The sequence below is a fragment of the Bos grunniens genome, chromosome 23 (assembly GCF_055505025.1).
Source record: "Bos grunniens cultivar Pamir isolate PY7600 chromosome 23, Bosgru_T2T1.0, whole genome shotgun sequence".
NCBI lineage: Eukaryota > Metazoa > Chordata > Mammalia > Artiodactyla > Bovidae > Bos > Bos grunniens.
The window spans coordinates 29,402,617-29,540,263 of NC_141187.1; the positions used below are offsets into that span (position 1 = coordinate 29,402,617).

At 47.9% G+C, this 137,647-nt stretch overlaps 8 protein-coding genes, 4 long non-coding RNA genes, 1 other non-coding gene and 2 pseudogenes across 25 annotated transcripts; 8 read left to right on the forward strand and 7 right to left on the reverse strand.

The window, feature by feature from the left end:
- The first annotated feature begins 17,099 nt into the window (after positions 1 to 17,099).
- Positions 17,100 to 21,947, forward strand: POU5F1 (POU class 5 homeobox 1). Of its 4 annotated transcripts, none has more exons than XM_086369452.1 (5): positions 17,100 to 17,601; positions 20,313 to 20,433; positions 20,711 to 20,841; positions 21,170 to 21,328; positions 21,434 to 21,947. In XM_086369452.1, the coding sequence occupies exons 1-5, from the start codon at positions 17,197 to 17,199 to the stop codon at positions 21,698 to 21,700; spliced, it is 1,083 nt and encodes a 360-aa protein (XP_086225578.1). In that variant the 5' UTR covers positions 17,100 to 17,196; the 3' UTR covers positions 21,701 to 21,947. The 4 variants fall into 4 exon arrangements, with proteins under 4 accessions (XP_086225578.1, XP_086225580.1, XP_086225581.1 ...); XM_086369455.1 differs by lacking the exon at positions 17,100 to 17,601 and adding an exon at positions 18,129 to 18,266; XM_086369453.1 differs by lacking the exon at positions 17,100 to 17,601 and adding an exon at positions 19,245 to 19,295.
- Positions 21,948 to 22,983: 1,036 nt separating this feature from the next.
- Positions 22,984 to 26,002, reverse strand: TCF19 (transcription factor 19). Of its 2 annotated transcripts, none has more exons than XM_086369461.1 (3): positions 25,626 to 26,002; positions 24,033 to 24,588; positions 22,984 to 23,428 (listed from the first exon to the last, which is right to left on the reverse strand). In XM_086369461.1, exons 1-3 carry the CDS (start codon positions 25,861 to 25,863, stop codon positions 23,419 to 23,421), a joined length of 804 nt encoding a protein of 267 aa, XP_086225587.1. In that variant the 5' UTR covers positions 25,864 to 26,002; the 3' UTR covers positions 22,984 to 23,418. The 2 variants fall into 2 exon arrangements, with proteins under 2 accessions (XP_086225587.1, XP_086225586.1); XM_086369460.1 differs by having other exon boundaries at positions 22,984 to 23,780.
- Positions 26,003 to 27,101: 1,099 nt separating this feature from the next.
- Positions 27,102 to 38,492, forward strand: CCHCR1 (coiled-coil alpha-helical rod protein 1). Of its 6 annotated transcripts, none has more exons than XM_086369428.1 (18): positions 27,102 to 27,915; positions 28,213 to 28,279; positions 28,358 to 28,571; positions 29,902 to 30,205; positions 32,525 to 32,688; positions 32,803 to 32,938; positions 33,124 to 33,234; positions 33,424 to 33,573; positions 34,042 to 34,152; positions 34,237 to 34,343; positions 35,645 to 35,757; positions 35,929 to 35,974; positions 36,134 to 36,270; positions 36,404 to 36,592; positions 36,688 to 36,789; positions 37,614 to 37,765; positions 37,874 to 38,045; positions 38,247 to 38,492. In XM_086369428.1, the coding sequence occupies exons 1-18, from the start codon at positions 27,610 to 27,612 to the stop codon at positions 38,354 to 38,356; spliced, it is 2,691 nt and encodes an 896-aa protein (XP_086225554.1). In that variant the 5' UTR covers positions 27,102 to 27,609; the 3' UTR covers positions 38,357 to 38,492. The 6 variants fall into 6 exon arrangements, with proteins under 6 accessions (XP_086225554.1, XP_086225557.1, XP_086225558.1 ...); XM_086369431.1 differs by having other exon boundaries at positions 37,916 to 38,045; XM_086369432.1 differs by having other exon boundaries at positions 27,102 to 27,188; positions 28,147 to 28,279.
- Positions 38,493 to 40,447: 1,955 nt separating this feature from the next.
- Positions 40,448 to 41,963, forward strand: PSORS1C2 (psoriasis susceptibility 1 candidate 2). The gene is made up of 2 exons (XM_086369463.1): positions 40,448 to 40,602; positions 41,231 to 41,963. Exons 1-2 carry the CDS (start codon positions 40,551 to 40,553, stop codon positions 41,584 to 41,586), a joined length of 408 nt encoding a protein of 135 aa, XP_086225589.1. The 5' UTR covers positions 40,448 to 40,550; the 3' UTR covers positions 41,587 to 41,963.
- Positions 41,964 to 44,245: 2,282 nt separating this feature from the next.
- Positions 44,246 to 45,269, forward strand: LOC147347114 (uncharacterized). The gene is made up of 2 exons (XR_015152657.1): positions 44,246 to 44,367; positions 44,842 to 45,269. It is a non-coding gene; the product is annotated as an uncharacterized LOC147347114 (long non-coding RNA).
- A 10,444-nt stretch (positions 45,270 to 55,713) lies between these two features.
- CDSN (corneodesmosin) lies at positions 55,714 to 60,334 on the forward strand. Its single transcript, XM_086369436.1, has 2 exons — positions 55,714 to 55,825; positions 57,890 to 60,334. The coding sequence occupies exons 1-2, from the start codon at positions 55,741 to 55,743 to the stop codon at positions 59,554 to 59,556; spliced, it is 1,752 nt and encodes a 583-aa protein (XP_086225562.1). The 5' UTR covers positions 55,714 to 55,740; the 3' UTR covers positions 59,557 to 60,334.
- Positions 60,335 to 63,554: 3,220 nt separating this feature from the next.
- On the forward strand, positions 63,555 to 64,936 carry C23H6orf15 (chromosome 23 C6orf15 homolog). Its single transcript, XM_086369462.1, has 2 exons — positions 63,555 to 63,701; positions 63,941 to 64,936. The coding sequence occupies exons 1-2, from the start codon at positions 63,635 to 63,637 to the stop codon at positions 64,759 to 64,761; spliced, it is 888 nt and encodes a 295-aa protein (XP_086225588.1). The 5' UTR covers positions 63,555 to 63,634; the 3' UTR covers positions 64,762 to 64,936.
- Positions 64,937 to 82,960: 18,024 nt separating this feature from the next.
- Positions 82,961 to 84,934, reverse strand: LOC147347117 (ras-related GTP-binding protein C-like; annotated as a pseudogene).
- Positions 84,521 to 84,627, reverse strand: LOC147347118 (U6 spliceosomal RNA). Its single transcript, XR_015153314.1, has one exon. It is a non-coding gene; the product is annotated as a U6 spliceosomal RNA (small nuclear RNA).
- A 4,112-nt stretch (positions 84,935 to 89,046) lies between the features above and the next one.
- LOC147347119 (BOLA class I histocompatibility antigen, alpha chain BL3-7-like) lies at positions 89,047 to 95,870 on the forward strand. 3 transcript variants are annotated; one of them, XM_086369456.1, is made up of 8 exons: positions 89,047 to 89,679; positions 89,969 to 90,238; positions 90,455 to 90,712; positions 92,017 to 92,292; positions 92,402 to 92,515; positions 92,957 to 92,986; positions 93,127 to 93,190; positions 93,359 to 95,870. In XM_086369456.1, exons 1-7 carry the CDS (start codon positions 89,607 to 89,609, stop codon positions 93,186 to 93,188), a joined length of 1,083 nt encoding a protein of 360 aa, XP_086225582.1. In that variant the 5' UTR covers positions 89,047 to 89,606; the 3' UTR covers positions 93,189 to 93,190; positions 93,359 to 95,870. The 3 variants fall into 3 exon arrangements, with proteins under 3 accessions (XP_086225582.1, XP_086225583.1, XP_086225584.1); XM_086369457.1 differs by having other exon boundaries at positions 93,452 to 93,810; XM_086369458.1 differs by having other exon boundaries at positions 89,542 to 89,679; positions 89,898 to 90,238.
- Positions 95,871 to 104,292: 8,422 nt separating this feature from the next.
- On the forward strand, positions 104,293 to 113,362 carry LOC147347120 (uncharacterized). The gene is made up of 2 exons (XR_015152120.1): positions 104,293 to 104,574; positions 112,658 to 113,362. It is a non-coding gene; the product is annotated as an uncharacterized LOC147347120 (long non-coding RNA).
- Positions 113,363 to 119,191: 5,829 nt separating this feature from the next.
- LOC147347121 (uncharacterized) lies at positions 119,192 to 124,721 on the reverse strand. Its single transcript, XM_086370573.1, has 4 exons — positions 124,683 to 124,721; positions 124,225 to 124,310; positions 123,894 to 123,958; positions 119,192 to 122,024 (listed from the first exon to the last, which is right to left on the reverse strand). Exons 1-4 carry the CDS (start codon positions 124,719 to 124,721, stop codon positions 119,329 to 119,331), a joined length of 2,886 nt encoding a protein of 961 aa, XP_086226699.1. The 3' UTR covers positions 119,192 to 119,328.
- A 2,467-nt stretch (positions 124,722 to 127,188) lies between these two features.
- LOC147347122 (uncharacterized) lies at positions 127,189 to 130,338 on the reverse strand. 2 transcript variants are annotated; one of them, XR_015152122.1, is made up of 4 exons: positions 130,231 to 130,338; positions 129,904 to 130,033; positions 127,856 to 128,082; positions 127,189 to 127,564 (listed from the first exon to the last, which is right to left on the reverse strand). It is a non-coding gene; the product is annotated as an uncharacterized LOC147347122 (long non-coding RNA). The 2 variants fall into 2 exon arrangements; XR_015152121.1 differs by having other exon boundaries at positions 130,170 to 130,320.
- Positions 130,339 to 131,637: 1,299 nt separating this feature from the next.
- LOC147347123 (histone deacetylase complex subunit SAP30L pseudogene) lies at positions 131,638 to 132,657 on the reverse strand (annotated as a pseudogene).
- A 503-nt stretch (positions 132,658 to 133,160) lies between these two features.
- LOC147347124 (uncharacterized) lies at positions 133,161 to 133,891 on the reverse strand. Its single transcript, XR_015152123.1, has 2 exons — positions 133,464 to 133,891; positions 133,161 to 133,258 (listed from the first exon to the last, which is right to left on the reverse strand). It is a non-coding gene; the product is annotated as an uncharacterized LOC147347124 (long non-coding RNA).
- Between the last annotated feature and the right edge of the window lie 3,756 nt (positions 133,892 to 137,647).

A 137,647-nucleotide genomic window follows, 5' to 3' on the forward strand; every position in this document is an offset into this window, starting at 1 on the left:
AACAAGAATTATGTGGAATATAGTTGTGGTTGATGTGGGTTTTCAATATTGGTAGCATATATTAAGCAGGTCCCAATATTGATTGGACCTCCTGGAGAAGGCAATGGCACCCCACTCCAGTACTCTTGCCTGGAAAATCCCATGGATGGAGCAGCCTAGTAGGCTGCAGTCCATGGGGTCGCTAAGAGTCGGACACGACTGAGCGACTTCACTTCACTTTCAATATTGATTATCCCAAATTCTCGGGGTCCTACATCAAGGTGTTCATCAACACGTTACCAATCACAGAATTCTATTCTGCCGTTGGTCCTTAAACCTGCACAGTTGTTAAAATTATATATATATTAAAAAACAGGAACCTTGTCTATTTGTCACCCCTTGTATCTCTCGAATCTAGAACAGTCCCAGTGCATAGTAGGGGTTCAATAAGTAGGGGTTGACCATAGGCTGGCACAGTGCTTTCAAAAAGCAATTTGAAAACATGTAGGCTGCCAGTGTGCTCCGTCGCCGCAGCTGTGTCTGACTCTTTTTGACCCTATTGACTGTTGCCTGCCGGGCTTCTGTGTCCATGGGATTCTCCAGGCAAGAACACTGGGTGGGTTGCCACGCCCTCCTCCAGGGGATCTTCCTGATCCAGGGATTGAACCTGCATCTCCTGTGTCTCCTGCACTGCAAGTAGATTCTTTACTCACTGAATCACCTGGGAAGCCCCCCAGACATGTATGACAAGCCTTAAAAATATTCATGCGAAACTTTCCTGGTGATCCAGTGGTTAAGACCACCATGTAATCCAGGCGACCCTGGCCCAGGAAGTAGTATCCCACATGCGGGCACAGTTAAGCCAGTGCACTGCAGCTACTGAGCCCTGGAGCTCCTGGACCCACCCACAGCTAGAGAGTCAGGGTGCCACAACAAAAGATCCTGCCAGGACTGAGACCTGATGCAGCCCCCACAAAAAAATGTTCATGTTCTTTGACCCAGTAATTTTTACTCAAGAAATCCATCATTTTAAAATAAAATAGAGAATAATGTTTAGGTATGCAAATTTTATTTAAAAAAAATGTTGGCCATGCCAGGTGGCTTAGCAGTATCTCAGTTCCCCAACCAGGCATCGAAACTGGGCCTGTGCAGTGAAAGCTCTGAATCCCAACTAGACCACAGAGGAACACCCTCAGGGTAAGAATATTAATCAAGGAATTCCCTGGTGGTCCAGTGGTTAAGACTAGGCACTCTCACTGCTGTGTCCTGAGTTCAGTCCCCGGTTGGGGAACTGAGATCCTACAAGCCATGAGGGCAACCAAAAATAAAAAATAAATTAATCAAACTTTATTTGTAAAGGTAGAAAAAAGATACAGAAGAGTGGGATTACGCTTTTTTTTTTTGAAATAGTATACAGCTGGTAAAAAAGTTTTTAAGGAGAGTTTATAATATATACAGTTATTTATTGATTATAATGAAGTTTTAAAAAATAAGATTCAAAATAATTCATAATGCATAACTACAGCTATGCAGTCCTGTATAGACACGCAAATACATGGGAAGCAGTTTGTGCAACTGAGCGTAGCTAAGAAGTGACGATCTGCCAAAGAGCTCACCATGTCCCTCCCCGTGGAGACATTAGCTGGTTTCATATCTTTCTGCTTTTGTTTATTTTTGTATATTGTTTGTGACTGCACAAGGTTTACTTTTTAAATATGATTAGTTAGTTAGCCAGTTACTGTTGTCTGTGCTGGGTCTTCACTGCTCAACGGGTTTTCTCTAGTTGCGGGAGCTGGGGCTCCTCTCTGCTTGTGGTGCACGGGCCTCTCATTGTGGCGGCTTCTCTTCTTGGGGAGCAGGGCTCTAGGGTGAGCAGGCTTCGGTACTTGTGGCACAGGTGCTCAGGAGTTTCGGCTCCTGGTCTCTAGAGCACAGGCTCAGTAGTTGTGGTGCATGGCCTTAGTTGCTCCAAGGCATGTGGGATCTTCCTGGATTAGAGACCAAAGCCCTGTCTCCTGCATCAGCAGGCAGATTCTTTACCACTGAGCCACTAAGGAAGCCCCTGACTTTTCTAATGGGATAGAATACTTATTATAATGTATTAAAACGTGCAAAATAAGTTTTAATGAAAAAATTCAACTCTCCTTTCCCAACTCACCTTGGAACATCTCTCCTCTGACATCTAGGGCAGAAATCCCTACTGATGGTCCTCCAGGGGAAAGAATTGAACTCTTCCCCCGCAATCCGTGATCCATTCTTGGATTTGGAAGTCAGCTGAGCAATGAAGGCAACACTAAGAATGCCATCTATTCTTGGGCTTCCCTGGTGGTTCAGATGCTAAAGAATCTGCCTACAATGCAGGAGACCTGGGTTCGATCTCTGTGTCAGGATGATCCTCTGGAGAAGGAAATGGCACAAAGCACTCCAGTATTCTTGCCTGAAGAATTCTACGGTCAGAGGAGCCTGGCGGGCTATAGTCCATGGGGTCCCAAAGTGTTGGACATGACTGAGAGATTTTCACTCACTCGTAAGATCTTACCATCAACTATTGATTACTGATTGTTACCTAATTTTAATCTCACCACACCTGAGAGGGTAGAATGGATTCTTTCATTTTCATAGCTTGAGGATCTGAGTCCCTGAGATACTAAATGTGTGGCCTGGATTCCCAGAAAATGTTGACCTTGAAACTTAGATGACTCTGGACTTCCTGGGAAGCCCACCTAGGCACCACCTGGGTGACAGATGAGTGAGTCATTCAGCCATGGAGTGTGGGTCCTAGCGTTCTTGGAGGGGTCTACAGTTTTCCACCTGAAGACTCCTGCACATACTAAAACTATATTCTCTCTCTCTTCCTTCCATGTCAAGCAGGCTTTTCTTTAAAAATGCAAAGATAACTTCCCTAATATTAAGGCCAACCCGAGTCCCCCTACCCCCACTCCACCCCATGACTCATCTCAATTGCTAATCTAAATTTCAGTGAAACTACCCTCAGGGTTGTAGTTGAGCATGTGGATCCAGGACAGAAGGTATTTGGGCATTTGGACTTGGCTGATCTGGAAGGCAGTCCTGAAAGTTGAAATTTTATTCTAGATGGACTTTGGGAAGGGATGGAAATGCCTGATGAGAGAAGACAAGTGAGAAGATTTCAAAAGCAAAGCCCAGTGAGTTCTGGGTTCCAACAAAAGGACTTGGAAAACCTGCCAGCCATTCTTGGCTTATACTTTTGAGTTTCAATTCCTTCTCAATTATAGACCATTCTTTTGGCAAACATGTACTAAATATCTACTATGTGATGGCTGCTGCTTTTAGAAGGTACTGGGGCTGATGGAACCTCACTCTCCTGGCACTCAAGGTTGGCTCAGTTTTGCTCAGCCTAACACGGGTAAGGAAGTTTTAACACAAATGGTAAGGGCAACCTGCACAGGTGCCTTGTGGACATATATGTAGACTGGCAGCTTTGAGCAAGGAGTTACAAAAACCTTATAAAAGAGACAGCATATGAGCTGCATTTTGAGTATAAGTAGGAACCCAATGGACACCCAGAAGAAATGAACACGCTTCATAATCCAGGACATGCATTCCTTTGCCTAGGCCAGGACAGGACTCAGACTAAGCTGACTGGGGAGCCTTGCCAGTTTCTTTCCTGGCAAGAAAGTATGCCCCCAACATCTGACTGCTCAGGAATCACAGTTACTAAATATTGAGATGAGGAGTGGGCAGGGCGGGGCTGGATCTGAACAGGAAAATTCTGCTGCAGGGATTGTTAAAATGCAAAGCCCTGGGCCCTCACCCCTGGAGTTCTCATCAGTAGGTCTGGGATAGGTCCTGAAAACTGCATCCCAGCTGATGCCAGTGTAGCCTGTTTTGGGGCTGCACTTTGAGAACTATACTAGAACCACTTTCCTGCAGGAAGAGCAAGGGTTTATGAGTCTAGTTTGGTTTCTAATATCAGAAGGGAGCTATGAGGTATGGAATAAACCAGACCACACCTGACCCACCCTGGCACTGCACGCCTACCCCAGTGACCCAGTGTTTGATTGCCTTGGGGTCACAAGAGCTGCAAACAGCCAGGAAGGGACCAGATTTGGAGGTCGGAGAGGGTGCCCGGGAAGCAGAGCTCGACACTCAGCACCTGGGGCTGCTGCAGCTCCACAGACTGGCTCCTGCGCCCTCAGGTCCTTCCTCACCCCTCAGGACGCTGACTTCCAGGCCTTCCTCTTACTCTACCTCAAATGTTTGGGCCTCTGATGACAGAGGAGCTCTGTCTGGATCTTTCTGATCCAGACAGGGGAACATAAGGTGACAGACATGGACAAACTTACAGGTTAACAGAATGGGCTAATAACGAGGGCCCTGAAAGTGTGGGCAAATGGCTTCAGTCAGGTGTCCTAGGAGAAACACCAGAGAGTCACGTTGGTCTAGGAGTGTGACTCTCGCTTCGGGTGTGAGAGGTCCTGGCTTCAAATCCTGATCGAGCCCACATCCTTTTGGGCTTCCCTGATGGCTCGGACAGTAAAGAATCTGCCTGCAATGCAGGAGACCTAGGTTTGATCCCTGGGTTGGGAAGATCCCCTGAAGAAGGACATGGAAACCCACTCCAGTATTCTTGCCTGGAGAATCCCCCACGAACAGAGGAGCCTGGCAGGCTACAGTCTATGGGCTGCAAAGAGTTGGACATGACTGAGCGACTAAGCACACAAGAGAAACACCAAAGTTATTTATCTAACTTTTGAGACTTTGACATGGACGCTAGAGGGCGATCTGAGATTGCTGAAACTACAAATGTTGGTCCAACCACCCAAAGAATGCTTTGTAGGCTCGGCGAGCATGCTCAGTCATGTCCCACTCTTTATGAGGCTGCCAGGCTGCCAGACTCCTATGTCTGTGGGAACCCAGGCAAGAATACTGGATTGGGTTGTCATTTCCTCCTCCAGGGGATCTTCCTAACCCAGGGATTGAACCGGGGTCTCCTACATCGGCAGGAGGATTCTTTATCACTGAGCCACCTGGGAAACTCCTAGATTGGGCTTTTCTGCTTAAATCAAAAATTTGTCAAATACTATTAAAAAAAATAATAATTTTTTAAAGTGGGAATTGCCTGGCAGTCTAGTGGTTAAGGGGCTTCCCTGGTGGCTCAGATGGTAAATAATCTGCCTGCAGGAGACTCACGTCTGATACTTGGGTCGGGTATGGCTACCCACTTCGGTATTCTCACCTAGAGAATTCTAGGGACAGAGGAGCCTGGCAGGCTACAGTCCTTGGGGTCGCAAAGAGCCAGACACGAATGAGCGACCTTCACTTTCACTTTCACCAGTGGTTAAGACTTGGCCCCTTCACTGCTGTGGGCTGGTTAGGGTCTCTGGTCTGGGAACTAAGATGCCACAAGTCACACAGCTAGGCCAAAAGAATAAAAATAAAATAGCCAATTTCCTTGACCAAACAACTTTCATATGTTGATTAATCGTGCCCTTATTTTACCTTTTAATCAATGAAAGACAGATATGTAAAGAAAGAAAATGCAACTAAAAGAAAAACAACATACTCAATCAAAATGGTAGTAATAATTCAAGGAATAATATATCTATTTTCATACCTTAATCTATCTTTCTTCCAGTTTTATTGAGATATAATTGACGTACAGTAGTACTGTACACATTTAAGATGTAGAGCATACTGATTTGACTTACATATGTTATGAAATGATTATCAGAGAATGATATAATTTTGAGACATTAAAAAACCCTCAATTCAGTTCAGCTCAGTCACTCAGTCATGTCTGACTGTTTGCGACCCCATGAATTGCAGCATGCCAGGCCTCCCTGTCCATCACCAGCTCCCAGAGTCTACCCAAACCCATGTCCATCGAGTCGGTGATGCCATCCAACCACCTCATCCTCTTTCGTCCCCTTCTCCTCCTGCCCTCAATCCCTTCCAGCAACAGAGTCTTTTCCAATGAGTCAACTCTTCCCATGAGGTGGCCAAAGTACTGCAGTTTCAGCTTCAGCATCAGTCCTTCCAATGAACACCCAGGACTGATCTCCTTTAAGATGCACTGGTTGGATCTCCTTGCAGTCCAAGGGCCTCTCAAGAGTCTTCTCCAACACCACAATTCAAAAGCACCAATTCTTCAGCGCTCAGCTTTCTTCACAGTCCAACTCTCACATACATACATGACCACTGGAAAAACCATAGCCTTGACTAGACGGACCTTTGTTAGCAAAGTAATATCTTTGCTTTCGAATATGCTATCTAGGTTGGTCATAACTTTCCTTCCAAGGAGTAAGTGTCTTTTAATTTCATGGCTGCAATCACCATCTGCAGTGATTTTGGAGCCCCCCCAAAAAAAGTCTGACACTGTTTCCACTGTTTCCTCATCTATTTCCCATAAAACCTTAATAAAGGTACAAATTCTTCAAGTTATTTTTCAGTTTTCTCAGTTCCATTTTTCTCCTTTGGAATTATCTTTTACTTTATATTTTGATTTGGTTCAAAATTCAAATGCTTCAAAAAGGCTAGGAGTCTCTTTCACTCTTGTCCCATCCCTAACAGGCAACCACTGATCAGATTTCTTGTTTATTCCTCCAAAGACATTTCATGTATATGCAAGCAAACAGAAATCTATACATATGTATTCTTTCCCCCTTCATATAAGATTTAATATATGCTTTTTTGCAACTTGCCTTTTTTTATGTTTAACAAGATACCATGAATATACAAGTGCTTCCTATGGCTTCATTTTTTGTTCTTTTTTGTTTGTTTTGGTCTGTACCAGGAGGCATGTGGGATCTTAGTTCCCCCACTAAGGATCCAACTAATAACCCCTGCAATGGAAGCAGAGAGTCTTAACTCCTGAATCTCCAAGGAAGTTCTTTTATTTTTTAAAAAATTTCTTATGGTACTTTATTTATAGATATGCAGTGTTTCTTAACCAGTTCCCTACTTGTAGGCATCTGGATTTTTTTCTTTTAAAGTGAATACAACAACATATAATTTTGATTACAGTCATTTTGCAGATATGCCAGTGTGTTTTTGGATATAGTCCTAGAAGTGGTACTGCTGGGTGTATGGGGTTTAAAAACTTGGACAGAGATTGTCATATGCCCTTTGAGAAAACATTACGAGTTTACAATCCCATCTGTAATATATTTGAATACCTGTTTTGGTATGGTTATTTTTTAAACTATGAGAATATATGTGTGTGTATGTGTGTGTGTGCTTAGTTGAGTCCAATTCTTTGCGACCCCTTGAACTGTAGCCGGCTGGGCTCCTCTGTCCATGGAATTTTCCAGGCAAGAATACTGGACTGGGTTACCATTTCCTCCTCCAGGGGATCTTCCGAACCCAGGGATCGAACACTGGTCTCCTGCATCTCCTGCATTGGCAGGCGGATTCTTTACCACTGAACCACCTGGGAAGCCCATGGAAATATGCAGGGATACATATTTGGAAGCCATCTGTGTATAGATGATATTTAAAATTCTGGGACTGGATAGAACTAGAGCAATTAGGAAGTTAGTAAGAACAGAATAAGAAGCCCAGGTAAAGCTCTTAAACACGCCAAAATTTACAGCAAAAGGAGCCAGCAAAGGAGATTGAGAAGGAACAGCCAGCGTGGTAAGAAGAAAGCTGGAACAGTATGTCATAGCTTTAAGGGTGCATGGGGTGGGGGTGGGAAGTTGGATCATAAATTCATACAATCACTCTGGAGAACAATTTGGCATCTCATGGTAAAGATGTGCAATAATTCCACTCCTACAGACATATTCTAGAGTGACACATAGGGCCCAAGGAGATAAAAGCTCACTGCAGGCAGCAGATCTGCCATAAAAAAAAAAAAAAAAAAAAACAAAGGAAAAGTCAATGAAAAGTATAAAGAGAGATAAATTGTAGCATATTCATACCATTCCCCAGGTGGCTCTGTAGTAAAGAATCTGCCTGCCAATGCAGGAGACACAGGAAACAAGAGTTCTATCCCTGGATTGGGAAGATCCCCTGGAGGAGGAAACGGCAACCTACTTCAGTATTTTTGCCTGGAGAATCTCCTCGACAGAGGAGCCTGGCGGGCTACAGTCTATGGGGTCGAAAAGTCACGACTGAGGGACTGAGCATGCATTCATACCATGGCTATTATCCGGCAATGAAAACAAATGAACTACTCGTATAAGCATGGTTCATCTCATATACAATGTTAACTAAAAAAGTAAGCTACAGAATGATAGATTAACAGGAAACAATTTAAAGAGTCTTTCTACACAGGGTCTGGGCTGCCACATGCAGGATCTTTTTAGTTGCAACAGGCAAACTCTCAGCTGGCAAGCATTGGGAGAGCAGACTAAAGTCACTGGACCACCAGGAAATTCCCCAGAGTCTTAGAACATGCCAAACAAAAGGATCTAGTAAATCCTTTTTACTAAAAATCCTTAGTAAGATAAAAGCATACATCAAATTCAAGACACACACACACATCCCAGGCCATCCTGGCCAGGAAAATGTTAACTGAAACATGAATATCAAAACCACAAATAAGACTGTCTGCATAAGTTTCTACTGTTTACTATGTATATCACATATAGCAAGTAATATTAAAAATGTTACAAACTGACCAACCTGGTGACTCTATAAACTTTTTTACAATTCTTTCTCTATTCTATTCTTCCAACTAGAATTACTTTGTAAAAAAAATTGTGGAGTAAATCCAGAAGAACTGAACAAAATAAAGGGAAGAGTTGCCAAATGTGGGGAAGGCTGATGAGAGGTAAAGAAAGATGAGGACATGGACATCTCCACTAGAATTAACAACACTTTGCTAGTGACCTTGACCGGAAGGACTTCCTTGAGGAATGTGAGCAGAAACCAAACGAAGTGACTGAAACCAAGAAAGAAGGATGAAGTAAGGACCACAGGCACAAATAAGCCTTGGGTGTCAAACTCTGGGGGTGGGTGGGGCAGGCAGGACTGGGAGGCGGGGTTGGATTCTGAGCATTCTTTGGATCCAGAGCCTAGAGAAAGGGAATTAACATTTATTTAGCTCTTTCCACAATCTTCAGAGACATCTTCTGAAATAGGTTTTACAAACTGAAGAATGAATTCCTCCAATAGCTCCTGGGTCCCTCAGAGAAATGAAGTACTTCGGCCTGGTTTCTGAATACAAAGACAATAATGTGAAGTTCCTGGGGGCTAGCTAGAAACTTACGCTCTGGGCCATTTTTCTCAATAATGTGTGAAAAATCAGTAGATTTTGCATACCTGAAGCATTAAAAAAAAAAAGTGGGGGGGGTCCTTGCTGGAATGTTTGCTATACGAGTATCTGACAAAGGATTTGTATCCAGAGTATATAAACAACTTCTATGACTTGATAATAAAAAGACAAAAACAACACAAATGAGTAAAACACTTAAATAGGGACTTTACAAGTGTAAGTATGGTGAACACTTTAGTGAATCTATTGATGATTTTTAACAAATACATGCAGCTGTGTCATCCACAGCCCTTTTCACAATATAGAATGTTCCGCCTCAAAGAAAGAAAAGAAAAGAAAAAAAGACTGTTGCCTTCACCTTAGAACATCCCCTTTGCTCCCTTTCATTTTCACTCATCTGGTAACTATCACCATAGAGTCGTTTTGCCTGTTTTAAACTTCATACAAAGGCACTCACAGAGTATGGCCTTCTCTGTGTCTGGCTTATAATAAAGATACATGAATTGAAATTCATATGTGAAAAAGTTCAGGAAAAAAAAAGTCAGGGGAAAATACAAAGTCAAAACTTAGAAATCACTGGCTTCCCTGTAGCTCGGTGAGTAAAGAATCTGCTTGCAATGTGGGTCAGAAAGATCCCTTGGAGAAGGAAATGGCAACCCATTCCAGTTATTCTTGCCTGGAGAATCCCATGGACAGAGGAGCCTGGCAGCCTACAGTCCATGGGGTGACAAGAGTCAGACACAACTTGGTGACTAAACCACCACCACATACCCATCAGAAAAGCTAAAAGTAAAATGTTGGCAAAAATATGAAATAACCTGAACTCTTATCCATTGCCTATAGGAATATAAAACAATCACTTTAGAAATTAAGTTATGGATCTTCAAAGAAAATAAAACAACAAAGACTTTATGGCCAGTGTTTACATTCCTTGGTATTTACTCAAGAAAAATGAAGATATACGTCCCTGAGAACCATATATAAGAATGTTCTTAGTTGCTTTATTTGTAGTATCCAAAAACTGGGAATACCCTCAAATGTCCAAAAATCGTGGTCCAGTCTGCAAAGGAATGTGCTATACTGTGCTCAGTCGCTTCAGTTGTATCCATCTCTGAGTGACGCTATGGACTATAGTGTGCCAGGCTCCTCTGTCCATGGGATTCTCCATTCAAGAATACTGGAGTATGTTGCCATCCCTCCTCCAGAGGATCTTCCCAACCCAGGGATCAAACCCATGTCTCTTAGGTCTCCTGCATTGGCAGGCAGGCTCTTTACCACTAGTGCCACCTGGGAAGCCCAGCAAGGGAATACTACTCAGCAATTAAAGCGAAGACCTACTGATGCCTATAACAACATGGATCCAATATCTATGGATCACAGAGATGTTATGCCAGATGCAAAAAGCCAGACACAGAGAAGGATACTCTGTGAGTGCATTTGTATGAAGTTTTAAAACAGGCAAAACGACTCTATGGTGACAGTCACTAGATCAGGGAAAATGAAAGGGAGCAAAGGGGATGTTCAGCATTCTATAGAACGGTGAAGGCAACATTCTATATTTTGATAGGGCTCTGGATGACACAGCTGCATGTATTTGTTAAAAACTGTCAATAGATTCACTGAAGTGTTCTATTCATAAATACATAAATCCTACCTCAATTTACACGTGTTTGTAATTTAAAAAAAAATTGTTTCTGTTTTGTTTTGGTTGTGCTTTGAGGCATGCCTGCCACTTCCTAATTTCCCATATCAAACCCAACCCTGGCAGTGAAACAAGGAGTCCCAACCACTGGATCTCCAGGGAATTCCCTACCAGGAATTTAAGATCACTGTCTCCTTTAATCTTCACAGTGTTCCTGTGAAGAGGAACTTTCCATTTCAGAGATCTATACCTGAGATTCCAGGGTTTAAATAATCAGTCTACAACACTGCCCAGGAGCAAAGCTGGATGGGTACCCAGGACTCTTCCCTCCTGCTGCTGCTGCTGCTAAGTCGCTTCAGTCGTGTCCAACTCTGTGCAACCCCATAGACGGCAGCCCACCAGGCTCCCCCATCCCTGGGATTCTCCAGGCAAGAACACTGGAGTGGGTCGCCATTTCCTCCTCCAATGCATGAAAGTGAAAAGTCAAAGTGAAGTCCCTCCAAGCCTGTCCTATTTCCATGATCCCATCTCAGGACCCCAAAGAAGGAGGAAGACTTTGAATGGGTGGTGAGACTGGGGATAATGAATCAGCTGCATATGCACAGAAAGAGTGGAGAAGCCTCCTCTCTCCCCTCCCCCATCCCCTCCAAGGAACTAAACTCATCCCCTCTGACTCACCCGGCACCCCACTCTCTACAATGGCTAGAACTGGGAATGAAGGAAGAAGAAATTGCTTTTGCATTTTGTGGGCCCTTCTCCTCCTGGGGTCTCTGCCTTTCCACCTTTTATGCCCCACACTGGTCCATCCACTTCACAACTGAGTGCCTACTGAGTGCCAAGAGCTGTGCTTGTCTCTGGGGGTAAGCAAAGGAGTAAGACAGCTCCTGCTCTCAAAGAGTTTACTGTCTAGGGGAAATGAAGACACTAGAGAAGGTTGCAATAATCTTCTGTGTTCAAATTGGGTGCCATCCCTATCATTGGAGGGAGGGTGCTTAGTATCTTCAGTCGTGTCTGACTCTTTGCAACCCATGGACTGTTGCCTACCAGGCTCCTCTGTCCATGGGATTCTCCAGGCAAGAATACTAGAGTGAGTTGCCATGCCCTCCTCCAGGGGATCTTACTGACCCAGGGATCAAACTTGAGTCTCCTGCATTGGTAGGCGGGTTCTTTACCACTAGTGCCACCAGGGAGGACAGGGACAATCCAGGGAAGGTCACCTGGATAGAGCTGACACAGAGGGTATGATAGGTTCCAGAACTCTACTGGAGTTCAAGTCTGGACACAGGTAAATAATGTCTTTCTGACTGAATTATTTTCAGGCTTCCTGAGAGATGAGCAAGCTCATTCCAGAACAAGGAAGACAGGTGGGGTGAAGAGACCATTTCCCAAGGACATAGGCCCAGGTCACTTCTCCTAGTTACTACTGCCTACCCACACTTCACACCTGTAGGTCCAACCTTCTTCCAAACCTCTCAAAGCCCTTGACTACATTCTGTGGTGTTCAGCATGGGTACCATGACCTTAGCCAGCTGCAGCACCAGACTACTGAGGAACAAAGTAGCAGTGATCCTGGCTGAATTACTAGGGGAGGTGAAGTCCCTTTGAGGCAGAGATAAACTTGGCAGTTCAGCCTCATTACAAGCTTTAATTATAATTCCAAATGGTCTACAGACCCGTGAAAGATCACTCAACTGATTAGCCATAACATCTACAGCTGATAAAGACACAGGGACAGAGGTGTTCTTTAAAATGGAAACTTTGGAGACTGGAGACAGTTTCCTTAATTGTAAACATAATCTGACAATGTAAATGAAAATACCTACCACCCTCTGACCCAGCAATCTACAGTGGGGAATATCTCCTATAGAGATATCATGTTAAGAACATTTAAGGATGTTTATTGTAGATTTATTTGTAGTATTGAACTGGAAACAGACCAAATGTTCATCAGGTGAAAGACTTGATAAATTGTGATACACCCATATTATAGACTGATGTGCAGTTATTAAAAAGAGGAGTTTATATACACAGAGGGACATCTAGGAATTGCAGACTATTATGAACAGTAGGTTCACATTATTAATGAACTCAGGTTCGATTTTCGGGTCTAAAAGATCCCCTGGAGAAGGAAATGGCAACCTGCTCTAGTATTTTGCCTGGAAAAGTCCATGGACAGAGAAACCTGGTGGGCTACAGGCCACAGAGTCAGAGACAACTGAGCGACTGAACACATGAACAGTATTAGCCTATTTCTGTAAGAAGAAGAACAACAAAAAAAACCTCAGATATGTAGACATATGCTTGTATGTCATTAAAGAAACATTTGGAGGGATACAGTGCAGACTTAATGCAGTTACCTCCTGGTGGTGGTAACAGAATATATTTGTTACCTTTGCTTTTCAACTTCTTCTCCTGGCTTCCCCTTCCTCTTACTCTCACCTCTCTATCTCCCAGCAGACTACAAGCAGAGAGCTGACTCCTAGATTTGAGGTAACACTATCTGGATTTGGGAAAAGAAGATTTCAGTTTGCAGACCTCACAGGAGAGGTCATAGGGTCAGTTGTTGAGAAGAAGGGGGTTGGTTTACTGTGAGCAGTGGAAAATGAGTAAATTGAGATACAGGGGGATATTTTCCCAAACTGGACAAAGCCTGAAACCTTCTCTCTTCAGCCCTCCATTCTTTCCCTTTCTTCTTTCTGCCTTGACAGAAGCCAGAAGTTAAACTAGGTGGTTTGCTACCGTGGTTTAGAGCAAGACTTCATTGGTCCCCATCAGCTGTTTCAGCTAGTTCTCCCAACCAGTGAGGTGATGGCTGGGCTGACAGCAGCAAGACCACCACCACAGCTTTAGGGAACCTTGCCAGGCCAGCCACACTTGGCAGGGAGTAGTGGCCCTCACCTGCCCTCCCTGGGTCACGCTCTATAACCAGATGCCTGCATTTGTCTTTGTGCAGGTTCTAGACATTGCCCTCATAATAAAGGATTATGTGGAGAGTTTGTTAGCCCAGCTCTAAATTCATTTGGAGGCCTTGCTTTTTAATGACTCCCTAAGACCCAAGAGGACTTCCCTGTAGCTCAAATGGTAAAGAATCTGCCTGCAATGCAGGAGACCAGGGTTCGATCCATGGGTGGAGAAGAACCCCTGGAGAAGGGAACAGCAATCCACTCCAGTATTCTTGCCTGGAGAATTCCATGGACAGAGAAGCCTAGCAGGCTATAATTGGAGTCACAAAGAGTCAGAAACGATTGAGCGATTCACACACACACAAAGACCCAAGAAGGGCTTCCCAGGTGGCGCTAGTGGTAAAGAACCTGCCTACCAATGCAGGAGACTCGAGTTTGATCCCTGGGTTGGGAAGATCCCCTGGGGGAGGGCATAGCAACCCACTCCAGTATTCTTGCCTGGAGAATCCCATGGACAGAGGAGCCTGGGATCGCATGGGATCGCAGAGTCGGACACAACTGAAGCAACTGAGCATGCACCATGCACGCACAAGACCCAAGAGAGTGGAGGAGCCAGGTCTGATGACTCAATTGGCTTGCAGTCTCCTCTGGGCCTGCAGAGAGCTGGTCTGGGCAGAAGTGAAGCTACCTACCCTTCAGGTTTAACAGGAGGGTGGGGATGGGAGGGGAGGGTGCCTCAGCCTTGCCAGCCTCAGCACCCCAAGACATAGCTGGAAGGAACTGCAGACAAACTTAACTTTCCACTAAGGTTCTGGGTCGGACTCCAGGCAAGCACAGGACTGATCTGGCTCAGATGTCTGGCTGCCAGCCAACCAGGCACCCAGGCACCCTCCCCTCCCATCTCTCCCTCTGGTATGGGACTCTTGCCAAGAAACATACCGCTTAGAGCAATCAGATTACTGATTGTAATCTCAAAAGGGTATTGTTGAGTTGGGGGAAAGGCAGAAGGTGTTTTAGGGGCTGCTGGGAAGACAGCAGTGCAGGGGCCACATGAGAAGGGATTCTGAGAGCCTAGAGGGTGGCGAGCGAGGCAAGGAGCATTGCTGTAGATTTCCTAGGTCTGCCCCTCCCCCTCCTCTGGGAGGCTGTCTTCTTGGCAGACAGCAGATAGATGCATGACAAAGGGACCCTGATGGCTCTGTCTTGGGGGTTGGGGAGATGGCTGGGGAGGGGCCCCTCCTGGTCCAAAGCACATCTCCCCACCCCCACCAGGTCCCTTAATCTATCAGGTTTTTTTGGCAGTTAGTGGCTTAGAGGCAAATATAGCTCCAGTTTTGCTGTCCTGTAGATCTTTCATCAGACCTATGGGAAGTCTTGAAATGCACACATATATTAGTTGCCCAAAAAGTACTCACAGATGAGCTGGAACTGGGGCTATGTGATACGAATTTAGGAGAGAGTTAAGAAAAAAAAAACAGGCTCAAAAGATTCCTAGATACGACCAAGGTGAAGACAGCAGGCCACAGTCAAGAGGACCCCCAGCACCTCAGAAGGCAGATGCTGAGCAAATAGCCTCAGACAGGGCGGGGATGTAGAGATGTCTAAGTCGACAGAGGTCCATGCTCCAGGCTCAGGATTCTGGCCTTCCAAGGTGTATGGAGCTCTGGTTCACAGCCTTTCCGGAGTCCCCCCAATTCACCTCGGGGCCTTCATTTGGGGCAAGTTTGGGGAGCAGACAGACAAACATCATTCCTAGCAGACAGGCAATCTGAAAGCTATTCTCTTGCAAACAGAGAATAAGCACTAAGCCTTCAGTGTGAGCCCTCAGGACCAGCCCAGACCCTGTGGGAGAGCTTAGGTCAGGCTTCTTGCACCTCCACCCCAAGTCGCTCTCCTCTTCCTCCTCATCTTTTTGCCAGCCCCCCTAAACAAGGCCTGGGGGGCGGGGGGAGGGGTAGAAGATGAGGCTGAATGCCTGCGTCCTCTAGAGGGGGACGGGATACCTAGGCCCCAGTGGGCGGCCCTGTCTGAGGCTCACAGTCTTTGAGGGGTTGGTGGGGGGGTGGTTGCTGCAGGAGCTCTTTTAGCTGCTCTGAGGGGGATTCTTAGGAGGGGATTGGGGCTGGGGGTTGGGGGGCAGGAAGCTGTCCCCAGGGGAGCCATCCAGGCCCATTCAAGGGTTGAGCACTTGTTTAGGGTTAGAGCTGCCCCCTCTGGGGACCAGGATTGTCCAGCCAAGGCCATTGTCCGGGCCCCTTCCCCCAGTCCCTCCCAAGCCCCTTTGAACCTGAAGTCAGATATTTTTTTTCTCCCCTTCTACCTCCTAGGCTTTTCCCACCCAGGGCCTAGGGCTGGAGGTCTGGGGTGGTAGGAGGGGGAGGGAGAACCTTCAACTGTGGTTCTAGATATTTGGGTCTCTGAAGAGGGGGGCAAGGAACTTGATGCACGGGACCCACAGTGAGGGACCCGTGGTGTGGTGTGTCCAATCCCTCTGGCTGGACAAAGGTAGGGAGACTCAGGCCTAGTCAGTCCAGAGCCTGGCCCCGAAAGTAGGGTTTCCATCCCTGGGTCTGGTAGGTGAGGGGCCTCTGGAGTCAGGAAAGCTGGGGATGGAATGGAAGCTGGTCTGGCAGCCTGCCCCTGGTGATGGGGTGGATTTTAGCAGGCTGGGCAGAGGGGTACCAGGCATCACAGTTTTGAAAAGTGAAAGTGTTAGTCATGTCCGACTCTTTTTGACCCACAGATTGTAGCCCGCCGAGTTCCTCTGTCCATGGGATTTCCCAGGCAAGTATACTGGAGTGGGTCGCCATTTCTTTCTTCAGGAGATCTTCCCAACCCAGGGATACAACCAGGGTCTCTGGCATTGCAGGCAGATTCTTTATCATCTGAGCCACCAGGGAAACGAATCTGCCCAGTTGTCTAAATGGGAACTGCCTAGGTTCCTGGACTGGGATGCTGGAGGACAACGGGGAAGGAGCCTGTTAAGAATTGAGGGGTAGCCCCAGTGGGACTTGACACATACAGCATAAATGTGTTTGAGGAGTTGAGAGGGTGGCTGGTCTCAGGTGCCAGGGTGTCTGGAGAGGGGTCCTGAAGAACGTGCAGGGGGTATGGAAGGGACCCCTCACCCCTGGTGTATGTGGGCCTGGGGAGGGCTGGGCAGCCTGTTGGGAGCTGGAAGTGAAGGCCCGCATGGGGGACCTGCACCGAGAGTCTAGGAGTCTGGGGCCTGGAGAGGGGCCTGGGTGGAGATCCCTGGCTTTCCCCTTCCAGACACCACCGCCACCAGCAGGCAAACACCCTCCGCCTCAGTTTCTCCCACCCCCACCGTCCCTTCCCCCCACCCATCCAGGGGGCGGGGCCAGAGGTCAAGGCTAGTGGGTGGGATTGGGGAGGGAGAGAGGTGTTGAGCAGTCTCTAGGAGATCCCTCGTTTTCCTAGGCCCCCGGCTCGGGGTGCCTTCCTTCCCCATGGCGGGACACCTCGCTTCTGACTTCGCCTTCTCGCCCCCGCCGGGCGGTGGAGGCGATGGGCCGGGAGGGCCAGAGCCGGGCTGGGTTGATCCTCGGACCTGGATGAGCTTCCAAGGGCCTCCCGGTGGGTCGGGGATCGGGCCGGGGGTTGTGCCTGGCGCCGAGGTGTGGGGGCTTCCCCCGTGCCCCCCGCCCTATGACTTGTGTGGAGGGATGGCCTACTGTGCGCCGCAGGTTGGAGTGGGGCCGGTGCCCCCAGGCGGCCTGGAGACCCCTCAGCCCGAGGGCGAGGCGGGAGCCGGGGTGGAGAGCAACTCCGAGGGGGCCTCCCCGGACCCCTGCGCCGCACCCGCAGGCGCCCCGAAGCTGGACAAGGAGAAGCTGGAGCCGAACCCTGAGGAGGCGAGTGAGCTGCTGGGGGCGGGGGGCCGGTGACCGCGTAGGCCGGGGGCGGCCACGCGAGGGGAGGTGGTCGGGGACCCAGGACGGGAGCAGGCGGAGGCGGCTCCCCGGGGTAGGGACCAGTGTGTGGCGGCTGCAGGCCGCTCTGAGCTGGAGCCAGGTGGGAACCAGGGGCCGGAATTTAAGAGAGAACCGCAGGTGAGGGCAGGGCGGCCTGGGGCGGTCGGAAGCCGGCCTTGCTTCCCCCCTCGGCCCTTGTCAAGTAGGTCCTTCCACTTCCTAGGTCTGACCTGGGTCGGGTCACTCATTACCAGCCAGCACCAGACCTAGCTTGGGGTCTGAGCCCCTTCTACCCGGATCCCTTCTGGGAAATTTGCTCCTTATCAGACCCGGGATCTCGGGCCTTAGGGTTAAGTGTGGCCTGAGGGTGAAAACAGTGCTTATCCCAGGGTTATTGTTCCTGAGAGTCTAGGGTGTGACTGGTTTCTGATAGAAGCTCCTGTTTGGGCTGTGTGGATGTGTGGAGTCTGGGTTTTCCTTCCATCAAGTTTAGGGCTTGTCTTCCCTTGACCTCTGCCTTGCGCCCAACGAGTCACGGTCAGGCAGAGCGCACACCCTGACACCCCCTTATAAGAAAGCTGGAACACCAATTTCGCCGTAATTAAGTAAGCAGTGAACAGGGGGAGAAAAGGGGAACAAGTCATCTGCAGGCCATTCCTCAAATGGAGGGTTTGCTGAGGGACTGAAGTCTTCTGCATCTAACCCGCTGGGGACTATTAAGGATGTATCTTCTAGTCTGAGGAAGAGACAAGTGCAAGCAATTAGAGATCAAGTACTAAGCCTTTAGACCTCTCCGGAGGAGGTGTGATTGGTTTCAGCTGACCAAGTAGCTCTAGACGCTCTTTGCTGGAGGCGACTGCTGAGCCTTGAATAATAATGGCTGCCAATCGTGGTCCATTTCCTAAGTGCCTGGCTGTGGGCTCAGTTTCTACATCATTATCTCATTAACCGGCACAAAATCTCCTAGGGAGGTATTATTAGCCTGTTTCACGGGTCTTAACTGCTAAAAGCTAGAATTTGAACTGAGGTTTATCTTATTTCAAATCGCCAAAATATGATTCAGAAAAGCCGAGATGGGAAGAGCTGACATTTACAAGTTTGCAACATTGGTTGAGCAGAAGTTGGCCTATTTTGAGTTTGAAGGGACTGACATCCCATCAAACAGTGGGTTGGCCACAAAGTTCATTCATGCTTTTCCATAACCTCTTATGGAAAAGTGCAAATGAACTTTTTGGCCAACCTAATACTTCTTTAGGTTTCTAGGACTGCACGGAGGCCTGGCTACTCTTCTCCATCTTCTGGCCACAGGCCTGCATTGGAGAGGCTCCATTTATCCACCTTTGCTCTGTCTACCTTTCCTTTCATCCACTGTCAAGGCTCAAATGTCTTGTAGACATAACCACCACATGTTCAGTCTCCTTCTGGGATGGCTCCCTGCACTGCCCCCTCTCTGTCCATTACCCAGAAACTCAAGGCTCAAATTAGTCATCCTCATTCTTTTCACATCCTTACATCCAGTCCTTTGGAAATACCACGATCTTTACCTTGGATAGACATCCTGGTCCCTGGAGCCTTCCTGGTCCCAGTTGCCATCATCTATGCTGGGATTGCTGCAGTTGCCTCCTTACTCTGTGGTCAGTACATCAACTGGAGTGATCAAGAGTCAGGTCATTTCCCTGCACAAAACCCTTCAGCGACTTTCCATTTCTCTGAGTAAAACTTAGTCATGGTGGCAGCTGCAGGATCTGCGCTGCTCACTTCTCTGATCGCATCAGCTCCTCTTCCCTTTCCTCAGTCCTTTCACCCCCCTCCGGCCATGCTAGCTTTGTTGCTGGTCTTGCTGCTGACTTTGCTACTGCCCACCTCTGGGCCTTGCCACTTGACTCCTTCCTTTTGCTCAAACATGACCTCTGTCTTATTCAAAGTTGTCCCCTTCCCCATAATTCCCTACTCTGCTTTACTTCTGTCCATAGCACTTCTAACCTACTGAATAAGAATTATTTCATCACAATGAAAGCTCCATGGGGCCAGGGTTTTTTGTCTACTTTGTGTAGCCACTGGCTTACAGAAGGTGCTTAATAGATCTGTGAAATTTGTCAATGAGGATGCTTTTATATTGCAAGGAAATAAATAAAAATATTTTATTTAAAAATAAGGGATAATCAGGTTTTTAAAAAATTGAGCACTGACTATATAAAAAACTTTATTCATACCTCGTATGACATCTGTTTTGTAGTGTGCGTGTGTTTGTGAATGTGCGTATCTTGTGGTTTGTGGGACCTTCAAAGTAATCTGGAGAGAATCAGAGACATGGTGCTCTGTATTTCTCTAGATGCAAAACTTCCTCAAATTGGGTTAATACTAGAGTCAAAAGCTTTTGTGAGTACTAAAGAACTAAAAGGCAGGAGCCCCCTTCCTAACCTGACATGTGTCCTCATTGAGGTTAGAGCTTCTCTTTGCATTATTGAATGGTGCTCTGCATCTGGTGGATGTTGCTTTCTGGGCTAGATGACATTTGTGTTATTTCTGGTTGTTAGGTGGGCAGCTTTGAGGCAGAGATACTCTCACATACCTTGGGGCCCCAGTGGAAGAGGGGGTGAGGTGGATAGCTGTCATATGTTCTTACATATCCTCTGCCTTTTAAAATGCAGTCCCAGGACATCAAAGCTCTTCAGAAAGACCTTGAACAATTTGCCAAGCTCCTAAAGCAGAAGAGGATCACACTAGGATATACCCAGGCCGATGTGGGGCTCACCCTGGGGGTTCTCTTTGGTGAGTCTCCTACAGCATGTTTTGACCCACAAAACACAGGGACTACATCTGCCCTGGAATGAACATCCCTGAATTGGGGCCTTTCCTCCCCACCAAGGGAGTGGTGGAGGGTGGGGTGGAGGGGAAGATACTCGACATGGACTTTTGAGTTCTCTGGGAAGAGTAGCTGGTGTGGGGTCTTGGAAGGGTGGGAACAGGTGGCAAGGCCTGTGTCGGTCTTGTGGCAAAGGGGCCCTACCTGCTACCTCACTTTGCTTCTTCCAACCCACCTCCCCAGGAAAGGTGTTCAGCCAAACGACTATCTGCCGTTTTGAGGCTTTGCAGCTCAGTTTCAAGAACATGTGTAAGCTGCGGCCCCTGCTGCAGAAGTGGGTGGAGGAAGCTGACAACAACGAGAATCTGCAGGAGGTGAGGGTGGGAGGGAGGCACAGTGACTGCCCTATCTCAAGTCTGATTTCCACTGCTTTCATCTCTGGCTGGCAGCGCGCCCTCTAGGAGCCAGTGGCCCTCAATGGCATGAAGTGTGATTCCTCTGTTCTGCTGAGAGAAGGTCCAGGATCACTTGTCTAAACCTATCTTTCCAGGATCTTTTTCATACCTCCTGGCCCTAGTGACAACTGGCTGGTGCTCCTGAATAGTTGGCTCTTGAGTCATTGTCCCCCTGATACTGGTCCTGAGCAGGTTTGGGGCTTGCCTGCCCATTTCTTTCCTTGTCATCTCCTCCCCACCTGCTCAGATATGCAAGGCAGAGACCCTTGTGCAGGCCCGAAAGAGAAAGCGGACGAGTATCGAGAACCGAGTGAGAGGCAACCTGGAGAGCATGTTCCTGCAGTGCCCGAAGCCCACCCTGCAGCAAATTAGCCACATCGCCCAGCAGCTCGGGCTGGAGAAAGACGTGAGTGCACCTGTCCCTGTCCCTGTGTGCGCCGTCTCCTCCTCCCTGGTGTCACACCTCCCAGATCTCAGGACCAAATGCCCCTCCCGTGTCCTCCACTCCTAGGTGGTCCGAGTGTGGTTTTGCAACCGTCGCCAGAAGGGCAAACGATCAAGCAGTGACTACTCCCAACGTGAGGATTTTGAGGCTGCTGGGTCTCCTTTCACAGGGGGACCCGTATCCTTTCCTCTGGCGCCAGGGCCCCATTTTGGTACCCCAGGCTACGGGGGCCCTCACTTCACTACTCTGTACTCTTCGGTCCCATTCCCTGAGGGTGAGGCCTTTCCCTCGGTGTCTGTCACCGCTCTGGGCTCTCCTATGCATTCAAACTGAGGTGCCTGCTCACCCCAGGAATGGGGGGCAGAGGAAGGGGAGAGCTAGGGAGAGAACCCTGGGGTTTGTACCAGGGCTTTGGGATTAAGTTTTTCATTCACTAAGAAAGGAATTGGGAACACAATGGGTGTGGGGGCAGGGAGTTTGGGGAAACTGGTTGGAGGGAAGGTGAAGTTCAATGATGCTCTTGACTTTAATCCCCACATCACTCATCACTTTGTTCTTAAATAAAGAAGCCTGGGACCTAGTAGGTGGATATTTTTGTCTTTGGTTTATCCTCTAGTTATTGAAGAGTGGATAGGATATTAATAGTGGGTATTAATAGCTCTCTGACCCAAATGACCCCGAAACGAAGGTTGCTGTTTACATTGCGCAGAGTCACAATGTCAGAGGGAGGTGTGGGGTTGGATCCCAAGTTTATATGGATAGGGCTCTTTATAAGTGTGAGCTAGTTCTTAGGAGCCTCTGACTTGCGGTCCTGCAGAAATTGGAGATGAACACCTTTGCCCAAAGATGCAGTTATTACATAGTCTGTTCCCTATTAGGATCTGGTTTTTTGCTTTCCCCCATTCTACTCTGTAGTCCTCAGTGGCTATGTGCTAAGAAATCAAACCTTTACTCATTTCTTCTATCACCCCAACCAGAAACTCCACTTTGTGCTTTCTTGATACTGGGGTCCATTTGGTTTTCACTTAAGGTTTTTGCCTTGTCTGTGACTCACCTACCACTACACACACTTAGTCCTGACTCTGCCACTTCCTAACTGGGGCTCTTCCTCTGGAGCTTTTCTTTGATCCGTAAAAAAACTTGGGTTGGTAAGTCTAAGTAGAGAAGGAAGGGGATGGACATGCAGGGTGCAATAAGATAGGTCAAGACAGGACTTTCCTAGTAAGAACTATAGAAACACTGCTTTGACAGTGTGCTGACTTGGTGTGCAACTCAGAAGAGACTCAATGTAGCATATGTGGGTTTTATTGATACTGCACCAGGTTGACATCTGCTCTAGCTGCTGTCTCAGGTTTTCTCTTCTTGGTAGTACCGATGAAACTTGTAGAAGTTCCACCACCCTCATGAATTTGATCAAATCCAAATGACATTTTAACGGCAGTGAATGTTTTCTTTTAAATTAGCAACTGTAATTACCTAGATCCCCTATTCCTGTTTTCCTCTGCCTCATCTGCTTGTCTCTTCCTATAAGTATCTGAATTAATTTTCCAGACTAACCAACTCCATTCTCTCAAGAACTAGAAAGCAAGGAGTATCAGACCCACACAAAGAGTAAATACTTTAGAGCGTATAAAGCTGCTCATTCTTTATTTGGAAATGGAAGCAAAGCTCTGAGAAGTCAGGTCACAGTGATTGTGGTCAGCAGCAGGACCACCCACAATGTAAGGAAGTTTGGGGTCTGTGCTCTAGGTTTTCCCAGAGATGCCTTAGGGATACCATCAAAAACATTAAGAACTTCCTTGTTCAAGGCTGGGGCTTATAACTTCCCAGGCATGACCTCTACAATTGATGGATGCTCTTGACCACAAACATTCTAGTGTCCATGACAACAAGGACCTACAGCTTGTGACAGTGGGTATTTCCAGCTCACTGGTAACTTCCTGGAGGCAGCAATATCTTTGGCAGGAAGCCATTTCTTCTGTCACCTTGGCCACAAGGCCCTGCTCCAGGCCTTGAATTGATAATCCACAGGAGTGGACCCTTCTCCTGAGTCATTCCCTCCTGGAGAGGCAAGGATAGAAGAGGGCAGCTCTTAGGACCCATTGGCACCCTCACTGTCCATCCCTGGCCTGGAGGTGCTGGCTCTGTCCTCTGGTGCTTTGGCGGTGGGCCTTAGGTCTGGATGCCTGCACGACAGCCTGGGCACCGGAAGTCGGCCTCCCTGGCAGCCTGAATGCTGCAACCAACACAGGCCACGTGGAACCAGATGTCACAGCCATCACACTGAACCCAGGCCACTGTCTCTTCTTGGGGTAGGCAGCAACAAGGGGCTGCACAGGGCTCCCCGCCCCCAACTGCAGGGGGAGCCCTGGGGTTGCTCATTGGGTGCTTCCGAGGACGCCCGCGTCGATTTCTGAAGAAAGGGACACAAAAACCAAGGTCACTGGAAACCTGCAGAAGCCTGGAACTTCCCCCTAGATAACTGCAGAGGGAACCCATAGAGATTCACTAGACTAATGGTGAATCTGGCTAGCACAGCTAACCCAGATTTTGTCATCACAACAGGTGTTCCACCTCCCACCCCCACCACCCAAGCAGATAGGTACATCTCAGCCTAGGGCTCTTAAAAAACCAAAGGCAGTGAAATAAAGCCAAGTTGACTTACCCACTGGGTGTCACTGGGGTTTTTTCTACACGGAGTTTCTTCCTAGGCTCCGGCAGGACTGGTGAGGGGCTCTTGGGAGCCTCTCTCTCATCATCCAGTTCTTCCAACACGCGGTGAGCTGACTTTCTCCGGTTTCTTGGGGGTGGGGCAGAAGGGGCAGTCCCCACTTCCCCGGTGGGAGTGGGACCAGGCGGACTCTGTGGCCCACCCCCACTCCGTGAGAAGGTGAGGGGCTGGGAGTGGAGCTTGCTGAGGCTGCCAATGGAGTTGAGGATCAGGGTTGCTTTGGGGGCTGGGGAGAGGGTGCTGAGGGGACGCTGTGGAGCCCCCTGGGAGGGCAGCATGGGCCGGAAACCAATCCCGGTTCCCTCTTCTCCCCTAGACCGCGGGGTGGTAATGGCAGCAAAATCTTGAGGTTTGACTCGGACTTGCTGAAACAAGTAGAACTCTGAAGGGCTGGTTCCTGGGGGCCCTTCAGGGCCAAAGGTCAGAAGATCACCATCACTCAACTCCAGCCTGTGACCCCTTGGGAGTCGGACACTATTGACCAAAGTCCCTGTTGATTGTGGGGCACCAGACAGATACAGAGAATGACAAAAACAAATGACTGGTCAGCAGTGGAGAAATCTGGTCCTGTCTGGTTTTCTGGGGAATACGAGGAAGAACACATGCATGTCATGAAATCCTTACATTCTAAGTCCCTCAGTAGTAGGTGTCATCAGATAAGAAACTCCCTGTGAGCTAAGAATATTATTATTTTTCCTTATGCTCTCCCTCAAGGCACATGGAATGAACTTCCCTCAATCCACTGAGGTCTGGGTCTCATAGACGCTCAACTCTCAGCTCCAACTCAGCACTTATCAGCATAGCTCAGACTATCTGGGTTCAAATTCCACCATTTACCTGTCATGTGACCCTGGACAAGTCAGCCTCTTTATGTTTCATTTTCTTTGTAAAATGGGGCATTTGTGCTCACCTATATTTAATGCACATAAAACAGTTCTTGGCTCATAATAATAAACAGGAAATTAATGTTGGCCAGTTGAAATTATCCAATACCCACAACACTCCTCACTCACAAAGACATATTCTAGGAAACTAAGACCTAGAGAGGTGGAGTGGCAGGTCTGAGTGACGTTACCAGGGGCCAACAGCAGAACTCATGTAAACCCAGGCCTTCTGAGGCTGCCTAACTGCCTCCAAGTCAGGGAGTAAGGCACATGTCCAGATAATTAAGATAATTCAACAGATTTCACAACTGCCCTAAGGCAAGAACAAATGTCTAAACAATCTAGAAACTGAAGTCTAAGCTTGCCCCCTCACCACCCACCATGGTCTCAGAACAACCCCACTGTGATGGCTCCAGTCTGTGGATCTACCTCCCACCCCCTCTATGAGCTAAACAGGATCAGCCCCACAAAGAGCTTCTGACACTGCACATTTCTGGTGGAAAGACATAAGTCTGCATGACAACCGTCCATCCAACCTGATGGGGAGTTTGGGAGGCCGGCAGAATCCCTGTTGGGTCTTTTAATTCATTATAGCCCAGAACTGCGACTGCCCCAGCATAAGGCTGCCCTGCTCACTCCTCACCTTGGCTGCTGTGGTTCTCCAGGCTGACCCTCCAGTCATCACCCTGGCGCTCCGCATGCAGCTCTGCGTGGACCCCAGAGATGAAGCCTGGCTCGTGCTGTGGCCGCAGGGTCACATCACAGAGATCGGCCCTGCAGCCCAAGCGGTAGGTGCAGCCAGCTCCACTGGGTGGGTGGAAGGTGTGGAGATCGACACCCTTGCCGACCCCAATGCGCAGCAGCTGGAAGCAGGGCAGCATGGGCGGGGCCCCCTCGGCACCACCACTTCACCTCAGGAATCCATCACCTTGTCCACTCCCTGGGCCGTGCACAGCTGGCCTAAATTCACTTTCCGTCTGACGCAAACTTGAGCTATGTTTTGTGCAAGTTCGACTTTGAGCACACTCCCTGAGTAGGGCAAATTCAGGGTGCAGGGAGCCTAGGATGCGATGTAAAATTGGCTGTCAACAGCTTTGCAACTGAAAAAATTTGGTGAAAGTTCCAGTGTAGTGCAAAATAGAACGCGTCCTGTGGCACGAAGTTGAATCGGATTCTCAGACCGCAAAATATTCCAGGAGCCTTCAATCTGGGCAAGTCAACAATACATTAGGCAGTTTCTAGGGAAATTAGAACTGTAGGTGTGTGTGTGGCGGGGGGAGGGGTGCTGCTTCTGTGTGATATACTAACTTGCCACTTCAGTGTAATTTGGAGAAGAGAAGCTTCTTCCTGTCAAACCTGCTTTTCCTAATAGAGTAACCCTCCTGCTAGCTCACGCTTCACTCTTCTAAACCAATCCCTCATTCATAACTAGCTAGTTTGAACCCCAGTGGGAAGCGTACTGTCACCCCTCAAAGGCAGTGCAAACGGGGCTCTACGTTGTCCAACAAGGTGGAGCTAAACCCCTGCTTTCTGGTTTCTCCAGGTGGGATAAAAACAGAGGAAAGGGCTTCCCGGGATGATTCAAGACAAATCCAGCCTTTTCCCTCCCCGCCCCAGCCCGGATTCGTATCTACCGCGCTGTGCAGTCTCGGAATGGTTCCCTCTCCAGGCAATGCCAGCTTATGCCGCAGCCCAGGACCTCTCGGGATCCGGCCGGGGTTGGTGCTCCTGCGGCTGTTTGACAGCGAAGAAGCCCGGGCCAGGAGGGGCGCGGCCTCCGCGCGCGGGCATCGCTGACCCCGCCTTCGGAATTCCCGGGTCCGGACTTCGAGCGGAGTGAGCGCGTCCCCCGAGCCGTTTTTGATTGGCCATTTCGTTTGCCCTCCTTCTCTCCATTGGGCGACGCTCTGGGATCTCCCGCCTTTCGCTTTTTCTGATTAGTTCACAAGTTTTCCCGGGTTCCCGGAGTTGGGAGGAGCCGCCAGGGCGCGGAGATGCCCCTAACGCCTTAATTGGGCCTGGCTTTAGACACTACTGCGCCTGCGTGCGCCTTTTCCCCGCCTCCTTCAGGAGTGGTAACCCTACAGGCTTAAGAGCGTCCCGCCAACCTGCCCGCTTTGCGCAGGCGCGGTTAGGGACCCAAGCGGCGACCGGGAGCTAGGTGTAGGGGGTGTGGCCAAAGGGCTGTGGGGGTCTCTCGCGCTGGGTAAGGGGCATTCGGGAAGAGTCAGTTGGGGGCGGGAAGGGGCTGAGAGGGGGTGGGCGGAGGGGTGTAAGGGCAGGGTAAAGGAACAAATGAGGTGGTCAGAACAGCCTTAGAGCTCAGCGTCCAGCAGGGCGAAGACTCAGGAGGATCTGGGGGAGAGGAGGGAGGGAGTGTAGGCTACTGAGACATGAGAGGGTGAGGGGCCAGCATAATTCCTTCAGGATAAAAGCAAATAGTGATGTAGGGAGGAGTAGGGATCCCAGATTGGGAGGAAAAATAGATGAATTCGAGTGGGAGGGTGGGGAGATCTTAACAAGCCCTCTCTCTGCTCTAGGACTCTGGAGAGGCAGATGGGAGGCAGGAATGGAAGCTGAAGGGATGATAGAGAGAAACTGAGTGGAAAGTTGCTGGCACGGTTTGGATGAGATGTCCGAAACTAGCTGGCTTTTCTGCTAAGGAGTCTAGGCTGCCTGGATTCCCCCAGGGGTTCTGGGGAGGTATCCTGTGCTACATGTGGCCACATTCATCAGGGGCCAGGCCTTGGGCCAGCGCTTTGATAGGGAAGGACCCTGGAGTCATGGCTTGGTGGTGTCTGGATGGGCTTCCCCAAGGCCTTGGTGAGCCATGGAGAGAACTCTGGAGACTGGGCTCACGGCCCCTGCATCGCATACCTCAATTGTCACCTTCATTCAGGAACTGCAGAGACCATAGAAACTTAAGGAGGAGGGTAAAGGCACTATCCAGAATTCTAAAAGTATGAGTAAAACTTAACAGCCCCTCAGCCTGTCTCAGTAAATTCTCTCCACCTCATGGCTGTTGCCATAGTCTGTCAGGAACTAGACTGAGACAAGCAAGGGATCTTGGGGGTACTTCTGCTTCTTTTGGGAAATAGGATAAGAAAAGCTATGAGTTGGATGGACCTGGCTGTTATTTAAGGATTATGACTTTGTTATTGTAGGGGCTCTCTCTTTGGAAGAAGGCCTGAAAATTGAATTGGAGTGTCCTTGTTTCTCCTATTGTTCAGGGGGTCATAGATGGCTGTACACCGACTCTAGAGACTTCAAATAATGTGGAGATGTTTCGACCTTCAGGTTAGTGGGATCTGGCATGGGGACTGGTGATTGTGTCTCCCTGGAGAACTGAGTACCTTTGTCCTTATGATTCTTTAGGTTCCACTGGGCTGATTCCCCCATCCCACTTCCAAGTTCGGCCCCTTCCAACACTGCCGAGAATGGCTCCCACATGGGCCTCAGACACTCCCCTGGTCCAGCGCCCAACCCATCAAGATGTCTTAGAGAGGCGGCCAGACAACCAGAGACCTCAAGTGACCATGTGGGAACAGGAAGTTTCTGGCAAGGGGCAGGAACCAGAGTGGAGAGGCAGGTACGATCTAATGTAACTGTTCTCTTGGACTTGCTTGCCAGTGAACCTTCTTCACTGTAATAGAGTCCTTACCCTATTTCAACCCTTAGTTCCACAATTTGTTCATTTTTTCCAGAAGCAATTGTTGGTGTCTACAATGCATAAATAATAGCAGTGTGCTAGATGCTAGGGACAAAGATAACAAAAATAAATAAGAGATCCTGATATCAAAGAATTTTAAATCCTAAGGGAAGAAATTGGTTGACCCATAGCTGATTGTACTAAGTGTAGTATAAGGCAGGCTGAAGAAGTGTGGGCTGGGACACAGACTGGGTGCTGTAGTTGTATGAGTTCATCTGGTGGAGCTGGCCATGCTCTCTGTCAGTGTGTTGTCTATGAAAATTCTTGATGTTTCGTGTGAGTCTTTTCCCACATGTACTGGACCATCCTTCTGCCATTTTGTTCTTGAGTAGGATTGCAGTTGGGTCTCCCTGGGACCCTGTCAAAGGGAAAGAAGCAGGATGATGAAAGAGGAGTGTGAGAGCGTCAGGGGATGGAGACTCTCTGTGGCTTGTTTGGCTACCCCCTAGGGGTCCTTTGTCCAGTCACTTAATTTCTATAGGTTACAGATCCTGTAAAAAAGTACTGGGGAGTCCAGTGGTTAGGATCCCAAGCTTTCACTGAGAAGGACATGGATTCAGTCCCTGCTTTGGGAACTAAGATCCCACAAGCTGCACAGCACAGCGGAAAAAATAATTTTTTTAAAGTGCTTTGGTTCTGGGCCTCAGTGAGGGAACTGTGTCAAGAATCATCTTATAAGCTGGTTTCAGCTCTCTAGAGGTTGGGACTTTGTGATTTATTGAGGTGCTGCCCTCTCAGACTTCTCATGCAGGATATCTAACAGTTAAATAATCTTAACTGGCGCCTGGCTTTGCCATACTGACACTGGAAGCCATCACCTCTCTTTGTACCTCCATCAAACTTTTCCCTGCCCTTAAGTCAGAATTCAGCAGTCTCAGTGTCCTTCAGACTTCTCTAATTCAGAATGCATAGCCTAATGATGTGCACGTGTGATGGTTAACACGTCTGTCTGTATATTGCCTTCGAGAGAGGTTATGGTCCATGAACTCAGCTAGCTTTTCAAGTCCTGTGGACCCAGATATGCTTAGTAGGGCTGCCTTGAATGATGATGGTGATGGCATGCAGAGATCCCCATGGCCCAGCTTCATTCCTTGCCATCTCTGCGCATAGGAGCAGAGAGAGCCTCTCTTCTTCTCCTGTCTCCATTTATGCCTTGGCCACTCTCACCACCAGACTAACCTGTCTCACCTATGCTAACCTGTCTCTGAAGGTGCACGGAACTGGCAGGGTCACAGGCCCTGAGCCAGCAGGCTGAGCTGATCTCTCGGCAGCTGCGAGAGCTGCGGCGGCTGGAGGAAGAGGTCCGGGTGCTACGGGAGACCTCACTGCAGCAGAAGCTGAGGCTGGAGGCTCAGGCCGTGGAGCTGGAGGCACTGGCACGGGCGGAGAAGGCTGGTCGCGCTGAGGCCGAGGGCCTGCGTGCCGCCCTGGCTGGGGCCGAGGTTGTCCGGAAGAACCTGGAAGAAGGGAGCCAGCGGGAGCTGGAGGAGGTTCAGAGGCTGCACCAAGAACAGGTGAATTTGGATGTGGGGAAGGCTCGGCTGCCCAGTGGAGCTGGGTGGGAGCTCCCCAGCAAAGAGCAGGCTTTGCCGAAAACAGTGATGAGGTGTTTGGTGAAGGTAAAAAAATACAGGTGACCTGGAAAGAGAGAGAACTTGGGTGTGTTGGTCTTATTCAGATTGCCCTTTTCTCCTCAGACTCAGGTGACCTCCCATCACCTGAAACCCTGCTTCCTCTTCCAGGGGGAAGTAGTTTGTCTCCCTACTTTACTCCAGGTACCCAGTTCCTCTGGGAGCATTGGGAAGGGGAGTGAGGGGTGTGAGAGGGGTCCTGAGGTGGACTGGGAAGGGGAGATTATTCAGTCAGCAGGCATACATCCGTGCTCCCTCTTTGCCATTCCTGAGACAAGAGCTGGGACACTGGGGTGAGCAAATCAGTCAACTCCCTGTCCTCGTGGGTGGAGCTGACAACCCAGTGGAAGACACACACATTCAGTGCCTTATTTAACTATAATTAATTAACTGTGATTGGGAGAAGTACTATGAAGGAGGACAAAGGAGCCCCACTGGTCTAGAGGCTGGGGAAGGCCACCCAACCAGTCGATGTGTTCGGAAATGGAACCGTAAAGATACTGAAAGAAAATGAGGGTGAATTCCTTTGTGATTTGGGAATGGGAAAGACTTTCTATCTATGAATCAATCCAGAGCCATTAAAGGAAAGATTGATATATATTGACTTTATAATACCAAACTTAGGAATGACAGAGTAGAATCAGAGGGTAAATCACGGGCTTCCCTGGTGGCTCAGCTGGTAAAGAATCCGCCTGGAATGTGAGAGACCTGGGCTTGATCCCTGGGTTGGGAAGATCCCCTGGAGAAGGAAATGGCAACCCACTCCAGTGTTCTTGCCTGGGAAATCCCATGGACAGAGGAGCCTGACACTACAGTCCGTGGGGTCACACAGCGTCAGACACGACTTAGCAACTAAACAACAACAAAAGGGTGAATGATAAGCTGGGGGAGAATATTTCCAGTTCATACCACAATAAAAAGTTAATATCCCTACTATGTAATGTGTGCCTAGAAACCGATAAAGGAAAGACAGCTATCCAGTCGAAAAATGGACAAAAGAGGTCATTCAAAGAAAACTCTTTTCAGTTCATGAAAGATGCTTAATGATAAGCAGTCGACATTTGTGTTAAATCAAAGTTGGCTGGTGGGTAGGCCTGGGGGGAGGCGATGGGGCTGGTGCATGTAGATGTGCATGGGAGGGGGCCAGAGAGGCTTGAGCACAAGCGACAAGACGGGCCCTGGGGCTGTGCTGGAGGGTGAGGCCTTGGGCCTGTTCAACTTTATAGTTTACCTTAAGAGCAGTGGGCAACCACTGAAAGGTTTCAACAAGGAAATGACATGATCAGATTTGTATTTTGTATGTAGAAGTTTTGTGATTCATGTCCAAAAAGCTCACAGTGACTGTGGTACGGAGATAGGGCTAGATGCAGGCAGGCCGGAAGTGAGGGCAGCCACTTCCACTCCTTCACCCGCCACAGCATGACTCCTTCAGCGTATCTGATACCTTTACCACTGCTGGAGGTGCTGTGAGAAAGAGACAAGCTCCCTGCCTTCCTGGGGCTTCCTTCCGGATGGCAGGAAGTAGATAGTAAGCAGGTGCAGAAGCAGGATCATTTTGTAATGAGAAGTGCAGGAAGGGCATGAACAGATGACAGGACTGGGTGGTGGTGGATGGGGAGTAGCGGCCCCGGGAGGCGATGTCATGGAGATCTGAGGATCTAGGGGAAGCAGGCCTCTGGGTAGACTCTGAGGTGGGAAGGAGCAGACTTTTGGGGCGGGGGGCGGATGATGAGAGAGCACTGTGGCTGCAGCAGAGTGGGCAGTGGAGAGACAGAATGTGAGCTCAGAGGCCAAGAGCTGGCAGAGGCCGAGGCCTGACACAGGCTTCACAGACCCAGGGAAGATGCTGGTCTGAACGCTGTGGGAAGCCACTGTAGGATTCTAAGACCAGTCAGGAGATCGTTGCCATTGTCCAGGCCAGAGATGAGGTGGTTTACCTAAGGCTGGTGGTCCTGGTTATGGAGAGAAGTGACAGTGTTCTGGGGGGAGGCCTGACAGGAACTGCTGACGGACTGGAGGGTGATGGGAAGTGAAGCGCCAAGGATGGTCTCTGTTTTGCCATGTGCAGTTAGATGATTTCTCGGGTGATTGTCCAGGGTCACAGAAACTGGGAGTAAAGGCCAATGATGAAGCAGGGGGTGGGTTTGGAAAGCCCAGGTGTGGGCCAGCTGGCCCCTGCTGAGTCTTCTCTTCTCTCTGCAGCTCTCCTCCTTGACCCAGGCTCACCAGGAGGCCCTTTCCAGTTTGACCAGCAAAGCTGGGGGCCTGGAGAAGTCTCTGAATAATCTGGAAACCCGGAGGTCAGGGGAAACCAAGGAGCTGGCTGCGGCCCAGAGGGAGGCTGAGCTGCTGCGGAAGCAACTGAGGTGAGTTCTGCGGGGTGGGCGACCCCAGGAGGACCTGGCAAGTGGTGGGTTGGTGGGGAAATGGGTCTCCAGGGTGGCCCCCTGATGGCTACTCTGCTCCCACCCCAACCCTAGCAAGACCCAAGAGGACTTGGAGGCTCAGGTGACCTTGGTTGAGAACCTGAGGAGGTATGTGGGGGAGCAGGTCCCTCCGGAGGTCCGCAGCCAGGCATGGGAATCAGAGCGACAGGAGCTTCTAGAAACCGTCCAGGTGAGAGAGTGCCCAGCCTGGGATGGAACACGGGGGCTCAAGTCCTGGGCAAGGGGCCCTGGAGAAGAACACAGTCCCCAGGAGAAAAGGCAGTGCCATCGAGGGGTGCGCAGGTTGGGCGCCACCCGAGGGCCACTGGCAGACCTGACGGAGGCGGCTGCCCTCTGTCCCCACCCCTCCCGCAGCACCTGCAGGAGGACCGGGACAGCTTGCACACCACTACCGAGCTGCTGCAGGTGCGCGTGCAGAGCCTCACACACATCCTCTGCATGCAGGAGGAGGAGCTGGCCCGGAAGGTAGGCCCCTGGCCCAGGCCCCTCGGCCCCTGTGCACAGGAGGGGTTGGTGTGCCACTCCCAGAACCTGCTGACATCTTTCTTCCCCTGAACACCTCTCCTTGCTGTGGCTCCTGATGCCAGGGCAAGATAGGAGAAACCTTCCTCTGCTCCCCCAGGATCCCCCATTCTCCCTGCTTCCTCCCTGCAGGTTCAGCCTTCAGACTGCCTGGAGCCTGAGTTCACCAAGAAGTGCCAGTCCCTGTTGAAGCGCTGGCGGGAGAAGGTGTTTGCCCTCATGGTGCAGCTGAAGGCCCAGGAGCTGGAGCACAGAGAATGCGTGGAGCGACTGAAGGGACAGGTTGCCTGGAGCCCACTTCCTCCAGTGCTCTCCCCCAGCTCCCTGCTCCTTGCGGAAGGGATGGCGTTTATTCACCAGATATTTGGGTGGCTCCCCTGTGCTGGCTGCACAGCCCTGAGCAAAGGTCCACAAAGACCTGCTCTCGTGAGGCTTACACTTTGTGAGGTGGGCTGACCTTAGGTAGGACGGCCACTTCCAGGAGGTAACAGTGTTCAAGGACCGGTGGGTGGCATGGGCCAAGGCTATGGGTCCTTACGGGCAGGTCACAGGGCAGTTCCTCAAGATGTGGGCACATGGAACATGCTTCTGGAAGGAAACCCGGACTCAGACTCCATTCTCAAGAACTGGGCTTCTTGTCTGTCAGCGTGGCCTTTCAGAGATCTCTGCACCTGCCCCTGCCTTCCCAATGCTTCCCCCACCCCCACCTTACAGCTTTCTGCTCTGGACCTGCCTCCTCTCCTTTCCCAGGTGGCAGAGCTCCAGGAAAGAGTGGAAACCCAGTGCCAGGAGCAGGTCATCCTGCAGCGCTCCCTGCAGGACAAAGCTGCCGAGGTGGAGGTGGAGCGGATGGGTGCCAAGGTCAGCTTCTGAGACAGGCAGAGGCTGAGGGATGGTAGGGAGACCCCAGGCAGGGGACCCCTTTCTTTACCTCACCCTTCCTAGGCCCTGCAGATGGAGCTGAGCCGCACTCAGGAGGCCCGGCGCCGGAGGAAGCAACAGGCAGCCCCAGCGGAGGAGCAGCTGAGGCTTGTGGCCAGTGCTGTCAGCAGGTATCTGGGGTGGAGAGTGGGTGGAATAGCATTCCTGCTTCCCCAGCTTCCTGGGCATCTTGAGGTTTAAGAGCCTCGGGCAAGCGGGGCTGCAAGGCTGGTCGTCTGGAGGAAGCAGGGCTGGAAGTATCTAGCCCTGTAAAGTCTGTTTGTTTTTTATGGGGCACCACCCCCCCTGCCCCGCCACCTTGCCACATTCTCACCAGGGTCACTTGTTAGGACTCCTACCCACTGCATGTTTGGCTGAGATGAGGTTAACTTCCTCCTGCAGTTAATAACAGCTTGAGCTAAACAGAGCACCTAGTAGGAGATGTAAGAGATGTGGGTTTGATCCCTGGATCGTGAAGATCCCCTGGAGGAGGGCATGGCAACCCACTCCAGTATTCTTGCCTGGAGAATTCCTTGGACAGAGGAGCCCGATGGGCTACAGTGCATGGGGTTGCAAAGAGTCAGACATGACTGAAGTGACTTAGCACAGCACAGGAGGATCTCCACTTTCAGAACTGTTCAAAGATGGGGAGTATAGACACTTGATCTTTCTTTCTTTCTTTAAAATTTTGCAGGCATGCCCTGTTGAGTTGGAAAAAAATTTAACCAATTTTTTTCTTTTAAAGTTGAAGACCCACAGGCGTACCTTGTTTTATTGTACTTTGCTTTATCATTGACAGATATTGCATTTTTTACAAGCTGAAGGTTTGTGGCACCTCTGCGTCAAGCAAGTCTATTGGCAGTATTTTTCCCCAGCAGCGTTCTTTTCAAATTAACGCTGTCTTTAAATGTTTAGTTGTTTTTTAAGACATAGTGCTATTGCACACTTAGTGGACTGCAGTATGGCATAAACATAACTTTTATAAGCACTGGGAAACCGGAAAATCTATTCGACTTTTGCTTTGCGGTATTGCTTTGCCGTATTTGCTTTGTTGCAGTGGTCTGGAACTAAACCCACAGTATATCCGAGGTCTGCCTCTACTTGCTTACTAGATATTCCATCTGTTAATAAAGCGTATGCCAGTTTCCTTTTTAATCAGTTGCAAGCCTGTCTCTCATACCAACTTCCTGGGTGTTTCCTTCACAGCTTTTGTTGTAGAACCTTTAGAAACTAGACTGCTGAGAAGCACAGGTTTCTTTGCACAGGTAACAACCCTTCCTCGGCTTTGGATGTCGGCTTCAGCTTCTCTTTCCCTTGGGCTGATCCCCCTTCCCTACTTTCTCCATGTACATAGCAGCACAAGATAAAGGGGGTCGAGTCCTTTTGGAAATGAGGTGGGGTTGAGGATTTGGTGACCTCGTGTCCTCTCCAGCTTTCAGACCTGGCTCCAGGGCACCGTGGCCGAGGTGGAGCGTGCCGCAGCCCGGCTGCCCAGCCTCAGCAGCCGAGTCAGCTATGCCGTCCGCAAGGTCCACACCATTCGGGGTGGGTAGGGCGACTGCCAGCCGCGCCCTGCCCCTGCCCCTGCCCCACCAGCTCTCTCATCCTACACCTACCCTCCTGCCTCCTCCTCCCCGGTCTGAGCATCTCCTTACACCCCTGTTTCCCCTCCTCTTTGCAAACGCACCTCTCACGCTCTCTGCCTTTTCTCCCCAGGCCTGATGGCTCGAAAAGTGGCCCTTGCTCAGCTGCGCCAGGAGAGGTGAAGTCCGGGCCACTTTAGATTTACTGGGGGGCAGGAGTGGGGCTTTAGGGTGTTGGTTGCTGGGACCTGAAAAACACGAGGATGGAGGAAGGATAAGGGCTTAGGGGTCAGGCAGCTGGGTGATTTCCCCCATCTCTGTTTCCCTTCCTGTCTCAGCTGCCCGCCACCCCCACCGACCACAGACATGAGCCTTGAGCTGGAGCAGCTGCGGGAGGAGCGGAACCGTCTGGACGCAGAACTGCAGCTGAGCGCCCACATCATCCAGCAGGAGGTGGGCCGGGCCCGGGAGCAAGGTACGCCTGGTGCTTCCAAGTCAGCGAGCACGAGCCGGGGGCCAGAGTCATGGGGCCTTGGGGAGAAAGAGGAGGAGGGAAGAGCTGGGGTCTAGGGCAGGGAGGAACTTGAGTGGGCACCTCCTCTTCCCAGGGGAGGCAGAGCGGCAGAAGCTGAGTGAGGTGGCCCAGCAGCTGGAGCAGGAGCTGCAGCGCACGCAGGAGTCCCTGGCCAGTCTGGGGCTACAGTTGGAGGCAGCTCGCCAGGGCCAGCAGGAGAGCACGGCAGAGGCTGCCAGCCTCCGGAAGGAGCTGACCCAGCAGCAGGAGATCTACGGGCAAGGTGTGCAGGAGCGGACAGGGGCAGTCCCGGGGTCGGGAGCGGTGGGAACCATGAGCCCAGACTCCCCTGACGCGCTGTGTGCACCTCCACCCCAGCGCTGCAGGAGAAGGTGGCCGAAGTGGAAGGTCGGCTGCGGGAACAGCTCTCAGAATCAGAGAGGAGACTGAACGAGGCTCGTAGGGAACACACCAAGGCTGGTGAGAGTGGCTGGGAGGCACGTGGGCTTCCAAGAAGGAGGAGGTATTAAGGCATGAGATTATTGTCAAAACTATTTTGAAAGCTTTTTCTCTTTGAAGTATGCAAGTCATGAAGTTATCAAGGAAGATGAATTCTCAAGTGGTAAACACACCTGTATAGCCAGTGCCCAGATCCAACAATAGCACTTGACCAGCCTCAGATCCCCCCAGCTCGTCCCAGTCACCCCCCAGTCACAGAGGCAACGTGACATACCAACGATTACCCCCAATTCTTATTGGGAAGAATTTCAAACACTTAGCCAAGTTAAAAGAATCATGTGATGGATACTCATCTACCTTCTCCCGTTAGAGCAGCAGTTTATAACCTTTGATCACATTTCCTGTCTATCTGCATATTTACACATATTGATACATATACATTTTGGGGGGCAGTTATTGAGAGTAAGCTGCAAACAACCTGACTATTCAGCTGCATATCCCACAAGGAGAATATTTTCCTATGTAACCTCAATACCATGGTCACACTTTAAGAAAATGAACACAAAATCTGATATCCAGTCCCTATTCAGATTTCCCCTCCTGTCCTCCAGGAAGCTTCAGGGATGGGGGAGGTACTTTGGGTTCATAGATTCACAAGATTCTAGAGCATCAGCCACCCCTCCGTCTGTACAGAAGAGACTGAATGCCACAAAGAGTCCGTGGCTCCCTGAGTCACAGAGCTGGGGACCCCGTGTGCCGCCCATCCTTCTAGGCTTGTGTTCTCAGTGCCTCGCAGCCTCTAGGCTGCCAACACCCATCCCCTCTGTGGCCTGGCTTTCCTGCAGTGGTCTCCCTACGCCAGATCCAGCGCAAAGCCACCCGGGAAAAGGAGCGGAACCAGGAGCTCCGGCGCCTGCAGGATGAGGCCCGGAAGGAGGAGGGGCAGCGGCTGACCCAGCGCCTGAAGGAGCTGGAGAGGGACAAGAACCTCATGCTGGTAGGAGGCGGAGAGACTGGGCCCTTGTGGGCTGGTTGGGGAGCAGAGCTGTGGAGAGGGGAGGGGGCCCTGCCTGGGCTCGGTGGCATTTAACCCTCTCCTTCCCAGGCCACCTTGCAGCAGGAGGGTCTCCTCTCCCGTTACAAGCAGCAGCGACTGTTGGCAGTTCTTCCTTCCCCGTCGGATAAGGGCGTACCTGCGGAGCCCAGCCCGAAGCCCTCAGAGTCGTCAGCACCCACACCCCCAGCAGCGGCCCTCTGCACCAAGGAGTCCATCAAAGGTAAGGGACGGAGGGCAGGGGGACCCTGGGAACCTTTCCCCCAGGCCCTCTGCAGGGCTTGAGCCTTGTTCTCTGTGACCCTGGAGACCCACAGCCTGCCTCAGGCCAAGAGCTCTCTCCCTTATAACCCTCACACATCCGGTAGCTGTGCTGTTCCTCGGCATTGTGACTGACACCCTTGTCCACCTCCCGTCCCTCCAGGATCCCTTTCTGTCTTGCTCGATGATCTGCAGGGCCTGAGTGAGGCCATTTCCAAAGAGGAAGCCATTTGTGAAGGGGACAGCCAGACCTCCTCTTCAGTCTGCCTCTGACCAGCTGTGAGGACCAGGAGGACGAGGATGGAAGGGGAATGGGTCGGGAAGGGGACTTCCTCCAGCCGCCCTCAGGGACACCAGCCGCCAAGATGTCATGAATTCTCCCGTGGCTCAATAAAGATGACAACAGTCAGAGTCATGGTTTGGTCACTTCTTTCTGGGAATATAAGGAAGTTTTCTCCCCGTAGCCTCTCTTGTCCGGGAAGTGTGAGAACCAGTCCCTCATACAGCTCTTCCTCTAGATGGTTCCTTTTTCAAAACCCCTTTCCTAGGCTGCCCAGGAGGTTTTTGGAGAAGCTCCAGGTTTTGTTTTATTCTTAACTTTTATTTTAAAACTACCTCTGGAAAATGGTCAGGGCAAGGGCACGAGGCAGATAGAACATTCACGTGCTCAGCAGGACTCACAGAGCCAGGCAGCATCCTGCCTTGGGGGGCCACTGGTGGGTTTGATTAACAGGTAGGTCCCTGCTCCAGAGACACTTACCTTCTAGTGGGAGAGACAGACAACGGGCGGGTACCTACATGAACAATCGAATGTTTCAAACAAGTGCTGTGAAGAGGAAAAAATGACAGTGGCATGATAGAAACTAGCTGTGTGGGGAGGGGTGGCTTTAGATGAGGGACAGGCAGGGCTTCTCTCCGGAGGGATGTGCTGCTGAGGCCGGAGTGCGGTAAGGAGCGGGCTGTGCAGCCACCTGGGAGAAGCAACAGGACGGACAGGTCCTGAGGCTGCGGGGAGCCAAGGGAGGGTGCCGCAGGGAGAGGCCAGGCCTGGTGGAGCTTGGGTTTTACTCTAAGTCAATAAAAAGCCCTTGGAGGGACGTTCCTGGTGGTCCAGTAGCTAAGACTCTGCGCTCCCAAAGCAGGGGGCCCGGGTTCGATCCCTGGTCAGGGAGCTAGATTTCTACATGCCACAACTAAAGATCCTGTATGCCACAACTCAGACCTGGTCCAGCCAAATTAAAGTAAATAAATAAATAGACAGCTCTTGGAGTACTTTTTAAACTGAGAACAGCCACACAATTTGACTTACATATTTAAGAGACCCATCAACTGGCTGTGGAGGATGGGTTTGGGGGCATGGGATGAGGAAAGAGAGGAATGGAGTCTTTGAAAACTTGAGCCGCAGGGGACTGGTAATCCCGGGCACTGGGGAGCAGACCAGGTTGTGGTGGAAGTGAGTTCAGTTTTGGGCATTTGCTTCTGAGCGGCTCGGGAGATCCTCACAGAGGAGTCCTTGCTGCAGAAAAGTTCAAGGGACATCTCTGAGCGGCTCAGACCAGACAGACTGACGTCTGAAAGATGAGGGGAGAGAAGAGGGGCGCAGAGAGTTCCCACCAAGGACCAGGGAAGGGCAGTGAAGATGCTAGAGGGAGGAGGAAGAGGCTGAGGTGCCAGGGGGAGCTGAGGCAGCTTCTTCCAGAGCCTCTGGGTGTGACTGACTGGAACCAGCCCTGGCGTGGGGAGGAGGAATCGGGATGTCGTACTTCCTCCTCCACCTGCAGTCAGCCCAGGTGGCTCCTGGATGAAATTCCTCGTGTGTCACTACTTGGGAGGCCCCATTCGTGCCTGGAGAAGGTGTACGCTGGGGAGTGCAGATTCCAGGAAGAACTAAGCCCCAAGAGGGTTCACCCTGGGGCGGGTGAAGGAGGCTCGGTGTACCAGCTGAGATGGCCCTGGCTGTGTCCCAGGTGTTCGAGAGAGCATCCCCGCCCATCTTCTCCCTCCTTGTCCCTCCAGTTGCCCGCCCTCTGCCCCGCATCCTGCCTTTCAGCCCCTGTAATTACATTGCTTCCCCACGCATGCTTGCTCCCATTCCTTGGCTTCCCGGGACCTGGAGGGATGAGAGGTAGAAGTCCCTGTTATTAGGGTTCGCTGCAGGGTGTGTACGAAGGGGGACATGAAAACAAGGGTGGGGTGACCAAGGTCTAGGTCATTGATAAAACCTGGGTGGCTGGGTCCCGAGCTGGGGGACTAAGATGAGGGACGCCACCGTCAGTGGTTACACATCAGCCGTGGCCTTCCAGACGGGTTGGACCAGTCCGGTTTGGACGCAGTTCCTTGTGTGACAGGGCCGGCCCCTCCCCAGAGATCAGCCTCCGCTCTCCCTCCTCCCCTATAAAGCCTCTTAGGGTTCCCAGGCTCCCAGACTCAGCTGACCCCTGACTTTGGGGTCCAGGAGATAGTTAAGATGCTCAACTGGAAACTCCTAGGGATCTTGGTCCTTTGCCTGTTTGCTGGAGGTGAGCTGGGAACAGAGGCCCGGAGTGTGATTTGGGGTAATGGGGGACAGTCAGGATGAGGCGAGGCTGAGATGGATGCATAAGGAAAGGGAGATTCTGGGAGATCCTGGGAGATGCATGTGAGGGGATGGAGGTGATGTGAGCAGGTTCATTTTAGCACAGGATAGACTTTGCTGGTTTGGCTTTAGCTCCATGTGGTGATTTGGATCAGCATTCAGGTGTGCAGGCAAGTGTTAATCAGAGCTGGGGTCTCTGTTAAGGGGGAGAAGGTCATTGTAGAGATGGGATCTGGGTGCCACATGGGGCCAGGGTGTAGACAGCTTTGGGACCTCAGACAGGTATAGGGGTCCTCACAGTGGGGTGTCCCAAACAGGGCTGGATGGAGCTTATGTGGGGAAAGGGAGGTCATGTCAGTTTAAAGTTGGTCCAGTCAGTAGTTCAGGACAGGGTTTCATGTCATTTTAAGATCGTGTTAGTATTCTGCGAATGTGTGGAGAGTTACTTTTGAGTTCTGTTTGTGAGATCAGCTCAGGCTGTGGTCCATCACAGAGAGGCGATGCTCCTTGGGTCCTACCTGCTGGGAGAGAGGGTCCCTCACAACCTCTTACCTTCCTCCTTCCTTCTGCAGGCATCTCAGGCAGTGGAGACCAGCCTTCCCCCTCATCCAGAGAGATCTCAGAGGAGGAGGGCCCTCCACCATTGCCTCAGGGCCCCCCAATCCCTGGTGACCCCTGGCCAGGGGCACCCCCGCTCTTTGAGGATCCTCCACCTCCAGGCCCCAATCGTCCCTGGAGAGACCTGCCTGATTCTGGAGTCTGGCCTCCTGAACCCCCTAGAACTGATCCCCCTCAACCTCCTCGGCCTGACGACCCCTGGCCCGCAGGACCCCAGCCTCCAGAAAACCCCTGGCCACCTGCCCCTGAGGTGGACCACGGATCTCACGAGGAGCCAGACCTTGACCCACCCAGGGAGGAGTACAGATAACGGGCCCCCAGAGGCATCCTGGACTTCTGCTCTCAAACCCATCTCTACCCTTCTGATTCCCCTTGAATTCTCCCCAATTTAGCTTAACTCCTTAATTCCTTTCCTCATTCCTTCAGTTTTATTCTGAAGATTTTGTGCATATTTTCTGTCCCCTCTTGAGATCGGAATTTAAGCCCCACTTTCCCTCTCCTTTTTTCTCTGACAGCAGAATATCCCTACCTCCACCTCCCAGCTCCTCTTCCCCACCCCTGGAACTCAGAGGCAGGGCTGGCGGCACTATGTTCTCTCTACTGCCACCTGGTGGCCAACCACTGGGAACTGTCAGGAGCCGATGGTGCTTCTATGAAATGGAAAAATAAAATACCACGATTTCTTAATTTTGACTCTAGGCTGCTTCTTTGCCAATGAGCAGGTCTTTGAATGTTCAGATGCACTTGTCACAGCCACGAACCTACAGAGATCTGGAAGTCATCTGAGTTCCTGTCTTGCCCATATGCATAAGGATGGGGATTCAGCAGGAGGAAGGTTGGAAATGCAACTATCAAGAGATACAAGGAAATTCAGACCCATTCTGATATCCCTATTCTGGAGAATGAGAAACCAAGTTAAATCTCTAGTTGACGGTTTGCCTACTCTGAGTGAACATGATAACTCTCCATGGGCTTTCATGGGCAACCAGATTTTAAGGGGGATCAATTTCCATGAACATATGTGTTCCTTCCTAAAATGAATCTTCTTGAGAACTGTGTTTTCCACCTGCCTCTATTAACTGTTCTCCCACTAGACAGAAGAAGGTTGAGCTCTCTCACCCACTGTGAAGTAGACCACAGTGCTCTTTCTGGAGCTGGTAAATGAAGTCAATGGAAAACAAGAATCAGCCCTTTCCATCTCATTAAGAGATGTGTTTTCAGTAAAATTTACTTTTTTGTTTAATCACTGTCAATATTTGTTCAGTTCAGTTCAGTTGCTGAGTCGTGTCTGACTCTGCAACCCCATGGACTGCAGCAAGCCAACTCCCAGAGCTTGCTCAAACTCATGTCCATTGAATCAATGATGCCATCCAGCCATCTCATCCTCTGCTGTCCCCTTTTCCTCCTGCCTTCAGTCTTTCCCAGCATCAGGGTCTTTTCCAATGAGTCAGTTCTTTGCATCATGTGGCCAAAGTACCAGAGTTTCAGCTTCAGCACCAGTTCTTCCAGTGAATATTCAGGACTGATTTCCTTTAGGATTGACTGGTTTGATCTCCTTGCTGTCCAAGGGACTCTCAAGAGTCTTCTCCAACACCACAGTTCAAAAGCATCAATTCTTTGGCGCTCAGTTTTCTTTACAGTCCAACTCTCACATCCATACAGACTACTGGAAAAACCATGGCTTTGACTAGACGGACCTTTGTCAGCAGAGTAATGTCTCTGCTTTTTAATATGCTGTCTAGGTTGGTCATAGCTTTTCTTCCAAGGAGGAAGAGTCTTTTAATTTCATGAAAATTGTTGAGTTTTGATCCATTGCATCTTTTAATAATTGTAATTTTAAATCCAGGACAGAGTAATTGTTTTTAATACTTACAGTCTTATGGTCACACAAAGTAAATTTAAATTTATGTACATATTTTTGTTAGAGATATACAATAAAAGACTTTCCAAAAACACACTAAAATACAAAAAAAAGTGATGCAATGGAGAAAAAAATATTTCATTAGGATAAAACTATAGGGGAAATGAAATGGAAAGAGGAACTAAAAAGAAAAATAAATGAGGTAAATTCGCTGACTGGCTAATGGATTTGTTCACTTATTAAAAGGATGTTAATGAACATGAAAGGGCTATGTGTTATATTCCATCCACTAGATTTAAAAGAGTAATATGGCTTTCTAAATATATAAATATTTACAATTCCCCAGAAAGTGTGCCCTTTCAAGTACTTAAACTTAAGATTAAAAATGTTAGTTGTTGACTTTAAAATGTGTAAAGGGTACATAGTTTCCCCAAATTCTTTCAGAGTGTATTTGAGCAGGAAAGCTGGAAGGGGTGGGGCCTAGAGATCCCAAAGACCTAGAGTCAGTCAAGTGGCTGGCTGGGTGGGACTGAAGAGGGGCTAAAAGAAATGAGGGTTCCCTGACTTTAAAATCCACCCCTTAGGGCTCAGTTTGTTTATGTGATAATTCCCATCAAAACCTACATGTGATTGGTTTGAAAAACAAAACAGAAACAACAAAAAACCATCTAAATTGAGAGTTTGGAGGTTGAGTGTATAATTTAATAAGCTTCAAAGTAGACTAGATTCAACCCATTCATTCAATCGTTACCTCATACTCCATATATCCTCCAATGTTAGGTGCCACAGGGTAAGACAATGAATAAAAATATACAGTTCCCACTCTCAGGAAGCCAAAATTAGGTCAGGGGAGACAGAATCTACATGCAAAGTTAAATAACAATGTCACAGACTGTAAGGGTGCATTAACTTCATCATTACATGAGTAAGCATCATAGTAAAAAGCCTTAGCAGTAAACGCCATGAGTTCAGAAGAGAGTCGCCCTGGAGCAGCTGGAGTAGTCAGGGGAGGCTTCCAGGAGGAGGCCCCGAGCGGGGCGCGGCAGGAAGGCCTGGTGCCAGAAGGCACGACCCGCCAGGAAGGGGCGGACGCGGGTTGCCGGCGCAGGAGCAGGCGCGGAAGGTCGGGCCTCGCAGCCCCACGCCTACTCGCTCCAGGATCCGCCCTGAGCCTCCGCCCGTGTGCGTGCTGTTTCCGCGGCCTGGAATAGTCCTCCTCTCCCCACCCAGGTGCATTTATCTTCCGCGACGCCTCTCCCGCGCTGCTCCCCACCCTCACCAGCTAAGTTATGCGGTGCAGGTGTGCCTGGAACGGATCTTGGCTGGGGGGCGGGGGGCGGGGCAGTGTGTATTGCCAGCTCCCCTCCCCTCCCAGGCTCTGAGACCCTCGGGCAGAGACTGTCCCGCGCATTTCTTCTCGGCCCATTTTGGTGCCTACTTCAGTGCGCTGTCACTATCAGCAGCCCACCTGTGCCTGGAAACCTTTCTCCCTGGCATCGTTCGCTTTCCCACCCCGCAGCCCTTAATGGATGACAAACAGGAGTATCAGTACTCTAGTCTTCTGAGCCCAGGTTACCCTCCGTGAGACTTCGCTTGGTTCCACGCAGTTGCTTGGCCTTCTTCCCTTCCTGGTCCCACTTTCCCACTCCCTTTCCCTCCTCCCCACCCTTATAACTTTGCCTTTTTTTTTTTTTGGCTGAGCAGCCAGTCCTGTGGGATCTTATTTCCCCCTCCTAGGATAGAACCAAGCAAGGGGATCCAACCAGTCCACCCTAAAGGAATCAGTCCTGAACATTCACTGGAAGGACTGATGCTGAAGCTGAAACTCCAATACTCTGGCCGACTGATGCGAAGAACCGACTGATTGGAAAAGACCCTGATGCTGGGAAAGATTGAGGGCAGGAAGCGAAGGGGACGACAGAGGATGAGATGGTTGGATGGCATCACCGACTCGATGGACATGAGTTTGAGCAAGCTGCGGGAATTGGTGATGGACAGGGAGGCCTGGCATGCTGCAGTCCATGGGGTTGCAAAGAGTTGAACCTGTGCCCCTTAGAGTGAAAGCAGGGAGTCTTAACTACTGGACCGCCAGGAAGTCCCCATAACTGTTCAATAAGTCCCTTTTACATGAATTTTTGTTTTAGGATTTGCTTCTGGGACATCCCACCTGAGACACTAAGTAATGTTTGCTACAAATCCTTGCAGCTACTTTTTACTGCGCATGTGCGGTAGGGGCACTGTTGCCCGAGGCTACAGATTAAGCTCTCACTTAATTTGCACAATAACCCTATTGTTATCACCGTTTCTCAGAAGAGACAAACAAAGGCCCAGAGAGGTACAGTGACTCATGCAAGGTCACACGTGGTAGTGGTGGGGGGGCGGGTTGGGGGAAAAGGCAAAACTGGGATGTGAACTGAGGTCTGTCCTGATTTTAACATTATCCCATCTCTTTAGTCATCTGTCTAACTCCCTGGGACTGCATGAACACTTAATATATTGTATTAATCAGGGTTCTCCACAGAAACAAAACCAATAGAATACACATGTTAAGTGAAAGTTGCTCAGCTGTGTCCGACTCTTTGTGACCCCATGGACTGTAGCCTGCCAGGTTCCTCTGTCTATGGAATTCTCCAGGCAAGAATACTGGAGTGGATTGCCATTTCCTTCTCCAGAGGATCTTCCCGACACAGGGATCTTCCCTGGGGGATTGAACTCAGGTCTCCTGCAACAGGAAGGTTTACTATAGGAATTGTCTCTTCAGATTATGAAGGCTGAGAATGCCCATGATCTGCCATCTGCAAGCTGGAGAACCAGGAAAGCCAGTAGAGCAATTTAATCCCAGTCCGAAGGCCTGAGAATCAGGGGAGCCAATGGTTCCAGTATGAGTGCAGAGGCCCAAGAATCAAGGGGTTGATGGGGGTAAATCCCAGTCTGAGTCCAAAGACAAAGAACCAGATGCCTGAGGGCAGGAGAAGATGGGCGTCCTGCTCAGAGAGCAGAGTTGCCCTTCCTCCTCCTTTTTGTTCTATTCTGCCCTTAGATGGATGCCCACCCACACTGATGAGGGCAATCTTCTTTACTCAGTCTACTGACTCAAATGCTAATGTCTTACAGAAACACCCTCACAGACACACCTGAACTGTAAGGTTTCATCAGGTCTCTGGGCATTCTTTAGCCCAGTCAAAAAAATTTTTTTTCAAATATATTGATTTAGCTGCCGGGTCTTAGTTGCACCCCATGTGGGACCTAGTTCCTGGAGCTCCTGCACTGGGAGTGCAGAGTCTTTAGCCACAGGACCACTGAGGAAGTCCCCTGGCCTAGTCAAACTGACACATAAAATTATATCATCACATACATGTTTTATGAATGGCTGAATTCACTAGTGAGTGGAGAGTAGATGAAAATGGTGAGTGTGTGTGTGTACATATATATATATATATATATATATAAATTTTTTTTTCCTGGCTGGCTGCACCATGCGGCTTATGGGATCTCAGTTCTTCAACCGGGAATTGAGCCCAGCTGAGGCAGTGAAAGCTCAGAATCCTAACCACTAGGCCACCAGGGAACTGCCAGAGTGAAGGGTTTATAGCCTGGAGAGGAGGGCGAAGTTGTGGGACAGGTAGGTTGAGGGGAATTAGAGATGGTAGCAGTGCCCGGCTCAGGAGCTCATATCTGAAAGCCTTTCTCCTCGGATAGAACTGTGTTCTTTGTAGGGAGGTGCACATACCTGGCTGGTGTATGGTGACAGGGAGGTATGGAATGGAAGCGAAGAAGGAAGTCTGGACCCCTCAAACTGACTCTCAGCAACTTCCCAAACCAGTGTACTGAAGTTCGTTGGGAATGGAAAGAGAAAAACATTCTTAAAACAGAGAAAGTGAGTGGAAAAACTGAGTCCCTGGAAAGGATCTCAGGCTCTTTGCATCATTTGCACATGTTGGTTTCCATGTCTTTCTCACCTCGTTAAGTGCGAGCTTGAGGGCAAGGGTTGCGTCTGGTCTGTCTTTGTATGCCTTACTTTTCTCCTAGTACTTGGCCCACGAGGTGTTCAATTCAGCAAATTATTAGCCCATTTCACAGATGAGGAAACTGCTGCTGACCGAGGTAGCTCACCTTCCAAGACAACACACGTGCTAAAGTCAACCCTGGATGTAGGCTCCAAACCAACTCTTCCTAATTTGACCCAACAGATGGATGAGTGGGAGAATGAAGGGAAAGCAAGAAGGAATTGGGGATTGTAATTCCTGTTACTAGGCAGCAGATGTTGTCACCTAAGAATGCTTGCTTATTAGCTGGGAGGAGGCCTGAGTGGGACTGGATGGTACGGAATATTAACACAGGGGAACCCACTGTGCCAGTTTATCCATTCAAATTAGACAATGCTGATTCTTCCCCACCTGCCTTGGCTGACCTCACCTAGGAGTGAATGCAGTGGGGACACTATTACATCTTATGTCAATATGGAGTCATAGAACTAAATAATAGAATAGGATCAGAAAATCAGAGAACAATGGCTCAGTACCTTGGACATGGCAGGTAGTCAGTAAATGCTTAGCCAATGAGAGAAAAGAAACTAGAACTAGTATCATGATATAATCTAATTATAGAAGTTGAGTTACCTTGAGAAAGCATTGGGCGCAGCCCTCAGCCTTTGGGCAGACAAATGATGTGTTTGGACTAGACAGGAGAAATGGCTGTGTGCGCTTCTTTGAAGATCTCTAGGCCTGGAAATGCCAAACCATTCATTTGTTTATCCATTTGCCCATATCAGATCAGTTCAGTCGCTGAGTTGTGTCTGAGTCTTTGCAACCCCATGAACCACAGCATGCCAGGCCTCCCTGTCCATCACCAACTCCTGGAGTCCACCCAAACCCATGTCCATCAAGTCGGTGATGCCATCCAGCCATCTCATCCTCTGTTGTCCCCTTCTCCTCCTGCCCTCAATCTTTCCCAGCATCAGGGTCTTTTCAAATGAGTCATATAATGGTTATTTATTGAGCATGTACTGTGTGAGGTGCTAGGAGATGGTGACAATCCCAAGAAGTTTCAGTCCTCCCTGCCTTCAAGGAGCTCTGTGTCTCAAAAGGAAACTAAGATGTAAATCATGACAATAAAATGTGATAAAAGTTAAATGAATAAGGTACGAGTCCAGGAGGGAAGTCCTAACTCCTCTGCCAATTTCATGTTTCACTCATTTGATTGAAGACTTGTTTTGGTTTAGTTCTCCAGGTAGCTCAATGTAAAGAATCCACCTGCCAATGCAGGAGACACAGAAGACGTGGGTTCGATCCCTGAGTTGGGAAGATCCCCTGGAGGAGGAAATGGCAACCAGCTCCAGTATTCTTGCCTGGGAATCCCCATGGACAGGGGAGCCTGGTGGGCTACAGTCCCCAGGGCCGCAAAGAGTTGGACACAACTAAGCACATTCCTCCTCCTCCTAAGCTTTCTTGCTGTACATTTTATCCCTTTAGTCTTTAATTAAATGCCCACCAGGCGTCTGGTTCAAATAACTTGTTAGAAAGAAAGAAAGTGAGGGCGCTTAGTCATGTCCGACTCTGTGACCCCATGAACTATAGCCTACCAGGCTCCTGTGTCCATGGGATTTTCCAGGCAAGAGTACAGGAGTGGGTTGTCATTTCCTTCTCCAACCCAGGGATCGGACCCAGGTCTCCCACATGGCAATAACTTGTTGAATTAAACCAAATCCACCTCCAAAGGTTTTTCCAGCTAATATCCTTCTCTTTTATGGCATAACCTCAACTCCTGTGATGGAGGTAAAACAGGATAGTGTAGTGGTGAGAGCATTGTGTTGTGATCAGATTCGTTGTTCCTATTCTGCCATTTGATCTCTGCGTGGCACTTGGATGCAACTTTAGGGGATTTCTTTAGTAATCTGTAAATTTCTGCGCAAGGCTGAGAGCCTCAATTCCTCCTTTGTGGTGTTCCACAATCTGCCGAGGGCAGCATAGAGACTCCTCCAAGGTGTTTCCCTCCAGAGTCTTCCTTGCTCTTCCTTGAACATCAACCACTGCCCCTGCCTCTGTCCGGCCCCACTAATGCCCTCTTAGTCGCCAAGGTGAGTCCTTTAAGGTGAGTCAGGCACATGAGGTTAAATGAGGTAGGCACGGGGGCCCTCAGGAAAATTCAGGCCAGGATGCTTGCCCTAGGGGTCCACACCTTCATTATCTATTTCTCTCATTATGAACTGAGTCTCCTCCATGAGCCAGGCAGTGCTCTGGAGCTGTGGAAACAGTGGTGAATCAGAAAGGAGGGTCCTGCCCTCACGAGGCTTACCTTCTAGTGGGGGAAGTGAACAATGAGCAGATCATACAGGATGTATGTGATAGGAAATCATGTCCAGAGAAGAGCTATGGAGAAAATGAAGGCAGAGGAAGCACATAGAGAATGATGGGCCTTGAGTGTGGGGATGGGGATGGGGGAGTACAATTTTAAATAAAAAAGAGAGGGCTTCTGAGGAGGTGGCAGGCCACAAAGGACTGAATGAAATGAGAAAACACTGCCAGGTCATGTAAATATCTGGGGAGAAGAGGAAAAACTAGCTTGGTGCTAAGTATAGGCTACAGCATCAGGATTCCAGGTAAAGTACCCAGCTTCTGGTAGTAGCCGTCATCCTAATACCCTGAGCTTGTGTCTGCAGCTGCAAAGGATAAACAATAACCTTTGTCTCCTAGGAGCATGCAGAGAATTAAGATAAATCCGGCACGTGCAGATGTTGGTGACGAGCTGATTGTTACGCACCATCAGGGAGGAGTCAGTGTCCTTTTCTGGTTCTAGTCCTGGCGCCCCAAGAACAGAGCTGGACACGGGATGCCAGCCTCTCCAATGGGATTCCGTGTTTCCTGCTGTGCTAACCTGCATGCGCGGGTGATACTTGAGGCTCCAGAGGCACACTGTGAGGGAAGAGATGCTCCCTGCCCTCGAGGAGCTCTAAGCGTGAGAGACTGAGACCAGCGGGAAGAAGGAGGGAAGAGCGGCCCCTGCAGATCCCACCCTGGAAACTCTGAGGGCCACACCCTGCCTAGACATCCCTCTGACACAATCCTTCAGCCTCACCCGAATACACGCTCAGGTTGCTCCGAGGTCCCCTCTCTCACCCTCTCCTGCTGGGTCCGGAGGGAGCTGGGTCTCTAATTCTGGGTGACCAATAACAATAAAATGCATGAATGGCAACAGTGGAAAGAATGACTATTTAATAGCTGAGCGTAATGAGTGGACGATGAGCCCTGGTTTCCCTAGCACTTGCTCCACAGAACAGAGAAGAGGAAAAATATTGTTGTTACTCCGAGAGCTAATCACAGCCTCCACATTCACCTCCTCACAAGACAGGAGGGCCAGTGGCCAAATCAGATGTGGCTTAAACAGAGCTGTGAAGTCTTGGACTCAAGGAGCATGACCACCACTCAGCTGACTCCCTGATTCATGCAGGAGGGCAGGAGGAGGAAGGGGAAAGAATGGGGCTGGGGGGACAGATATCCTGGTGGGCAGAGCACCCACCTGCCAAGTTCTTCCTCTGTGGGATTCACTGGCTGAAGTCCTGGCTCTGACCCCGGCCCTCACTCCCATGTCCCTGCTCTGGTACCCGGGTCTCTTGAAGAGCGGAGCTGCCAGAAGGGTGAGAACAGGGCCGAGAGGAGCAAAAGGGGATGCCGACGTGCTGACCAGGCCAAGTCAAGATCAGTCTTAATGGAGAGAGTGATGGACCAGGTTGCCAAGGGGAGAAGGGAGGGTGTGGCTGAGTAGGGACCACACCGTGGAATATATATATATATATGTATGTATATAATATTTATATATTTGGCTGCATCTGATCTTAGTTGTGGCATGCGAACTCTTAGTTACCGCATGTGGGATCTAGTTTCCTGACCAGGGATCGAATCTGGTCCCCTTGCATTGGGAGCAAGCAGTCTTAGCCACTGGACCACTGAGGAATCCCCCATGGAATGTATTTTGAAGACCACTCTCCAGGACAGTGATTCTCATGTAGGGGTGAGCTCTCCTGAGTCACCTAGGGGATTTTCTGACACAGCACTGTCTACCCCACCCCAGCATCAGATGAATCCTTGTTCAGGGGGAAATCCCAGGACTTCCTCCTCAGGGCCACGTGACCTCTGCTTTCTGTTAATGGAAGTGTGCTGCGTCCCGCAGAAGAAAAAGCTCATCCATGGGAGAGAAGAGAGGCTCAAGGGGACCAGTCACTCACAAGGAATGAGGGCGGGACAGACAGGCCCACGAGAGAGCACGGCTGAGTGGCTCTGTGTCAGAGCCAAGTTCAAGTCCTCCACAGGTGCTGACCAGGCCAGAGGAGGAAACAGCAGGGGAAGAACATGGTTTTGGAGCAAAGGAGAGGAGAGCCCATAGGTACTGGAGCCCAGAGTGGCCCCGCTGGCCTCTTCACCTCTCCCCACCATGGAATAACCTCCTCTTTCAGGCTTTTTCTCTTTCTATCTAAAACAATATATATATTTATTTATTTGATCTTTGTTGCGGCACTCAAGCTTCTTAGTTGTGGCATGCGGGATTTAGTTCCCTGACCAGGGATCGAACCCGGGCCTCCTGCATCAGGAGCACAGAGTCTTAGCCAAAAGGCCACCAGGAAAGTCCCCTATTTTTTTTTTTTTCCTCACTCTTTTTCCCTACTCAAGCGTAAGCCTTAGCTCTACTGGGGACCGCTGCATCAGATGAACACTCATTCTAGGACTGCTGGCCTGACTTTCAGGCCCATGGGTGAAATGCAGAGAAGAAAAGGTTGAGTGGGAGGGACTTCCTCACTCAGGATTTAACTTCTGAGACTTTGATGGCAGAGGAATTTGCACATATTCTTACAGGGATTAAGGATCAGCTGAAGCCTGTCCATGGACCACTGCCATTAATTTATGGCACAGGATCAGTTGCATGAAGAAATGAGACCTGTGTGGACTGCGTCTGAGTCCTTTCCAAACTCTTTTGCTTATTATCAGCTGGTTTGGGCAAATAATTTAAACTCAGTTTTGTCATCTGTGAAATGGGGGAGAAAAAACACTCATCCACGGGGCTGTTGTAAGGATTAAACAGAGCAGGTGTTGGCTCTGTGGGACCACGTCTGGCCCACAGTCTGCAATCGGGAAACCGTGGTTCTCTACTCCAAACCTCCTCTCCCCAGGCTGTTCCCACTCAGACCCCTCAGTTCCCACGCCCTCCTCTAACCTGGTTATGGTCACCGCCCTGCAGGTCTATGCAGTCCATTCCTCCAGCCTGCTATTCTGTGTCTATGCTTCCCACACCAACTCAAGCCAGTGCACCTTCTAAATATTCTTTCAGCGCCGCCAGGGCCCTGAGTCTGAGCCGCCTGCTCCCTCTCTTCTCCTCATTCCTCAAGGGCCAGGGAAAGTCCTGCCGCCTCCTCGAAGCCAAGTGCCTGCCCCCTTTCTCCAGGCCAGCCTTCCTCCTAGGCTGTGAGTTCGCAGCTGGATAGCAGCTCCTCAAGGGCAAGGACGGGTCATCATCCCCCACCTGTGTTGCAGTTTAGGACGGTGGACACTGAACCCAAGCCCCATGCAGAACACGACAGCACAGGGGAGCCCGGGGAGGCTTGGAGTGGATGCAGCCTGCTTTCTTCAGATACAGGGCAGGGACCCTACGGGCGGCACGTGCTTTAAGCTTGACCTTGTCTGGTGGGCAGTTGTCCCCTGCCTCACACACTCTCTCACTCACTCCTTCCATTGGGCAGGGCACTTGCTGGCAGGTGAGGGGTAGACTCAGCGGCTGGAGAACACAGCGGGCCCACCTATGCCACGTGGGCCTCGTCTCACCGGTCAGTGTCCTGAGGTGGCCCTGGCTTGGGCACTCCCTCAGTCAGTGCCCTTCCCTGCCCTCCTGGCTGCCATCAGCTTCAGATTTTTGCTGCCTGAGCTGAGAGAGGGGTTAATGGGGAGACCCGGGGAAGCAAAGTAAACCACGTCGGGGCTGATTTCAGTAAGAAAGGGCTCAGAGGGCCCACATGTGGCAGGTGGTGGAGGGATGGGGCAGACGTGGGTGCGCGATGGGGTGGGAGCGTGGATAGGAGGACAGCAGTCGGGAGGAGGAATGTGGCCACACCACTGTGTCGTGTGGGTGGCTGGAGATCTGGCGAGAGGCCCAGAGAGACAGTGCCTCCTCCAGCCCTAGCCCCGCCAAGGTCAGGAGGCACGGGAGGGAAAAACAGGACAAACACCACCACCTCTGTTTGCACTAGGACAGAATAACCCACAGAGCCCGCTGTTCCTCCTCTTCTCGCCACCCACGAGGCTCCTCTTCCCTCGGCCGCTCCCCTCTCTGCTCCCAGGGCCCCCTCCCTCCTTGCCCGCTGGAACTGGAGCCAGTGGGGCCTGAGAGTCTAGGAAGGAGCAGCATTTTCAACAGCATCCCTGTGTGCAATGTCTGCTGCCCTGTAGGAGGGGAAGGGGGCAGAGAGGAGACTTCTAGGGGTCAGCTGGACTGGAGAGAACCTGGGGCTGTGGGTGAGCCCAGCCTAGTTGCCTTCCCCCGGTGGAGGACACAGGCAGTGTTTAAAATACTCCCATTTTGCAGATGGGCACACTGAAGTTCAGAGAGTTTGGGTGAGTTGCCCAAAGCTGGGAGGTTAGCTGGGACTTGAATCCAGGTCATCCTGATTCTGAAACCAGTGGGTTTTTTTTTTTTTTTTTCCCTCCCCACTGCATCAACCCTCTTCAGGGACTGCTGTCTCGCTAGCTCCACAGCCCACCTCCCTTCCACTCTCATTTTGGGTACTGGCGGACACTCAAGGGCTAGATTCAACCGACTGTAGCTACTAGGCACATGTAGCTATTTACATTTAAATTAAGATTAAAAATTCAGGGCCACTCTGGCAGCTTAGTGGTAAGGAACCACCTGCCAATGCAGAAGACGCAGGTTCCATCCCTGGGCAGCAAAGATCCCACGTGCCGCAGAGCGACTAAGCCCTGTGCCACAACTACTGAGCCAGAGCTCTAGAGCCCGGGAGCCACAGCTACTGAGTCCACGTGCCGCAGCTACTGAAGCTTGCGTGCCTGGAGCCCGTGCTCCGCGACAAGAGAAACCACTGCAATGAGAAGCCCACGCACTGCAACTAGAGAAAGCCCGCACACAGCAGCAAAGACCCAGCGTAGCCAACAGTAAATCAATCTTTAAAAGATTCGATCCCTCCAATCATAGTAGCCCCATTTCACATGCTCAGTGGCCGCAACTTGGTGAGTAGCTACCATTTCGGACAGCACAGAGTCAGAACAATTCCATGGTCGCAGAAGATTCTGTAGACAGTGCCGGGCTGGGTCGGGACCAGGGCAGGAGACAGAGAAAAGGACAGAGGAGCCCGGGGCTCCAGGGGAACAGCTGCCTCGTGAGGAGACCGGGTAGTGTGGGACTGAGGGTCCAGGGGAGGGGCAGGGAGAGGGCTGGGTGGGCTTGGGACGGAGGCAGAGAACCTGACCGGACTCCCAGGTCCCTCCCTCCGATACTGATACTGTGGGCAACACCAGTGAGCAATTAATTGGCTGGGGTGGGGCCAGGGTTAAAAGCAGAGGGTGGGGAGTACAGGGGAGAGGGACCGCCCCCCTCTTAGCAGACCTTGGAGTTCTGCTCCTCCAGGCCTGCCCTTCATCCTCAGGGACTCGGGAGTCCGGTGACCCTTCTTTGTCCTACCCAGGATCCTACCCAGGCCGAGCCAGCTGCTTCCTGTTCGCTCATTCAGGCCGGGCAGCCAGTTAATGGGCGGCAGGGCCACCACCTTCCCAATTAGTCTTATTAGCCTCTTGCTCACCCACTGGAGTCAGGGTCACCCCTAGAGGAGGGGCTGTGAGTGGCCTGTGAGTAACCGAGGCCCAGCTATGACAGGGGTCCCCAGCCCAGGCCGGTCCCCAGACTGAGGCCCTGGCGTCCAGCGCCCATATGCTGTCCCTGGAGCCCGCCAGAAGGGAGAGATCAGGGGGCTGGTTTTGGAGTGCAGACTTCGAAGGCCCACTCACTGCTGGAACACAGCATAGGAGTGTGGCAGGCATGGGACCTGGGCTGTGACAGCAGGAGGTGGGGAGGGAGGAGGAGACTGGAAGCTGAGTGATGGGTCCCCAGGAAAGGGCCGGATCCAGGAGCTGTGGGTGGGATCCCAGGTGGGGCAGGGGCTGCAGCCGGTACCTGAGGGCAAGTTGAAATGCCCACATCTGTGCGTGGAGAGAGGACGGGGTGTCAGACACGCCAATACTGGGGAAGGCAGGAGAGTGAGGGAGCCAGGTGACTGGGCCCCGTGGTGAGAGTGGCTGCCCCAGAGTGGGCGGCCGCTGGGGCAGAGCGCCTTGGTTCCAGGTTAGGCAACGAGGAGCCGGAGCCGGCCGGCCAGCTGGCCCCTCGGCCACGGCACACTCCACACACTGCAGCCGGCCCTGCTGCTGAGTAGGCAGATGCTCAAACTGATTGCTTCAGCTCCTCCCGGCCACACCAACTTCCCCCAGGCACTTACCCCTCCGCCCCTCCTGCCCTCCCCACAGTGACTCCTGTCCTGAGAATGTCCTGCCCTGGCATAAAGGCCCCGGGTGTCCAGGAGCTGCTGTCAGTCAGGAGGCCACGCGGTCCAAGATGGGCTCTTCACGAGCATCCCAGATAGGGTGTGTGGGAGGGCGAGGGGTGCTGGCTTTGCTGCTGGCTGGTCTCCTCCTGCAAGGTAGGAGGTTGGGGCCCTGGGAGTGGGGAGAGTGGGGAGAGGAGGGAGATTCAGGCGCGCAGACAACCGGTCAGGGAAGGCTGGAGGGATGAGAGTCCAGGAGAGGACTCAGAGAGGGGAGATTTGGGGGAGGGCTGGGGCTCTGGAACCTGAGGCTTGAGTCTAGAGGCTGCTCCTCACTGCCTTGGCACCTCAGGCAAGCTACTTAAACTTTCTGAGCCTCCCTTTCCGAAAGTTAAAAAATGAGCTTAATGTTAACACCTCGCTCTAGGTTCTCTGAGTCTCTAATTAAGTAATGCATGTGACACTGCTGTGGAAATTCTAGACGGTTATATGTTGATGGATATTGTTGTAATTATATTATTATTGGGGTGCTAGAAGATGAAGATTGGATATTTAGTAGTCATAATTGCTACCATTCATAGAGGCCCTTTTATATGCCAGGCACTATTAGCACTATATTTATTTTTAATTTTTTAACCATGCTGCGAGGCCTGTGGGATTCTAATTCCCTGACCAGGGATCAAACCCGTGCCCCCTGCGTTGGGAGCACAGCAGTCTTAACCAGTGGACTGAGAGGGAAGTTGCATGTACTAGCACTTTAAGTACATTAGCTTTTTTAATCAGTAGAAGAACTGTGTGAGAGATTTGTTATTCCCACTCTGCAAAGGAGGACACAGAGGTTGGAGAGCTGAGGAAACTGGCTCAAGATTACAAATTAGAAGGCAGTTAAGCCGGGCTCCAAACCCCAGGCTGGGTAACTCTGGGGTCTCTGCTGGGTGACCACAGCTGTGTGGCATGGGGGAGCAGGGGAGGATAGTAGGGTGCTGGCTGATTGGTGCAGCAGGGTGGAGGGGGCTGCGGGCAGAGCCGGGGGTTGGTGTGAAGGAGGACGTGTTGAATTTCTTTTTTAGGAGAGAATGGGGACTGCACAAATTGTGGAGACCTGGTTTTTGGTGGGGGTTGAAGGGGGAGTAATAAATCATGGGGGTTGAGGGAGGAGTAAATAAATCATGAATAACGTCTGTTTTTGTAAAGCAGTTTCTAATAGATGATCACATCCAGTGGTCACAGTAACGCTATGAGGAAGGCAGGGCCAATCTGGCCTCTCCAAATATATAAGCTGAAGCACATGGCTCTTGGGACTGGAGGGGGTCGAGGAGGGGAGCAAATGAAGGATGGGGGGAGGGTAAGCCGGGGTGAGGAACAAAGGGTCAGTTCCGGAAAGACAGTCGGATGTGGGTCTGGGGGCAGGCAGGCCCGCGGTACTGATGGAGGTCAGAGGCCTGGGGAGGGTTTCATTCCGTGTCCCTGGGCTGGGCTCGGGTGCAGTGTCCTGTTGCTGCGTGGGTACCAGCAGATTCTGAAGCAACAGCGCATGGCCCCGTGTCTGGCCCCTGCCCAGGCTTGCTGGCATGGCATGCTGAGATGGGAAGCAGGGTTTCTCTCCTGCACCCGAGCCTGGCCTTTTGAGGGAAGCGGGTGACCGAACCATGGTCCCCGCGTGTCCTGCCCTTTACTGCAGTCCCTCTGTCTTTCTCCTGTTCCTCTTTCCCCGTTTCCCTGCTTCCTTTCCCTGTTTCCCTGCTTCCTTTCCCCTGTTTCCCCTGTTTCTCAGCGTCCCTTTGGCTATTTCCCCTTGTTTCTCAGTCCTCCGTCATCTGTCTTTCTTCTCCTTCTGTTTGGTCCCGAGATCTCTCCCACCTCTCAGAGCCTCACTCTCCCCCATTCTCTGTCTCTCTGGTGTTCTGTTTTTTAGACCTATTCGCTCCTGCCACTTCTTCATTCCCTCTCATCTTCCTCTGAGGCCTCCCGTTTTGGAGTCTCATATTCTTTTTCTCTGGTTGATCTCCAGCTTCCCTCCTGCCTCTTCTCCCGGAATAAGCTGCCATCTCATTTTCCTTCAGCTGTGAAAGCCACTTCTCTCTACCTTTTCCACCCCAGACTCTCTCCCTGGGCTCATCTTGGGAGAGATCAGAGTGTCAGATGCCTGAGGTGGGCCTGGGAGGGGAGGGAGAAAGCCCAGTCTCTCTGGCCCTTACTAACCACTGCTTTCCTCACCAGGGACCTTGGCCAAGAGCATCGGGACCTTCTTAGACCCCTGCAAGGACCCCACACGTATTACCTCCCCCAATGACCCCTGTCTCCTGGGGAAGGGGGGCTCCAGCAGCTCCAGTGGTGGTTCCAGTGGCAGCTCCAGTGGTGGTTCCAGTGGCAGCTCTGGTGGTGGTTCCAGTGGAAGCTCCAGTGGCTCCAGTGGCAGTTCCAGCAGTTCCAGTGGTGTTTCCAGTGGCTTGAGTGGTCACCCCAGTGGTGGTTCCAGTGGAAGCTCCAGTGGCTCCAGTGGCAGTTCCAGCAGTTCCAGTGGTGTTTCCAGTGGCTTGAGTGGTCACCCCAGTGGTGGTTCCAGTGGCAGCTCCAGTGGCTCCAGTGGTGTTTCCAGTGGCTTGAGTGGTCGCCCCAGTGGTGGTTACAGTGGCAGCTCCAGTGGTGTCTCCAGCAGTGCCTCCGGCAGTGGCTCCACCGGATCCATTGTTGCCCATGGTGGTTCTTCTGGATCTTCGTTATTTAAGCCAGGAACAGGGTATTCCCAGATAAGCTACTCCTCTGGATCAGGCTCTTCTCTACAAGGTGCATCGAGCTCCCTCCCGTCAGAAAGCATCAGCTCCCCGTCAGGAGGAGGCTTGAGCTCTTCTGGTTCCCAAACCTCCTGGTTGTCCAGCAGTGGGGGCCAGAAGGTCAGCTCCAAGCTGCGGCCCTGTGGTCCCGACATCCCTGACTCTCCCTGCAGCGGGGGACCCATCGTCTCACACTCTGGCTCCTACATCTCCAACTCCCACTCTGTGTCTGGGGGTCAGAGGCCAGTAGTGGTGGTGGTGGAGCAGCATGGCTCTGGTGGCCCTGGTGGCCCCGGAGTGGGTCAAAGGGTCCCCTGCCTCAACGGAGGCCCTCCAGGAAAGCCCTGCCCCCCCATCACCTCTGTGGACCAATATGGCAGCTACGAGGTGGTGGGTGGCTCCTCCAACAGCTATCTGGTCCCAGGCATGACCTACAGTGGGGGCAAAATCTACCCGGTGGGCTACTTCACCAAAGAGGGCCCCATCAAAGGCTCTCCAGGGGTGCCCTCCTTTGCTGCTGGGCCCCCCATCTCTGAGGGCAAGTACTTCTCTGGCAACCCCATCATCCCCAGCCACAGCTCTTCTAGCTCCAATATCTACCAATCCGGAGCTTCCTCGACTGTGGTGTTCCAGCCAGTGGGCTCTGGTGGGGTCCAGCCCTGTGTGGTCGGCTCCTCGGGCTCTAAGGGGCCCTGCTCCCTCTCCAGCTCTGGAGTCTCCAGCAGTTCCAGCATTTCCAGCAGTTCTAGTTCATCCTTCCATCCCTGTGGTGGTGTTTCTCAGGGGCCCTGCTCCCCACCAGGCACTGGCTCCCTCAGCGGCAGCTCTAGCTCCCTATCTGGTGGCAAAATCATCCTTCAGCCCTGTGGCAGCAAGTCCAGCGCTCCTGGTCACCCTTGTATTTCTGTTTCCTCCTCGACACTGAGTGGGGGTCCAAATGGCTCTCCCCAACCTGACCCCTCAGCTGGTGCCAAGCCCTGTGGTCCCGGCAACTCTGGAAAGACCCCTTGTCGCTCCATCCGGGACATCCTAGCCCAGGTGAAGCCTCTGGGGCCCCAGCTAGCTGACCCTGAAGTTTTCCTACCCCAGGGAGATCTACCTAACAGTTCTTAAAGCAGATTTTGCCTCCAGGCGTGTGCAGGCATACACACACACACACACACACACACACACACACACACACACACACACATTCCATCTCTCAAGTGGGAGAAGTTCAGGGGTAGTCCAGGCATGGGGTAGCTCAATTTCCCTCCTCCTTCCCAAAAGAGCTGCCCCTACTTCCCCCATCACCCCAGAGTGGCAGACTCTCCCTTATCACCTCTTCTTTTTTCACCTCCCCAAACTGTAGGCTCCAAATCCCTTTCCTCATTCTCTCTCCTTCTACTGCAGGGCCCCACCCCCTGCCAGATTCCCATTCCCCAGAATTTCCTCTGCCATTTCTTTGAGATGGTATAGTCTACTGGCTACCCCTACCCATTCAGATTCTTAACTGGGAACCCCCCGAAATCTCCTAGAGTAACTGTGATGCCCGGATAAGTCATCCCCTCACCACCCTCATCCCTGCTTTGCCAAATAAAGCACAAACCAAACGATTATTTGAAAACAATGACCATTTTTCACTGATCTCATTCCACCATCTGGTCAACCAGCGAGATATGCTATTGGGTTCTCACACTCCCAGTTCCACTCCCGCCCTCCATTATAGAGCTCACCACGCCCTTTGTGAGTTCCCAAACACTCCTCCTTGTCTCTCAGACTCCATCTCGGTCCAGCACTCAGATGCTTCGCACCCTGTGTTGGGGAGATACCAGGCTCTCTGCAGAGACTGGGACAGCCTCCCTGCTCTCACTGGGTCCAGCACAGATGTTTCAATAAATTGTGAGAACTAGATTAGACTCTTCGCCTTCTTGGTGTCCAGGGTCTCCTCTTAGGACCTGGGTGATGCTCTCCTCTGCCTCTAAAGGTCCTGTGTCCCCCACTTTCGTTTGTAAATTGGCCCTGGTGTTTCTTACATCTTACATCTCCTCCCACAAAGGAGGAAAACAATAAATATTTATTGAACCGAAAGCAGGAGGTCAAGCAACCTTGGTCTCCCAGATCTTTCCTCCCACGTCTCTTCTCTCACACTCCCCAGGAAATCCATTCTCTCCACTGCCCATTCACCCGGGGGTCCTCCCCTCTCCTTACGAAGAGCCCTAATGATTCCCTTCCCGCCCCACACCCGGCTCCTTCTCCTCTACCTTTAGTTGGCCTCATCTTTCAGACGCCATCCTCTCTGGGTGTCCTGAGCATCGATTTCCTGGGTTTCTGGGACACCTGGAGCCTTGGGAAGGCTGGAACACAACAGCCCAGACCAGATTCCTGGGGACTGAGTAGGAGCCCAGGCGGGTGCTGTTTTGGGAGCCGTGGGTGGAGAGAGTAAAAGACGGAGAGTGCGGCAGCACGCAGGGTGTGCAGCCCAGCACGGTGACTCACTGGCGTACGGTGACAGGCCCCAGCCGGGGTAGAACACGGCCAGCAGTGTCCTTTCCGCCTTCACTCTCTTGCTGCCTCTGCTGTGGGTCTACAGTGAGAGCTGGAGAGGTGAGAGGGGAGCGCTACAGTGGGAAGGAGAGGTGGCCTCCCCCAGAGAACACCAAGATTGTGGAGAATGTACCGAGGGCCACGTGACTATGTCCTGGAGACAGCAGGGGAGACGCCAAGGCCGAGGCAGCTCTCACACCCCAAGGAAGGGACAGTGAACTGTGCTTATCCCTACAGGAAGGGCCTCAACCCGAAGCACAGGGCACCTCCCAGAGCCTCTGCTTGGCTGCAAAGGAACTGACCCCTGCCCTAGGAGCCACTTCATTCTCTCCTGTTGGGATGGTATTCAGTTCAGTTCAGTCGCTCAGTCATGTCCGACTCTTTGTGACCCCGTGGATTGCAGCACACCAGGCCTCCCTGTCCATCACCAACTCCTGGAGTTTACTCAAACTCATGTCCATTGAGTTGGGGATGGTGTTAGCTGGCCCCCAATTTAGGACTGTTGTTGAGATTCCTGAACCAGCAGAAATATGTCATATTGATTAGAAATGACCTGGAGCAGTGAGCCAACCTGCAGGCTTGACTGAAGACAGAGGAGGGCTCCAGAAGAGTCCTGTCTGTGTTATCACTGTGGAGTTGCCCTTGGTTACTATTACCTGGACTGCAGCCGACGACAGGAGTCAAGACCCTTGACCACCACTGTGGGAGGGCTGCAGCCTCTGACCTGGACCTCTGGTTTCTGGTGTGATCCAGGTCAAAACGTTTTGTAAAACTGATGGATGTCACCCCAAAAGGCTGCTGTCCTGTACCCACTGGCCAGATCTGCATCTTTTCTTTTTTTTTTTTAAATTTTTATTGGAGTATAGTTCCTAGTTTAAAAAAATTAAGCATTATTAATATTTACATTAGGCTATTCAGGTTTGGGGCTTCCCTGGTGGCTCAGTGGTAAAGAATCCTTCTGAAAAGGCAGGAGCCTCAAGTTCAATGCCTGGAAGATCAGAAAGATACCCTGGAGAAGGAAGTGGCAACCCACTCCAGTATTCTTCTCTGGAGAATTCCGTGGACAGAGGAGCCTGATGGGCTACAGTCCATGGGGTCACAGAGTCAGACACTATTTAGTGGCTAAACAACAACAAATAGTTGACTTACAATGCTGTCCACTGACCAGATCTGGAAAGAAGTTCTTCCAGGAGTCAGCCAGCAGGGCCTGGGGATGAGGATGAAATGGTAAAGTCTAGCAGTTAATATTTTGGAGAAGGCAATGGCATCCCACTCCAGTACTCTTGCCTGGAAAATCTCATGGACGGAGGAGCCTGGTGGGCTGTAGTCGATGGGGTCGCGAAATGGTAAAGTCTAGCAGCTAATATTTAGACTTCCTGCAACAAGGGAAGCCTAGTCTGGGTGTGTCCTGGAAGCAAGCAATAGAGTAACAAAGGCATTTAGACACTTTTTATTGTAAAAATATCAAGCAGCTTTAAGAGTAGACAAAATAGTTAATGAACCCCTGTATTCTCATCACTCAGCCTTAACAATGATCAACTCCTGGTTACTTGACAAGAGCATATCAATGCCCTCCTCCTGCTTAGCGGGAAATATCTGTTCTCTTGCTGTCTCTTTCTCACTGTATCTCTTGTATTCTGTGGACATATTTGACCATCTGAGGTAGGCAGAATGGTGCCCTCCCCATCATCTAAGATGTCCATGTCCTGATGCCTGAAAACTAGAGTATGTGAGGTTACATAGCAAAGGGAAATTGTTTGCAGGTGGAATTAAGGTTGTTAGTCAGATGACCTTAAAATAGGAAGATTATCTGGGATTACTTGGGTGGGCCCGATGTAATCATAAGGATTTTTAAAGAGGGAAGAAGAGGAGGTCAGACTGACGCAGTATGAGACGATCCTGCTACTCCTGGCTTTGAACATGGAGGAAGTGGACCACGAGCCAAGGAGCCCGGGTGGCCTCTAGGAGCTGGAAGATGCAGGGAAATGGATTCTCCCCTGGGGGCCTCCAGAAAGGCTCTACCTGGACTTCTGATCTTCACAATTGTAAGATAGTAAATTTGTGTTGTAAGACATTCAGTTTGTGGTTACTTGTTATAGTAGCCGTAGGAAGCCAATATACCACCATCTTTTAAGGATGGGAACCAGGTCTATTTCCCATGACACAGGGTCTTATCTAGGAGCAGCCCCTCAGATGGGGGCCACTTCTGTACCGCAGAAGCTCCTGCAGTTCGAGGTCACGATGATGGAGCTTTGGGGATACATGAGAAAGTGCTGGAAGGCATAATCTGGATCCCAAACAGAAAGAGAATCAAGTGTTTCTATTGCTAAGAAGTGAAGAGATGGAGACCCCAAGGGTGAAGGTCCTCATGTGCTTGGCATAGGGAACCAGGAAGAGTAGGGCTGGCAACCAGCGATGAGCCGCAAGCCAGAACACCTGGATTCGGAAGGGGTGGGGAGCTTGAGGAAAAGAGCAGGGTGGGAACACCTAGCTTCCCTGGGTCATTCAAGTGGCACCTGTTGCCACAGAATGAATTAGAAATGAGGGTGGAATGTGGGGATTTATTGTCTCCATAACCACTGGCTCAGCCTGTTTTTGGTGTCCCCCACCCCACTGACAGGATAAAGGGCTGGATGTCTAGGGGCTGAGGGAGACGCAGAGCAAGATGCAGGGCTGCGTGGTGGGGAAGCGGGCTCCCCTGGGGCTGCTCCTGGTCTGTCTTCATCTCCCAGGTAGAGAGGCTGTGCCACTTCTTGGACAGGAGCAGACTGGGGGGCCTCAGGGGAGCTGGGATTGAGGGAAGGGGTAAAGGTGGGAGGCTGTACACTTGGGTCCCTGAGGAGGTAAGAGCTGGCTCAGGGAAAGTGAAGGGACTTGAAACAAAGGGGCTCAGGGAATCAGGGAGGGGAGGGCATTGGGACCAAACATCTGGTCCACTGGCTGCCTCCTCTTCCCCTTCCCCCTCCCCCAGGCCTCCTTGCCCGGAGCATCGGTGTGATGGAGGAGAAAGTTCCTCGAGACTTGGGGATCAGCTTGCCTCTGCTGGGACCATCTCCCTTGACCGGCCCCTCCAATGCCGAGCATCCTCAGCCCAAACCAGCCCCTGGGCCTAATGATTTGGCCAGGGCTGCTCTGAAGCCCAATCCTTCTCCACCGCATGGCTCTCAACCTGTAGGAGGTCCTGGAGTGCAGGGGTGGCCCCGCTCTGGGGGGCTGCTCTCCATGGACTCCTGGCCCTCGGAAGACCCTTGGCCGATGCTGGCAGCTGCAGTCGAGGACCACGTCGGGGAAGTGCTGCCCGGAGAACTGTCTTACCTTTCTAGGGTGGCTGCCCTCCCCATGGGCAGCAGGCCTTGGCCTGCAGGGCCCTCTGCACACCCCGGAGACCCCTCACCTGAGTCCTCACTCTTCCACCGGGACTCTGAGTCTAGACGGCCATTCCGTCCTAATGTGCTGGGCTCCCTGGGAGACATCCTTGCCCGATCCCCACTCTGGGCTCTCATCAACAGAATAAGACGGCCACTTCTGCCTGGTCACCCCTGGGGGACCCTGAATCCCAGTACATCCTGGGGAGGTGGAGGTCCTGGCAGTGGATGGGGAACAAGACCCATGCCATACCCTGTGGGAATCTGGGGTAACACTCATCAATACCCAAGTACTAGCTGGGGGAATATTCCTCTATACCCGGGTATTAATCAGTTTCCTCCCAGAATTCTCCGTCCTCCTGGCTCCTCTTGGAGCATCCCAGCTGGCTTCCCCAGTCCTCAAAACCCTGGGTCACAGTGGAGTTAGGAGGGTGACAGGGCGGGGAAAACCCGTTAGAAGTCAGAGGAGGAAGTCCGGCTCCCTCCCCTTGTGGCATGAGCTAAATCAAGACCCTATCAGTTGTTTTCTAGCATCATCCCCACTGTCACTGCCTCCCTGCTCTCCCTGCGCTGATCTCCAATAAAACACAGCACTTACTGAATCCACTCCTTCTCGGTGTCTTTGTTTCTGGGTGAAAACTGGAGTTTTGTCCATCCCCATTTTCTAGTCATCTCCATGTCCCCCCAGGGTCCTCCTGATGCTCTCTTCCCATCCCCATCCTTTGCAAGAGATCAAAGCCCAGGTGTCTGAGGGTAGGGCCTCCTGGTCTCACCTGGGCCAGGTGGGAGAGCTGGCTCCACTGTCCTGGACTCTGAAAGGGGGAGGAAGGGCAGCAGGACTAACTGGGATGGCACCTGTGGCAGGAGGGAAGGATGAGGTCCAAGTGGGGAGTGAATGCCCTTTCATTCAGAGACACAGAGGGTCAGAGAAAGTCATTTAGTCTGCATTTGTCTTTCTTCCCAGAAAGTCACGGTTCTTGGAAGTGAAGGAAGCACTGATCTCCTCCCTTACATGCATCACTTGGTACATTGTGCCCCAAAGAATCACGGGCTTAGGGCATTTGCTGAACAAAGGGCAGACCTCTATAGAAGAAGAAAGAAAGGGAGAAGGGACAGGAACAGAGAAACATGGAGCCAACAATCCCGCCTGTGGCTGCGTTTGATGCTTTTATCCCCACGTGATGACATGGCTTCTTCTTTTGGTCACACTGCCCTCCCTCTGGTTTTCCCAGGAGCTCTGCATCCTTGTACAGGAGTTGGAGTGTGGTGATGAAGGCTCACTCTAAGAAAGTGCAGAAGGAAGTTAACAGAAGTTGGTGGGGGTGATGAGATTTCTAGAAGCTGCAATCCCTGGTGTCCACCCATGTCTTCCCATCACTAACCACACGACCCTCTATCACGTCAACCTCTTCCCTCAATCCTTTCCCCACCCTGGACTCTCAGTTTCTCCCAGTGCTGGGGCAGGCGATTCTGGTTCTGATTTAAGCACCTGTCATTTCCACAAGCCCAAGTTCATTCTCTCGGGCTTGGTCTCATTTCTCTCTGTCCCTCCCTCTGGCTGCCTCCTTCTAAGCCACTTCTATTTGCACTTTTCTTTATTTTTTTGGTTACACCATGGCTTGACTGACCTTAGTTCCCCAATAAGAGATTGATTCCACACCCCTTGCATTGGAAGCACAGAGTCTTAACCACTGGACTGTTAGGGATTTTTAAACTCTGTGTCAGCACTCCCCTCCTCTGTTCCCACAAGCTCGGCCAGAAAGGGGCTTTGTTTGGTTCACCGAGGAACTGCCAGCACCATGGACAGCGTCTGGACCGAGGTCAGCGCTCAGCAAACACTGAGTCAACAGTCTCTCTGACTCCTGTTTTTTCTCTTCTTCCACTTTATTCCTGAGCCACAAGCCTGCAGGCAGACTCCTAGATGCTACCCGTCCAGTAGCATCTGGACTGCTACCGTGCCCTTCCCAGAGCCTCACTGACATCTCCCCAACAAAGCCCTTCTCAGTCTGGAATGCCCTGTACATTCCATTCTTTAACCTTCATTAACAACTCTGAGGAAGGTGTTGTAAGCAAGATAAAGCAACTGAGGCTCAGAGAGATTAAGCAATTTACACAAGGTGACACAGCTAGCATGTGACAGAGTCAGTGACTCAAACCAAATATTTCTTACTATCTGTCCAGGGAGTGTTCAGGTATAATATGCAATTAACAAAAACCCATCTAATTTTTATTGAGTACCTGCTATGTGCCAGACTCCGGATGAGATGCTTTCACAATACCCTCCAGCTAATCCCCAAAACAATTCCACTGGTTTGGCACTGCTGGCCCATTATACAGGTGGAGATACTGACGCCCAGATAGGGAAGTGAGCCAAGGCTGACAGGGTAACATAGAGCCGAGGAAGTGGACTTTGTCCACTACTCGGTGCTGATGGAGGGTCCTGGGTAGCTGTGGTCAGCTTTGTTGGACTGGTCTTTGCTTTAAGTTTGTTGCTATTTAAAATAGTGGGATTGGCCAGCAATCTGTGATATAATAAATGTCCTGAGGTTTGCAGTGAGAGCTGCTGCTCATGTACTGATTTGTATGCTTCTTGTTGTTGCTCAGTTGTTGAATCGTGTCTGGCTCTTTGCGACCCTGTGGACTGCAGCACCCCAGGTTTCCCTGTCCTTCCCCATTTCCCAGAGTTTGCTCAAACTCAAGTCCATTGAGTCGGTGAGGCCATTCAACCATCTCATCCTCTGTCATCCCCTTCTCCTCCTGCCTTCAATCTTTCCCAGCATCAGGGTCTTTTCCAATGAATCAGTTCTTTGCGTCAGGTAGCCAAAGTATTGAAGTTTCAGCTTCAGCATCAGTCCTTCCAGTGAATATTCAGGGTTGATTTCCTTTAGGATTGACTGGTTTGATCTCCTTATAGTCCAAGGGACTCTCAAGAGTCTTCTCCAGCATCACAGTTCAAAAGCATCAATTCTTCGGCACTCAGTCTTCTTTATGGTCCAACTCTTATACACATACATGCCTACTAGAAAAACCATAGCTTTGACTATATGGATTTTTGTCAGGAAAGTGATGTCTCTGCTTTTTAATATGCTGTCTAGGTTTGTCAGAGCTTTACTTCCCTGAATTACAAGGCAGAGTCTTAACCACTGGACCACCAGGCAAGTTCCATTATGCTTCTATTAGTGGTTAACTGGTGGAAGTGGTGCCTGGAGTAAAGTCATTTCTTCTGCCCCAGGAGGGAAGGTCCCATAGTAGAGTGTGCTTGTCTGGAAGCTGGAAGATGAGGTTCCCCTTCCATGTGCCTGGACAGCTCTCTCAGCTGTGTCAGTTTAGCTGATCAGTTGCCTCTGCAGACCTTGGTTTGCTCATCTGTAAAATGGGATGAAAGCAGATGTCCAATCTACTTCACAAGGTTGTTATGAAGTTTAAGATAATAATAAAGTATATTAGAGACTGGAAAATGGAGCATTTGTGAAGATTAGAATGCAAGATGTTGTCTCAGTTCAGGAGGTCCTGCTGGCATCACAGAGAAGGCAGTGTCTATAGTTGACATCACAATTGATTGTTGGGTGTGGTGTGATGCTTCCCCCTGGGAATTACACCCAAGAGAATTATCCCAAGATCAAGAAAGGAGAGTTGGCTTCTACTTGAACTAGTTCATTCCTTGAACTGTTCTCTTAGATGTTTTTCACTTATGCACTTTCTGGTGGTCGTAATAATGGCATTGATTTATCACATATATACCATGAACAAAACCTGTTACAGGGTCATCTTACTTCTCACAACAATTCTAGGATGCACTTACTCTGATTATTTATATTTTACAGGAGAAGAAACTGAGGCTCAGGAAGGTTAGGTAATTTACCAAAGGTCACAGCCAGTGACGGGGAAACTTAGGTATGGTACCATTTGGAAATAGCAAGCAAAGGCGGGCAAACTGCACAGAGCAGGTGAAAGCGGGATTCTCCAGCTCCCATGGCTTAATCACCACCTGGAATCCTTCCTTCGACAAGTTCATCTTCACCCACTTTCATGTCATCTGAAGACCAGCAGCCAGGCTAGTAGTTTTCTCTCTCCCTCAAGACCAAATGTCTCCTGTGTTCCTCTCATTCCACTGGAAAGATGTCCCATATTGCTTACTTATACCTCTTTATTTCTTTCTTCCTACCTCCCTTCCTTCCTTTCCATTTTTTGGGTACTTCCAGGATCTTAGTTCCCCGACCAGGGATTGAATCTGCGCCCTTGGCAGTGAAAGTGCTGAGTCCTAAGCACTGGACCCCCTGGGAACTCCCTCTACCCCTTTCTAGGTTGGCTTTCCCCTTTTGCTGTCAGGAAACTGGTGAACACATCCAGAAGACACTCTTATGAACCCAGATTGTCACACCTGACAGTGAGCACACCAGCCCTCGGGAAGACTGGCCACATGCCAGGGTTTCTAGTTCTGTCCACTCACAGAATATCCTGGTCAAGGAGGTCTGTACAGGGACTTCCCCGGTGGTCCAGTGGCTAAGACTCCGGGCTCCCAATCCAGAGGGCCGGGGTTTGATCCCTTGTCGGGGATCTAGATACCACGTGCCACAACTAAGAGTTTGTATGCTGCTAAAGATCCTGCAGGCCACAGCCAAGATTGCAGATCCAGTGTGCTGCAACTAAGACAAGTTTCAGCCAAATAAATAAATATTAAAAAACCCACAACTCACTCTAACCTCTAGGAAAAAAAAAAGGATTTCTCTGAGTGGAGATGGGACTGATGGAGAGTAAATATGAATGAGCCAAGGGGGAGAGTTTGAAAATGGAGAAGCTTCAGTCATATGAAAAATGGATGCAGAAAAGGGCTTCAGATTTGTGGGCTGCTGACTCCAGCTGGACAAGTCACCTGGAGAGGAAATGACTCCTCAGATGCCTCCTCGGGGCCTGGCACAGTACACGTTTCATGCACAGGGAGGTGCTTTTGTTTAATTATTAAATTTGTTTCCTGTTTGTGCCCTTCTTTCTCACAGGGGGATCCTCATGGCCTCTGGCCTGGGTGGTTCCGGCCATCTCCTGATCAGCCTCTTACACACAGGCCTTGTCTCCTCCAGCTCATCCTAAGTCAGCTGGAGCTGGGGAGGGCAGAGAACCAGGAGGTATGGTTTAAAAGGTATAGGCTTTCAGACTTACAAGATGAAAAGAGTTACGTGATGGATGGTGATGATGGCTCCATAACAATGCAAATGTTTTTAATATTACTGAACTGTACACTTAAAATGGTTAAGATGGTGTATTTTATGTTATGTGTATTTTATAATAGTAAAACTTTGAAAAAGTCAGCTCTAGTCAGGCCACTCCCCTGTTCAAGTATCAGCCAGCTGCAGAGCCCAGAACCTGCACCGAAGGTCATCACCATGTAGCCAACTGCCCCTCTGACTTCCTCTGTTCCTCACCCTCATTCCTGGCCCTGCTCTCTGCCAGGGCAGACACTACTGGAGGAACCCAGAGAGGCTTTAGAACTGATGAATGCATGTAAGCAAGCCAACACCTAGCTCCCTGCCCTGCACACCCACCCAGAGCCCAGCCTTCAAGCCCCTGGCCATTCTGTACCCTTACTCCTGTCATCCACCCCTCTTCTCAGTGAAAATGTGGAAAGAAAAAAAAAAAAAAAGAGAGACATACAGCTAGATCTCTTTCAAGTAGTATATTCATGGAGAAAGTTCTGTCAGGATGTTATTCAGCGGTTACTCCCTGCTAGTGGAAGCTAGTAACCACAGGCACTGTTTGAACTTTTTCAAGGAGCAAATACATACAACACTAGTTTTACAATGAAAACAAACAAACCAAACCAACAAACAGGCCAACCCATCTGTAAATGACTCCTGGTTCAAGAAGTCTTTCCTGACCCCTCACTGAACTCTCCTGCCTTTTGCCTTTTTTGTGACATTGAATCATCTATGGTTATGACTGCTGTAACTAATGGGCCAGGTATTAAACTCTCCAAACCTCAGCTTCCTAATCTGTATAAGGGGGATAGTCAGTTCCCATGTGATAGAATTGTTGAGATGACTCAAACAAATAACTGCTTGTTAAATGCTGACCCTATCTGCCAGAATAAGAACTTAATAAATCTTTGGTTGCTTTTACTATTTTTTAAAAAAAATTGATTTATTTACTTTTATTTTTTGGCTGTGCTGGGTCTTTGTTGCTGCGCGTAGGCTTTCTAAATTTGCAGCGAGCATGGACTACTTTTCATTGCAGCGCTCAGGCTTCTCATTGCGGTGACTCTTGTTATGGAGCGCAGGCTCAGCAGCTGTGGCTCATGGGCTTAGCTGCTCCACAGCATGTGGGATCCAACCAGAACAGGGATTAAACCTGTGTCCCCTGCATTGGCAGATGGATTCTTAACCACTGGACCACCGGGGAAGTCCTGCTCTTACTATTATTATAATTTATTCTAATTCCAAACAACCTTCCAATGTAGGCATTATCAACATTATAAATGATGAAAATAAGGCTCAGAGAGGTCTGGTAACTTGCCTAAACTCACACAGCTAATAAAGGGCTTCCTTTACTAGTTAGATGGAAGTTCATCACCCATGAGTGAAAGTTGTAGCAAATTTGCACAATACATGAGGGACACCATCTGGGGAAGGAATTGTAGAGGTGCTAAGGAAGTTTAGGAATAACTAAATCCAAACAAAGAAAACATGCCTGGCTGGAGACTATAACTCAGGAAGAAAAAATTGATTTCAGGGTACTGGACTCTATTTGAAGAAAAAAATGTGGCTGCAGAAAAGGGTGAACTTCACGGGATCCAGGAAAGGGAGACCCAGGGGATATGAGTTGTGAGTTGTTTAATTGCTCCCTGTAGGGAGACAGGCTTGTTCTGGCCATGAACATTCTTTCTGTTGTAACCTACTGTTAACCACACCAAATGGCTGTGATGTCAAGTGTATAATAGCACTGAACTAATTCATGCTCTACGTATCAAAAGATGGGTGGAGAGAACTTCTTATGTCAGTTTGATAAAGAGTTCATGATTACACTAGAATCCCTTGATGGGTTAAGCTGGACCTACAGCAGAGGCACATGGAATGCGTTATTCTGAGAGACTCTGCCTAAACATGGTACCACCAGCCATCACAGGGACACTGGAAGAAATAAATAAATCCTGTGAAACTTGTATTCATGATAAAGATGTGGCCGGGATTTTGTTCACTTTATCCCACCATTTCTATGGGGACCTCCTTATCCCAGGAAAAGGAATAGCTCTGCATCTCCTGAGAAACTCTGGTCTCTTTTTAGTTTACAGACGTTGAGTGCCAGGTAATGGCTGTGTTTCCCTGGCTGCTAGAGAGCTCAGTTACAAATCTGTAGTTTTCCTTCCAGCATGATGTTTATATTAACCTTACTCTTGGTTTTATCTCATTTTTCTAACTCTTCATTTCCCTGGTTGTAATTTTTATTGTTTAAGCTATTTTAGATTATGTTTAAAACAAGGCCCTCCTCCAGGGGAAATCTTCCTGACCCAGGGATTGAACCTTCGTCTCCTGCAGCTCCTACATTGCAGGCAGATTCTTTACTGTTGAGCTACTGGGGAAGCCCTGTTTAAAACCAGGCTGGTATAAGTGAATACCATGGTTATTCCAGGACTGGGATCTACTGTAACCTGCATGAAATGTTTCCAAAGAACCCACCTCTCTTGACTCTGATTTCTTGGTCACCAAATAATATTCTGATTGGGTGGAGAGAACTTCTTATGTCAGTTTGATGAAGAATTCATAATACACTAGAATGTCTTGATGGGTTAAGCTGGACCAACAGCAGAGGCACATGGATTGCATCATCTTTCCCCTTCTAGGAATCTTCCTACTAAGAGGTCGGCATGCTGGATAGTGGGCAAAAGTATTCCATCTCAGGAGTTACCTGGTTTCTAAACTAGAGATTCAGCAATATCTTGGGTGTGTCCCAGTTTCTCTTTGGGTGTGGGGATTGTTCTAGAGCTCAGAAGGGAGATTCCTGGGCAAAATCACAGTACAACCAGTTCTCTTACTTCATTTTATATGAGGTAAACCCCTCTGTGATGCTTTCCAGGGGAAGACAGAGGAAGGAACCAGCATTAAGGATTGACGGAAAGTACTAGGCAGCTTACTGTGTGAACACATTCATTTTGGTACTAGTAGCTGCTGACCTGGGACAGGTTAGAGCAGCTAAGGCTTCATTTATAAAATGGAGATAATAAAGTCGCTTCCCAATTTGCAGCTTCCCAGGTGGCGCTAGTGGAAAAGAATCCGTCTGCCAATTGCAGGAGACGCAGGTTAGATCCCTGAATTGGGAAGATCCCCTGGAGGAGGAAATCGCTACTGACTCCAGTATCCTTGCCCGGGAAAATCCCATGGATAGAGGAGCCTGGTGGGCTACTGTCCATGGGGTTGCAAAGAGTCGGACACGACTGAGCACGTGAGCACCCAACTTGTATAGATGAAATAAGACGACTCGTGTAAATCACTCAGCATAGCTGCTACAACTATTGCCATTTCTATCGCTGCCAAAACTACAACCATCAGTGATGCTCACTACAATTCTACCAGTTAGGTTGAGTGAAGCGCAAGTCGCTCAGCCGTGTTGGACTCTTTGCGACCCCATGGACTATACAGTCCATGGAATTCTCTAGCCAAAATACCGGGGTGGGTAGCTTTTCCCTTCGCCAGGATATCTTCCCAACCCAGGATCGAACCCAGGTCTGCCTCATTGCAGCCGGATTCTTACCAGGTAGGTTAAGATGACTCATATTTTGAAGGCGGGACGGGAGTAATGCGCGTTCCTGTCACTCCGCAGGCTGCCACTAGAGGGCAGGCTGAGGTAGGGCGTGCGGGAAGGAGCAAGGCTTATGGTTAGCTCTGTAAGCAGGAACAAGCGGCAACAATGGGGAATAGAAGCAAACAATCAGCTCTTATTGAATAAGTGTGAGCCCCAGGGTTTTAAAAGTACTAGCCAGGGCTCTGTCTCTTTCTCCCCGTCCCTCTGCTCCTGAAGTCTGTCTGTCCGTCTCAAGGTCTCAGGTGGTCTTGGCTTCTTTTCGGATGACTCAGCTCATAGTGACACCTAAATCCACCCCCTCTCATTCATTCTTCTCTGCATACTCTCTGGGACCTAAGGACTTGGTCTCTTTTACCCTCAGATTTCTTTCGCTCCAATAAATAAATGAGAGACAGGATACCGAATCCCCACTCTGGGGCAACTCTGGTTTCTCCTGTAGGCAGAGCGACAGCAAATAACATGCGGCATAGCGTCCTGCAGAGCCTTACATCCACAAACTCACTCGATTCCACCACCATAATTCTGGTGACGACCCCCGTAGAGCCTTGTCCCATCCTGCCTTCCACCCACACGCTCCAAGCCCCATGGGCAGTCCATACGCATAAGCTTCTGATAATAGGGCGAGTGTGGGGAAGGCCTCATGCCCTTCCGGGTGCAAGATAGGCAACATCGAGATTTAAGGAGTTACTGCTAGTGTATTCTAAGCACAATTCTAAATGCACCAATAGTTGCTCTTTCAGTCCTGGATTCTACTGGTAAAAAATTCTGTGAATGCACGCAGTTTCACTGCTAAATGTCTCAGGCAACAGAAGGCATCACAGATTCTTCGGACCCACTGAGGAAGCCCCAGGCTGTCCATTTAGCAAGAGGACATTTCACGAGGGGACTCGGGCTCAAGTGGATTCTGGCCAGTTTGGTCCCCAGACTCCTAACACTGGAGCCCAGTGAGCATCCAGTACAGGAAGTTTGGTTCTGTGAGCAGCACAGGGAAAGGGCCTTTTTCTGTTTCCAGGAGGAACAGCTATTCTTTTGTGTGGCTTGTGAAGATCACACACAGCACAAAGGCCAGTGGGACCTGAGAAGGAAGACGCTGGGCCTCACGAGGAAGCTAAACCCTTTTACCGTTAAACCAGGTACAAACCCCGGGGTGACTGGCTATATTACTGGCTTATGTGCTAGTGCAGAAAAATAAACGGCTCTATTCTCTAGACACAATTCTAGATGCAGTAACCGTTGCTCTTTCAGTCCCGAATTCTATTGGTAAAACTTTCTGTGAACACACACTATTTCACTTCTAAATGTTTCAGGCAACAGAAGGCATCACAGCCTCTCTATCTGCAGAATCTAGAACCCTGAGTGTTGCTCTGAGATTTCACACACCCTTCAAAATCCCCTTCAGATTTCTGAATGTGAAGCAAACGTGATTGGACATGAAGTTGTACAAATAAAAATGTTCACGATAAATAAGGCTTTCCTTGAGGTTGGCTCTATTATTTGGGCAAATAAAAACTATGTTATTTCTAGAAAAATGAAACCAGATATATTCGTCAGCTTTGTGTCTACTGAAAGGCAGAAATCTGACTCAGGCTTGTCAAAGGGTGAGTCATTGTCTTACTGAACAAACTAAAGAAAAGCCAAGGAGCAAGTGAATCTCAGGTACAACTAGAACCAAGGGCTTGAATGCAACTAAGACTCCCCACCTCTTGTTTTCTCTTGTCTCCCACAGGGGAGCTGTATGACTCCTCCCTGGGAGAATGAAGGCTCTATCCTGCTTAAGTTAAGGCTACTAATGTCTACCACATTGATACAAAGTGGGAAAAGCTATTTTCCTAAACATAATCTTCATCATTCTCTACTTATTTCTTGGGATCCATATATTGGAACCTTTGGCAAATAGGCCCTAAGTTTTCCTACCAACAGTAAGACTCTATTCCTAATCTCTTGTTGCTTCAATTGCCTGGGAAACCAAGGAGGTATTAACCTTGAGTTGTACAGGTTCCATTTCTTTTAGTTTCTTCTCTTCACTCTCAGCACCTGACTCTCTCCTTCGTCTACTACGCCCGCTGGCTCACTCTGCAAACCATCCTCTCAGCCTGCAGATCACCTGCTGTGCCTGGATGCAGGCTCTTGATGGCATCAGCGAGTCTGAGAAGCCACGACAATCCTGAGAGCCAAGGAACACTTTTCTGTAGGATTCCAAATCCACGAATTAGAGAGTAGAGGCTTTCCCCCTCTCTTCCAGGAGGTGGCGCCAGAGGACAGGTTTCGCCTTCACTCACTTGCGTTCCCTGCCTGTGAGAGTTGGCACTTTTTCCACCCCTGCACCTCAGTCCCCGGTCAAGGGTGTGGCCCCTCATTGCTTCTTGTGACTCCAGAGTCTTTGGTTCCTTGTTGAAGCCAGTGGCGCTGGCGTCGCTGCCTGGTAAACCAGGATAGTAGGTCCTTCGCTTGTGTCGGGGATCCTCTGACCCATAGAGGGAATGGGGGAATGCAGGCGGCTGTGATGGTGCAGGTACCTCTGCCATGTCCTGTGTTGTTAGGTTCTCCTCCGCTGCTGTGAGTTGGGGGTGGAGAGGCCGAAGTCATGGGCATCTCAGTGGCTGGTGGGTTGGGGCCCCAGGACCCACTTCTGTGGCTGCCTCTTTACCTGGGGCTCTGGGCACCGCTGAGGCTGGAAGGCTGGATTCCCGGGTCACCTTGCTGTTACTGCTGGAGGTTCCGGGGCTTCCGGCTCCGTCGCCGCAGCTGGAGAACTGGATCGTGGGCTGCGCTCCTGCCCTTCCCTCGGTTCCGCCTCCTCTCTGTGTCCCTGTCCACCCACCTTTACGCACACTGTGCGGGATTCTCCGCATCCTGGGGTGTTGCGCAGAGGCACCTCTGTTTTGTTGTGCGTGTTTACCGGTTGTGGATGGAAGGCGAGAGACAGAGGCAGCTTTTCGCTCCTCCTTCTCCTCAGGTTCCAGTTTTATGTCCAGAATCTGCTGATCCTGTTTAGCCGGAGGCCTGGCTCAGCTGGAGCCTATGGGGCTCTGGGGAGCCTCCCTGACCTGTGACTCCCAAAGTCCTAGGTCAACATCAAGGCCAGGAGTTAGATTTGGGTCCAGGACTGCAGGGCTTTTAATGTCAGGTTGGGAGGTAATCCTTACACTGGAGATATCTGGCTGCCTTTTCTTTTTATTGTACATCTTCCTGCTGCTGCTCAAGTGCTGGAACTTTTTCTCTCTAAGTGGAGGCGCTCAGACCTCAGTGGCCTCACCCTGCCCTCTCCAGATGCCACTTCCTGGGTCAGCTCAGTCTCACACCTCCTGAGAGGCTGTTCTCACCTCTATCTTCTTCCTCAATCTCCACTGTCTCCCCACTCCCTGTTGTTAATGGTGAGCTTCTTTTTAAACTCAGAAAAGGACATAGGTGAGAAGTTCATCCTCCTCCTCCTGCACTCCCACCCCTGCACCTGCATCCTCACCTTCCACAGCGATGATGGTCGGTGCCCTCCCGTCTAAGGCCGCCCCTCAGCGTGGGCACAGGATCCGGCTCCATCCTCCCGTGTCATCAGTTTCCCACTCTACTGGCTCCTTCAGTCCTGCTGACAAACGTGCTGCAATTCCTTCCACTAAAAAAAAAAAAAAAAGTCCAACAAAACTAACTAAGTGTAACAAAGTCCTCCCACAAACATCCACCACTCCATGTCCAGTTTTCTTCCAACTACTGCTCCGTATCTAGGACTCTCCTTGCAGAAACAGTTCTCTCACCCACTGGGTTGCCTTTTTATTTTTATCTAATGAATATATGCACATAGTTTTCAAAAGTAAAACTCTTCTGTAAGACTTGATATCTAGACTGATGTCCCTAAGCTTCCATGTCACCCCATCTCTTGAATCTCAGAGACAGCTGTTTTAGTTCTTTTGGCTGATTCTCTGATTGGCATCTCAATGCCTCTAGCATGCCCCTTACCATACTCCTTCTCTGTTTTTCAGTTTTATGTATCATTTTTCATTCTGGTTCTTCTTTCACAGACCCCTCTCCTTCAGATATAACTAGAACTTTCTTTTCCCTGAAATAAATAATATTTTAGCTTTGTTGTACTTATTTTAACTCATTCCCACCTCTCCCCAGAGTCCTGTCTTCGTGAATATCTGTGAGCACATTTGCTGTTCCACCAACTTCATCTCTTTGCACAGACTCTTCTGCAACCCTCAGTTCTGCCCCATGGGGACAGGTTCCCTGCACATCTTGGGCAGGGCTGACATGCCGGATCTCCTCATCTCATCCTGGGCAGCCCTCTGCCTCTGGGTTCTGCTCCCCTGTGATCTCTTTATGTTTATCCAGTTAAGGAAAACAACACCAAAAGCTCAATATAATATAGACAAGGATTATCTCCAGTGATGGGCAGTTTTGAACAATTACAACCTTAAGGTGATAAAAAGCTCATAGCTCAGTGGGTAAAGAATCTGCCTGCAATGCAGGAAACCCGGATTCAATCCCTAAGTCGGGAAGATTCCCTGGAGAAGGAAATGGCAACCCACTCCAGTATTCTTGCTTGGAGAATCCCAGGGACGGAGGAGCCTGGTGGGCTGCCATCTATGGGGTCGCACAGAGTCAGATACGACTGAAGAGACTTAGCAGCAGCAGCAGCAGCCAGTATTCTTGCCTGGAGAATCTCATGGACAGAGGAGCCTGGCAGGCTACAGTCCATGGGATTGCAAGAGTTGGACACGACTTAGGGACTAAACCATGCCCACTTAATGTCTGAACACGCTAGTTGTTAAAATACATATTAATGAAATATTCTGTGCATGCTGCATTTTAAGACTCTAAGAGTTTTTATGTGAAGATTATTATTTAATATGTATCAGCCTATGAGTCACACAGTATCCTTTGGGGGAAGAGACTGAAAATTAAGAACATTCTAAATATGTACTATCCACTATGCTAGCTACTAGCCACATATGGCTATTTAAATTAAATAAAATTAAAATAAGCACAGACTTACAGATACAGAGAACAGATCTATAGTTGCCAAGGGGGAGGAGGGCTGGGGGAGGGATGGATTGGGTGTTTGGAGTTAGTAGATGCTAATTATTATCTATAGAATAAATAAACAACAAGGTCCGACTGTATGGCAGAGGGAACTATATTCAACAGCCTGTGATTAAATCATAATGGAAAAGAGTATAAATAATATATATATGTAAACTGAGTCACTTTGCTGTACAGCAGAAATTGATACAACATTGTTAACCAACCATAATTCAATAAAATAAAACATTTAAAAACTAATTAAATAAAATTAAAGTGCTCAGCCCAATGGCCATGTGTAGCTAGTGGCTACCTGCCTGGACAGCACAGATATAGAACAACTCCTTCATCACAGAATGTTTTGTTAGGCTGAACTGCTCTTCATGATTTGTGGGCCTCAAGCCAGATACATTAGATACATGGGAGATGGAAGGGCTAATATTATTTCCCTTAGACACTATGTCAGAGTTCTGTACGGGATATGAACACATATTAAGCTGGTGTGTAACAAAACCAAACCAGGTTATGAGTGGGTCTGGAGCCTTCAAGTACAAACTCTTCCCAGGTCCAAAGGAAACAACTGTCCCTCCACCTCCCTTCCCAGACTGAGGACACTCGCTTGCATCGCTTACTAGGGGCTGAGTTCTTGCCTAGAGAACTCAGGAGAGAGTTCTCCTCTCCTGAGGAGAGGAGGGCAGGACAGGGCTCTCAACTAAGTTTGGGAAGCAGTGAGTCCAGCTCAGAGGGAAGGAGTCTCTGAAATGAAGAGGCGGAAAGGCAGGGATCAGTTGGGAGACCCCCTGGCTGTGGAACCCTTGATGTCAGTGAGAACTTTTCATGAGATCCATGAAGTGAAACTACTTTTATAGCATCACTAAGATATTATTTGACTTTTCACTATGTTGAAATTTCCTTTGAGGTATAAGTAACAGTCATAGAGACTATGGCAGGATAAAAAATTAATGCACAGGAATCTCTTGCATTTCTATATACTAACAACAAAAGATCAGGAAGAGAGATTAAGGAAACAATCCCATTTACCACTGTAATAAAAAGAATAAAATACCAGGAATAAACCTACCTAAAGAGGTAAAAGATCTGTACTCAGAAAACTATAAGACACTGATGAGAGAAATAAAAAATAACACAGATGGAGAGATATACCATGCTCTTTGATTGGAAGAAGAATCTATATTGTGAAAATAAATATATTACACAAAGCAATTTGCAGACTCAATGCAATCCCTATCAAATTACCAATGACACTTTTCACGGAATTAAAACAAAAAAACTGTACAATTTGTATGGAAACACAAAAGACTCCAAATAGCCAAAGCAACGTTGGGAAAGAAAAATGGAGTTGGAGGAATCAGGTTCCATGACCTCAGACTATACTGCAAAGCTACAGTAATCTAAACAGTATGGTACTGGCACAAAACCAGAAATATAGACCAATGGAAATAGACAGAAAACCCAGAGATACACCCACACACCTATAGTCACCTAATTTATAACAAAGGGGGCAAGAATATACAATGGAGAAAAGATAGTCTCTTCAATAAGTGGTGCTGGGAAACCTGGACAGCTACATGTAAAAGAATGAAATTAGAACTCTCCTCGACACCACACACAAAAATAAACTGAAAATGGATTAAAGACCTAAATGTAAGGCCAGACACTATAAAACTCTTAGGGAAAACATAGGCAGAAAATCCTCTTTTTTTCTTAATATATATATTTTCTTGAAGTATAGTTGACTTATAATGTTTCAGGGGCACAGCAAGATGATTCAGTTATATAAATACACATATATTATTTTTCAGACTATTTTTTATTATAGTTTATTACAAGATATTGACTATAGGACACTCTTTGACATAAATCTCAGCAAGGTCTTTTTGATCCACCTCCAGTAGTAATGAAAATAAAAACAAAGATAGATGAATGGGACCTAATGAAACTTAAAAGCTTTTGCCCAGCAAAGGAAACAAGATGAAAAGATAACCCTAAGAATGGGAGAAAATGTTTGCAAATGAAGCAACTGATTAAGGATTAATCTCCAAAATATACAAACAGCTCATGTACCTCAATATCAAAAAAACAAACAACCCAAACTTTTTGTTTAAAGTGGACAGAAGACCTAAATAGACATTTCTCCAAAGACAAACATGGCCAACAAACACATGAAAAGATGTTCAACATCACTAATTATTCAGTTCAGTTCAGTTGCTCAGTTGTGTCCGACTCTTTGCGATGCTATGAATTGCAGCACGCCAGGCCTCCCTGTCCATCACCAACTCCTGGAGTTCACCCAAACTCATGTGCATTGAGTCGGTGATGCCATCCAGCCATCTCATCCTCTGTCATCCCCTTCTCCTGCCCTCAATCCCTCCCAGCATCAAGGTCTTTTCCAATGAGTCAACTCTTCCCATGGTGGCCAAAGTATTGGAGTTTCAGCCTCAGCATCAGTCCTTCCAATGAACACCCAGGACTAGTCTCCTTTAGGATGGACTGGTTGGATCTCCTTGCAGAAATGCAAATCAAAGCTACAATGAAGTATCACCTCACAATGATCAAAATAGCCATCATCAAAAAGTTTATGAACAATAAATGCTGGAGAGGGTGTGGAGAAAGGAAACTCTCCTGCACTGTTGGTGGGGATGTAAATTGATACAGCCACAATGGAGAACAGTGTGGAGGTTCCTTAAAAAACTAAAAATAGAGTTGCCATGTGCGTACTAAGTCGTTTCAGTTGTGTCCAACTCTTTGCAACCCTATGGACTGTAGCCCACCAGGTCCTCTTGTCCATGGAGATTCCCCAGACAAGAATACTGGAGTGGGTTGCCATGCCCTCCTCCAGGGGATCTTTCTGACCCAGGGATCGAACCTGTGTCTCTTAAACATCCTGCATTGGCAGGCGGGTTTTTTGTTGTTGTTTTTTAAACACTAGTGCCACCTGGGAAGCCCAGGACATATATTAAGTTAACCTCAAAAATGCATTTCAATATACATCGGGTGCAGAAAATTACTGTTTGATTCCACTTATATGAGGTACCTAGAATAGTCAAATTCATAGAGTTAGAAAGTACATTGGTAGATGCCAGGGGCTAGGGGGTGGAAAGGTGGAGAAGAGGAATGGGGAGTTACTATTTAATGGGGACAGAGCTTCAGTTTGGGAAGGTGAAAATTTCAGGAGATGGATAATGATGAGAGTAGCACAACAATGTGACTGTACCTAATGTCCCTGAACTGTGCAGTTAAATATGGTTACAATGGTATGTTTTACATTATGTGACTTCCGCCATAATAAAAAAAACACTTTAAAAAGTGGAGACTAGGATAGCAAACTGACATAGTAATTATTTTCACCACCACCTACATGCAGGAAAAAAAGCAGGTTTGCTTTAATAACTCCTGATTGACACATTACCAATTCTTATCTTTCCTTAATAAACCACAATGGTAAAAATATGAAAAATAATATATATATAAATGAATCACTTTGCTGTACAGCAGAAATCAACACAACATTGTAAATCAACTGTACTTCAGTAAAACAAAATTAAAATGTATAAAAATTCTTATTTTTCCTAAATCATCATCTTAAATCCACATTGTGAAAGTATCTTCTGTAGCCTCTGAGATTCAAGAGCTCCTGGAAGTTCCCTGTCCTGAGGAAAGGGAAGCTGGAGACTGAGTTGGTCCCCAACTACCTGACAGTCCCAGCAGGGGAGCAGCACAAAGATTATGATGAAAGCATGGTTCTTTGAATAGGTTGATACAGAGCCCAAGTTTGAGTTTCCTGAGCCATACAGAAAATTCCCATTGGCTATCTATTTTACATATGGTAATATAAGTTTCTGTGTTACTCTTTCCATACATCTCACCCTCTTCTCCCTTCTCCCCACATTCATAAGTCTATTCTTTATGTCTGTTTCTCCATTGCTGCCCTGTAAATAAATTCTTCAGTACCATTTTTCTAGATTCCATATATATTCGTTAGGATATGATATTTATCTTTCTCTTTCTGACTTACTTCACTCTGTTAAATTCCCTTTTTAAACAGTGATCAGAATCATTTATCTAATGTAGGGGAAGGAACCCAGATATCTGGTACCCAAAACACAGGTGCAAAGATTTTCTTTTGTCTTAAAGTTTATTCCTCAACACTTCCCAGGGAACAAACACAGCAGCCACTGTTGAGACTTACTCTTGACTTGATGCAGCATAAAAATTTCTCAGTTTTTCAGAAACAAATATAGGAATGTCCTTTGCTACAGTCAGACCATGTGTCTTCTGAGTTAGCAAGCAAATGCATTTAGAAGGTCTGAGGTGTGCAAGGTCCAAAATTGAAATCTGAGAGACAGTGTTAGAATTTAAGCAAGGCAGGATTTTTAGAGACTACTCAAATGAAAATCTAAGTGAAGCATATAAAACTTCAGTTCTTTCTATTATTTTCAACTGGTAATTGATGGCAACATTCCCTGGTAAGGATGGGTAAGTGGTATTATCTCCAGGTCCAAAATATCCCAGCTACTTAAAGTAAGGCCCCCAAAAGGAGAAAGAGACACAGTTCTGCGATCTCTGGAATTCTTTTTTGCCTTTTTTTTTTTTAAAAGAAATAGTAGTGTCAGTTGCACACCACTGGCTGAAGGGGTTTTCATCCAAATGAGAAACTCTACCCCTTATCTCTAGTGGGACAGGCACCAGATTCCCACAAGCGGCAACTCCCATGTCCTGCAACACGTGGTCTCTGACCCTGATATGAAGAATACGCTGGCACAGAGCCCTGACCACTGGCGTCCAGGCTAGATGACGTTTCATGGTGTGCAATTGCGTGTCAAAGCTTTCAGGTTGGGGACACTGGTCTGGTGACCACAGCTTCTGTGAGAAGTCACACCCACCTCAAAAACCTCATGAATAGCTTTTCGGAAACAATGGAAGTTATAGTCTATTAAACTTTTTCATTCAAAACTTTCTTCCCTATGGATGCAAACCAGTGCCAAAAATTTAGTTACCTCCTTTAAATACAGGACAGTTGTGTTATTCAGCTTGATGATGGCCTTGGACTCTTTGTGGTAAGCACTTCCACTTCTATTTTCCTTTAACCCAAACATACAACACACATCAATTACAATATCAATCATGTCACAGCAAAGTTCCTATGACTGCATATCTACAGGAGAACTATCTGTTGTAATGTAGATTTTGCTGACAACATCAAAGAGAAAAGCTTTTTCAATACCTGAATTTGATATAAAGGTATTTAATAGGTATTCCAAGGCCAGTAGCTGTGGGATAGTTTCTGCAGCACCTTACTAAAGGCTGCAAATGTTGAATGGTCATAAATACTAGTAAAATAAAAGCTAAGATGGAGTTTTTCTAGCCCAGCATCTGCAAGGTCATCATTGGCCCATTGATGAATGTCCCTCTGTGTTTATATTTTGTAATCATCAGACAGACCATCAACTTTGTGAATAAAAACCTCAAAATTCATGTCTATGTTAACTTTGTAGGCTTTAGAAACGGTAAAGTTTTGTTAAAGCCTCCATGTAGTCATCCTGTGCATCAGTGACATATATCAATGTTCCTGTCCCCCTGAAGATCATCGCAAACAAAAAGCTGGGTCAAAAAAGTCCATTTGCCCAGGAAAACCCCATATTTGGAAATTCACAAAGAAGCTATTAGAAATGTCATCTTTGTAAGTCTTTTTTTTTAAAATTTTATTTTATTTTTAAACTTTACATAATTGTATTAGTTTTGCCAAATATCAAAATGAATCCGCCACAGGTATACATGTGTTCCCCATCCTGAACCCTCCTCCCCCCTCCCTCCCCACACCATCCCTCTGGGTCGTCCCAGTGCACTAGCCCCAAGCATCCAGTATCGTGCATTGAACCTGGACTGGCAACTCGTTTCTTACATGATATTTTACATGTTTCAATGTCATTCTCCCAAATCTTCCCACCCTCTCCCTATCCCACAGAGTCCATAAGACTGTTCTGTACATCAGTGTCTCTTTTGCTGTCTCGTACACCGGGTTATTGTTACCATCTTTCTAAATTCCATATATATGCGTTAGTATACTGTATTTATGTTTTTCCTTCTGGCTTACTTCACTCTGTATAATAGGCTCCAGTTTCATCCACCTCATTAGAACTGATTCAAATGTATTCTTTTTAATGGCTGAGTAATACTCCATTGTGTATATGTACCACAGCTTTCTTATCCATTCATCTGCTGATGGCCATCTAGGTTGCTTCCATGTCCTGGCTATTATAAACAGTGCTGCGATGAACATTGGGGTACACGTGTCTCTTTCCCTTCTGGTTTCCTCAGTGTGTATGCCCAGCAGTGGGATTGCTGGATCATAAAGCAGTAAAAATATGGAACGCTTCATGAATTTGCGTGTCATCCTTGCGCAGGGGCCATGCTAATCTTCTCTGTATCGTTCCAATTTTAGTATATGTGCTGCCGAAGCGAGCACTGTTTGTAACTCTTGATGGTCCTTTCCAAAAAGAGGGTCTCGTTGGGTGACATTTTATGAAACACCACCTTCTGAATGCAGGACCTGCCCATTGCTCTGGAGGCTCACGAGCAGAATCCTTGACTTGGAGCTGTCAGCGCTCCACTCAGGCCACAACCTCCGCCGGCCCCCGCCCCAACTCCACCGCCGGAGGCTGCAGCCTCCCCTTCCTCCTGTTTCACATCGTAGTCAAGTCCTTTGGGAAGGAATCCGCCGGGAGGTACTTGCCCGCGAGAGGCGTCTCCTCCGCCCAGTACTGCAGGGACATGGTGCTGGAGCTGCAGCCGCCCGTGCCCTGACAGGCCAAGCCAGACCACTGCCTCTCCAGTCCGCCGCTGCCTGTAGGAAGATTGCCATCTGAGCCAATATAAATTTAGATGAAATCATACAGATATGTTGAGTGATAATTTTCTAAAATGTTTTATAATTAATATAAACAGAAAAGTGCCATAAATTGCTTTGCTTGGATAGACTAACTTCTCCCCAGCAGACCACAGAGCTGGGGTGTAGACAAGTGAACCCCATGTGTTCCCACCCTCCCCCTGCAGTTCCCCTGAGGCAGCGACCTCCTCTCTAGTCTCCCCTCTAGGGCCTGACCCAGGGCCTGACCCAGGGGCTCAATCAACACTCCCTGAAACACTACACTTGGGAAGTGGCCTCTTGTGTCCTAGTCAAGACAGTGACTTCCTCTAGTAGGCACTGAATCTTACAGAACTTTTGATTTGCTCTAAGAGCAGGACTGTGAAGGTGGCAAGTGGAAATGTTGGCTTCTTTGCTGACAAAACCATGGAGCCGGCAGCACTTGTGCTATTTCACAGAAGGCCACCAGAGGACAGAGTACGGCTGCTTATGACGAACACTCAGCCCTGCCCCCCACCCCCACCCCCATTCCAAAGTTGTTTTTTCCCAAGTTAACGTTAATCGGAACATGTTTGAACTTGGAGGATTTCTTTAAGGTGCATTGATTTGCTTTTCTTCTTTCATCTCACTTGGAAGCTAATAAAAGTCCACTACAAGTAACAAGTATAAGCTGTCATAAGTTGTCCCTGACATAAGATGTCCCTGTAACACATGGTTGGTAAAATTATGTGTCCAGTTCTCAATCTGTATCTAGCCTCTGTCCATCCTCTCTCTACCCATCCATAAACATCTATCTGTGTAATAGTCTATGTAATGTACTAGAGATGCTTTTCAATCATGTTACCACAGATTTGTGACATGAGTCTTTGTGTACTAAGTGTTCTGCTCAGAAGACAGTGGGAATGTCCCTGACGCCATGGGAAACTGGGCAGTGTGTCTCAGTGGGAGTTGTCCAAAGTGGAAGATCCGCTCAGTGTGCTGCTGCTGCTGCTGCTAAGTCGATTCAGTCGTGTCCGACTCTTAGCGACCCCATGGACTGCAGCCTACCAGGCTCCTCCGTCCATGGGATTTTCCAGGCAAGAGTACTAGAGTGGGGTGCCATTGCCTTCTCCGCTGCTCAGTGTAGTCAAGGTCGAGTCCATACTGTCTCCTGTCCCCAAAGCATTGAGTCTGCCTTCCTGGGGGAACTTTGCTAAAATCCTTCATATTCTAAGAAACATCAGAGTACAAATAATGAGGAATATTTATAATAACTGTGGGAGAGAGATAAAGTAATGGTTTTAGTTACCTGCTACTATGTCAACAACAACCTTCACTGTATTCCATTACAACCGCTACTCAGCCATGTGGGAGCAGAGTCTATACCTCGGTTTCGAGTGTATTCCAGACTCTCAGCCCAAAGCACGAGCCAAACTGGACAAAGCATGAGCTAATACTGCTGAATGAATACATTTGGGATCAGGCCCTGACAGATTTGAGAATGTATTTGAAATTGGAACTCTTCTGGAGCCGTCTTGACAGGAAGTAATCATAAATTGGCTGCTACCTCGCCTGCCAGGCCCTGGACACTGACAACCTTCCCGTATCATCCCTCAGCCAGGACCTCCTGAACACAGGTATTCCCCACATGAAATCTCACCATCAGCTCTAATTTCTTGGGCTCACTTTGGCCTCCTTGATTGTCCTACTGTGTGTTCACCACTCTAGGGATCCAGGGACACCTCTGATTCCCTTGGGGAACTAATATCAGATCCTATGGTCCAAATAGGAAAAGGAGTACATCAAGGCTGTATATTGTCACCCTGCTTATTTAACTTATATGAAGAGTACATCATGAGAAATGCTGGGCTGGAAGAAGCGCAAGCTGGAATCAAGATTGCCAGGAGAAATATCAATAACCTCAGATGTGCAGATGACACCACCTTTATGGCAGAAAGTGAAGAGGAACTAAAAAGCCTCTTGATGAAAGTGAGAGAGGAGAGTGAAAAAGTTGTCTTAAAGCTCAACATTCGGAAAACTAAGATCATGCCATCTGGTCCCATCACTTCATGGCACATAGATGGGAAACAGTGGAAACAGTGGCAGACTTTATTTTGGGGGCTCCCAAAATCACTGCAGATGTTTATTGCAGCCATGAAATTAAAAGACGCTTACTCCTTGGAAGGAAAGTGATGACCAACCTAGACAGCATATTAAAAAGGAGAGACATTACTTTGTCAACAAAGGTCTGTCTAGTCAAGGCTATGGTTTTTCCAGTAGTCATGTATGAATGTGAGAGTTGGACTATAAAGAAAGGTAAGCATTGAAGAATTGATGCTTTTGAACCGTGGTGTTGGAGAAGACTCTTGAGAGTCCCTTGGACTGCAAGGAGATCCAACCGGTCCATCCTAAAGGAGAGCAGTCCTGGGTATTCATTGGAAGGACTGATGTTGAAGCTGAAACTCCAATACTTTGGCCACCTGATGTGAAGAGCTGACTCATTGGAAAAGACCTTGATTCTGGAAAAGATTGAGGGCAGGAGAAGGGGCTGACAGAGGATGAGAGGGTTGGATGGCATCACCGACTCAATGGACATGAGTTTGGGTAAACTCCAGGAGTTGGTGACAGACAGGGAGGACTGGCGTGCTGCGGTTCATGGGATCGCAAAGAGTCAGATGCGACTGAGCGACTGAAGTGAACTGAACTGATGGAGCTAAAGTTTAAGGATGAGACTTAATTGACAAGGCAAGAATTACATGGACAAGTAAAGGTCTACATGACTTAACTTGATGGTGTTGTTTTCCTGGAGCAATGAATGGTAAACTTGTGGCATAAAACAGATTATGTTTTTTTCTTTCAAGTGAGTGTGCTTGGTGAACATTAGCTTTACTCTGATGATGCTGTAAAAGATCTGATACACTGCAAGAGGAACAGAAGTAAGTATATCATGTTATAATAGGGCATAGAATGGTATGTTAATTCTGCTGCTGCTGCTACTGCTAAGTCACTTCAGTCGTGTCCGACTCTGTGTGACCCCATAGACGACAGCCCACCAGGTTCCCCCTCTCTGGGATTCTTCAGGCAAGAACACTGGAGTGGGTTGCCATTTCCTTTTCCAATGCATGAAAGTGAAAAGTGAAAGTGAAGTTGCTCAGTCATGTCCGACCCTCAGCGACCCATGGACTGCAGCCTTCGAGGCTCCTCCATCCATGGGATTTTCCAGGCAGGAGTACTGGAGTGGGGTGCCATTGCCTCCTCCGATGTTAATTCTACAATCTGCTATTATCCACTTGTGTTAGAGTAACTTAAGAAAACCTGGTGTGAATATCGGCCTCTCAAAATTCTCATGCTTAGATGAAATTCAAAAGATGGGGTTCTAATCTTAACATAGGCATTGCACAAATATTGCTATGTTGTATTTCTTATTGCAAAAATGAGCTGCTTTTTTAAGGAAAATCAAAAGGCTTATGGTCATATTTCAAAATGCAAATTATTTTTCTAAAAAAAAATCTTCTAAGATGACATAGGAAGTACACATCAAGCACTTCTGCTACATTCCAAAGTATTATGTCCCAAGGAAAATAATTTGTGTGACCTGAAAGCCTTTCTTTCATGGAATACAGTGTTTACTGCAAAAAATGAATGACGCTGGAAGATCTACAAAACTTAGTGAAGCATTGTATTAGTTTTAAAAAATCTTATATTAGTATAAAAGACAGTCAATGTGCGAAATAAGCTTATGGGTTTTAGTGTAATAGAATAGGAAATATTCAATAATATCATTTCAGGTCCACTTTGAAAATAACCTTTGAGAAACTACCACTTTTGTAGTTTTAGTTTTGGATCAAGGATGAACTTAGATAATTATCTGAAAAGTTATTTAAAATACTATTACATATGTGTGGGCTTTTTATTTTCATAGATTTCAACCAAAATAATGGATTTAACATAGAAGCAAACGTAAACATCCATTGATCTTCTAATGAGAGTGACAAGAAGAGACTTGCAAAAATATAAAAATGTAAAAAGCTCCACTGTTCCCACTGTAGTGTTTATTTGGGGAAATAGTTATATTCCATGTTAACTGTGTGAGTTATTAATATTATTCTAAATAAATGAATAAGCAAATTCTAACTCTATTATTTCTACTATGCAAAATATCGATGGAAGTAACTATAAACAAAATTACCCTTGGGGTCCACACTAATTTGTTGGATTGTATAAATATTCTGACCAAAAATGTTTTGAAAATCGCTGCCAGAAGCCCTTGGGCCAGGACTCAGGGAATGTGACAAAAAGCTCTCGGTGCAGGAGAGGAGGGATCAGGACAACGTCCCAGGTTCCCCGGCGGGCAAGGGTCTCAGGGTCTCAGAATCAAGGGCCGTGTCTGGGGCCGGGACGCTCCATCTTGGGGCTTCCGTCTCCAAGAGTTTCACTTTCTCACAATCTGTGTCCGGCCCTCCTATCTGGACACTTGTGACGCGGCCCCAGGACTCACTCCATTGGGTGTCCGATTTCTAGCTGCCAGTATTCATCTCTGCCGTTCCAGGTCACAAAGTGTTCATCCACCCGCTGAACTCTCTTCTCCCCAGACCCCGGAAATGCGGGTCATGGGGTCGAGAACCCTCGTCCTGCTGCTGCCGGGTGCGCTGGTCCTGACCGAGACCTGGGCGGGTGAGTGCGGGGTCTGGAGGGAACGGGCTCTGCGGGGAGGTGGGTGGGCAGGACCTCCAGGGAAGGAGCAAGCCCGCCGCCCTCGCCCAGATCTGCCCCCTCCCCCTGTCCCGTCCTGTCTCTCCCTTGCTTCCCGCCCCCTCTTCTCTGCCCCCCAAGTCCTGGTCCTTCTCCGACCTTTTCCGTCTCAGGAGCCCGTGGCCCTTCCCTCCTCCCAGTTCCGTCACCTCAGGCCCGGGACCCGAACCAGGAGGATGTCGGGCCGGGTCTCACCCCTTCCCGCCCCCAGGCTCCCACTCCCTGAGGTATTTCTACACCGCCGTGTCCCGACCCGGCCTCGAGGAGCCCCGCTTTATCATCGTCGGCTACGTGGACGACATGCAGTTCGTGCGGTTCGACAGCGACGCCCCGGATCCGAGGATGGAGCCGCGGGCACGGTGGGTGGAGCAGGAGCGGCCGGAGTATTGGGATCAGGCGACGCAGAGAACTAAGGACACCAAACAGACTTTCCGAGCGAACCTGAACACCCTGCGCGGCTACTACAACCAGAGCGAGGCCGGTGAGCGACGCGGGCCCGGGTCCAGGTCACGACCCCCATCCCCAGGGACCGGCGGGGTCGCCCCGAGTCTGCGGTTCCGAGGGTCACCCCAACACTGTGAGACCCGCCCCTCCCCCCGACCCGGGAGGAGCTCGCGGGGACTTGACCCGGTTTCATTTCAGTTTGGGTTTAATCCCTGAGGATGGTCGGGACGGGTCAGGGTCTCACACCCTCCAGGAGATGTACGGCTGCGACGTGGGGTCGGACGGGGGTTTCCTGCGCGGTATGATCAGTTCGCCTACGATGGCAGAGATTACATCGCTCTGAACGAGGACCTGCGCTCCTGGACCGCGGCGGACCCGGCGGCTCAGATCTCCAAACGCAAGATTGAGCAGAGTGGTGCTGCGAAGGGCGAGAGGAACTACCTGAACCGCGAGTGCGTGGAGGGGCTCCGCAGATACCTAGAGACCGGAAAGGACACGCTGCTGCGCACAGGTACGAAGGGCGCAGCGCCTCCCTGATCTCCCCTCAGGCTGGAGCTGGCTTCCCACGAGGAGAAGAAAGTGGTGTCCCTGTGGGAACAGCGCCCCAGGTTCTTGTCAGGAGAGGGAGGAATGCGCCCAGATTTTCAGTGAAAAAGTTGGCTTAAAGCTCAACATTCAGAAAACGAAGATCATGGCATCTGGTCCCATCACTTTATGTGAAATAGATGGGGAAACAGTGTCAGACTTTATTTTTTGGGGGCTCCAAAATCACTGCAGATGGTGACTGCAGCCATGAAATTAAAAGACGCTTACTCCTTGGAAGAAAAGTTATGACCAAACTAGATAGCATATTGAAAAGCAGAGACATTACTTTGCCAACAAAGGTCGGTCTAGTCAAGGCTATGGTTTTCCAGTGGACATGTATGGATGTGAGAGTTGGACTGTGAAGAAAGCTGAGCACTGAAGAATTGATGCTTTTGAACTGTGGTGTTGGAGAAGACTCTTTGAGAGTCCCTTGGACTGCAAGGAGATCCAACCAGTCCATTCTGAAGGAGATCAGCCCTGGGATTTCTTTGGAAGGAATGATGCTGAAGCTGAAACTCCAGTACTTTGGCCACCTCATGCGAAGAGTTGACTCACTGGAAAAGACTCTGATGCTGGGAGGGATTGGGGGCAGGAGGAGAAGGGGACGACAGAGGATGAGATGGCTGGATGGCATCACTGACTCGATGGACGTGAGTCTGAGTGAACTCCGGGAGTTGGTGATGGACAGGGAGGCCTGGCGTGCTGCGATTCATGGGGTCGCAAAGAGTCGGACATGACTGAGCGACTGAACTGAACTGAACTGAACAAGACGGTGACTCACCAGTAGCTTCATTTCTCTGAAGGACAATTAAGGAATCCAGTGTCTTTGGGAAGAAGCAGGAAACCATCCCTGAAATAACTGGTCAGCGGTGCCCTTTCACCCTGCCCGCCATCTTGTGACCCATGACTTTCTCAAGGCCTGTCCTCAGACCAAGAGCATCATAAAAGGCCAGACTCCAGCTTTTCTGAGTCATTCAGTTTCCAACAAAGTCAGGACCATTGCTCTGTATTCTCCCCCTTAAGGTGGAGCATCCTACCGTGGCTCTCACCCTGACTCCAGAACTTTACAAGGACTAGGAGATTTTCCCACACACCAGAGCCCAGGCTGGTGTTTGTGCTTTTTCTTTTCAAACTCATGCTCTCATCATTACTCAGAATGATTACGTGATGCTTCCTCCATGGCCCATGGGAGTAACATAAAGTGTGAATTTTCTGATTCTTCTTCCTCAGACCCTCCAAAGACACATGTGACCTGTCACCCCATCTCTGGCCGTGAGGTCACCCTGAGGTGCTGGGCCCTGGGCTTCTACCCTGAGGAGATCTTACTGACCTGGCAGCGTGACGGGGAGGACCAGACCCAGGACATGGAGCTTGTGGAGACCAGGCCTTCAGGGGATGGAACCTTCCAGAAGTGGGCGGCCCTGGTGGTGCCTTCTGGAGAGGAGCAGAGACACACATGCCGTGTGCAGCATGAGGGACTTCAGGAGCCCCGCACCCTGAGATGGGGTAAAGATGGGGTCGGAATGGAGCTTTTCTCAGATAAAGCAGGAGCCCTTCAGGACTCAAAAGTCAGGACTCAAGCCTGAGGTCAGGGCCTCTTCCTTTTCCTCCACAGAACCTCCTGAGACCTCCTTCCTCACCATGGGCATCATTGTTGGCCTGGTTCTCCTTGTGGTAGCTGTGGTGGCTGTGGTGACTGGAGCTGTGATTTGGAGGAAGAAGCGCTCAGGTAGGGAAGGGAGGGTGGGATCTGAGTTTTCTTGTCTCACTGAGGGGTTTCAAGCCCAGGTAGAAGTTTGCCGGCCTTGTTCCTGGGAAATACCATCCATACATATGGGCTTGCTGGTCTGGGGCTGATGCTCACGTTGACCCTTTTGTAAAGTACATGTGAAAATGAAAGATAGATTTTTCGCCTTCATAATTCCAGTTGGGGCCTGTTTCTTAGCACCTGAAAGTCAGCGGGGAAGGTCCCCACAGAGTTCAGACCTCTAGAAGGTTTGGAGATGGTCTAGACACCCCCCCCATCTCCTTTCTTTATATTCCTGATTCTGTCCTGGATTTTTGGTTACAGTTCCAGAAAGTTCTCTGGGGTCCAGAAGTAGGGAGTTTCTCTAGGATATCATGATTCGGCCTTCTCCATGGATTCTCACGTGATGTTTTCTTCTTTCAGGTGAAAGAGGGCACTACACTCAGGCTGAAAGTAAGTGCAGAGGGGATACGATACCTGGGACCCTTCTGAGGGTGCAGACAAGAGGTCATGGGGGCTCATCCTCCTCAAAGTGCCTTCTCTAGTTTCTTTCCTGTGGATTCTGACCACATCCTGGTCTTGTTCTCCCCCAGGCAGTGAACTTCCATCATACCAGAGCTCTGATGTGTGTGACCAGAGCTCTCATGGATCCTAGAGGTGAGACCCTGGAGGGTCTTGACTGGGAGAGGAGTTGGTGCAGGGAGGACACACTGGGTGGTGGGGGTCTTTGAGTGGGACATGTGAGCATGTGGGGGGCTGTGGAGAATGTGAGCCCTTACATGACTGACCTACACTGGTTCATGATTCTTTTCACACACGAGGTAGTGTGAAACAGCTACCTCGTGGGGACTGAGTGATGCAAGACTCCATATCCCACCCCTGCATTATGACTTGAAGATCTGACTTCTCTTTCTGCAGAAGTCATCTGAATGTGTCTGTGGTGCTATTAGCATAATGTAAAGAAGTGGTGAGCCTGGCCCTCCTCTGTCCACCACGACCCCTCCACACCCTGGACTGTTTTCTCTGATGGTCCTTCCTGATCCAACAGAGACCAGGCTGGGCTGTCTCCCTCTTTGTCTTAACTTCTTTTCCTTTTTCATATCTTATTGAAAATCAGGATCCAAACTACAGATTTCCCCCATAGGTCCTCATCAATCTAGTCCCCAAGTGTTTGCCTGTGTGGGTCTGTTTTGTAAAACTTAACAAATGTTTGTACAGTTTTAGTATGTCTAAATGTCTTTAGTAATATTAAATTAAATTTAGTAAAAGCAAACAAATTGCTTTTCTTTTACAATCATTTTAGTCATCTTCATGTACGCTTTATCCTTACTAATCAAGTCTTTTATTTCATCTTTCAGTTTTTTTTCATTTCCCTCAAAATATCAATGTTACTGGTTTCTAAGAACTCATTTATGGCCAAGGATAGTAGCTATTTGTCATGCAGTGTAAATGAAATACCATGTTTTATTGCCACCTGGTAAGCCCTTAAAGCAGAGTCTAATTTGGGCTTACATTTGGTTAGAAAATAGGACCCATAAGTCAACAATAATTGTTTTCTGAAAAGAAAAATACCCTGTGATGTAGTGTGAAGGAGGGTTGGTTGCCAAGAAGGGAAGAACAGCACTTGTGAGAAACACACAAGTGGCACTGATGTCAGTGTGAGTAGATGTTATGCTGTAGCTACCACAATACAACATTTGGCCTGAGGTCACATTAATAAAGATATAGGGAGGTGCTTCACATTGATCCTGCTTTCCAGGTGGCTCCGTGATAAACAATCCATTTGCCAATGCAGAAGACTTAGGAGATGCAGGTTTGATTCTTGGGCTGGGAAGATCCCCTGGAGAACGGAATGGCAATCCACTCCAGTATTCTTGCCTAGAAAATTCCATGGACAGAGGAGCTTGGGGGGCTACAGTGCATGGGTCGCAAAGAGTTGGACGTGAATGAGTGACTGAGCACAGACACAGCACATTACACTGACCATCCATTCATACCAGCTGCATGCCACATACATGACACAGTGTTTTACATCTGGGAAACATCACTGACGTTAAAGAGAAAAGTTGCTGGCCTCATGGAGCATGTATTCAAGTGCTAGGAGACAGACTATGTCTTATCAGTAGGCTAAATAAGGAAAAGTGTTCTGTTGTGAAAGGATGGGAAGAACAGAAAGATGCACTGAGGAAGGTGATGCACAGTGTGAGTGTGAGGACAAGGAAGGTGGCTGTTGTACTAGGGTGGTCACTGTGGGTCTCACCGGGAAAGTGGCCTTGGGGAAAGATTTAAAGGACAGGCTAGTTACCCCCGATGACTGGAGGAGGTTCTTTCCAGGCAGGGGGAACCTCCAGGCAAATGCACCAGGGCAGGAGTGCCGGGATCCACCTCGGGAGATCCCACCCATGACAAAGGTCATGCGGAAGAGACCTGACAGGCAAAGGCGGATCAGGCCTCGAAGGACCCCTGAATCTGCTCGAGCATCTACCCCAAAACCAGAATCTGTCTTACTATTTTGTGCCTTTCACCAACTCCTCTGACATTAACAGGGGGCTATCCCTGACCACCTTTCTCTGGAAAAAGTCAACTTAGGGCTTTAGTTAATATGTCTCCTGGGCATGATAGGAGTGTTTCAATTCAAACCCCTCTGACGGCTTTCTAGCTTGCCTGGCAGGTTTATCTATACTCTTGCAATTAACACACATGATTGTTCACAGCCTCCCAACCGTGAGAGACATTCTAAACATTCTAAAACATTCTAAAAATATAGAGCCTTCCGAAGAGTTAAAAACTATTAGAGTAGTGCTGGTGTAAGATTTCATTGTTGAGCCAATGCTTGCTGCCAAGTTCCCATATCCCTTATCCATTGTACACCTGGGAGTGCATTAGTTAATGTAGTTGGAATGTAAGAAAAACAAGTAGTAGCCTTGGAATTAACCTCATCAGACCTTTGAGCTAATTGGTTCTTTCTCTCTTGTAACCTGCCATACCTTTGCTCTATGAAATGTAACTTTGTTCAGTACTTTTTGAGGGTGATGCAGATTGGAAAAATAAAGAAAAAACACTTTAAAGGAGAAAACAAGTTTTCTGGTTGACCAACCTTTATCAGAAAAGAGTTATAAAATGTTGGCAGGCCACAGGGCCAGAAGATAATGTACATAACACAAAGACCCTTGTAAATGAAAAGGTATGCAGAAAACATCCTGGTCCCAGTGAAGGTCAAACTGATGTCATGTTGAGCTGCCTCTGTATGACTTTGTGTCCTTCACTTCTGAAAATGTGTAATTCAGGGTATAAAAGCTCCTTTTGAAAATAAAACTGCAAATCCTATTTCTCCAGAGCTCTGGTCTCTGTCTCTTTCTTTTTCTCTCTTTTTTTCTTTAGGCTGACCCCTTGGAACAGAGAGGCTCTCTGAGTTCACTTTTTTTGCCCGGGCTTCTAAGACCCAATCAGGAAGGTGCCCTGTGTCTTCACCCAGGGGAGAGGCTGCCCTGCGTCTTCACCCCACCGAGAGGGCGCCTGCGGCCTCTGAGAACAGAGTAAGTCCCATGTCAGAGACATTATTTGGCTTTCTGTGTAAACCAAAGAATATCAGCCTCCTGTTTTCTCTTTATTCTTTATTCTCTTATCGTTCAACCCCAGACTATCAGGTTTCAACCCATTATAAGACCCATGTCATCTCTCTCTCGCCTGAGGGTACCCTAGGATCCTGCTGGGGCTGGACCCTGGCACAGGAGGATGTCTGTGTGTTTCTGTTAAGGTGAGGAGGCCAGTACGGCTGGAGCAGATTAACTGAGATGAGGTCAGAGGTACAGCCAGACCTTGTAGGCCTGGAGGGTGTTGGAACTGTTTTGACTTTTACTCTGAGTGAGATGGGAGTTATAAGATTGTTTTCAGCAGAAGAAGAATGTGGTACGACATTTATTTTTTGATATTTTAACTTTATTGGAGTATAGTTGACTTATAATGTTATAGAAGTTTTGGGTGTACAGCAAAGTGACTCAGTTATTGATATACATACACTCATTCTTTTTTAGATTCTTTTCTCATATAAGGTATCACAGAATATTGAGTAGGGTTTCCAGGGCTATACAGTAGGTCCTTGTTGGTTATCTCTCTTTTCTGTAGTAATGTATGTATGTTCATCCCAGGCTTCTGATTTAATCCTCCCCACAACATGTTCCCTTGGGAACCATAAATCTGTTTTTGATATCTGTTAGTCTGTGTCTGTTTTGTAAATAAGTCCAGTTGTATCTTTTAAAAAAACTAGATTCCACATATGAGTGATATCTCAGGTGGAATCATTGTCTTTCTCTGACTGATTTACTTCACTTAGTGTGATAATCTCTAGGTCTGTCCTTGTCACTGCAAGTGACAGTATTTATCCAAATAGGTCCAAGATGGCAGAGGAGTCAACTTCTGCTAGACCCTGAGCCTCAGGATGCACTCCACGTGAACAAGCTAGAATGACACGCCCACAGGTGCTGTGACGGTTTCAAGGCAGATCATTAAGGTCAAAAGTCTGACCACGGTCCAGTTCCTTGAAATCCCACCACTTTCCCAAAATAGCTGGAATACTCCTCCCACTCTCATAAAAATTGACAACTCCATGGCCTCTTGCAACTCTCGCCTTCTGAGATGGCTTACCCAATGTCTACAGAGTGTGTTTCTCTCTAAAAAATCCACTTTTTACCTATCACTTTGTCTCTCACTGAATTCATTCTGAGAAGAGACATCAAGAACCTGAGAATCAGTAAGTCCTGAGACCAGATGTGATGTCAGTTAAAAGAACGTGGATTTGAGTCCCAATCTGAGTTGCCCAGTTTCACTTGGATTCTTTGTCCCACATCTTAGCTTCCAGATCTTCAGCTCAGACTCCCCAGGGCTCTGCTCTCCCCTTCATGTGATCATAGTGCAGGAAGGCCTGACCACCCAAGTGTCCACCAGCAAAAAAGCTGGCCTGCACAGATCCATCCTGGGACAGCACCGTGATGTTGTAACAAAGACTGTGGGATCCTGGGGAAGGAGGAACCACAGATGAAGCTGCTTTCTGGAGACAAGTGCACATCAGATGTTTCACAGACAAGTTCTGTGTCCTGACCTGCTCCAGGTGCTGAGGATGCAGAACATGCATGTGTACAAGGGACCAGAATGAGGATTTCCATACGGGAAAAATGGGAAAGAGAAGGAGGGAGAGGGGAATCGAGGAGTGGAGGGAGAGGGTGGAGATGGACACACGTGTAGGACAAGTGCCAGGACAGGGAGGCACCGGCTCCCTAAGGGTCCAGGCAGGAGGGCAAGGGGAGAGGCAGGAAGAGCAGGGTGAGGGGAGGTGGAGTCAGAGGGAGGGAAGGGCAGTGTCAGACCCAGGACCAGAGGGAATCCCTGCTCAGAGGGGGGCCAGGTGAGATGGACAGTGAGGGCTGCTGCCCCTGGTGTAGGCTCATCATGGACAAGGTGGGCTCCAGGGAGGGTGAGGCAGGAGGCAGAGGGACCTGAGGGGCTGGGCTGTGGCCCCAAGAGAGATGAAGGTGGGCCAGTAACCTGGGGGAGGTGAAGGAGTGGGTCTGGGTGCAGAGTGCAAAGAGGCATGGTGAGGCCCTCTAGGGAAAGACCAGTTGACCAAGTGGCATAAAACAAAGATTTTGTTGAGGTAGTGAGAGCCTGCTGGTATCCAGGAACCAAAGAAAGGGTGATGAAAGCCAAGGAGGTGGGCAGTGGATCAAGGGCAGTACTCCCACTGTGGAGGAGGGGCAAGAGGCTGCAGAGGAGATAGTGGTGAGGGCCTGGGACTGGGGCACAGGGCATCTGTTAAACGTCTGTTACCCAGGGTAACCCCCCTTGGGTTAGGGTGAAGACAGGAGAAGAGAGGTGCCCTGGGTGAGGGAGGGTGAGAGTGAGGTGGTGATTTGGGGAACCACAAGAGTGGGCCTGTTACTAATTACTTGGTGAGGGCCCAAGGCACTCGGACAAGGGTGGGAGCAGGGCAAGGTGTCATGGGGGGAGCTGGAGAGGGACCAGGGCAAGTGGACTCCAGCACCTGTGGCCTGGAGAGTGGAGGGATCCAGAGGGTTAGGTTTAGGATGCAGGAGTGGGGAGGGGCCGTGTTGGGGGAAAGGACCACCTTGGACGAGGGCCAAGAGCAGGTGCCTGCACAGGGGCGGAGGTAGGAGGATGGGTGTCAAGTGGGGGACTGGTCCTCCTCTCAGGGGCTGGGCACTTTGCTCAAGGCCCAGGGATCATTGGCAGGAGAGCTCCCCCTGCTGATGAAAATAGGGTAGTGAGGGTGGAGGGAAGTGCCCCTGAGCAAAAGTCTTCTGGGTGGGGGGCGGAAAAGAAAGGCTAGTGAAAGCTGAAGGGAGGTAGGAGCCTTGCAGGTGACTGATTCTCGCAGGAGAAGACCCATGAGGGGAGGGGAAGGACCTGTGGTGGGAAAGGGGATACGGGGGTGGGGACGCCCTAGGAAGGGATCAGAGAACTGTAGAGAGGAGGGGGCAGCAGGGAGGGGAGGGCAAATCCCGAAGGGGCACAGGAGATGGCAGGGGAAGAGGTACGAAAACAGTTGTGGAACACCAACACAGCAGAAAATTTGAGTTCACGTTAGTGGGGAGGTGGGATGTTAAGAGGGAAGTGGGGAGTGGAGACCACAGAAATCGCAGGAAGAATCCTTTGGCCACAAAGCCACCAGACTTTAATTTCTGTCTGTGAAAATAATCAATAAACAGTCTGTAGTAATAAAAATAGAATGGAGTTTTATTTGAGCCAAACTGACTAACCTGTAAACCAGCTACTCAGATAACTCTGAGAAGCTGGTCCAGGGATTCAGAGTTTTCAGCACAGCTGGGTATTTTTTGTTGCTGTTGGTTTATTTTGTTGTTTTTGTTTATTTTTTGGTGTTTTTTAGGCACACCAAAATCTTAGTTCCCAGACCAGAGACTGAACCCGGGGCCAATAGCAGTGAAAGTGCTGAGTCCTAACCCCTCCACCAGCAGGGAATTCCCTTTCACCACAGTTGTATATCTTGTCAGCGCAAAGAACATTCAACAAGTCAGGGATAGATTTCTCCAAGGTTTAAAAAACAAACCCAAATAGACCGCACGTGCGGCACGAGCAGCATGGCCTTGGCACTAGGAGGTGAGTCTTATCATGAAAGGAGGACCAGGGTCTGCGGCCCAGAAGAGGGGCATTCAGTTTTTAGGAAGTGTGGTTCAGGGCCCTTGTGTCCTTCCCAGAGCTCCTGGTCGCTAGAAAAAGACCTTTAACTCCAAGGACTGAGGCCCCCTGAGCACAGTCGGCCTGGAAACTCCTTGACTCCGAGACCAGAAATGAGAAGAGGGCAGAACTGGGAGCAGGAGGAGAGGACAGCACTCAGGGGCCTCGGAGGGCGCTGCACGACTGCTGGGAAGTGGTCACCTGAGCCTCGGCCCTCCAGGAGCCCTTGCAGGCCTCTGACAGGAGCAACGCGGGAGCTAGGGGGCAGCCTTCCACCCAGGGGGTCAGAGGACGGAGGTGTGTGAAGAGGAGGAAGGCGGGCAGGGCAGGTGCAGCAGGGAGAGCAGCGGCTGGGAACTGGAAAGAGACAGAAAAGCGGGATGTGCTGTGGTGGCAACAGGTGGTCGCAGCAGGCCGCGTGTAGACCTCGGCCGCTTCTCGACCTTACCTTGCCCCCCACGCTCCCCATCCTCGCGCTCCCCCCACCCCCTCCCCAGGCCCCACATGTGAGATGCACCGCATGTGAGATGGTCCCCACGACACGCACCGAATCCCACCCACATCCCTGAAACCGCCCCAGGCTCCCAGCTGAGGACCTCAGTGAATCCCACTCACCAGCGCGGTAGCCGGGGGTGTAAATAGGCAGCTCGGGCTAGAAACGGCGGGACGATGAGCCGCCCCGGCGGCCGCGCGGAGTCTAACCGCTAGAGGGCGCTGCTTCTCGCCGGGAGATGCCGCCTCCTGGCGTGTGGTCAAGAGTATCTCTGAGCGCTCTGCTCAGTTCCTCTGAAACTCGCTTCTCCTTCCTGCACCTTCCTCTTTCTAGCTTGTTCTATTCTTTTTCGCTTTTTACGCTCACCTTCAACCGTTGGAGGGTTTTAGCTGTGCTGGCCCAGGACCTGGGCATTTTTACCTTTTCTGTGGCAGCTTCTCAGGGGCCTGTCTGGGGCTGTGATGGGAGGCCCTGATGCGGTGATGGAGGCCATAACCCCGCCTTCTCCCTCTGGCTTCGTGGGACTGGGGCGGTTAGGCGAACACCCCAGCTAAGACAGACACGTGCTTGAATTTAACACACACGGTTGAGTTCCTGTGTTTCCGCGCCGGGCTTCTTAAAAGACAATAGTGTATCTCTTCAGACGGAATTTCATCCAGGAAAAAAAGTGTCCTGGAAGTACTAATGTTCCAGGAATTACTCTCAGGGCCTGGACTAGACAGATGTTTCTTTTGTTTTAATGATATTTTACACCACCTGAACTCATTAGGAAACCCACTGAGGTGAGAAATGTCTCTCATTAAAAACAATCCAGGTAACTTTTCCAGTAACCACCTACATTAGCCCACTAGCTCCCCTCCTTGCTGAAGGCCGTCCCTGGATTATCTTCTAAATCCATCAGTTCCACACTCTCTGGTGACCCTTTATGTTTCTCAGCTCTTCACAAGCAAACTAGACCAGAAGACTGCTGAGTCTTCAGCCACAAGCATTGGCTTGGATTAGACTCAAAGCACTTCCTCTTCAAAGGGAAGCACTTCCTCTTCAAAGGGCAGCACTTTGAAAACTAGGAATCTATCACGTTAGTCATGATGGAAAGAGATTTCTGGAGTTTCAAGTACCAAGTTTACCAGAGAGGGAAAAAAAGGTTGATTCCCACTTTCGATAACCTGCTATAGTACCTGAGATGCTTTCACTGGGATAAGTTGGTTGAAGGTTGAGTGGGACATCTCTATTTTTGCAATAATTTTTGGTGAGTTTAGGATTATTTCAAAACGAAAAGGAGAGAATCAGGGAGAGGAAGCAGAGGGAAGAGAGAGGAGGTGGCGGGGAAGAGAAAAAAGAGGAGGAAGAGGAGGGACATTAAAAATGCCCTCCATGAAAAACTGAGGACATTTCAGGGAAAGGGGCTGTCTTTATTCCTGAGGTTTTGGCCCCAACTCTATTGTGACTTCCCACCTGAGTGAGTGAACTGGATTAGTGACCATGCCTGATCACAGTGACTTTTTCCTAGACAAGAGGCTGGGCTGTGTGGAAGCCTACCTCACCATGCTCTGTCATGTCCCATAAGTCCTTCCCTCTTAGGCCTCCACAAGAGGGGCACTGAGTCATCAGGAAGACTGTGGAGCTTATTTTTAAATCCACCGTATGTCTTAGCGCTTAACCCACATGTGTTTTTGTTTATTTGACTGTTTTTTAAAACTTTTACCAAACTTGTACATGTATATATTTTTAAAGGGACTTCCCTGGTGGTCCAGTGGCTAAGACTCTGCTCTCCCAAAGCAGGGGGCCCAGGTTCAATCCCTGCTCAGGGAACTAGATCCCACATGCCACAGCTGAGAGTTCTCATGCCACAACTAAAGATACCACAACTAAAGATACCACATAAAGACCTGGTGCAGCTACAAGACATAATGAAAAGCTGTGGTCCTTATACCACTTTCCAAATCCCTGATTCTCTTTTCCTAGATGCAGGCATTTCAATAATCAATTGGCTTTTATCTTCTTGTTTTAATAACAAATTATATCACGGGAGGAGAAATTGGGAGGTTGGGATTAACATATACACACCACTGTATATAAAATAGATAACTAATAAGGACCTACTATATAGCACAGGGAATTCTACTCAATACTCTGTATGGCCTAAATGGGAAAAGGCTCTAAAAAGAGTGGATATAAGTTTACCTATAACTGATTCACTTTCCTGTACACTTGAAACTAATTGTTGTTCAGTTGTTAAGTCATGACTGACTCTTTGTGACCCCATGGACTGCAGCACACCAGGTTTTCCTGTTCTTCACTATCTCCCAGAGCTTGCTCAAACTCATGTCTATTGAGTCAGTGATGCCATCCAACCATCTCATCCTCTGTCTCCCCTTTCTCTTTCTGCCCTCAATCTTTCCCAGCATCAGGGTCTTTTCCCGTGAATTGGCTCTTTGCACCAGGTGGCCAAAGTATTGGAGCTTCAGCTTCAGCACCAGTCCTTCCAATGGATATTCAGGGTTGATTTCCTTTAGGATGGACTGGTTTGATCTCCTTGCAGTCCAAGGGACTCTCAAGAGTCTTCTCCAGCACCACAATTCAAAAGCAGTAATACTTTGCATTCAGCCTTCTTTATGGTTCAACTCCCACATCCATACATAACTACCAAAAAAACTGTAGCTTTTACTATGGGGACCTTTGTTGGCAAAGTGATGCCTCTTCTTTTTAATACACTGTCTAAGTTAGTCATAGCTTTTCTTGCAGGGAGCAATGTCTTTTAATTTCTTGGCTGCAGTCACCATCCACAGTGATTTTGGGGCCCAAGAAAATAAAATCTGTCACTGTTTCCACTTTTCCCTCTTCAGTTTGCCATAAACGGGTGGGACGAGATGCCATGATCTTAGTTTTGTGAATGTTGAGTTTTAAGCCAGGTTTTGCACTCTCCTCTTTCTCCTTCATCAAGAGGCTCTTTAGTTCCCCCTCACTTTTTGCCATTAGGGTGGTATTATCTTCATATCTGAGATTGTTGATATTTGTCTTGGCAACTTTGATTCTACCTTTTGATTCATTGAGCCCAGCATTTAGCGTGATATACTCTGCATAGAGGGCTTCGCTGGTAGCTCAGCTGATAGAGAATCCTCTTGCAATGCAGGAGACCCTGGTTTCATTCTTGAGTGGGGAAGATCCCCTGGAGAAGGGATAGGCTATCCGCTCCAGTATTCTTGGGCTTCCCTGGTGGCTCAGATGGTAAAGAATCTGCCTGCAATGCAGGAGACCTGGGTTTGATTCCTACGTTGGGAAGATCCCCTGGAGGAGAGCATGGCAACGAACTCCAGTATTCTTGTCTGGAGAATCCCCATGGACAGAGGAGCCTGATGGGCTGCAGTCCATGGGGTTGCAAAGAGTCGGACACAACTGAGCAACTCAACACAGCACAGCACTCTGCATAGAAGTTAAATAAGCAGCATGACAGTATACAGCCTTTACATACTCCTTTCCCAATTTGGAGCCAATCCATTGTTCCATGTCCAGTTCTAACTGTTGCTTCTTCACCTACATACAGGTTTCTCAGGTTATAGGTAAGGTGGTCTGGAATTCCCATCTTTTTAAGAAATTTCCACACTATGTTGTGAGCTACACAGTCAAAGGCTTTTGCATAGTCAATGACGTAGAAGTGGAGGTTTTCTGGAATTCTCTTGATCCAACGGATGTTGGCAATTTGATCTCTGGTTCCTCTGCCTTTTCTTAATCCAGATTGTACATTTGGAAGTTCTTGATTCACATAATGCTGAAGCCTAGCTTGAAGGATTTTGAGCATAATCTTACCATCATTCGAGATGAGCTCAACTGTATGGTAGTTTGGACACTATTTCGCATTGCCCTTCTTTGGGATTGGAATGAAAACTGACCTTTTCCAGTCCTGTGGCCACTGCTGAGTTTTCCAAATTTGCTGGCATATTGAGTGCAACAGTTTAACAGCATCATCTTTTAGGATTTTTAAATGGCTCAACTGGAATTCTCAGTCCTTGGGGTTGCAAAAAATCATACAGGACTGAGTGACTTCACTTTCACTTTTCACTTTGAGCTGGAATTCCATCACCTCCACTAGCTTTGTTCGTAGTAATGCTTCCTAAGCAACTAATACAGCGTTGTGAATCAACTATACTCCAGTTTAAAAAAGAAAAGTTGTAGAAGGGAGGAGCCAAGATGGCGGAGGAGTAGGACGGGGAGAACACTTTCTCCCCCACAAATTCATCAAAAGAGCATTTAAACATCGAGTAAATTCCACAAAACAACTTCTGAATGCCGGCAGAGGACATCAGGCACCCAGAAAAGCAATCCAACTCTTCAAAAGGAGGTAGGAAAAAATATAAAAGACAAAAAAAGAGACAAAAGAGGGAGGGACGGAGTTCCGTCCCGGGAAGGGAGTCTTAAAAAGAGAGAAGTTTCCAAACACCAGGAAACCTTCTCACTGCCGAATCTGTGCCGAGCTTTGGAAGCACAGAGGGCAACATAACAGGGAGAAAAAATAAATAAACAATTAAAACTCGAAGATTGCGAGTCCTACGGTAACTCCCCCAGCGGAGAAGCAGCGCAGACGCCTGCACGCACCATTAGCAAGCGGGGGCTGGGCAGGGAGGCGCAGCGCGGGCTGCATCGCTTAGAGTAAGAATCTGGCCTGAATACCCTGAGCACTATCTGAGCGAAATAATTTGGGCTAGCAAACCAGACTGTGGGATATCTACCACGCGAAAAGCCAGCCCCAACCTAAGACACCGCCAGGCCCGCGCACGGAACAAAGAACTGAACAGAGATAGCCGGCTGCAGACCTTCCCCCTCCGGTGACAGGCAGCCAGAGCCGGAAGGGGGCAGTCGCAGCCCCAGAGAGACATTATCTATAAAACTGTAAGCAGGCTTCTTTGCTAACTAAAACTTCTTGGGGGTCTGGACGGTTAACATCTGCCTGAGAAGGTGCGCCGGTTTTACACCCAGATAACAGAGTGGCGGGGAGGCGATAAGTCGCAGCATTGGCGCTCGCCAAACACCTCATCACTTGAGCTGCTCTGACCTGGAAAGAGCACAAAACTCAGGCCCAACTGAGTCTGCGCCTCTGAGGACTACCCGAGTGCCTGAACCTGAGCGGCTTGGACCTGGGAGGTACATGCAGCCCAGGGCCAGCCTCGGATTGTTCCCGGCGGAACAACCTAGAGCCCGAGCAGTGTGGGCAGGGAGGCTACACGCGCCGTGAGCGGGGGCAGACCCAGTGTGGCTGAGGCACTGCGAGCGCACGCCAGTGTCATTTGTTTGCAGCATCCCTCCCTCCCTCCCCACAGCGCGACTGAACAAAGAGAAGAAATACAGCTCCACCCATCAGAACACCGACACAAGCTTCCCTAACCAGGAAACCTTGACAAGCCACCTGTACAAACCCACACACAGCGAGGAAAAGCCACAATAAAGAGAACTCCACAAACTGCCAGAATACAGAAAGGACACCCCAAACTCAGCAATTTAAACAAGATGAAGAGACAGAGGAATAGCCAGCAGATAAAGGAACAGGATAAATGCCCACCAAACCAAACAAAAGAGGAAGAGATAGGGAATCTACCTGATAAAGAATTCCGAATAATGATAGTGAAATTGATCCAAAATCTTGAAATTAAAATGGAATCACAGATAAATAGCTTGGAGACAAGGATTGAGAAGATGCAAGAAAGGTTTAACAAGGACCTAGAAGAAATAAAAAAGAGTCAATATATAATGAATAATGCAATAAATGAAATTAAAAACACTCTGGAGGCAACAAATAGTAGAATAACAGAGGCAGAAGATAGGATTAGTGAATTAGAAGATAGAATGGTAGAAATAAATGAATCAGAGAGAATAAAAGAAAAACGAATTAAAAGAAGTGAGGACAATCTCAGAGACCTCCAGGACAATATTAAACGCTACAACATTCGAATCATAGGGGTTCCAGAAGAAGAAGACAAAAAGAAAGACCATGAGAAAATACTTGAGATAATAGTTGAAAACTTCCCTAAACTGGGGAAGGAAATAATCACCCAAGTCCAAGAAACCCAGAGAATCCCAAACAGGATAAACCCAAGGCGAAACACCCCAAGACACATATTAATCAAATTAACAAAGATCAAACACAAAGAACAAATATTAAAAGCAGCAAGGGAAAAACAACAAATAACACACAAGGGAATTCCCATAAGGATAACAGCTGATCTTTCAATAGAAACTCTTCAAGCCAGGAGGGAATGGCAAGACATACTTAAAATGATGAAAGAAAATAACCTACAGCCCAGATTATTGTACCCAGCAAGGATTTCATTCAAGTATGAAGGAGAAATCAAAAGCTTCTCAGACAAGCAAAAGCTGAGAGAATTCTGCACCACCAAACCAGCTCTCCAACAAATACTAAAGGATATTCTCTAGACAGGAAACACAAAAATGGTGTATAAATTCGAACCCCAAACAATAAAGTAAGTGGCAACGGGATCATACTTATCAGTAATTACCTTAAATGTAAATGGGTTGAATGCCCCAACCAAAAGACAAAGACTGGCTGAATGGATACAAAAACAAGACCCCTACATATGTTGTCTACAGGAGACCCACCTCAAAACAGGGGACACATACAGACTGAAAGTGAAGGGCTGGAAAAAGATTTTCCATGCAAATAGGGACCAAAAGAAAGCAGGAGTAGCAATACTCATATCAGATAAAATAGACTTTAAAACAAAGGCTGTGAAAAGAGACAAAGAAGGTCACTACATAATGATCAAAGGATTAATCCAAGAAGAAGATATAACAATTATAAATATATATGCACCCAACACAGGAGCACCGCAGTATGTAAGACAAATGCTAACAAGTATGAAAGGAGAAATTAACAATAACACAATAATAGTGGGAGACTTTAATACCCCACTCACACCTATGGATAGATCAACTAAACAGAAAATTAACAAGGAAACACAAACTTTAAATGATACAATAGACCAGTTAGACCTAATTGATATCTATAGGACATTTCATCCCAAAACAATGAATTTCACCTTTTTCTCAAGCGCACATGGAACCTTCTCCAGGATAGATCACATCCTGGGCCATAAAGCTAGCCTTCGTAAATTCAAAAAAATAGACATCATTCCAAGCATCTTTTCTGACCACAATGCAGTAAGATTAGATCTCAATTACAGGAGAAAAACTATTAAAAATTCCAGCATATGGAGGCTGAACAACATGCTGCTGAATAACCAACAAATCACAGAAGAAATCAAAAAAGAAATCAAAATTTGCATAGAAACGAATGAAAATGAAAACACAACAACCCAAAACCTGTGGGACACAGTAAAAGCAGTCCTAAGGGGAAAGTTCATAGCAATACAGGCACACCTCAAGAAACAAGAAAAAAGTCAAATAAATAACCTAACTCTACACCTAAAACAACTAGAAAAGGAAGAAATGAAGAACCCCAGGGTTAGTAGAAGGAAAGAAATCTTAAAAATTAGAGCAGAAATAAATGCAAAAGAAACAAAAGAGACCATAGCAAAAATCAACAAAGCCAAAAGCTGGTTCTTTGAAAGGATAAATAAAATTGACAAACCATTAGCCAGACTCATCAAGAAACAAAGGGAGAAAAATCAAATCAATAAAATTAGAAATGACAGTGGAGAGATCACAACAGACAACATAGAAATACAAAGGATCATAAGAGACTATTATCAACAATTATATGCCAATAAAATGGACAACGAGGAAGAAATGGACAAATTCTTAGAAAAGTACAACTTTCCAAAACTTGACCAGGAAGAAATAGAAAACCTTAACAGACCCATCACAAGCATGGAAATTGAAACTGTAATCAAAAATCTTCCAGCAAACAAAAGCCCAGGTCCAGACGGCTTCACAGCTGAATTCTACCAAAAATTTAGAGAAGAGCTAACACCTATCCTGCTCAAACTCTTCCAGAAAATTGCAGAGGAAGGTAAACTTCCAAACTCATTCTATGAGGCCACCATCACCCTAATACCAAAACCTGACAAAGATGCCACAAAAAAAGAAAACTATAGGCCAATATCACTGATGAACATAGATGCAAAAATCCTAAACAAAATTCTAGCAATCAGAATCCAACAACACATTAAAAAGATCATACGCCATGACCAAGTGGGCTTTATCCCAGGGATGCAAGGATTCTTCAATATCCGCAAATCAATCAATGTAATACACCACATTAACAAATTGAAAAACAAAAACCATATGATTATCTCAATAGATGCAGAGAAAGCCTTTGACAAAATTCAACACCCATTTATGATAAAAACTCTCCAGAAAGCAGGAATAGAAGGAACATACCTCAACATAATAAAAGCTATATATGACAAACCCACAGCAAACATTATCCTCAATGGTGAAAAATTGAAAGCATTTCCTCTAAAGTCAGGAACAAAACAAGGGTGCCCACTTTCACCATTACTATTCAACATAGTTTTGGAAGTTTTGGCCACAGCAATCAGAGCAGAAAAAGAAATAAAAGGAATCCAAATTGGAAAAGAAGAAGTAAAACTCTCACTATTTGCAGATGACATGATCCTCTACATAGAAAACCCTAAAGACTCCACCAGAAAATTACTAGAACTAATCAATGATTATAGTAAAGTTGCAGGATATAAAATCAACACACAGAAATCCCTTGCATTCCTATACACTAATAATGAGAAAACAGAAAGAGAAATTAAGGAAACAATTCCATTCACCATTGCAACGAAGAGAATAAAATACTTAGGAATATATCTACCTAAAGAAACTAAAGACCTATATATAGAAAACTATAAAACACTGGTGAAAGAAATCAAAGAGGACACTAATAGATGGAGAAATATACCATGTTCATGGATTGGCAGAATCAATATAGTGAAAATGAGTATACTACCCAAAGCAATTTATAGATTCAATGCAATCCCTATCAAGCTACCAACAGTATTCTTCACAGAGCTAGAACAAATAATTTCACAATTTGTATGGAAATACAAAAAACCTCGAATAGCCAAAGTGATCTTGAGAAAGAAAAATGGAACTGGAGGAATCAACCTACCTGACTTCAGGCTCTACTACAAAGCCACAGTTATCAAGACAGTATGGTACTGGCACAAAGACAGAAATATAGATCAATGGAACAAAATAGAAAGCCCAGAGATAAATCCACACACATATGGACACCTTATCTTTGACAAAGGAGGCAAGAATATACAATGGATTAAAGACAATCTCTTTAACAAGTGGTGCTGGGAAATCTGGTCAACCACTTGTAAAAGAATGAAACTAGAACACTTTCTAACACCATATACAAAAATAAACTCAAAATGGATTAAAGATCTCAACGTAAGACCAGAAACTATAAAACTCCTAGAGGAGAACATAGGCAAAACACTCTCTGACATACATCACAGCAGGATCCTCTATGACCCACCTCCCAGAATATTGGAAATAAAAGCAAAAATAAACAAATGGGACCTAATTAAACTTAAAAGCTTCTGCACATCAAAGGAAACTATTAGCAAGGTGAAAAGACAGACTTCAGAATGGGAGAAAATAATAGCAAATGAAGCAACCGACAAACAACTAATCTCAAAAATATACAAGCAACTCCTACAGCTCAACTCCAGAAAAATAAATGACCCAATCAAAAAATGGGCCAAAGATCTAAATAGACATTTCTCCAAAGAAGACATACAGATGGCTAACAAACACATGAAAAGATGCTCAACATCACTCATTATCAGAGAAATGCAAATCAAAACCACTATAAGGTACCATTTCACACCAGTCAGAATGGCTGCGATCCAAAAGTCTACAAATAATAAATGCTGGAGAGGGTGTGGAGAAAAGGGAACCCTCTTACACTGTTGGTGGAATGCAAACTAGTACAGCCACTATGGAGAACAGTGTGGAGATTCCTTAAAAAACTGTAAATAGAACTGCCTTATGATCCAGCAATCCCACTGCTGGGCATACACACTGAGGAAACCAGAAGGGAAAGAGACACGTGTACCCCAATGTTCATCGCAGCACTGTTTATAATAGCCAGGACATGGAAGCAACCTAGATGGCCATCAGCAGATGAATGGATAAGAAAGCAGTGGTACATATACACAATGGAATATTACTCAGCCATTAAAAAGAATACATTTGAATCAGTTCTAATGAGGTGGATGAAACTGGAGCCTATTATACAGAGTGAAGTAAGCCAGAAGGAAAAACACCAATACAGTATACTAACGCATATATATGGAATTTAGAAAGATGGTAACGATAACCCTGTGTACGAGACAGCAAAAGAGACACTGATGTATAGAACAGTCTTATGGACTCTGTGGGCGAGGGAGAGGGTGGGAAGATTTGGGAGAATGGCATTGAAACATGTAAAATATCATGTATGAAACGAGATGCCAGTCCAGGTTCAATGCACGATACTGGATGCTTGGGGCTGGTGCACTGGGACGACCCAGAGGGATGGTATGGGGAGGGAGGAGGGAGGAGGGTAAATTTTAAATTTAAGAATCGAAAAAAAAAAGAAAAAGAAAAAAAAAAAGAAATTATAATGTGATTCTAAGCCTTGTGAAAAAATAAATGAAAACTTGTTTTAATCTTCCAAAAAAAAGAAAAGTTGTATCAGTCAAGGTTGAGTGAAGGAACTAGAGGTTACTCTAGGTGTGTTAAATAGGAAGGGGTTTTACAAAGGCTGTTAGGAGCTTTTGAAATCTCTGCTGCTGCTAAGTCACTTCAGTCGTGTTCGACTCTGTGCGACCCCATAGACGGCAGCCCACCAGGCTCCCCCATCCCTGGGATTCTCCAGGCAAGAACACTGGAGTGGGTTGCCATTTCCTTCTCCAATGCATGAAAGTGAAAAGTGAAAGTGAAGTCACTCAGTCGTTTCCGACTCTTCGCAACCCCATGGACTGCAACCTTCGAGGCTCCTCCATCCATGGGATTTTCCAGGCAAGAGTACTGAAGTGGGGTGCCGTTGCCTTCTCCATTTGAAATCTCTAGAAGGACTGAGTGAGCAGATTTCCAGCTAAGCCTGATGAAACTATTACCAGAACAATGTAGATATATTAGATGTTCCTCTGAAGCTTGTCTATAAATTTATCAGTAATTTGTCACCAAATTCTCCTTCAACAGTGTAATTTTCCTCTCCATTTAAATGCATGCTAATCAATCAGTTTCATCTTTTTCTTGGGCATAGCTTTCTGTAGCTAGTAAAAGAATTCTTTTTATTCTTGAGGTTTTGGCCCCAAACTCCTGTTTCAGTGTGGACCTGTTGACCCCTGCTTAACATCTGAAAGTGACAAATTATTTCAGATTAGACATTTAAGTATATAAAACAATACTGCTTAACGTCTGAAGGTGACAGGAAAACTCTGGAACTTTCTTGACCCAGGACAGAAAAGAAAGGACTGTTGGTTGCTAAGGACACTGTTTCCACTGCAGTTTTGACTGTCATTATGTGTAGTTTGAAGGATTGTGCTATGGAGAAAAATGTAGCTTTTCCTTGATATAACAGTGATCTAAACTAAGGCTGAGTGAAATTACACTCTATTAAGCAGTGGAACTAGATTAGAACCCAGGTTTTCTGGCTGTTTCTTCTCTGGTGTCTATTTTCACTCCATAACCTACTTACACTCAAAAAATGACCAACTCATTTGTGGCAAAAATCATTAGAAATCCTACACTAGAACAAAAACCCCTGCAGAAGTGGGACACCCTGTCATTACTGTAGCCTCAGTGCTGAAGTCAATCCCTGTCCCAGAGCAGGTGCTTAATAAATGTGCACAGATGAATGAATAAGTAAACAAATAAGTGGTGTGGCTGTTTACAAGTGGGAAAGCACAACTCCTGAAATGATAAGGAACTCGCTGAAAAGCCAGTTATATTTTATAAATTACAAGACGTGTGTGAACATATGCTGTGCTCAGTGCCCAGCAAGTGCAAGACAAGGAGGGAGCTGGGGTGCGACCCTGTGAGATGCCAGCCCGCCTCCCCTGAGAGACTACAAAGGTGATGCATTTCCAGGAGAGGCTCCCCTCTCAGAGGACCACTACCCAGCCACTGCCACTAGAGGGCGCATCGAGACATTTCATCAGGAAGATACAGGCAGCCCAGGAGCCTCTTTTTGTTCAGGCCTTTTGTTACCATTGCCAGTTTCATTGAAGTTTTTTACCATCCTTGCAGTCCTTCTCCCCCGGCCCCCCGCACCCCCTACCTCCGCCTCTCATTATCTCTTTTCCTATGCTGACTGTATTTTCAAGTTAAATCTTCAATTTAACAATTTTACCACATTGAAATTTCCCTTATGCCAGTTTTTATCATCCTGACATTTATGTATTTGACTTTACTAGTAAGTTCTACTTTTTAAATACTTGCAGGTCTGTGATCCAGTTTCCAACCCTGCATTGTACCTCAGTGCCATTCACAAATCGGGTATCAACTGCAGGCAGCTAAACATAAGCAGTGAATACTAATCAGAACAAGGAAGAATGGATCTGTTATGGTCTCAGCGTGAGAGAAAACACCTCTGCTCAAGCGTGCGTCCAAGCTCTCCTTGCTTGCTGCCCTTACGGTTACATGACTGATAGTAAATGTCACTGCTGAAGGCTCCATGACTTTTTTAAGGTTCCCAAAGAAGGTGTAGAACATTAAGAAATTTAACAACTTTTGCATCTACCTGATAGCAATGTCCACCAGCTCCCCCCAGGCACCTTGAAGGCAAAAGCTGTTTATATGGCTCTCCACTGTGTCCTCGGAGCCACACAGAGTAACTGGCATATGTGTCCTTAGTCAAGATCCGATGGATGGTTAAATGAATCACCACACGCCATCTCTCTCATGGGTAGAGCATAGGCACTGAAAAACTCTCCTGGGTGGAGAAAGTCATAGTTCCTTGAATCTGCCCTGATTCAGGGCTGCTGCCTTGAAAACTCTTGGGGTGGGGTCCTGAACCAAAAATGGAGCAACTCTACTTGTGTCCAGGCTTCAAATTCTTTTGAGGGTGGAACCTGAGATGCTACAACTATTTTACAAAGCAGAATGCACCTGTCAAGGTAAATAAATGCCCTCAATGTCAAAACTGATGATACATTTCCTATTGTTCATTGCTCACATGGAGATGGGTTTATTTGTATCTGTGTGTCCCAAATTCATTTTCAGGCTGGGGTCTCCCCAAGAATGGGGAAGGTGTCCAGTTTGTCTTGCTTGGCTCAGAACTCAAAACAGGTTAAACGCTAGGTCTGAGGACCTGTCACTGCAAGCCTAAAGAAGAAGAGGCTGAAGGAGAAAGGTTTACTGAGGAGGGTGCTGAAGTTCACTTGAGATTCAGCTCTAATGAGGAAAACGGTGAATGAAGACCTGAGTTTTACTCCGCCTCTTTCCATCCCACTCTACCACTCACAATTCATGTGTTGTTGTTTAGCCACTGAGTTATGTCCAACCGTTTGCGACCCCCTGGACTATCGTCCGCCAGGCTCCTCTCCTTTGTCCATGGAGTTGTCCCAGGCAAGAATACTGGAGCAGGTTGCCATTTCCTTCTCCAAGAAATCTTCCTGACCTGGGGATGGAACCCAAGTCTCTTGTATCTCCTGTATTGTCAGGTGGATTCTTTACCACTGAGCCACCATTTGGGGACAAATTTATTTAACTCCTCTGAGCCTCAGTCTTTGAATTTCAAAAAGGGGGATGCTTTTCCTACCTCACAGAGCCGATGTAAGGATCAAAAGAGACCAAGTGTGTGAAAGTGGCCCAGAGTGCCCATAGACATGTCATAAAGCTCAGGTCAATTACTCTCTCTCCCTTGGGATGATTTCCTGGGTCTGCAGCAGCTGAGGGACCCACCCTAGGCTTTGGGCCCCATCCCCATACATACGTCTATTAAAGCACCTTACAAGGGAATTGTTGGTTTTCTTGTCCTCAAAGGCAAGAACTATGTCATTCACTTCTGTTAGTCTGACATCCTTGTTCTCAAAAGAATCTACTGGACACTCATTAAAGGAATTTTAATTTCTTTGTGTTTCTGAACAAGACCAAAACTGAAGAAATAGCACCAAAAGCAAGCATGTGTTCATTTGTTTATCCCAAAATATGTTTATTTCATCAACTCTAAAAAGACACTGAGTTAAGATACACCATTACTCATGTTCCACTAAGAAAGAAAAAACGCTGCCAACTGAAGTAGGACATACCGCCAGTGGTAAGACATGTCTCCTACTTCTTTATTTATTTGCACCTCCTTTCCAGTGTTCTATTTTAATGTCAAACTGAAATTTCAATTTAAAATGATTTGTTTTATAATTTTGAGCACCCACACAGATAATAAACCCCCCAAAATGTAGTAAAGAATTAATATGGAAAAGACAATTAGCTAAGTGTTTACTGAAGTTGTTCCACAAGTGGGGAGGAGGGTGGTATATAGATTTTGTATTTTTAGATTCAGGCATTTGTTTATAACAATTGGAAAATTTTTGTTTGCTCAAGACAACCTTGATCTAATGATAATTTCATTTAATAGTTTTTAAAGGAAAACTGTTACCTTAATAGTTTGTTTAGAAGTAGAATAGGGTATTTTTTATTTCATCAAATTTTGGTGGAGATTTTTGGTACTTTTAGCTTCAGCACTTATGTGTGGTTACAATTTAAAATCTTAAAGTTTCTGCTGTCTCCAGTATCTTACTATTTGTTATAGGAACTTTCATTAATACTAGACAAAGGCAAATACAGCAGTTAAAGGAAAGAGCTTGAATTGAAACATTTTTTTGAATTGAAACTTTTAAGATGAGACTACTCTGTTTTTGGAACTGAGGTATAGTTGAGATACGATATTATATAAGTTTCAAGTGTACAACATAGTGATTCACAATTTTTAAAGGTTAAATCCTGTTTACAGTTATTATAACATATTGGCTGTATTCCCGGTGTTGTATAATATATCCTTGTTATTTTATTTTATATATGGTAGTTTGTACCTTTTAATCACTTGCCCCTATCTTTCCTCCCCTCTCCCTTCTCCCTGCTGGTAACCACTGGTTTGTTCTCTATATCTGTGAGCTTGTTTTTTTTTTGTTGTTGTTGTTATTGTTATAGTCACTAATTTGTTTTATTTTTTAGACTCCACATATAAGTCATAGCATATGGTATTTGTCTTTCTGTGTCTGAAATTTCACTTCTTATATTGCAAGTCCATCCATGTTGTTGGAAAAGGCAAAACTTTATTCTTTTTTATGGTTGAGTAATATTCCATTGCATACATATACCACATTTTCTTTTTGCATCCGTTTGTTGATGGATACTTATGGTGCTTCCATATCTTGGCTCTTGTAAATGGTGCTGCTATGGACATTGGGGTGCATATATCTTTTTGAATTAGTGTTTTGGGTTTTTTTTTTTCAGATATATACCCAGGAGTGAAATTGCTGGGTCATATGACAGTTCTATTTTCAGTTTTTTGAGAAATTTCCATACTGTTTTCCACAAGAGGCTGCACTAATATACATTCCCACCTACACTGTACAAGGGTTCTGTTTTCTTCACATCCTTGCCAACATTGGTTATTTGGTTCTTTTTGATGACAACCATTTAGATTATGTTTAAAATTCTAATGTAATGGGGGAAAATGATTATTGAATGCCAACTCTTATTTCTTATATTTCTCTCAAGATCCCTATTCTCAAGGAACTAACATTCTAGTGGAAGGAGATATACAGTGAGCAATGGAAGGAGATATACAGTGAAAGTAAAACAGAGATTCAACTTGCGAACTTCTGTTGGGATGCTCCATAAAGGAAAAATGTATGGTGATGTGTAGACTCTAGAGTTAGGGGTTTTAGATAAATCACAGAAAAGGTCATGACTAGATTAGAAAAATAACTACGTGTTATTAAGGTATCAAACAACACCTTCTGTAGGGAGAATGTTGAATCACTACTGCTGGACAACTTCACCAAACATTCTCGTTTGTAAAGACAGGAGACTGGGCTGGAATGTGCACTCACAGACATTTCTGTGAGTGGTGACACACCCAAACGGGCATAAATCCTGTTCAGGCACAATTCTTTAAGGGGTGTGCTTGCTCGATCGCCCTAGTCTGGGCAGCACAGTAACAGCATCTGGCAGTTGGGGTCACCTGGATTTTGTTCTTCTGCGTAACAATACCTAAAGAAAGACTCTCTTGAAATATTGGGCTTTATAAAGAAGGAAAGAGGATTAGCTGAGTGGGGCTGGACTCACACTGGACGAACTGTATGCAGTCACTACAGAGATGACACGCATAGATACGTGTAATAAATTATAGTGTCACAACAAGTATGAGTGTAATATGACGTGGAAGCCACTACCAAGCCTTGTAGGCCAGGGTCCCAGGAGTGGTCAGGGAGGAATTTCCCTGACTCTTTGAGTCTTCCTATTTGTCCTTCGGGATGTTTCTGCAGCATCTTCACCTTGTCTTTTTCTACCTTCAGTATTATCCAGAGACCAGGTGGCCATGCATCTCTCTGTGGGCCTCCTTCCCAGCAGCACCTTGCAGAGGTGGTCACGTTCTAGAGATGGAGGCTAGATGGTAAGACGAGAGAGGTGGACTTGGCAAAGACCCTGTGCTTTTGGCAGAACTGCTGACCCAGAGGGACATGGGTGTCTTGGGGGTAATTGATATGGGCCAGTTGACTCTAAGAGTTTCCTTTACCCTGTGTATCCTTATGCCATTATCCTATGTAGTGATACAACCCCAGGATCTGTGGAAGCAGCAAAAAGAATGAAAATTGAATTTCCCTCTAGTCCACCTGGTAGTCAGTACATACTTGATGAGTGACTAGTCGGCTTCATCCTGTAGACGACTCTACATCCTTGAAAGTGGTGCTCTTGAGAGAACAGAAAGCTGTATCCCTCACCTAGATGGACCAAGATGAACAGACAGAAAGGCATGGAGTGTTTGACCCGTGCTGGGCCCTTAATAACTGTTTTGTTAAAATGACTGGATTTAGATACATGATCTAGACAGAAACAAGTATTTGCTTCATTTCTTTGATCAGACTTAATGAATATCTCTTATATTTGAGTTATGTGTATCTTCCTCAAATAGTTTTCACATCCAAACCTGGTAGATAGGTAAAGGTAATTTCCCTGAAGATATAACCATGGCCAGAATTAGGTGATACTCAAAGTGGACAGGCATTCTTCTGAGTGTCCCTAACATGCTTATTCTCAGGGCTGGCCACCTTCTTCATCTGGTGGTTCTGGGACTCTAGACTGGGAGGAGAGTGGAGGCCTGAGAACACACATTCACACTTTGAGGGGTCCTGTAGAGGCTGAGAGGAGTCTCATTTGCTGAAGAACCAACCGTAGGCACTGCTGGGATTCTCCTTATGGTGTACTCCAATCCATGACATGGGGATGATAAACAACTCTGGGGAGTGGATTTAACAGCTGCAGGAAATAATTTTTCTAGGGAGAAAGAAAGTGGTTTGTTTTTAGACTTTGTTCCTCTCTTAATCCTGGTGGTTGTGGTTTATAAAGACCTTCCCACTCATCTCTATGACTCCTTCCTATTTGTCACTTTCTTCAGATCCTGGGACTTACTGCAAAAGATGAAGTTTCCAAAAACACTGAAGTCATGTGGCCAAAATAAACTATTTTGATCAGCGAATTTGGGGGAGGTATAGAAACACAGATGATTCTTGTTTTCTAAACTTTTTGGGTTAAATATTTAAAAGTTAAGAATTCAGTAAGTTTAGGAATACAAACTTTCCTTCTATTTCCTGTACCCTGGGTCTTTGGAATCGTCTCTTGTTTTTAGTCTCTACAAGAGGTTAAGAGGTGCCTTGCTAGTGGTGACTCAGTGCCAGCACTCAGAGGCTGGTCTGGAGGGAGGAAAGGCTCCCCCAGCCTGGAGCGAGAGTATCTGACTTTTCATCGTGAACCACGTGATCAAAAGGCCACTTGTTTGTGATTCCAATGAAGTCAAGAAGGGCCTCTATCTACTGATGAATATCGAACGTGATTCATGCATGTGTCAACTACATACGAAGGCTTTCATTCCTGTTTTCCTTTCATTCCTCAGCCATCTTTCAGAACGCGCTAGTTTCACGGTGTGCTTTTGGTAGACTTAAACATGAACACCTCAACTGAATAAAGCGTTACGTTTGGCTTAATCACACAAACAGATCCTGTGCTATGAGTTTGCCTCTTGAGGCAGCGGTCCAATGCACACTGGCATCAATGACAAACAGGAATGAATGAGGTTTTAATGACCTGCGTGAGCTGGCTAATCATATAAGCCACCCCTGCTGAGATTCCAATGTGCATTTCATCCCTCAGTCAGGATGGCCCCAAAGGGCTGGCCCTTCTATGTCCAGCAGAGACCACAAGTTGAAGGCTTGGATTTTAGACCAAAGGTCAACAGGAAGTCTCAGGGCTGACACAGAGTCCCTTTATCTCCTGTTTTAGAAACAAGGCCCCTCAGAGACAGAAAAACACCCAGAGCTCCCCTTGGAGCACTGACACCCATTGTCTCTCCAGGACAGAGTAGCCCTGCTCATAAAAACCTACCCAATCTTGGTTTTTAAAAATCTGCAGAATTCCCCAGTGGGTAGCAGTTAATACAAAGTAACATAATTTCTGACATGAAGGATGTCTAAAATGCTTCCATTTTCTCCTCTTCTCTTATCCCTGCCCCACTTTCTCATCTTATAAAAATGTACAAATTTTTGCATCTGTACTTACTTAATAGTTCAAGCCTTACTCCAGCTCACATTATGTTTCAATATATTTGTGCTCCAATGGTCCTCTTTCTGTGCTCTTTTTCTCCCACCACACTTTCTTCCCCTTCCCTCCACTCTCCTTTTCCCTGTCCCTCACACCTTCCTGTCTCTCTCCGTTCTGCCCTCAGTTTTTATGCTTCTTGCTCCTTTTTCTCTCTCTCTGTGTCTCTACCTCTGCAAAGTTACATCTCTTCGCTCTCTGTAGGTTTCCTCACCTCTGACAGTTTTTTGTTTCAGCCCACCTTGCCCACGTCATCCTCCTCAGATGCTTTCATTCCCGTAATGTCCTTCACATTTCAGGGCCAAATGCTTACCACTAGGAAGCCAAATCCAACAAAGAGTGCAACAGTGACAGTGGTAGCAGCCAGGGAAATGAGGATGATTTTGCTGGGCGTCAGGGGCCCCGGGGGTTTCGCTGCTGTTACTGAATCTGTTCCCTCCAGTTGAGTGTCTGGATGTTTAGTGGTGTAGTCCTCTGTGGTCCCCAGGTCTGGAGTGATGTAGTCCTCCATGGTCCCCGGGTCTGGAGTGATGTAGTCCTCCGTGATCCCTGGGTCTGGTGTGGTGTAGTCCTCCGTGATCCCCGGGTCTGGAGTGGTGTAGTTCTCCATGGTTCCCGGGTCTGGAGTGATGTAGTCCTCTGTGATCCCTAGGTCTGGAGTGGTGTAGTCCTCCATGGTCCCCAGGTCTGGAGTGATGTAGTCCTCCGTGATCCCCGGGTCTGGAGTGGTGTAGTCCTCCATGGTTCCCAGGTCTGGTGTGGTGTAGTCCTCCATGGTCCCTGGGTCTGGAGTGATGTAGTCCTCCGTGATCCCCAGGTCTGGAGTGGTGTAGTCCTCCATGGTCCCCGGGTCTGGAGTGGTGAGGTCCTCCATGGTCCCCAGGTCTGGAGTGGTGTAGTCCTCCATGGTCCCCGGGTCTGGAGTGATGTAGTCCTCCATGGTCCCCAGGTCTGGAGTGATGTAGTCCTCCGTGATCCCCGGGTCTGGTGTGGTGTAGTCCTCCGTGATCCCCGGGTCTGGAGTGATGTAGTCCTCCGTGATCCCCGGGTCTGGAGTGGTGTAGTCCTCCATGGTTCCCAGGTCTGGAGTGATGTAGTCTTCCGTGATCCCCGGGTCTGGAGTGGTGTAGTCCTCCATGGTTCCCAGGTCTGGAGTGGTGTAGTCCTCCATGGTCCCTGGGTCTGGAGTGGTGTAGTCCTCCATGGTCCCTGGGTCTGGAGTGATGTAGTCCTCCGTGATCCCCAGGTCTGGTGTGGTGTAGTCCTCCATGGTCCCTGGGTCTGGAGTGATGTAGTCCTCTGTGATCCCCAGGTCTGGTGTGGTGTAGTCCTCCATGGTCCCTGGGTCTGGAGTGATGTAGTCCTCTGTCATGTTTGGATCTGGTGTGGTGTAGTCTTCCGTGATCCCCGGGTCTGGTGTGGTGTAGTCCTCCATGGTCCCCGGGTCTGGAGTGATGTAGTCCTCCGTGATCCCTAGGTCTGGAGTGGTGTAGTCCTCCATGGTCCCCAGGTCTGGAGTGATGTAGTCCTCCGTGATCCCCAGGTCTGGTGTGGTGTAGTCTTCCGTGATCCCTGGGTCTGGAATGGTGTAGTCCTCCATGGTTTCTGGATCTGGTGTAGTGTAGTCCTCTGTGATCCCCAGGTCTGGAGTGGTGTAGTCCTCCATGGTCCCTGGGTCTGGAGTGATGTAGTCCTCCGTGATCCCCGGGTCTGGTGTGGTGTAGTCCTCCGTGATCCCCTGGTCTGGTATGGTGTAGTCCTCCATGGTCCCCAGGTCTGGAGTGATGTAGTCCTCCGTGATCCCCAGGACTGGAGTGGTGTAGTCCTCCGTGATCCCCGGGTCTGGAGTGATGTAGTCCTCCATGGTCCCTGGGTCTGGAGTGGTGTAGTCCTCCATGGTCCCCAGGTCTGGAGTGATGTAGTCCTCTGTGATCCCCAGGTCTGGTGTGGTGTAGTCCTCCATGGTCCCTGGATCTGGTGTGGTGTAGTCTTCCGTGATCCCTGGGTCTGGAGCGGTGTAGTCCTTCATGGTTTCTGGATCTGGTGTAGTGTAGTCCTCCATGGTCACTGGGTCTGGAGTGATGTAGTCGTCTGTCGTGTCTGGATCTGGTGTGGTATAGTCTTCTGTGATCCCTGGGTCTGGACTGGTGTCCTCCGTGGTTCCCAGGTCTGGAGTGATGTAGTCCTCCGTGATCCCCAGGTCTGGTGTGGTGTAGTCCTTTGTGGTCCCCAGGTCTGGTGTGATGTAGTCCTCCATGATCCCCGGGTCTGGAGTGGTGTAGTCCTCCATGGTCCCCGGGTCTGGAGTGATGTAGTCCTCCGTGATTCCCGGGTCTGGAGTGGTGTAGTCCTCCGTGATCCCTGGGTCTGGACTGGTGTCCTCCGTGGTTCCCAGGTCTGGTGTGATATAGTCCTCCGTGATCCCCAGGTCTGGTGTGGTGTAGTCCTCCATGGTCCCCAGGTCTGGAGTGATGTAGTCCTCCGTGATCCCCAGGTCTGGTGTGGTGTAGTCTTCCGTGATCCCTGGGTCTGGAGCGGTGTAGTCCTTCATGGTTTCTGGATCTGGTGTAGTGTAGTCCTCCATGGTCCCCGGGTCTGGAGTGATGTAGTCCTCCGTGATTCCCGGGTCTGGAGTGGTGTAGTCCTCCGTGATCCCTGGGTCTGGACTGGTGTAGTCCTCTGTGGTTCCCAAGTCTGGTGTGATATAGTCCTCCGTGATCCCTGGGTCTGGAGTGATGTAGTCCTCCGTGATCCCTGGGTCTGGTGTGGTGTAGTCCTCTGTGGTCCCCAGGTCTGGTGTGATGTAGTCCTCCATGATCCCCGGGTCTGGAGTGGTGTAGTCCTCCATGGTCCCCGGGTCTGGAGTGATGTAGTCCTCCGTGATCCCCGGGTCTGGAGTGGTGTAGTCTTCCGTGATCCCCGGGTCTGGAGTGGTGTAGTCCTCCGTGATTCCCGGGTCTGGAGTGGTGTAGTCCTCCGTGGTCACTGGGTCTGGAGTGATGTAGTCTTCTGTCATGTCTGGGCCCTCAGTGACATGATTCTCAGTGGTCCCTGGGCCAAAAATGACAGAACTTTGGTGGTCCAGTGGTTGAGAATCTGCCTGCCAATACAGGGGACATAGGTTTGATCCCTGAAGATCCCATGTGCTGTGGGGCAGCTAAGCCCATGTGCCACAACCACTGAAACCCTGGCACTCTAGGGCCCATGCTGTGCACCAAGAGAAGCCATCGTACCACAACTAGAGCGTATCCCCCAGTCTCCACAACTAGAGAAAGCCCACACTCCGCAAAGAAGACCCAGGGCAGCCAAAAATTAAATTTAAAAATGATAGAGTTTTGTCTTGTCTTTGAGTCTCCAGGGCTGGTCTCTGGGTCTTTAGTGGAAACATTTTGGCTTGTTCCTACTCAAAAAAAAAAAAATTCTTCTAATGTGGATCATTGATGGTCCATCATCATCTGCTCTGTTTAATAGTCTCCACGGCTATCTCACCCTTACAAATAACACCTCTCCCTATATAATGAGATTAGATTTATTTGAGTTAAAGATCATCTGATATTTTAGATTTAATTCTGATAAAACATGTTCCAACAGCATGCTCGACAATATGGCATATCCAGAGCTGAGTCATGTCCTTGGAGGATCTTCTCGTGCAACCTTTGATTCTGCCCTTTGTGGTTCTGGTCTCTTCCTAAATTTCACTTCTCCTATTGGTGTTTCAGCAATCTGGGTATTCTGACTCCAGGTTTGTATGTGTCTCCACTCATCCAGTTATGCCTGGGTCTCTAGTAAACAAGTGAGACAGGAACCATGATTCTTACTAGAGACAGAATTCTGGTCATGGTTTGGTATATGATTTAGAATGAAGCAGACCCTGGGTCACATCTGGGTCTGAAGTGGCAAGATTGAGGGCAGGTAATATTCAAGGTTGGAGAAGGAAATGGCAACCCACTCCAGTGTTCTTGCCTGGAGAATCCCAGGGACGGCGGAGCCTGGTGGGCTGCCGTCTCTGGGGTTGCACAGAGTCGGACACGACTGAAGTGACTTAGCAGTAGCAGCAATATTCAAGGTGGTTTGAGGTTGTGTGTGTGCGCTCAGTCGCTAAGTCATGTCTGACTCTGTGACCCTATAGACTGTAGCCTGCCAGGCTTCTCTGTCCAGAGAATTTCCCAAACAAGAATACTGGAGTGGATTGCCATTTCCTCCCCCAGGGGATCTTCCAGACCCACAGATAAAACCCGAGTCTCCTGTGTTTCCTGCATTGACAGGCAGATTCTTTACCATTGAACCACCTGGGAAACCCCATTTTGAGGGTAGGAGGAGTCATAAGAGGCTGTGGATATGGTCTGGTTGGGGTTGACAGCAGCATTAATTTGGGTACAAGTAGATGGAAGAGATGAATCTTTCCACCTCCCACCATGCCCACCTGCAGGATATCAGAACTGGGAGATTATGCAGCCTACATGGCATACATTTTGGAGTTCTGGGTTCCTCTGCTCAAAACAATTCTCTCCTACCTCCTGCCAATTCCTCAAATTCCTCAAAAAGGGCTCAAATGTTTCATTTCCCAAGGCGAGTTGACATACAGAAACATAAAGTCTAAATAATAAAAAATAGAGCATTTCCTTAAAAGAGGATGTGAGAAAGATAATGAGCAGACCCATTGGAACCTGCTCCTCTGACCAGGAACTGGGGGCAGGTAGCAGGGCCAGGAGCTCCCAAGGTCCTCCCACCTCTTCCACACCCTCCCTCCAGGAGGGCCCTACCTGAGTCCTAAGAGGTTCCTTCTCCAGGGGTCCCGACCCCCAGCTCTCCAGATCCTGGAGAACCTTCGCACTCTTCTCTCCTAAACAGTTCACTCACCCAATTCCAAACACCCGAAGAGAAGCAGCAGCAGGAGAAGGGAGAGAGGGGGGGCCTTTTCTTTTCTTCATCTCAAGAGAATCCACATGGGCTGGAACCCAGGATGCCTTTTCCTCCTCCCTTCTCTCTACGTTTTCTGTCTTCCTTCTCTGTAAGCGCACAGCAGGTGTGGGGTTTATATTTGCTGCTACCAAGGGAATCCAAGATGCCTGGGTCTGCCTTCCTTCTTTCAGGGAGGAACAGCCTGCTCTTTTACTGTCAATCAAAGGAAGAAGAATCTGATGCAGAGGAGTGGCAGGGTGGAAGAGATCTGTCCTAAGTGCGAGGAGACCTTGGTGCTGCCCAGAGCTCAGAGTTGGGCAGTAACAGGGGATCAAGCTTGTCAGTGTGAGTGGCATTGCTTTCTGACGCAGGGCCCTAGACAGACACCATGAGTTGGTGCTCAGGGAGGGGCTTGGACTCCCTCTTCCACAGGTGGAGTAGTAAAGTTGGGGTGACCATGGAAGGTTAATGACAGGCCTGCCTGAGGGATAGGGGATAGTGAGAAGGGAGCAGGACATCCAAGGATGTTCATAGAGCACTTGGTCCTTACCAAAAAGGAGGATCACTGATGAAGGGGGAGAAATACCCAATCTCTCTACCTAAGAACTGCCCTCATTTCTCAATCATTCATTCACAAGTCCTTTCCAATAGCTCATCTCCCACCGGCAGATGCATCTCCTTGCTCCTATAACTTGAATGCCCTCAGTCCACCAAGCTTTCCTCAGTAACTAGATGAAATTAGCTCACCTCCGAAAGTTCCAGTTGTCTTTTAATGAGAATGGCCATACTGCTTCCTTTTCTGACTCCCACCCTGCCTTGTTCAGTGTTGTCCAAAAAACTATAGCTGCCCGTCCTCATTCAGAGGCAGGAAGTTTCCTGACATTTGTGGGGCCTATCTCTTTCCCAGTGTCCTCTTACGTGGAAGAGGAACTGGGGAATTACAGGAGGGCTGTAGATTCCTCAGATTCCTCAAAAAGGGCTCAAATGTTTCATTTCAGAGGGCAGCTGATTCCCTGAAAGTCAATTTAATGAATGGTCGGTTTACCAAATTTAATTGATTACTTCAACTACTGATTTTATTTGAATGAATTAAATATTTTCAAAGAGAATACTATTTAGATGAATTAAGAAAGTATTCCTATATGTTAACTATAACTAATGAATATATTTTAAAGGATTATCATAAGGAGTCAATTCAGTTTAGTTGCTCAGTTGTGTCCAACTCTTTGCAACCCCATGGACTGCAACACGCCAGGCTTCCCTGTCCATCACCAACTCCCAGAGTTTGTACCTCTTGACTTATTTTTTAAGTCAAGAGGTACTATTTGCATTTAGTAAGACCCACCTTTTTTCATGTATAGATCTGTGAGGCTTTGTGCTTTATTTAAATTTTTTAAATTTTGAGATAATTCTAGACTTACAGGAGAGTTGCAAAAATAGTAATGAGAAATTTGAAATTAAAAGACTCCTTGGAAGAAAAGCTGTGGCAAATCTAGACAGTGTATTAAAAAACAGAGACATCATTTGCCAATTAAATGTCCTAATAGTCAAAGACATGGTTTTCTCAGTAGTCATGTACAGATGTGAGAGTTGGACCATAAAGAAGGCTGAGCGCCAAAGAATTGATGCTTTTTAACTGTGGTGCTGGAGAAGACTCTTGAGATTTCTTGCAAGGAAATCAAACTGTCAATCCTAAAGGAAATCAATCCTGAATATTCATCATTGGAAGGACTGATGCTGAAGCTGAAGAAGCTCCAGTACTTTGGCCACTGATGCGAAGAGCTGACTCACTGGAAAAGACCCTGATGCTGGGAAAGATTGAGGGCAGGAAGAGAAGTGGGAGACAGAGGATTAGATGGTTGAATGGCATCACCAACTCAATGGACATAAGTTTGAGCAAACTCCAGGAGCTGGTGAAGGACAGAGAAAGCCTGGGGTGTTGCAGTCCCTGGGGTCAAAAAGAGTCGGACATGACTTAGTGACTGAACAACAAATACAATGATAGAAACTAAGAAATTAATGTTGGTATAACACTACTCACTAAATTACAGAATTTATTCATATTTCACGTGTTTTTCCATTGATGTCATTTTTCTGTTCCAGGATCCAATCCAGAATTCCACATGGCATTTATTTATAGGTCTCCTTAGTCTCTTCTAATCTGTGACAGTTCCTCTGTCTTTGTCTTTCATGATGTTGACACTTTTGAAGAGAATCATCATTTTATAGGATATCCTAAAACTTTTTTATTTTTTATTAGATTATAGTTGATTTACAATGTTGCATTTGTTTCTGTTGTTCAGCAAGGTGTATCAGGTATACACATACATATACCACTCTTTTTTAGATCTTTTTCCATATAGGTCATGTCATTACAGAGTATTGAGAAGAGGTTCCTGTGCTATACAGTAGGCCATTATTAGTTATCTATTTTATATATATATACACACACACACACACACAGTAGTGTGTTTATGTCAATCCCAGTCTCCCAATTTATCCCCTACCTTCCTCCCTAGGAACTGTCAGTTTGTGTCTTCCTGTTAAGAAGTCTCCAGCAAAGGTCCAGGCTTTGAGAACCACAGCAAAAGCCAAGTGAAAACATGAAACAAAGGTGAGTGATTCATTAGCATGAGAAAGGGTCAGTGAATGTGTGTGATGAGCAAGTTGCACCAGAATCCTAAACGAGGCCTTGGCTTTCAGCATGGTTGGGTGCTGACACATGGATTTTTTGGCCCTGTTCTGAGACCTGGCTTTGTGGGAAGTGCCAAGAACTTGGCTCCTGGCCGCGGAGGCTGAGCCCACCCTTGCAGAAACTGGGATCACACTTCTCTGCCCAGGACGGCTGCTGGGGCTGCGAGCCTGCAGGCGAGACAGGTGCCAACTCACACCTGTCTTTCCAGTGAAGAGCAAACCTGTGTGGCCAGGGAACCATGAAATGTGCCACCTCTGGGGGCAGCCATGTGAGCAACACCTTCTCTGCTTCACTATCTGGGAACTTGTGCTCTGAACTCGCACAGCAACTGTTTTCTGATTGTGCAACACAAACCTGTGAAGCCCAGCACTTTCTCCCCCCACCCTTTCCTGATTCCATTCTTCCATCAGCCTGGAGACCCTCAGGGAATGGGGAAGAAAAGGGGATAAATACACAGTCTGGATTTCACTCTAGGGATTCCTGAGCTGGGAGAACATAGGGAAGGAGGGTCTTTACGAATCTTTATTCACAGCAATGTATAAACACATACCCACAGTGTCTGGTTCCACATATATTAGATGCATTTATTCAACAATTCAGTCACAGCTACAGCCTCCTTTTGTTGGAAGAATCAAGCTGGGAAGGAGGCTGAAGAAAAGTTGGGAGGAGCAGGAACGGGGGGGCACTTAACCTCTCGATTCAGGTCAGCAGCCTCTCTGCCCCCGAGGACTGTGTTGCTTCTGCCTTCAGGGACACTCAGGGCCATGCTTGTCTCCCAGTCAGCTCTCTGGCTGAAGGAGAAGACAGCTCTCCTCTGAAGTCAGTTACGGTCGCCCTGGACCCTTCCGGGACTTCGTAACAGCCGTGAAGGGCATAGCAGTGGGGGCGGCAAGAGATCTACGTTGAAGAGGTTTCTTAGGCTTGGAGAGTTTCTCTAGAAGACAAGAAGCTGAGTAGTTTCAGAGTCTTGTCCCCCTCCTCCAGTGCTCGCCCCCTCCTCATATTTCTTTGGCTCCCATCTTCCCCTCATCACTTTCCCCTGAATGTCTTGGCTTTGTGACCCTCTCTTGCTGACTCTAACCTGCTGTTTCTGTCTTTCCTGATTTTCTTATCCCGTTACTCCCGCAGTCACCCTGCTGTTTCTTGCCTAGTTCCTCCCTGACTTCCCTGCTCTTTCCCTCAGGAAAAAAAAAAGGAGTTTCTTTTTTTTTTTTCAGACACTCACGAAATAGAAGAGAAGCCCAGTGAGGAGAATCACAGCCATCGCAACCGAGGCCAGAGTAACTAGGACGACCTCCCCCGGCCTCAGGTGTCCGCTAGGGTTTTCCTCTTCCCTTGGTGGAGCGGTACTTGAGCTGGTGACACTGGAGATGGTAGCGGTTGTGACAGTTCCACTGGATAGTGTGGTCAATCCAAGGGAGGTGGTTGTAGTGTTAGCAGTAGAAGTTACGGCTTATTAACAAAGGATGGCTGGTTAGTTCCACTGGAAGTTTTGTTTGATTCTGCAACTACTACTACCACCAATGGCAATAATGTGTGTGTGTGTATGTGTGTGTGTGCACGTACACGTGCACATGTGCTCAGCCACACAGTCAGTGGCAATAATAACTATCATCTATTGAATAATGACGATGCTCCTAGTTGTGCTAAGTGCCACATATGAATTAGTACTTCAAATACTCACAATACCTCCATGAGATAGGAACTTTCAGCACTCCCATTTTATAGATAGAGAAATTGAGGTTCAGAGAAGTTAAGCCTGGTCCCAAGTTAGACAGCTAGCAGATCATGGAGCAGAAATTTAAACCAAGGCTGACTGACACTAGCTCCAGCCCTTAACCTGTGTATTCTACATCCTAGGTCACGTGACCTTGGAAGTCACATGACCTGGGGTCACAGGTATTATTCCTTCTCTAACTATTCATGATTCTCTTCAGATAAAGAACATAAAAGAGCTTGTTGAAGGGTCCATGTGTATATACACATGTATATATTGAGCTACTCTCCAAGCAGAATTGTACCTGTCTTCCAGGGGAGGAATAATCAAGGGGCGGTTTGGGAGGGGAAATAGTATGTATTTTCACTACTGTCAGGTAATTCTTATGCACACAAAAGTTTGGGAGCTGCCAGGTACGGGACCCCAAGTGACCTTGACACTTGGCCTGGCTTAGAACTTGCTGCAGGTAGCCCGAAATGATAAGATCTCCCAGGATTCTGGGAAGGGACCCAACTTCCTTACTTAGTAAGTGAGCATTAAGATGAGGCTTGTGCTTTTCCCCTCTATTTCATGGCTCTTTCCTGCCCTGTTCTGATTTTCCATCCCAACAACAACCAAGCTCTTGGCCTCCCAGCTGCATATATACCCTCACCTCATCTATGGAGAAGAAAATGGCAACCCACTCCAGTGTTCTTGCCTGGAGAATCCCAGGGACGGGGGAGCCTGGTCGGCTGCCGTCTGTGGGGTCGCACAGAGTCAGACACGACTGAAGCGACTTAGCAGCAGCAGCAGCATCTATGGCTCTGTTCTCCTGCTAGGATGTGGTTTTCTTCCCCTTACTTATTCCTTTCATAGTATCATCTGGACTAGCATAAATATCACAAATTTAGATTTAGAGGAAGAGTCCAAAAATTCCTTGTTAATGCCTCTGATTAGGGTTACGATCAGGGTCAAGAGTAAAAAGAGGAATTTCCTGGTGATCCAGTGCTTAGGACTCTGTGCTTTCAGTGCCAAGGGTGTGGGTTCAATCTGTGGTCAGGGAACTAAAATCCTGCAAACGCAAAAGAGAGAGAGGGAGAGAGAGAGAGAAGCTAAGTGAGAAATTGAGATGAGAAGTTGGCCTATGGAGAGGGATAGATTTGTTTTGTTCAGGGGCATAAACAGATGAGTCAACATCATGATGGGGCAAATTCTAGAAAGAATCCAATCTGTATGAGTGTGGAACACTTACAAGCTTAATTAGAGACTAGGTGACCACTCTCAGGAATGTTGGAAATGGGTTCCTGCCTACTGCGGGTGGTCAGACATTAAGATACCTTCCAACTCCAATGCATCTGTCCTTAGGGTTGATTTATTACAGAGGAAATAGGCCAGACTTCTGGGCAGAAGAGTTGTTACTGGGAACAGAATAGAGAGCAAAGGCTAGGTTGGATGGAAGAGAATAAAGCAAAATATCTGTCCTTACTTCTTTGAGAGCTAACAGGCAGAGTGTGCGTGCCAGGACTGGACAACATTTTCCCCAAACGCTATTCAGACTTCAAGATTATATCACTCACCATTTCCTATAAGTAGTAGAAGATGAAACAACAGCCAGCATTCAAGGGAAAACGCTTTTTCCTTCATCTTGAGATACTCTGACTGCCACGCCTGGAAAGGAGGTTTCCTGAGTCCCAGATGTGATTAGGCCTAGAATGGAAAGAAAAAATTCTGAGATTCTTCTTTCTGAAGAATCTCAAGGTGGATATCTGAGACTGGAGTGCTGGGAGTTTGGGTCTCCAAAGAATGGGTCCTCAACCCAAGGAAAAACGCCAGTAGGGGGCACCTGGGGCTGCAGACTGGATGCCTGGTCCCTTAGGATCCCTCCACAGAATGTCACCTCTTACTTTCTCTTTCGAAGAAGGTCTTTATAGTATCACTGGGGCTGGGCATGGGCTGGGTATGTGACCTGTTGTTCTTCCAGCTATGGGGAGGTAACAGAATATCTGAACTCAGAGAAGAGGGCTGTAGAGGCCAGGAGATGCATGAGAATGGAAGATGACGTGGTCCCCTTAGGCAGGGCCTGGGGAGGAGCAGGAAGTTCAAGGGGATCAAAGTGTCATGGTGGAGGGAACTCCTCCTCTGAGGCACAGATGGGGTTAAAAATCTGTTCAGGTCAAGACCTTGCTTCCTGGAGAGAAGTCCTGAGTAACCGGGGTGACTGGGCAGGGCAGGGAGTGTGAGAAGAAAGACTTGATGAACAGAACTTAGTTGGGAGGACACATAAAACGAGATTCACTGTCACTGTGAATCTCATTGTCCAGTATCATCCAGACTAACATATCCAGATGACATGTTAACTTATCCACCCAAGGAACTTCAGTTGGTTCTTCTCATCAGTGCTGCATGCCAGACAAGTGAAATGATCGAAGAAATTCCTACACTTAGGACCATGCCAGTTTGCCAGAGAGCTGAGGGCACATTACCACCTTGTTTAGACAGTAAATGAGACCAGCAGAAATGAAACAAAGACAGCTGGAAGAGGAGGATAAAACAAAGACAGTAATGGGGCTTTGACAATCCCCTGACGGGATTGATAGTGCCTTCATTCACAGTTCACGGCAAAAAAATCAGGGAAGGATTCTATGGGAGTTTTAATTTGATATTATGGGTAATAAAAGCAGGCTGTCTCCACCTTCTCCAGCCACAGAGGTTTTCTGGTAGAGGAACGATTTCAGATTCTTTTTTTAGGGAGGGCTGGTCATCTTATGAGATTTAGTTCCCAACCAGGGATCAAACCTGGGTCCTTGGAGTGAGAGTATGGAGTTCTAACCACTGGATCGCTAGGGAATCCCCTCCATTTCAGATTCTTTAGATGTTTGGGTGAAAGAATATTCATTGCCTGTGAAGCTGGAGGAAACTGAGCTGACAAGCAGGAGATGTATATTCATCCCACAAATATTTAGTGATTTCCTACTATGTGTCAGACGTCGTACTCCAGTAAACAAAACAGATTTGTGTTATTTTGGAGCTTATATTTAAGATAGAAAAGAATTGTGAATGAATGAGTTTTAAAAGCAGGAAGAGAATGGGTTGTGGTAGAAAATGAGCTGTTAGGTGGGAGGAAGCAGATTCTAGGATGTCCTAGGAAAGGCCTTGGTTATTGATCTGTCCACTGTCTGTGATGGGAAGTCCCATGTGGGGATGGATGAGGAGTGTCGTCAGTAACAAGTTGGTATTGGGATCTCAGGTAAAAATCCCAGGAACATTTCTAAGTAGAAAGATGTTTTCCTCTACAACATATTGGAGTAATAGGACTTATCTTACAGCTCAGGTTTATTGATATATTAGCTGTTTTTCTTTTTTTCATCTTTCAAACTTTTTTATTTACAATAAAACTTAGCAGTCATTATGGACTTAAATGGAGCAGATGTCAGCTGTGTATTAAGCATTATACTTCATTCCTTGAAGTATAATGTGCCTCATCATCACTCAAGCTGCTTGCCACCCTCTGACTTCTGGTCCAGTCTACTCTTGTTACTCTTCACCATGTAGATGAAGTAAGTGAGGGTCTCCTTTTCATTCACAGGTGTGTTCCTGAAGTGTTGGCTGACAGTGTCTGCTAACTGGGCCTTAGTGAAGCCTGATCTGGTCTGCAATTTGTAGTGTCGTTTATAACTCGGAGAGTATTCACCTGCAGCTGGAACAGATCAACCTCAGGAATGTCTGTGTCGTGCTCAGGAGAATCTCCGCCATCGTCAGTTGTCTTTCTCTGCCTTTTATTTTGTACACTCTGGATGAAATTCTCGTGGAAATCACAAATATACAGGTGCTAAGGCTCTCGTCGATGTCCGGCTTGAGTTTCTTCTGTGAGATGCTCTTCTGGACTCTACTTGAAGGAGGCGTTGATCTCGGGCGGGACCCAGCGCTCGCAGTCCTAGCTGAGGAAGCAGCTCAGGCCGTAGCCCGCGGCGGCGGCGGGGGACCCTTCACGGCAGTTCTTCTCGGTGCTAAAGCCGTTCATCTCCTGGTCCCGGGCCGGCCTCTTTGGAGGAAGGTCCCCTAGGCCACTCCGTAGCCGTGCTCCCCGCGGGGCAGGTCGCCGAGGCCCCCCCGCACAAGAGAGTCCCAGAGCCCGTCTCCAGCCGAGGCGCTGCCGGGCCCCGCTCGCGGGAGGCCCGGCCCCGCGCCGCCGCGCTCCGGCTCCTTTGGTTCCCGGCCCGCGTCTCCACCGAGCCCCTTTCTCCCTGCTCGCGGCCGGAGGGTGGTCTCCCGCGGCCTGCAGGGCTCCGCCGGGAGTCTCCCTGAGGCGCCTTCTGCCGGGGGCCCTGAACCGTTACCCTTCCGCGGGGACGTCCAGGAGGGCGTCCCAGGAAGCAGCTGCTCCCCGAAGACTCCGGGCCCGGTTGCCAGAGGGTTCTGAGGGCCCCCGCCGGCTCCAGCCTTATTTCAGCTGCGGGGCAAACTCGCCGCCGGGCAGCTCCCCCGCGGGTGGCGCGGCCTCCTTGCGCGGCGCCCGGCCTCGAACCCGCGGCACCCGGTCCCCTGCTACTCGTCTAGCCCGCCCCACCCCTGCAGCAGCTCGGTTGCGCCCTGAATCCCGGGTCCCGAGGCAGTGCCTGGGCCGCCCGGCCTCCGCCCGCCCAAGGCTCCGCACCTTAGCTGTTTTTCTGAGTGACATTTTTCTCATCTACTTAATAGGGATTATAATTTGAACTTCATGGGGTTGCTGTGAGGACTAAATGATGGTATATTAAAAAAAATCGTAGAAGTCACTCAGAAGCAAAATGATAGCAAAACAAAGTTAAAAAAATGACCATTTCATCTAAATACAACATGCATTAATAAACTTTTATTTCTTCAGTTCAGTTCAGTTGCTCAGTCGTGTCCGACTCTTTAGAGTGGCTAGTAATTTTCTTCTTCATCACACAACGTCTGCAGGAGACACAAGAAGGGAGGAAGACTCTTCTTAAATAAGACAAAGTCAAGCTCTGGAGGGCACTGAAATGAACTGAATGGAGGAAAGATGGGGAAGCAGTGACCATAAGAGCTGTTACTGTGCCCATCCCAATACCCAGTCAAGCAACTTCCTTGATCCTAGAATTCTAAGTTATGAGGAGAGCCCTGGGAACATACTTACTTGACATCACTGCTAAGCCTGATGAAGCTATGAGTCTCTTCTGAAACAACACTCTGCTCCAACACTGTAACTTTGGTTGTCAGACATGGGAAGGCTTTGCTTATTCTTGTCCTTGATACAGGCTATAACCTATGGCTATTCCCTGGGAGCATTCTGGTCTTCCATCATGACTCACTCCCTCATCATGGTTCTTTGTCTTCACCTCCATTATCCTCTTCTCCATCAAGGTTTCCTCCCTTAAAATGTCTCCCACTCCCCAGCATCTATGGCCATGCCCTCTTCAAGGACTCCACTAAGATCTGCTCTGTGGCTATCACTGGTGTGTCCTCTTCCATGGTTTCGTTCGTGGCCCCAAGCCTGTGGTTTACATCATGGCCTCTTCAGTAGAAACCTCAGTGACTCATTTTCACAATCACCTTCATGACTGTGACTCAATTCATGGGCCACATTGTAGCTTTCTTCATGGCCAAGGCCACAGGCCCCTCCATGACTCAGTTTATTGTTGAGGCTGCAGAACAGTGGACCCAGGCCAAAATCATGGGTATAATAAGTGTTTCTCAGAGGCAGAAGAGTATCCCTCTAAAAGAGAAAGATGTGAATATTTCTCACATTTCACAATCCACCTGGTTGGTTGACTAAAATCACAAACTCTCACTTTTTTTTCCAGGTATTTATTTTACACAAAGTGAACTTGAAATTAACAACAGTAAGCAAAGCAAAGCACAGCAAATGTATTGTAGAAGATCTAGATTAAAAAGTCAGAGGTATAAAAATGAATGGTTTATCCTTTTCCAAGGTTTTCCCACCTTGAGGATTTTTTTTTTAATTGAAATATAGTTAATTTACAATGTTGTGTCAGTTTCAAGTGTACAGCAAGTTGATTCAGTAATACATATATATATATATAATATATATTATACATATTCTTTTTCAGATTCTTTTCCATTACAGATTACACTATATTATTATTATAGATATTGAATATAGTTCCCTGTGTTATACAGGAAGCCCTTTGTTGTTTACTTTTTTTATATATAGTATCGTGCATATATTAATCTCAAACTTCTAATAGATCTCCCTGCCCCAACTGTCTTTTTGGTAACCATAAGTCTGTGAGTCTATTTCTGTTTGGTAAATAAGTTCATTTGTGTCATTTTTTAGGTTCTATATATTTAGGATTGGCTGCTGCTGCTAAGTCACTTCAGTCGTGTCCGACTCTGTGCGACCCCATAGACGGCAGCCCACCAGGCTCCCTCGTCCCTGGGATTCTCCAGGCAAGAACACTGGAGTGAGTTGCCAGTTCCTTATCCAAAGCATGAAAGTGAAAAGTGAAAGTGAAGTCGCTCAGTCGTGTCCGACTCTTCGCAACCCCATGGACTGCAGCCTACCAGGCCCCTCTGTCTTTTCCAGGCAAGAGTACTGGAGTGGGGTGCCATTGCCTTCTCCGTAGGATTGGCTAGTATGAATAATTTCAGCAGGCTTGGGCAATAGGGGTGGTCTTTAGTTGTCTGGTATCTGACTCTTGGTGATAGTGGTTTAGTCTCTCTGTTGTGTCCAGCTCTTGTAACCCCATGGACTGCAGCCCACCAGTCTCCTCTCTCCATGGAATATCCCAGGCAAGAATGCTGAGGTGGCTTGTTATTTCCTTCTCCAGGGGATCTTCCCAATCCAGGGATCATACCGGGGTCTCCAGCATTGGCAGGCAAATTCTTTACCACTGAGCCACCTGGGAAGCCATATAAGTGCTATCATATGATATTTGTGTTTTTCTGTCTGACTAACTTCACTGACTATGATAATCTCTAGATCCATTGATGTTGCTGCAAAGGGCATTATTTCCTTTTTTTTTTTATGGCTGAGCAACAGTCCATTGTATATATAGACCACATCTTCTTTATCCATTTATCTGTCAGTGGATATCTTCCATGTCTTTTTTGGAAGTTTTCTTCCATGTCTTGGCTATTGTAAATAGTGCTGCTATGAACATTGGGTTTCATGTATCATTTTGAATCAGAGTTTTCTCTGGATATATGCCCAAGAGTGGGATTGCAGGATCAATTGCAGGATTGTAACTCTCTTTTCAATTTTTTAAGGAACCTCCATACTGTTTTCCATTATGGCTGTACCAATTTACATTCCCACCAACAGTGGAGGAGGGTTCTCTTTTCTCCTTCATTTATTATTTGTAGACTTTTCAAAAATATATTTATTTATTTAGCTGCATTGGGCCTTACTTGCAACACATGGAATCTTCATTTCATTGTGTGGAATCTTTTCTTGTGGCACCTGGGCTTAGTTGCTCTGCAACATGTGGCATCTTAGTTCACCAGTCAGGAATTAAACCTGCATCCCCTGCATTGGCAGGCAGATTCTTAACCACTGGACCACCAGGGAAGTCTGCACCCTGGAATTTTCTGCAACCCAGGGAAATGCACCATAATAATATAGGGGCTGGAAGGTAAAGGGTGGGTGGCTGTAGAAGGGGAACTAGAAAAGTATAACTAGCTGATGCTTTGACCACAGAGAAAGAAAACCATATGGAAGTTGAAAATTGGAAAGATGATTCCCACCCGTTAAGACACTCTACTCCTGCATACTCTTTAGAAATCTTCATATACCTCCAAGAGTATGCACAGACTCCATTTAAGGATCATTGTGCTAGGCCAGCAGTGCAAAAGTGCTTAATCCCATCCACTGCCTAGACCTCTCTCTGCTTGGGTCAAACCTGCTGGGTGAGCTGGGGTTTTGTTGGGTTAAAATGTGTTTCGTTCATGTAAGTGGATCCCACGATGAAAGCTGAGTCATGATGCTTCTTAACCCTATGTACACACTCCAGTTGCTGGGAATAATGAGATGTTCACAGCATAACTATGTGAATTAGCCACAAGCTGAGTTACTCACTGTGGTGCTCTCCCTTTCATTTCCCTCTATTTTGAAGTGCCTATTGCTGTTTATCTTTGGAAGTCAAAATTTTTAGTCAGAAGTTATGCCTGCTGGATAATATTTTTACAGCTTTATTGATATATAATTTATATCGCATATAGTTTGTCTGTTTAAAATAGATATATTAATGCAGTTTGCAAAGTCAAGTGGGCCTTAGGAAGCATCACTATGAACAAAGCTAGTGGATGTGATGGAATTCCAGTTGAACTATTGCAAATCCTAAAAATGATGCTGTTAAAGTGCTGCACTCAATATGACAACAAATTTGGAAAACTCAGTGGTGGCCACAGGACTGGAAAAGGTCAGTTTTCATTCCAATCCCAAAGAAAGGCAATGACAAAGAATGTTCAAACTACTGCACAATTGTACTCATCTCACACACTAGCAAAGTAATGCTCAAAATTCTCCAACTCAGGCTTCAACAGTATGTGAAAAGCTGGGTTTAGAAAAGAGATCAAATGGCCAACATCTGTTGGATCATCAAAAAAGCATGAGAGTTCCAGAAAGATATCTACTTCTGCTTTATTGACTATGCCAAAGCCTTTGACTATGTGGATCACCACAAACCGTGGAAAATTCTTAAAGAGATGGGACTACCAGACCACCTGATCTGCCTCCTGAGAAATCTATATGCAAGTCAAGAAGCAACAGTTAGAACCGGACATGGAACTGACTGGTTCCAAATTGGGAAAGGAGTATGTCAAGGCTGTATATTGTCACCCTGCTTATTTAATTTATATGCAGAGTACATCATGAGAAATGCCGGGCTGGATGAAGCACAAGCTGGGATCAAGATTGCCAGGAGAAATATCAATAACCTCACATATGCAGATGACACCACCCTTATGGCAGAAAGTGAAGAAGAATTAAAGAGCCTCTTGATGAAAGTGAGAGACGAGAGTGAAAAAGTTGGTTTAAAGCTCAACATTCAGAAAACTAAGATCATGGCATCTGGTGCCATCACTTCATGGCAAATAGATGGGGAAACAATGGAAACAGTGACAGACTTTATTTTCTTAGGCTCCAAAATCACTGCAGATGGTGACTACAGCCATGAAATTAAAAGACACTCGCTCCTTGGAAGAAAAGCTATGACCATCTAGACAGCATATTAAAAAGCAGAGACATTACTTTGCCAACAAAGGTCCATCTGAAGTGAAGTGAATTGAAGTCGCTCAGTCGTGTCTGACTCTTTGCGATTCCATGGACTGTAGTCTACCAGGCTTCTCTGTCCATGGGAT

Bases quoted from the DNA above. Each gene is read 5' to 3' on its own strand.
- PSORS1C2 (XM_086369463.1), top strand. From the start codon at position 40,551: ATGCTCAACTGGAAACTCCTAGGGATCTTGGTCCTTTGCCTGTTTGCT. The intron at 40,603-41,230 runs GTGAGCTGGGAA...TTCCTTCTGCAG, and splicing joins CCTTTGCCTGTTTGCTGGAG to GCATCTCAGGCAGTGGAGAC.
- POU5F1 (XM_086369452.1), top strand. From the start codon at position 17,197: ATGGCGGGACACCTCGCTTCTGACTTCGCCTTCTCGCCCCCGCCGGGC. The intron at 20,842-21,169 runs GTGAGGGTGGGA...CCACCTGCTCAG, and splicing joins ACAACGAGAATCTGCAGGAG to ATATGCAAGGCAGAGACCCT. The intron at 21,329-21,433 runs GTGAGTGCACCT...CTCCACTCCTAG, and splicing joins AGCTCGGGCTGGAGAAAGAC to GTGGTCCGAGTGTGGTTTTG.
- LOC147347121 (XM_086370573.1), bottom strand. From the start codon at position 124,721: ATGGCCATTCTCATTAAAAGACAACTGGAACTTTCGGAG. The intron at 124,311-124,682 runs GTGAGCTAATTT...GTGTCTGTCTAG, and splicing joins GACAACTGGAACTTTCGGAG to GGCCCTGCGTCAGAAAGCAA. The intron at 122,025-123,893 runs GTGAGTGAACTG...ACATCACTCCAG, and splicing joins CTTCGGGTGTTTGGAATTGG to ACCCAGTGACCACGGAGGAC.
- TCF19 (XM_086369460.1), bottom strand. From the start codon at position 25,863: ATGCTGCCCTGCTTCCAGCTGCTGCGCATTGGGGTCGGCAAGGGTGTC. The intron at 24,589-25,625 runs GTGAGGAGTGAG...CACAATCAACAG, and splicing joins GGAGAACCACAGCAGCCAAG to GGACTTTGGTCAATAGTGTC. The intron at 23,781-24,032 runs GTAAGTCAACTT...CCCTTTCTTCAG, and splicing joins ACCCCAGTGACACCCAGTGG to AAATCGACGCGGGCGTCCTC.
- LOC147347119 (XM_086369456.1), top strand. From the start codon at position 89,607: ATGCGGGTCATGGGGTCGAGAACCCTCGTCCTGCTGCTGCCGGGTGCG. The intron at 90,713-92,016 runs GTACGAAGGGCG...CTTCTTCCTCAG, and splicing joins GGACACGCTGCTGCGCACAG to ACCCTCCAAAGACACATGTG. The intron at 92,987-93,126 runs GTAAGTGCAGAG...GTTCTCCCCCAG, and splicing joins GCACTACACTCAGGCTGAAA to GCAGTGAACTTCCATCATAC.
- CCHCR1 (XM_086369428.1), top strand. From the start codon at position 27,610: ATGAGATGTCCGAAACTAGCTGGCTTTTCTGCTAAGGAGTCTAGGCTG. The intron at 27,916-28,212 runs GTAAAGGCACTA...CCTATTGTTCAG, and splicing joins ATAGAAACTTAAGGAGGAGG to GGGGTCATAGATGGCTGTAC. The intron at 36,271-36,403 runs GTACGCCTGGTG...TCCTCTTCCCAG, and splicing joins GGGCCGGGCCCGGGAGCAAG to GGGAGGCAGAGCGGCAGAAG.
- CDSN (XM_086369436.1), top strand. From the start codon at position 55,741: ATGGGCTCTTCACGAGCATCCCAGATAGGGTGTGTGGGAGGGCGAGGG. The intron at 55,826-57,889 runs GTAGGAGGTTGG...TTTCCTCACCAG, and splicing joins GGCTGGTCTCCTCCTGCAAG to GGACCTTGGCCAAGAGCATC.
- C23H6orf15 (XM_086369462.1), top strand. From the start codon at position 63,635: ATGCAGGGCTGCGTGGTGGGGAAGCGGGCTCCCCTGGGGCTGCTCCTG. The intron at 63,702-63,940 runs GTAGAGAGGCTG...CCCCTCCCCCAG, and splicing joins GGTCTGTCTTCATCTCCCAG to GCCTCCTTGCCCGGAGCATC.